Below are 114,834 nucleotides of genomic sequence, written 5' to 3' on the forward strand. Positions count from 1 at the left end.
TCAGACTCCCTAAAATGAGTTCTTCAGAAATGTTTGTGGCATTGTTTGATGTTTCTGCTTGTTCTTGCTTGTTTATTGAGTCAAACAGTACAGACTAAGTCAATGCTTGGCCCAAATGAATAGATTTGAATAGAACAGAAAGTTATTGTTCACTGGTTTGTCTTAAGATCACAAAGACATGATGACGACAAAATGTATAGCAGAATATATGATAAAACAGAACAACAAAAAAGTATATTACACTAAAAGCAACATTTAAAAAAGCATAAAATGAAACACATAATATAGAGGGGGTCAACCTTTTACAGTTTAAAATGTTGATTGCACTTGGAGAAAAATAGTTCTATATTGTCTGATTTCTTTAGAAGAAGCTCTTGGTTGCCCTTGCCAGTTTGTGTCTCCTGCATATAAATACCAGTCAGTGTGGGAGAATAAAAGTGGTTTTGCATTTTGAGGTGGTGCGGACAACCTTACAGCATTCAGAGTAGGATGAAAGGGAAAAGAAGACGAGAGGAAGGAACAGAGGCAACAATAAACAGATGTGTTCTTAGGGATCCAGATTTATGAGCATCCTCTATTTCCTTTTCAGCAATACACAGTGGCCACTCTGCCATCTGAGTCCAAAGTCTAGACAGAAATATGATCAAATGTTGTGGTCACGTGCTAGCTGTTGACTTTTTTTATAGGATAAAGATTAAAAATATATTTACCGTAAAACATAAAAGGGGAAACAGTTGTTTTTTACGGAAGAGTATTAGGGCCACTGAAAAAAAAAATAGAATTCTTAGAAAAAATTCAGAATTCTGACTTTTTCCAAAAACTAAAAAAAATTTTTTTTTAAGGTAGGATTTTTTTTTTTTCATTTCTCAGAATTCTGAATTTAATCTCAGAATTCTGACTTTTTTTTTTTCTTCCGTAGTTTTTCAATTGTGGATGTTATGATTTTTTTCCCCAAATGTGTGCAACCACTAACATTTGCAACATAAATACTAAAATACCTGTTAAAATGTTTTTGCTTGACATACATTTTTCATGCACTGCAAACTATGGTAACTTTTGTGTAGTCGTCAAGGCACACAATAACAATGAACATTCTCATGTTAGGAAAATGACACAAAACATACGCATACTCAAAACAGCAGCGAATTGGATCTAACTGATTTCTTTTTAAGTTTGGAGTGTAATGAATAAAATATTTGAGACCCAAATGCATGGGTTGAGTAATCAGGAGTAATGTACAAAATTGTTATGTGCTGTACCATGGTGGCGCTATCCCGACCCTACTTTCCACCAAATGTCATTACATTTCATATATCTCCTGTTAACAGACAAACACAACGAAAAACCTTATTGATGTTGCCAATAAAACAGCACTTTTTCGTACTTCTAATAGGTTCATGAACATGTGATGATTTGCAGCATCACTACTTTATAGCACTGAGATATTACATTTTTTGTGTGCTTTATTGACAAGAAATTTGAGATGCAGTGGAGGGATAGTAAATAGAACAGGACATTTTTAAGGCAAAAGGCTCTAACTTGGGAAGGTATTTTCTTGTTTTGACTAACTCTACTGCTGACTTCTCATACACGCTTTAGATAAACCTGGAATACATTTTTACAAAAAATGAGTGCTGTGGATTTTGCCTCCTATCAGTTATATTAAATGCACATTACAGTAGGGATCTTCAAATGGCTAGTCTGAACAAGAGAAATGATTATAGCATGAAAAACCTGTTTCAGTATTCACATTGCACCTGACATTGTTTTAAGAAAAAAATAATTGTGAACCTATCCTTTGTTTGACAACAGAACATTTCATAATGATGTGTGTAAAGTGTTATTGTTAGTGACGGTGTAGACGTTGTAGCTTTGGTTGTTTGTGTCGCTTTGTTGAATTTTCCAAGATTGATCATATAAAATCATCCAGTTCCTCAGCAGTGGTGTATTGAACTTGTTAATGTAGCTGTCTCCTATTTGGATTCACTGTGGGCTCAGATCCTTAAGGGAAATCCTGCTGTTATCACACATGGCATGCACATGGTACCAGCTCTTCCCTCAGGTGTTTCTTACTACAGTGTGTTTAACAAAACAGGCCATTAGTGCCGCAGTCTGACCAGACACTCCATATAAGTATGTGAGATACATTTTATTGTGCTGTAAAACATAGGGTAAAAGTTGTTTGAACTTGCCATTCACCACTCTTTCTTTCTTTCTTTCTTTCTTTCTTTCTTTCTTTCTTTCTTTCTTTCCTTCCTTCCATTCATTCGCATGTATCAGTCAGGACAGGCAATATTAGTTGGAAGAAGGCTGATTTTCCCCACCCACTCATCCATCTGTTTGTTTATTCCTGTGAAAGTGTGTTATACAATGTTGAAATATAGCCAGATGCAAAATACTTTGAAAAGACTCTGGCATGAGCTACCCTGCCTAGGGGATGTAATGGAGATTTTACAGATATACTCAGTACCAGGTCCTGTAAAAAGGAATCTGCTTGGTATGTGAGATGCTATATTGAGGGTATTACAGAGTTTTAACATGAAAGCATTCTGTTTTGAGAAGGAGGGTTCTTTTTTCTTTGGACCAAGCCTTCATGGGATCTAGGTTATGTCCTTTCTACAAGATGTAATGTTAGAGGATCATGTGCTTTGCCTTTGTGATTAATATAAACGTTCACATCTTTCACATCTTTTCACAGCTTGTCTTATAAAGCTGAGGACATGCTGAAACAAGCAGTGTTTTTGTGGGGTTTTCACCCACATGATTATAGGCATTTATCCACCAGTAAAGATTATACTGTAGAAATAATATGCATACATACCTCCCAGTCATCAATACCTTCCAAAATCTCAATTTATGCAGTTAAATAAGGATGTGTAAATGTGCCAAAGACTTGCTGCTACATTTAGAGCCAAGTCAATCCCACTCCAAACAACAATATAAAGGGTGAAAATGTGCTGAAACAATGGAGACATAATATATCAAATCTGATCTAATGGTAGAATTCCACTGAAGCCTGCGGCAGCATACTGTACCCAGCAGTGCTATTCATGATAGAGAACACATGTCTGCAAACATAGGGTTGCTGAGCGCTGCTTGAAATTCGCTCTTTAAAAGTCCATACTGGTGGTTTTGGATGTTTTACTCCATTAGCTGCACACTGTGTATAGGCCTAGTGCTAACAAGTTTCACTTTCACTGCAATAACCTTGCAGAAATCTGAAACTTTTGTTTAATTACCTGTTGTGAGGAGGTGTTTTTAATACTCTTTTTGTTGATGTGTTTAAGGATCCTCCAACATGTTCCAGTTAGATAACAAAAATCAGAGTTTGATTCTCTGAAACCTCACTCTATCTTCATGAACATCACCACTCTGTAATTAAGTTATTTGAGAAATTAATTTACAGTGGTGTACAAAGTCAAATATTTGTTGACAATAAGACATTAAAATAAAAGCCATATCCTTTTAGATGTAATGGCTGTGACTGCTCCCAGTAGCCTATAAGCATGGTGTAGTATGTATTAAACCTGATATAACAGATTTCTGGTTACTTTAGGGAAGTGTAAACAAGCCGTAAACACAATACTGAATCATTTCCCCTGGTTGATATGGCGAACTTTGTACACAACCAGTTGCCTATTTTCATTCAGCAGATTCAGGGAATCATTTGAAGTTGTGTTTCTGGCCACCTGGCGAATTTAGGTCCAGTATTCATCTCTCTCTTTTTACTGCTGTTTTTGGTCTAGCGCTTTCTGTTCTTTTTTGTGAAATGCTCCATTATGTTCAACAGCTAGTTGCTATCATTGGTCTATCATTTGATGCAGAAGTATAGAGTGGGATTTTAGAGCTTTTTTACAGAAAACAGCTGCCTGCTGTCAGTGGCTAAAAAACAACTGATTAGAGTGAATCAAAATAGCAAAGTTATGGGCTGAAAAATGAAACAAAGAGGTAAAAAACACCAAAACTCTGAAGGACTTCAGAGTTGGATGGTAATTCTCTATGGATTTGTCACCATGAGCAACGTTTTCACACACAAGTAGTCATCCATTGTTAACATAAAGATACTGATAATAGCTGATTCTAAACTTGTCTTTGTTCTCAATTTATTGAATATTGAATAGCAATTATCATGACAGGGAGCCTTTTAAAAAGTAAACAAACAGCATGAGAAAACCTGTTAATTTTTTGTCAGTATTTTGTTTTTAATACATTTTAATAAAATAACAGTAAAGTGGGTTTTGTCTTTTTTAATGACTGGTTATGAACTGTTAGGATGTGCCCTGGATTATTTACTTTCTAATAATTTCCATGAATACTTTATACAGGATCTGCACATTATACATTTACAGATGCTTTTTCGAAAAGGAAAAAACTCTTGACAGCATTTAGATTTGGTTTGACCTCAAAGTCTCTTTTTTGTTGAGAAAAAAAAAAGAAAAATAATTTTAACCTGTCTGTTTTGACAACAATTTCATGTGAGTGTTTTATGGCGACTCAAGCTTGGTTATCTTTTCCACATTGCATGGTGACCTGTTATAAGTAATTGTACGAGATAGCTTATTCATATAGGCTTGCCAAAACCCCAACTATGCAAGAACAGATTTGCCCATTGTGAGATTCTCCTGAAAATCTATGTTAAAAAAAAAAAAAAAAACATTGAATAGGCATATTAAGATGGGTCTAAATCAAGCATGTGTACTTATTTTTAGTCGATATTTTGTTTGTAAATGGCAAGTAGGCAAGAGTTTCTATCAAAATAAACCCTTGGCATGGAGGACCAAGGCTAATTTGATTTGATTTATGCGCTGAGGGACTGTGGCCCAGTCATTCTGGTCTGTGGATACTGAGATATGCTGGGAAATAAAGTGTAGCCTTGAAATAGCAATGTAAAATACTGCTGTGTACTGCATAATGATGGAGCAGGTTTCCTTTTGGGAACATAAAATCATTATTAAAGAGCACAGCTGAGTGAATGGAGGGATCGCTGTGTGTAACATTGTCTCTTTGGACTTTGAACCCTGCTCTTATACTGTTGTATGTCAAGATGCAACACAAATGCAACAGATTTTGATTTTTTCTTAAGCTGCTTTCTCAGAAACGTTAGCTTTTTCCTGACCTTGTTCTGAGATCTATTCACTTACATGCTATGTTACGTTGTGTATTGGAGGTCGGAGATGCAACTTCTTCAATTTTCATTAATTCTGAATTTTGGAGAACAGTGATTTAATTCGTGTTTCTTCAATTTAAATGACAGTTATGACTTTGAAGATTAAATTAAATTTGGCGAGTACAGAATAAACAGATATGCTGCCAACCCCACAGGCACCTCACCCGACGCTGTCGCACCATATCAAAAAACAGCAAACTGTTTTGAAAGAGAGGTGTAGCTCACTGGTGTCACTCGAGTTTTTCTCTGGTGTAATTTGATTTCAGTCACTCCCAGAAATGAGAAGCATTTAGGACAAATCAGAAAGATTTGCAATGAGAGAGCAACATGATCCACAATCAGAAATGATAAAAACAAAACTTTATTGTCTTAGTACAAAAGCTTTTCCCCTCAATCTTCATACAAAACACTGTCATACATCACACAGTCCTGTTAAGCACCCAACCATTGGGCCATACATAACATACAAACACATCAATAGGCATACATGAACATTAACATTTTAATTTTAGTTAACATTTAAAGACATAAATGGTGCTGTATATATGTAAATTATTTAAGCTGGATAATCGTCATTTGTTAATACATTTTTTATATTATCAAGGGTGATAACGTTCAGTTCATACAAAGTGAAAATGATGGTAGCTGATGACATATCACAATAATTGTCATTTTGTCTAGGAATTACTGGTTGGCCCTTTTAGAAGGCAAAAAGGGTCTGTATAAAAGACAGCAGCTATAATATAGCTGCCTTAAGATAGTGGTAAAGTGAAGAATGCTGTGGAAAAAACAGCTTCACCATCTGTTAGCTGTAAACAACAGAGTCGACGTTGACATAGTCTTCATAGATAGCCTTATTTCAATGACTCTGCTTGAAATGTACAACATTCTTCTCAAGCAGATATTCAGTGACAGGTAATTCAACATTTAGGTTAAAGTTTGAAATTGTAATTTCCAAATTTCCTGACAATATCCCTGAATTCAAATGTTAACACTGGAGGGTTCTGGACTCACAATTGATTGGAAAAGATCAGTTTAAATACATCTGTATGTAAGTATGTAGAACTATATAAAAAGCTATATAAAACATTAATATAAATCATACAATGAACTGTTCAAACTGGAGTGCTATAGACACTAAGATCCCAATTTTCATATCTTAAAAGAATTAATGTAATTCTGTGTTTCTGAAGTTGTGTTTCTCCCCTCTATACTCATACACAATCGCTCTTCTACAATATAATACAATCACATAATATAGAAAAGTTGCCTGATTTCGCAAACACACAAATATCTTGGGAGATATCCCAACAGCTGCAAGATGGTTTGAAAAAAACAGTTGTGGCTTGGAGGGAAAATGCTGGTTCGAGTCAGTATTATAAAATTGCATGTTTTAGAGTGTGTAGCCTCATATCATTAACACCCTTAGTGCATTTCTTTGGTAGCCTCTTTAGAGTGTTCGTTGGTGGCAACATTGGTGAGTCGGACATTCTCCTCCTCCCTCCTATTCCGGTCACGTATTTCTCCCTCTACATGGAAGCCAACCATCAGCTGGTAGATCATTACACCGATGATGGTGCCAAGGAATGGGGCAAAAATGGGCACCAAGAACCACCCATTTCTAGCACTGAGGAATGAGAAAAAAAAGTTTATTAGATATTTGTTTTTATTTTGTAGACAGTAAGTGTGAGAATGTTTTGAAGAAGTGTTCCCTAAAGATAAACCATTAATGGAGAAAATGCATAAAATCTGTGCACGTACGTGAAAACCCCAGTGCCCCATCCGGCCAAAGAAGTGAAAATACGTGGTCCGAGGTCTCTGGCAGGATTGACAGCATAGCCAGAGTTAAAACCCATAGACAATCCAATGACCAGAACCACAAATCCCACAGTGAAGGCCTCCAGCCCTTGGGGGATAGGATTGTTGTATGGATCAACAATAGCCAGGATACAAACGATCAGCGCTGCTGTGCCAATAATCTATGGCAGAGAGGGGTAGAGGAAACTGAGAATTAAATACCTGAATTGTATCATATATATTCTGAACATATTGTGTATGACAGCTAATTCCACATCTCAAAAGAGTACCTGATCAAAGAAGCCATTGACAATGGTGAGGTGTTTTCCAGGGTAGGTAGCAAAGATGCCAGCTGTGTTATTTGGCCCAGTCATATTGAAACTCCCAGGATGGTCCCACAGGGCATCTAAAGGGACACAAGCAATTAAATATGGCATATAATATTTTGTTTAGACTTGCTGTGTAATAAGCACTATGTGAAACCTAAAACATAAATCTAGCTGTAACAAGGTAATTTCTTTCAATTTGGCTCCACATCTGGACTCATCTCTTACCGTAGTACATGCCAAAAATGATGGCAGCACCAAAGAAAGCACCAATTGTCTGAAATAGAAAGTACATGGGGAACTTTCTCCAGCGCTCTCTCCCAAGCAGGCACAGGGCAAAGGTCACTGCAGGGTTCAGATGGCCACCTGCAAATGTATGGTGACAGTATTATAGACCATGGACATATAATATAACAGCATTACCTAATATAGACAAAATTCTTAGTCATTGAAACATCTGATTTAGATAAAAAATCAGCAACAAACTTTTTAAAATTCACATTTGTTACCTGATATCTGGCCACAGACCAGGATGCCCAAGGTGGCAGCGAAGCCGAAGGCGAAGTTGACGGTGAGAAACATCCCATGGGAACCACTGCTCAGCACCAGCTGGGCCACAGCACCACAGCCAAACATCTGGAGAGAGAGAGAGAGAGAGAGAGAGAGAGAGAGAGAGAATGTTGTAAAAATAACTTATAATTTGTTCCTGATGCAGTGATGACAAGTAATCGAATGTATGGTGATGTGTGTGATTTTAAAATGTTTTTAAATATTGTCTGGTATAAAGTAAAATTAAATGTAACCTGATGTATTGTATCAATTGCTTGTTTATTCAATGTTTTCTAAGAAAGTTATATCCTTCTAACATGAAGAGGCACATCAAAGTTTCAGCAAGTTCCAGTAAAAGGTTTTGCACACCACACACTAACTGCATTCAGTATTTCATTGTTGTACAAAAACCTCAGAATAAAAAAAAGAAAAATGTAGTGCTTTGTCAGCGAGTCAAGGTGAAGCCAAGGGTTGAAGTTAGGCAAAATGATCATTGTCAGTGAAACCAGTGAAACACAGACACATTAAATAAGCTCTACTCAGATTTAAAGGAGCTCTATTGTGTTCATAAAGGGACACAGGAGTACAGTATATGGTATGTACAGAAGTGTCACTGTAATCACCTTGATTTGAGGAGACTTATCAGTGTAAATGGAACAACAGTATGGCCAAGAACGTGCCATACTGTACATTTTGCATACATGTGTGTGTGTGTGTATCCCTTTGTTCTCTTAGTTAGATTGGCAGAGGAAGTGTGTCGTCCATGCTTGCTCTGCTGTTCTTTAAGCCCCCTGATGAGGAGGCATTTCAGTCAGACCGCAGGACTCAAATGCCGAGGTTAGCTTGAGGGAGCAATACTCAAGAGGGACTGGGACCTGAGGGGCTATCATCATCACTTGGCTCAGTCTAAACTGTTTTCCACCCCTGATGAGACCAGCCATTACTGCAAAAATACTACATAAATCATGCCCCATGTTAGAATTGTGCTTAGCTGTTTTGTTTGTGGAGTGTGAGAGAATGTCTTCCTGATGTTATGCCATGATAGGGTTGCAGGATGTGGAAATTAAAATCAAAAACTCCTTAGTTCACTGTGTTTTTGTCATGTCAGACGCATCAGATTGCAAATGTTGGGCCATTCAATTTGAAAGTGCCAGTGTACTTAAATAAATCAAATTCTGCCAGAAAGGTCTCATTTAAATCCAACACTGAATTAAGGACAAATTAGTATTATTCCTGACTGTCTTCACTCTGTTGAAGAATGATGTTGTTGTAGTAATGTATTTACTTAACTGCACCCCACTACTTCCACAATCAACATACACCTGGCTGATTCAGCTGGTTCATGCATCCATGTAGCTACTCCCAGCTTTTAGCACAGTTGGGAAGCTTATAAAAATCCCACAGCCTACTGAAAAACAGATTTGGCATATGTTTAAGAGCTAAAGGCAAAAAAGAAATTGCTGGGCAGGTTTCTGTGTTCAAATCACTAGCTTTGTGATATTTTCAAATTCAGGATGAAGAGCTTCAGAAACCCCCCTACAGCTATGATCCAAGTTAAAGCAGGGGAACAGTAGTTTGAAGTGGGATAGATATTTTGCGCAATGAGAGGTTAACTGCAAGTAACCTCTCACTTCTGACCTGACTCTTTTTGTCAGATCAGTCCTTACTTTATGAAAAACAGTTACGGCCCATTATCTGTCTGTGGGGAGCCTTCGAGGATATCTTTTCAAAGCTCCTTTAGATTACGCCACTGACCTGATACTACACATAACTTGAGTCTCAACTATCTGCTGAAACATCCAAATTCACTTTGTCAACATCAGCCAGTGGCAAAAAGTTAATTAATGCACCAAATTTTCAGAAATATCTGATTCAATGATCCTTACACGTTGCCAGGAGCTGTGACTTCACTGTGTTAAGAAAGCCAAACAATGTTCATAGTAAGAGATACACTCCTGCACATGCCCTCACATGTTACCTGCCTTTCTAAGTAATCCTTTACTAACTGCTGATTAATCATAAACGGCTTGCTTTGTTTTACTTGTCACAAGTGGAAAAATTTATTGACAGGGTTTTATATCTTGAGAGTTAAGTTAATGAGAAAGAGAGATACCTGTAATATCTGATTAGAGGAAGTAAAATTATGTCAGGTATGGTCATAATGTGTCACCTATTGTTCTGCCTATGACCATCCCAGTGCTGCCAGTGACATGTGTCACCCATCAAGTTACTGCACCACACCTTTGAGTCACATCAGTTGTCATACCACATGTTTGGAGTTAGATTATGTATTAAAAATACAATGTTCTCTTCAATTAAAGGATGCATACTTCTACGCCTTCACATGCTGCTTTCTTAGTCACAACTAAAAGAGTGAGTCACCCAACTTTGGACCACGTAACAAATGTTAAACCATTGCAGGAACATTTAGGTTACCTACTAAAGTGGTTATTGTATTAATATTTTAAGTGTCATTAAGTTGCTTTACCCTAAGTATCGACAGAGGCAGGAAAACACATGCACACACATACACAGACCTAGCTCCATGTGCCATGATAAAGGATGTCATGAGGATTTGGATCCTGGATCCCAGTCTGGAGCAAATATTATTGTGTATAACGCAAACATGGTATTGTCCACAGTGCATACAGTCCTGTCCTACAAACCTGTTACTTACCTGTTTGCAATGTACTCACTTTGCCAGTTAACCTACATTTACACACTTAAGAAACAATCACTGCCTTTCTAATACAAAGAGTGTCACTTTACTCCCTTTGAAGTCTTTGTGGGGTTTATTAAACATGCAGTTTCTTTTTAATCATAACTCTTCAAATGTGGCAAACAGAAAACATATAGAGAAAAGATGTCACACAATCATGATCAATCAATTATCACAAAGCAACTAATCATCATATTGCAACATCAATAAATACAAAAATTGAATAGTAAGGGCCCTTACTATTCAAAGGAGAACACTATTTGAGAGGGGACAGAGGTCAACTATTATTATCATAGTACATTACAATGTATGAACTTGGTAAACTTTTCACTCAATGCTGGACAGCCTTTTCCCCTTTTTCTATTTCTATTTCAGCATACAGTGATACAATATAAGATCCATGTATACACACACTTGAATACACACACTTACCACAAGGATGAGAGTGCCAAGACACTCTGCCAGGGCCTGACGAAGCAGCAGATTACGGATATGGAAGAACTCGGACAGTTTCTCCAAATACACCTTTTGTCTGCCCATGTTTTCTTGTTAGTGGCTGATGGGATTGTGAAGACACAGGCACAGTAGTTAGATGCTGAGTGGCTGTGAAGCTGGGAGAACTTGGCCTCTCTTATAGAGCCAAGATGGGCTGGTGCCAAGCCTGAGCTCAGCTCCACCCTCTGCACCACGCCTCCCCTATTGTCATGGTGTGATTCACACACCGCATGGTTTTCTCGACAGGCTCCTTTCACTGTCCTGCACACACACACACACACACACACACACACACACACACACACACACACACACACACACACACACACACACACACACACACACACACACACACACACACACACTTTTTACATTGCTATACCTGTGCACACCTTCATCGACCTCATTCATGCTGCAACCTCAAAACTTAACCTCCCTAATGCATGCCTATCCATAACCATATATACATGAGTATAATGCAGTTCTAACATTCATTTATATTACGTTAAGTTAAAAATAGGTTTAACTTAAACAGGCTTACAGCACTTCTAAACTTGTTAGAGTTGGGACAGAAACAGAAAAACAGTAAAGTGCCAGCTGATGATACTTCAGCTCTCTCCCTCAGAAATAGATCTAGAGAAGGCAATTTTATATCAGGTTTCATAACCACTTGATGGTCATCTCTGGTGACATGCATATATCTTGTCCTGTTTAGAAAAAAATACATTGTATATTCAATATATTTCACTTATGTCAACATACTTGCTTTATTATATTGTAGAGGTATTAATGTACAAAAGACATACACATACATCATCAATTTAAAACTTACATCAACTCAAACCAACTGAATCATATATTTCACCCTCATTTCATACATTTATGTTATTTGAGTTTAGAGTCCTCCTCTGAGAATTGTCATCTTATTGTAGTGGAGGGATTTGAGTGTCCCTGTACCCCTCAGAACTGTGTTGTCCGGGCCAAAGTCTTCCAAGGTAAATTGGTCCGTGGTGAGGGTCCAGACCAAGAATGATTCATAGACCTAGCATCAGGTGTGTGGGAACCTTGCCTGTAAGTGGGAGACGAGGGCACCCTCCTACTAAATCAGTAGTAAGGGGAAAACGTCTGGCAGAAGCCCCTGTCTGTGAGGGCGTCTGTCCTCAGACCATGGGACCCCTGTATGATTGTAGTTATAAGAACTCATCAGTATTCATAATGATTTATAACAATAATCTTTACACATGATAAAGAACTTTATAATGTCTTATAAGATCAAGTATCATAATACTTCATTATTGCTGGTCAACCGTTGACATTTCTTTGCAAGGATCATTGTGTTTTATAATTCTCATTTATGAGTGCTTTTAATTATAATTATACAGTGCTATAAGTAGATTATAACACATTATTGTTATGTTTATAATGCATTATAGACATGGGTGCATAGAAAGTGTGACCCAAATTTTTACTATAAACTAACTCCTAATCTTAAAACCAAAGTCCAAATCTTGAACTTCTTGCCCCTTCTAAAGGTGCCAAATGTCCTTAACTTGGATATTCCACTTTCTTATGAAGACATTTTAATACTCATAAAAGTAAAAGTAAAAGACACACATAACTGTAATGCAAACCTGTTTGCGGCCCATACTTGTTCATTCCCACCGGTAGACACACATCTTTCTCTTTCTCCCTTTCTGTTCCTCTCCTCGTTTTCTCTGACCTGTTCTTTTGTTCCTTGTCTGAAACTTCATCACCACATATTGTACCTTCTTTGTCTGATTTCAATAGTGGTGTGAGAACATTTACACCTTTAAAAGCCCACAGCCATGCCTCTATCAGTAGGAATCAGTGTACCATTTCTTTACTGTGTTTGGAGTTCTTTTGTTCTGTTTAGACCATGGCTGTTTTGTACAGTACATTATTACCTTAGCTCACCCGAATATTAAACTGCAAAACAACATTGTGCACACATCTGTAGTTGGGGTGGAGAATTCAGACTGGCTTTGCACATTTTAACATTTACATTTCAATGTATATCACTGGTACCAATAAAATAATTGCTTAGTCAGAAAAAAATTGTATCTTTTGTGAAAAATATTCCACTTCACTAGTAATGCAGACTGTATCTCAATAAAAAACAATGTCTTTGCAAATTATATGTACGGTAAGTGACATGTTTCATCATTGAAGGACCCTGAGGCAGTCTGAGTCATGTCAGTAACAGCTCCAGCATCAGCTACATCTGCGTCATGAATGTTGCCCAACTCTTCACATTGAACTGTTCCAGTGTAACCCCAATTTTCAAGGGAAATCTGATAAGGGAGATACAGAAGAAGATGGCAAGTTGATAGAAATACATCAGTATTGTCTTACAAGGGATGATTTTTTCGATTGCTAAGACACATTTCTTGGAATTATGCTCCAATTACCATGTAATCACAAATGCGTAACTGCACGCTCATCACAAATTACAAACTTCAGCGTCAAAAAACAAATCTCTCCACTCAAAATCATGTAATTTTCACATCTAAATAACTTTGCCTTCAGACATCACAAAAGCCATCAAATACACACAAACTACAAAATAACCTAATACACACTGATGAGAATCATTCAAAACACTACTATAAAAACCTGTTTCTGCAATGAATAAAGGCACTTATGGTTTTCCCCCAGAACAAACTCTTGACATGTTGAACACAATATAAAGATGCAACACATGTATACATTTTCATAAATTCTATGTCCTCAATGTACTTAAGTAATAAACCTAAACTGAGTGAAAAGGTAAATGTACTGTAAAAAAAAAAAAAATGCCATCCATAAAAACATAGAATATAATAAAATTATTTCCATTTATTTACCAATAATAATAACAAATATTATAATTATGTACATAAAGAAAGAAATCACAGCCCTGTTATTTATCTATCCTTAGGTTTTGATTGGTGTGTGAGCAATTTTGACTCTTAAGAGTTTCCACCTGTTGAATTGAGTTAATGCTATTGCATGCCAATGGTTTCTAAATGAGCATGAATGAAAACGGGAATAGACTTTATATACATGGAAATGGGTCTGTCTTTTGGTAGATGCTGTCATGGTTTGGGATATTTAGTTAATAGGCCCAGGTGTTGCTTGTAAGCAATCAAGAAAATCTGTAACTGGAATAGGGACTTTGGAGAAAGGTATGTATTCGATCTATGTTGATGCAAGTAAGGTGAACATGAAACATCTCAGAGGAATTGGGTGAGGCTATATGTCACTTACTTTCACACTCAGCATCCTAGGTTTCATCCTTGTTTAAGGTGTGCAAATCATTGTCTATTGGTGTTAGCCTTCTTTGACCCCCTTTCCAGATTGCATCTCTGCTTTATACCACGTGCATGCTGGGATAGGCCGAAAATAGCAGGTATGGAAAATGTGCTTTATGTGCTTATGGTGTTCTCTCACTTTGACTGTTTAATATATTTGGTTGAGAATGACACTGACATTTTTATTGTAAACATTTACACCTGACCTGATCATCCTCTACAAAGATAGATTTTAGTGTGTTTTTCCCCACATATTTTTTACTTTTTGTTTTTCTGCTCCAGTATACATCCACACACTATATCATCTAGAGGGCCAGAGAAGCTGCATTTTTTGGCCACGTGGTTTTATACAACTTTTCCTAGAATAGTTTGGCCCAGAAAGAGGACAGTAAATGGGAAAGCCAAAAGAATGGTGATACCCACAAACATTAGGGAAAGCTGTAAAACCAACAAGAATTTTTCTCAACCTCCTGCTGTAACAAGTCCTAACAATTTCCGTTTGATACATAGTGGGGGGTTTATTTTTCTTTTGTTTTTTGCTTCTTTTTTTTTCATAACCCAGAAGTTTGTAGGAAATGGCAGTGATCACTGTTCATGATTGATGGCCCTATGTATCATATGTCTACCAGATGTGTTTGCCTCCAGTAGGAGAGCCAGTGTGGCAGTAGTTTTCTATCAGGTGCTGGAAGATGTGACGAATGATTGATATCTCTCAGACAGACAGTGCAGGTTGGCACATGGCGTCAGTTCAGACATACATGATATCACTTATGACAAACACTTATGCCGAAGGATTAATACACATTTCATTGCAGGTAATTAGTCTGGAAAGTACAGCAGCAAATTCTCGGTCATTGTTTTAAATCTAATCTTTAGACAGCAGTTAGCAATAAGAGGAAGTTACTAGACAGTTGTATTGCTGTTTTTTCAACCACTTCCAGTCTTTTAAATGACACATCATTCTACTGTAAGACAGTTTTAGAGATTGCTTAATGCTTCAATGTGAGTAATGCCCAATAGAACAATAGGCCTCGTATAATAACTGCATGTTATTCAGTCCAAAATATGTGAATAAGAAATATGCACTCATGTCAGGTCATGATATCACTGACTAATGCACATGTTCATGCCACCAGGATTGCAGTGCAAACCATTTTGTGGTATTCAGTTATCTTCTTGACACAGGTTTCCTGTAAGACTTTTGTTATTTGTTCAGGTTTTCTTTGAGCTCTGTTTACTGTCTCAAATCTTTCCTTAGCTGCTCTGCCACTCTTTTTTTCTGACTGCTGAGCTCCTGCCAAACTCCCAAGAGTAGCTGCTGACAAAATGGTGGATACGGAAACATGATAACTGTGACTGTTGTGTCAAATTGTGACTACTTGGGGTTTTTAACACAGTGCTTATTTATTGCTTATTTTTTCTGTTTTGATATGTTTGAAAACACAACATTAAATGTACATAATGTAAATATCATATAATGTTTTAATGTGGTGTAACAGTAATTTGATCAAGTAAGCATGCTGATTATTGATCACCACTTGATTGTTAAGATTGAATAACATAATTCATAAAACTTTTTGTATGTTATACTCCTGTTTTTGGTGCACAAAGCATAAATACCCTCTCCCACTTTCTCTATAATTATGCTGGGTTGTAATCAAAAGAACATGTTTTCTCTGAAGCAGCTGCAGACACATAAACACATACAATGACAAAGATCAGTGACAGCTTGGTTATAAACAATTTAATGTGATGAATTATTGTGTGTGGAGCAATTCATTATCAACTTAGTCAAAAATTCTAACTATGTGTTTGTACCAGTGACGATGTGACATCTGTGTTGTAAACAAGGCCATATAATGCAGTGGTTCTCGAGGTAGGGTTTATTTTAATCAAACACTTTTTGTAAGAAAACATCTAAAAATAAGTCAGTTTAGGGCTCCTTGACATGAAGAAGCTTGAGAACCACTGATTTAATGGATCATCTAATTGGTAAACATGTAAAAAGAAAAAGAAAAAAAGATCACCTTTGTTTTACAGCAGTCAAACAATGACTCTAGTGCCTCAACCTTTAAAGCTGTGAATTTAGATATGAGGATTTACTTTTGCAATTTTAATCAGTAAAACCATTTGACATTTCTTTGAACAATTCTTAAAATCCAAAGGTAATTAAGAAATGAAAAAATATGTAAAAATATACAATAGACACTACATACTACATTCTACATTTTGTGCCTCGGCTAAACACAACCCTCAGCCTGCATCTCAGATTTTATTGCCCTCTCATTAACCTGTGGAAGCTGTTTAAGTGAAATCTTAGACAGAACTTACAGAGAGCTGAGGTTGTCACGTAATAAGCACTCTCAAATACTGTACACCTCCAATTACCAATTACATATAGTAACACACAGGTCATCTGTATTTCCACTTCCATTGCAACCATCAAAGACCCAATGACTAAAGGCAGTTTTATTTTATTTATTTTTTTACGAATGCATGTGTACAGTAGACTACTGTGGAAAAGTTTTAGGTACTTAAATATTTAGATTCTTCACCATGGTGCAATACGAACAGGGGGGTGTCTGATCTGATAAAGAACTATCTACGAGTCACATGAAGAACAATTAGATCTGCAACAGATGGTATGGCCCCCACATAGCCCTAATCTCAACATCATGGAGTCAGTCTGGGATTGCATAAAGAGACAGAAGCAGCTGAGACAGCAAAATCCCCAGAAGAACTGTGGAAAATCATCCAAGATGCTTGGAACAACCTACCTGCCAAGTACCTTGAAAACTGCGTGCAGGTGTGCTGGGGAAACCTGGTGCTGCTTTAAAGGAAAAATGTACTCACACCAAATACTGATTACATTTTTGTTTCTTCTATTTGGTGCCTCCTGTATTAAAAAAATTCATGGCATTATTTTTGAAAGCACACCCACTTTGCTTTTATTGCCTAAACCTTTGAACATGAGAAGAAAAAAAGCTTACTGTTACATCACCTATCACCCAATTGTCATAGAGGTTGTGAAAATTCACAGCCACTTGTTTTGTATGTTATCTTAAACAAAAACAAGTAGCCTACTAACTTAAGAAATGAACCAAATGAAATTATATATATATTCATTTTAGACAATGAGTCAAACTGTATCTGCATTTAATCTTTCCCTGTATCTCCTTGTTCTTTCTGCACTTATCATCCTTCTGAAATCTGCCTCAAGCTGAAAACAAATGAAAGGGAAACATTTGTATGACACAATGTTGTAGTTTAATATGTACTCAGTTTAAGAAATGGGGTAGTGGGGAAGTAGGGACTCATCTTAAGTAGTACATATTAAATAATACGTTATTTAAGTAAGTGTACATATTAAATAATACGTTTTAAAATGGCAAAATATTAATTAAACTTAACTATTGGTTATAAAATAAGTATGAAAAATCATTTTTAGTAAATGCAGTTCATATCATAAAGTGTAACATATCAATCATATGGTGTGACAATAAAAGCTTGTCACACTATATGATGTGGCGTCACACCATATGAGGTTTCGTGCACTTAGCACAATGAGCTTTGTGGTTATATGCTAACAACCTAATAACATCCTCACTGCAACATGGTAACATAAATTTAAAGGTAGTTTTGACAAAAAATGTATTTATTTTTAGCATTTTTATGTAAAAAGCGTCACACCAAAAGACATTGAAAAGGGGTACTGAAGTGGGAGTGCCAAAAATACTTGATTTATTGAAAAAATGAAGAGAGATAATTCACTTTTAACCTTTCAGTGTCCTTCTGAGATGTTTTCTTACTTCCTGAAAGAAGGAGGACTCCCCCTCCCCAAAAGTCTCCAAACAATTGTCCATTTAAAAAACATAACATGACGTCACATTATATGATGTCCAATTTTGGGACAAAATCTTTTTGTTTAGGGCTAATTCAAAATATTACACCTGGATTTTTGAAGAACAGACTCACAGGTAGACATATGGGTTATCAATATGTGCTTAAATAAAGAAAAATTGCATTAATTTTCTTGTTTTTATTCAAAATCAAACTTTGTGAAATATGCTTGGGAAGGTCACGCCATATGAACTTGTCTGGTTTGGTTGAAAATTGTGAAAACATGAAGATTAATTGCATAAATGATCTGTATTTTCACATAAAACAGTATTTTTCACATTACACAGTATGTAGATGTGTATACATCTCAAGTTCCACGGACAGTGTTGCTGGGGTTATAGTAGAGTCAAGAACTATTGTATTAGATGTCAATGTCAATGTCAACTTTATTTATATAGCACATTTAAAACAGCCAATGGCCTACCAAAGTGCTTTACAGTAAAATAAGCAGAAACAATAAAAACAAACAATAAAAGCAGTAAAAACAATAAAAAACTAAATAATATAGAGAAATAAAACAGATAAAAGACCCAATAAAAGCGGCTATACTCCGCCAAAGGACTGAGATGGACTTGTTTACAGCAGAGATGTCACATAATCACTGATGTCACATATTCTAACTACAGATAGTTGGAATATTTGACTAAGTTGTTCTACACCGTGAACAACTTATCATATGGTATTGTTTATAACCAAGCTGTCACTGATGACACATGAGATACCAATTAGGCTAGAATGTGAAACTAACCACTCATTAAAGCAGAAATGCAGCAACTGAAATGTTTTGAAGCTCAGTATACGTGATATAATACAAAAACTATTTATCTGGCCTATTTATCCTGTAAATCATTTCTAATTAAGTGATTCACATATTACTAAAATAAAAGTGGCTGCACCATGGAGATTAGTTACAAAATAACTCTAAATAAAAACTTGATAGTTTACAGCCATACCCCTTTATGATTTACTCATAGCCAGGGTATGTGCAAATCATAAAATGTCACTCACTCACTAATGGTACACAGCAGTTTTTCTGACATACTGCATCATTTTTCAATTATGTTGCAACACATTAATCCAGTAGAGACCTAATTAATTTATCTTAACGTCAGCTTAATACGATATGCTACGATGCCAAGTGGTGCTCATATAGCTAGTGCAACCAAGTGCAGACATGTATGTTTATTTTGATAAAGCACTAGCCATTATCACTGATATTGGTCACTGAAATTTCACCACAATGCCTTACATTCTTGGAAGGAGCAATTATCCAGATAGCTTGCCACCCAGATTCATATCCTACAGATCTGTAACGTTATCTGAGTCCAGGAGCTATCGTGGAATCACTATCAAGCATGTTTAATATTAACATAAGATGACATACTGCTATACTGGGCTCTTTTCCTCTAACTCTTTTCTTTCTTGTGCACCTGAAGGCTTTGACCTTATCATTATGAAAAAATGTGAATCTTGACATCCCGTCACAGACTTGGGTTGTCTGTGATGTGCATCATCGCTCACTTCTAAGGGGCACAGTACAGGTGCAGGGCAGATGCAAAGTTGTGAGAAACAAGGGCGCAAAGTGTATTTATTAGGGCCCGAGCACTGACCAGTCAGTGAGGGACCTATTGTTATTGCCAGGATTTTTCTCTTTTATTATTATTTTCGTTCTTCTTCTGCCAAAAGGATTGCATTTTTGGTGGCCTGAACATACATGAAAACTCATGAAATTCAGCATTCACATCTGGTGAAACATTTTATAATTCAACGTGATTGGACGCAAGTGTAGTAAGGCAAGGCAAGGCAAGGCAGTTTTATTTATATAGCGCATTTCATACACAGTGGCAACTCAATGTGCTTTACATAAAACAAACATTCAACAGAATTTTTAAAAAAAAAACATGGAATTTGAGAAATAAAAATACAACCCAATCATAGTACACACGTACATACCCCCCCCCCCCCCCCACACACACACACACACACTAATAATAAAAACAAAGTACAGAAACATAGAAAGAGAGAGAAATAAAATACTATAATAGAGCATTAAAAATAAGATTGCAGCATAAAATAATGATTTGCTTTAAAATCATTAAAAGGACATAGAGTGCAAATGAAAGATTACAATTTAAAGTGCTTTGAAAGAGCTCAATCATAAGCACAGGAGAAGAGAAGTGTTTTTAACCTGGATTTAAAAATATTCACAGTTGGGGCTGATTTCAGTTCTGCTGGTAGTTTGTTCCAGTTGTGTGCAGCATAACAGCTAAAAGCTGCTTCACCATGTTTAGTCTGAACTCTGGGCTCCACTATCTGACCTGAGTCAGTAGATCTCAGAGCTCTACTGGGTTTATATTGTACTAACATGTCATTCATGTATTCTGGACCTAAACCATTCAGTGATTTGTAGACCAGTAGCAGAACTTTAAAATCTATTCTATAGCTGACTGGGAGCCAGTGTAAAGACTTTAGAACTGGAGTAATGTGCTCTGATCTCTTTGTTCTGGTCAAAACTCGGGCTGCAGCGTTCTGAATGAGCTGCAGTTGTTTAATGCTTTTTTGTGGGAGTCCAGTCAGAAGACCGTTACAGTAGTCTAGTCTACTGGAGATGAAAGCATGAATCAACTTCTCCTGGTCTGTTTGGGACATAAAACCCTTCACTCTGGATATGTTCTTAAGCTGATAGAAGGCTGTTTTGGTGATTGATTTGATATGACTGCTGAAGGTCAGATCTGAGTCTATCAGCACGCCAAGGTTTCGGACTTGGTTGCTAGTTTTTAGAGAGAGTGACTCGAGATGTTTACTGACAGCAATCCTCTTCTCTTTATTGCCAAAAACAATTACCTCAGTTTTGTCCTGATTTAATTGAAGGAAATTTTGGTTCATCCAATTTGTTACTTGCTCTAAACAGTGACACAATGACTGTATTGGACTGTAGTCATCCGGGGACAGTGCTAGGTATATCTGCGTGTCATCTGCATAACTGTGATAGTCTACATTAGAGTTCTGCAGAATTTGACCCAAAGGCAGCATATATAGACTGAACAGAAGGGGTCCAAGAACCGACCCCTGAGGAACTCCACATGTCATAGCCACTCGATCGGATTCATAACTTCCAATGGTCACAAAATAACTCCGCTCCTCCAAGTAGGACCTGAACCATTCTAGGACTGTTCCGCTGAGTCCTGCCCAAGTTTCCAACCTGTTCAACAGTATACTGTGATCCACAGTGTCAAACGCAGCACTGAGATCCAACAGGACCAGAACTGACACCTTGCCTGAGTCAGTGTTTAACCTTATGTCATTTAACACTCTAATAAGAGCTGTTTCTGTACTGTGATGTGGTCGGAAGCCTGATTGAAAATTGTCAAAAAGACCACTGGAGTTCAAGAAATTGCTGAGTTGATTAAAAACCACTTTCTCAATGATCTTGGCTATAAAAGGAAGATTTGAGATAGGTCTGTAGTTGGTTAACATGGAAGCATCCAGCGTTCTCTTTTTTAAGAGTGGCTTAATGGCAGCTACTTTTAGGGGTTTAGGAAACGTGCCTGATTGAAGTGAGCTATTTATTATTTGTCGCAAATCTGTTTGGACAGAGTTCACAATAGTTTTAAAAAAGTCTGATGGCATTGTGTCAAGACAGCATGTTGATGGTTTTAGATGCTGAACTGTTTCCTCTATGGTTTTTTGGTCAACTGTTTTAAATTCTGACATCGCAGTTGAGTTATTCCTGGGAGGTCTTAGGGATTGCGTCTTTTTATTGTTTTGTTGATTTGTGTTGATATTTAACCTTATGGACTGGATTTTTTCACTGAAAAAGCAAGCAAATTCATTGCATTTATCTGTGGAAAGGAGTTCTGGAGCTATCTGTTTAGGGGGGTTTGTAAGCTTATCAACCATAGCAAACAGAGTGCGAGTGTTGTTGATGTTCTTATTAATAATTTCAGAAAAGTGTCGCTGTCTAGCTTTGAGTAACTCATAGTTAAAATGACAAAGACTTTGTTTGTAAAGGTCGATAGCGCCCCCAAACGTCGGGTCATGTGACCAAAAATCCTCTCGGATCTGCATGAAATTTCAATATGTCATAGCTCTCATTTTTTTACCAAACAGGAAGTCGACCACGCTGCGTGGCGTGCAACGATTTTCATTTTTTCTGATTTTTCATACTTTACGATGTTCACAGAATCATGAAACCTGCCACGTAGGTTTCAAATCATGAGTTCTTTCATTTGATACCACATTTGCCCCAAAGTTTGCCCCATCAGCTCAGTAGCGCCCCCTAATGCCTTTTCCCACTTATTATGTACTGACAAACTCTGACACATACCAAATTGGGCACATTCGTCAAGAGTCACGAATATTGTTTTTTGGTATAAGCGCAACCTTTTCAGTGCCAAGATGACTCTACAGCGCCCCCTATTACAATTAATCAGATTACTTTTGGGAAAGTAATCAGATTACAAGTAACCACATTACTTTTGTGAGAGTAATGAGATTACAAATTATCAGTTTACAAGTAATCATATTGCTATTTTAATCTTATTTGTGTTTCCTTTCCTTCTAAAAAACAAATATCATACAAATATATACACTTTAAAAAAAAAAAAAGTAGGCTAATTTCTATTTTATCAAATAGCTGAGCTTCTCCACAATCCTTCCATATACATAGGCTAATGGTAACTGCAGAGATACCCACTAGTGTATGACCACTCCTGGTTGGAAATCACTGAGCTAGGCTAGCTGTTGAAACCATTATTTGCCATGGCTAAATAAATCACATTAAGGTCCCTCTTAGCTAGACTGAAATGTTAAACCACTGGGGTTTAATTAATCCAATTAGATTATTTCTGATTGGCCAACTGTACATTCCTTGAACAAATCAGTGCTTTACTGCATGTCCCTACTTTAGGCTATGGGCCTATACTGTATGTGATAATGGTTGATAATGAAATATTATTAATGACAATCATCATGATTTGATAATAATTGTGCGAGATAAACATGTCTTCTGTTCAGCCTTTCCAATTTGAACCTAAGCACGATGTCAGTGAGGAGAACAACACAGCTCCAAACAGCCTCCAAAATGACCATACAGTTGATTTAATGCCTCTCTGTTTCAACAAAGACTGAACATTATAACCTTCATGAAGTGAAACTGCGAGACTGTTGTATTAGACTAAAATACTTTTAGCAAGGTGGACATGATGCACTGGCAACTACTGGCAACAACCAATTTGTGGCAGTTATTATTACGGCCCGAGCACTGACCAGTGCGAGCCCCTATTGTATCTGTCCTGATTATTATTATAGTTCCTATAAAACAAACGCCTTTTTGACAGCCTAAACGTGCCCCAAAACTCACCAAAAAGATCAATTGCGCCCCCTAGAAAAATTTTAAAAACGAGCCCCTCGACTCAGATTGACGTAGACAAACAAAATTCGGTAAACACATGTATCGTGTAAAGACGCACTAAAAGTCTCTTGGACCCATGACGTCACTCCAACAGGAAGTCGCCATTTTGAAAAATATGTGCGATTTTGGCGAACGAACATGTCCTAGGGATTTCATCCGACCGACTTCAAATTCACTCAGAATCATCTTGAGACATTGGAGATGAAAAGTTCAAAAAAACTTTCTGATTAGGGATTCGGTTTGGGCGTGGCGGTGCCGACAATTTCCTTCGCCATCCCATCCTTCGCCAAAAAGCAGGAAATCCTTATAACTCCTACAGACATCGTCCGATCTACACCAAATTGATCACGCATGTAGAGGGTCCCGCCCTGAACACGTCTATGCATTAATACTGTCATATACACAGCGCCAACTACTGGACACAGGAAGTCAGCCTCATATGACAAACATTATCCGATTTATATGAAATTTACAGGATGTCTTCTCCACATCATACACTACAACATGACATATAATTGGTGGGTGATCTCTAGCGCCACCTACTGGACACAGGAAATCAGCCTCATATGACAAACATTATCCGATTTATATGAAATTTACAGGATGTCTTCTCCACATCATACACTACAACATGACATAATTGGTGGGTGCTCTCTAGCGCCACATAGTGGACACAGGCAGTGATATTTCATCACACCATGCAACGCCAAATAAAAGCCTGAGAATGAAGACGTCTACCTGTGCGCCCTCCGACTGCACCACAGCCCAACATGCATGGGGGGGCGAGGGCCCGTTCATCGCTGCTTGCAGCTTTAATTTCTTCTTTTTTTCTTTTTTTTTTTTACCTCAAGGCAGAAAATGAGGAGGGGGAATTTTTATTTATACATCTTATCTTTTTCTTTGAGGGTGACCAGTGCCCACTAGACATTGTGGCACCTGAGGAGACTGCCCATATGGCCTATGCCTTTAGAAGGCTCTGCAGTTATGCACAGAATGCTATGCTGCATTAAATCTGAGCATCAAAATCAACAAACAACCATGGCAACTTCAGTGTCCAGCCCTGGTAGATTTTCCAGTATTCATCAACTATGCAAAACTAATCTAGAGCAGCAACTAAGTTAATTTTCCCATCAATTAATTTGCTGTTTATGGTCTTGATTGATCATTTGGTCTGTACAATTATTACTGTCACAAGCTGTGGTATGTTCAAATTGTTGTTTTATGTAACCCAACAGTTCAAATCTCCAAAATAATCATAGAAAAACAAAACGAAAAAAAATAAATAAAAAAGAAAAAAATCAGTAAATCTTCACATTTTAGGAGCAGGAACTAGTGAATGTTTGTCTTTATTATTCTTATCAAAAAAGTTATTGGTTTCATTTTCTGTGAATGGTTTCCTTTTGCACATCTACTGATGTGGTAGTTGAGCTGTAGATGAAATTGAAGGCACAGGGGTCAAATATAAATCCAAAGAGTAATGTCTTTATTAAGACCATACAGCATTACAAAACAAACACGATACATTGTTAACAAGATGTTCACAATTCATGTTTCCATTGCTCTGTGTTGATAAGTCAGACAGAAACAAAACAAAACGGTACACCTTTGTTTTGTTAACCCAAGTGGAAATGTCAAATACTAAAATACAATGTATATATTGAAAGAGGTAAGTGTGCACACATCTGTGTTGATTAAAACGACCATCTTTCAGTCCTGGCCTCCAAAGATTTTACCAAACCTTTTCCAATCACCTGGAAGTCCTCCAGTATTGCTTCAACATTGGGAACAGTTTTTGCTTCATCCCCAGTCACCTTGACATTTCGTGCAGACACTTGAGACGTCTGTGTGAGGAAGGAAACATGGCATAGTATGTCAGTCTGGTGGTTGTTAAAATGTGGGTGAAATGACAAAGAAGTTTAACACAACAGACCAAGTTGTTGCTTTCAAGGATGTGATTAAAGTAGGTCTTACCTTGAAGGGCACTGGGGAGAAGGCGTTTGGCTTCCACAAAACAGCAATCACTGTTCCACCATAAGGGTCACAGAAGAAGAGGGCCAGGTCTCCAAATGCATCCTGAAAATAAATGAAGTGGAACAGAAATTCATTATACAAGGTAACAGAAACTATTTTTGTTCAGGACTATAGAGCCAAATGTTAAAGCTGTTAAATTAGAAATGACTTCAATGGCAATCTATTCGAAGCAAAAAGGACTGCCTCAGAAAGCTGCATTAATTGGTTGTTTAAGTTAATTTACTCAGAAAGTTGTCACATTTCACAGGTTGTGAAATGAAGGACTTGGAAATGGGAAAGATGAGCCGTTATGGTTTGTTTTGAGTTTGGTCTGGAAAATACAGCGTTTTTCTTGCCCATTCAATACAGTTTTAGATATTTTAAAGGACAAAGATAATAGACTATAAGGTGAACAAAGCAAAATATGTCTAAATACTTAAAGACAGTGTACGTGCTTATTAGAAATGGTCTTACAAAAATCTTTAACAAAAATAAAAATAAAAAATTGCTCTTGATCAACCTTTTCAACACATAATAGCTAGGTGTGGGTTTTTGTTTATAAAGGGCATGGAACTAACATGTACCAGCAGCATGGCGTAGACCTCATTCTCTCACTGTATCAATGGGAGATACAAAGAGAGGGAGGAGACAGATAAAAGGGAGGTCCCATGACTACAAGTCAAGACACCGGCTGAGAAACATCCATAAATGGGTCATGAGGAGGGAGAGCAAAGAGCACGGACAGAATAAAGTTCACTGCTTAAGCAGAAAAGGACAAAGAAATGTCAACATTGTTTCTTCGAAGTCTGTAAAAATCAGACTGTCATTTTGGTGCTTTATCTGCTGTAGAACAATGTTAGTACAGCCAGTAGCGGTCCCTGATATGAGCTAATTGGGCAAGTGCCCAAGGCGGCATTTTGTCATGACTCATGGGGGGCAGCACAAGCTCTTCAAGAAAGAAAAAGAAATCCTTTACACCGCAAAGTGGTTTTCTTTCACTTGCACGTCAAGTCAATCTTGCACGCGCCCCTGCTTGCTGAGATGGTGCCACTGTGAGAGAAGGGAGGGGGGGGGGGGCAGTTCACCTCTCGGTCTCCCTACTGGAATGGGCAGGGGGGAACGGGGATCCACTTAATAGAGCAATACTCTAATCTGTGCATCTCCAAGGTGAATTGGTTTAGTCTTGTGCCAATTAAAGTGTGTTTCCTGTTCTAAGTGCAATAGTGTAATAACTGGATTCTCTTACATGTGTTTTTCCATTGTTCTGATGAAGGATTTGTGCAATTGAGAAATATTATTCTCTATTTCATTTCATTTCATTATATTGTTCTTTTTTTCCACAGATCTTGCTACATGTTTTATATTTAACATATATTTTTAGACGTCCTTGTGGACATATAATAAATAATATATAATAAATATATTAAATAATTATATATTACCCCCCTCGAGGGGGGTCTCGCCCAGGGCGTCATTCAAGCTAGAACCGCCACTACAGTACAGCTGAGTTTTTATAGGCATTTTCTCTTCTCTGTAGTTCATTTTATAGTCAGGAAGCTGGACATCATGTAGATACACTTCAGGTCTGAGCAGCCCTGCTGTGACTTGCATGCATAAATCCTGCTACACTACTTTTCCTGTGTCAACAAGGCATGGTATTAACACCACATCCATTTAAATTTCAACTTTGCTCCTGACAGAAAAGACTCACCCTGAGCTCCGCCAGGTAGAGGGAAACAGGATTGTAGTCGATGACGGGCAGTGCTCCTCCAGACTGCGCTACACTGCCAGTCATGACACCCCGGCTGAAGGTGACAGCAGGAGGGTCCACTGCCTGGCTTAGCAGGGGTACCTGTTTGGGGTTCAGGTGGATCAACACATCATAGGCATCCAGAGGAGGACGCATGACTACCTGTACAAACACATAATTAAACAACAAACATATCATATCATGTTTTATTCAGAATTATTCAATTAATGGGTGATCATGAAGGCAATGAAGCAGGGAATATATGAGAGCTTTTAAGTGCTTTTTACCAACCCTGACATCCTGTATCTGGCCACCATCCATCAGCTGATGTTCCAGCACTTTAAGACTCTCTGCAGCCACCATCACTGCACGTTGCAGCATCTTAAGAAACACAAAAAACATGAAACATTTGATGGTCAAACAAAGAAGCAAACAAAGTGCTATTTATTAGCACTGGAATATAATCCATTTCCAAGAATACATAAAATATGACCAAGTTTGGGTGTAACATGTTACAATGTAACGCATTACTGTAATCACGTTACATTTATCCCGTTACAGTGTCTACAGTCACGTATCACATTACAGTTACTTAAACAAATATGGCGTTACTTGTGGTACATTAGTTCCTCATATATTATGTATAAATTGGCCAGATAAAAAAATAATCAACGGTACCTTTGATGCACACTTGCGGTACAACTGCCTGACCTCTCATGCTGACACAAAGCTACAGCAATCTCCACAAATTGCTGAAAGAGCATTACAGCAGCTTCTTACTTACTGTATTTGTTTTAATTGCTTGCGGTAATGTGCTTACAATGTAAGTGAAGGGGGACTAAATCCTTGTTTTGAGTAAAACTGTATCTAAAGTTCATCTAAAGAAAATATGAGGCTTCAGCTGTTTGAATAAGTCAAATGAAGTAGATAATCTTTTTAGCAAAAAAAAAAATTCCCTCTGACTCAACGGACAGTATTTTCTGTAACAAAAAGAGGGAATTTGGTGTGAAAAAGATTAACTTTGAAAGACTCATTTTAATAATTTGGACGGCCTCATATGAGCTTCAAATAAACTTAAATACTTTTTTGTATGCAACATTTTGTACATTATGAAGGGATTTCTTGATGAACCGTAGGAAGTATGAACAGGAGGAATGATTACATCAAGAAAACCATGTGTTTGTGTTCATTTGGGCGCCAGACTTATTTTTGGAAAGACTTGAAAAACCCAGTGAACCTATCCTTTAAAAAGGTTAAAATAACTCTTTCTGATGGATACTTAATGGATACTTTCTTTCAAGTACAATAGCTGTCTTTGCTTTTTTGGCTACTACTAGACAGGTGGACCAGATTATAACCCACGTTCACTCATCTGGAAAATGTAACCAGTTATGATGTGCATGTTACTGAAATCATAGGAATGTAGGCATTTTAGTGATAGAAAGCATATAATGTATACTAAAAGAAACTCAAATCATTATTCATTTGTTAGTTTGTTCACCTCATCACAACCTGCTCCCTAGTGGTCATTCAGAGGCATTGAGACAACTACAAACACACTGGACCACACTGTCTGCGCCTACGATTTCTATTTACATTTTTCATTTTTTTGGCAAGTTGTGAGGGTGTCCATGTTAATTCGACAATAAGCTCTCCAAGTAACAAGATGAAGTAAAATTCAGTAAAAGTAAAATGAATTAAAATATTGTAGTTAGGCACGATGAATTAAGCCCATGATGACGTCTCTGCCAGGACGTTACACAGCACAGAGCTCCTGCCCTCTGCCACCATTATAAAAGGAGGATGCTGAGGGAGGCTCAGTGTTAATGTTGGGCTTCTAAGGGGAGTGAAGTAGAGCATAGGAAGCTTATCTAGGTCAGCTACGCACCATGGGGAACTGGTTTGTGTACCTTTTCTGTACACTACTGTGTGCCGCTGGGAACTTTAACAGCTATGGTCTCATCCAAACAGAGGAATACAAAGCTAAATATTTCACTTATTTCACTACGACAGAGGACAGCAATGAAAAACAGCTGGTGAGCATCACCCAATGATCTCCCAAAAACATAGCTAACACTTTTAGGTTAAGTTTAGAAGTTTGTTGTTATACGTATCCATGCAAACATTTTTGTCAGAATTGTGCAGAATATTCCATGCTATTGTTATGCTTGTTTAAGTAATAAAGACAATTTTATATTTCCAGATCAATGATTTACACCAGGTTTTGGAACGACTTCAGAACAATCAATTCTCAGCTCTCCGAAAAAAGCATGGCTATCTTCCTATGGTATGTAATGCCAGTCCATCTGGAAATATCTCTATTTTTGAAATCAGTCCAGTCAATGTGTTTCAAGCAATACATTTAATATCTTTTCAAAGACATTTACGGTTCACATATGAAAAGTAAATTATTAATCAATATCATACTTTAAAATGGTTCCATATTTTCTCAGTGTGATCCAGGAGACCCGTGTGCACTAAGGAAAGGCTCTAGGATCGGGAAACTGTGTGACTGCTCTCTACCAAGAACGTGCAACTCTTTTCTACATCGTTGTTTATGATTCTCTTGGTTTATTTATAACAAAAAAAAGAATTATGATATGAAAAAAACAACTTATAAGCTTGTGATCTAGTTTGATTATGAAGTTCTCATATTTTTCATTTTGTGTTTTTATCCTGCATATTGAAAAACTGTAATATTGAACAATTTTACAATTCAGTATTAAGCTCTAAACCATTAAATGTTTTGTTGTGTGCGTTGGGGGACTTGTTAATTTGTTTTTCTACTGACCTGTACACTAGGAGCTTGCTTGGTCCACATAGACAGTTTTTTGTCTTTGGGCGTAGCTATAAACATGACAGGCAGAGACTCCCTGGAGGCCATGAAGTCATTCTTGATCTCTGTGTAGTCCGGGGCTGCACGTGACAGAGGGGTGAATAACAATCAGGCTTGGCATAGAAAAGGGGGACGCATACGAGCAGGATGTTGAAGTATGTCAGGGGTGCAAACAGAAAGAGGTCAGGAGGGATTTGTTTGTGTGACACAGGGGGGGAAAGGAATGTGTGTCAGAGTGCTTGCCTGTGAGCTGGTTGTTGAGGTTGACTACCAGCGGGTTGTTCCTCCAGTCAAAGGAGGAGAGCAGATGAAGGAAACGAAGGAAGCCCACCTGAGGAGAACTGAGGAAGACAGAAGTAAATTCACATGACCTACTGAAGGAACAAAAAGGAGGGGAAAGAAATGTATATCTATAAATAAAACTAATGGGGTGGACGGATTATTAAAAAGTAGAAGCGGAAGTTACCCAGGAGGAGTAAATGGTGCAGGCTGCAGGAAGAGCGACGCCACCAGCAGGTCTGCTGTGTCTTCTGTGATGTCTTCGCTGAAGAGCTGAGCCCCCAGCCAGCGTTTAGCCAGGCGACACACTGCCCCGAAACATGGGTGCTGCTGCTGAAGCCTACCAACAATAAGATGAAGTGTATTAGAATGACGCAAGCCGTGACAAACAAAATAATTCGAAGTGAAAGAAAAGAAAGGACGAGAATCAAAGAAAAAAACCCAAAACAGAACAAACAAACAAAACAAAAAACGCCCTGCTTTCTCACACATACAAATACAAGTTTGTGTTGCGTTTTTAATTTTACCCATGCAACGTGCTGGTTAGTAGAGGCCTGTGTATGATGGCCATCTCCAGGGCCTGAGCCTCCTCATTGTCCCTTAGAACCAGCAGCCCCTCTGCAGTCACACTCTCCCTCAGTACCTGGGGCTCACGATGGTACGCCACTTGAATGCGGAACACCAAGCCATCCTGGATTCATAGACAAAGAGAAATAAACACAGCTCAAAATGATCAATACCAGCTTCAATGAAAAAAATAAACTGCACCAACAACTTGCCTGGACATGGTCTAAACATATAATTAAATAACAAAAACCTGTTTACGTAACCTTTATCACAGTACAGTTCGCGGGCATGTGGGAGACAAGTACATAGGCAAAAATATACCTTCCAGATGTCAAGGTGTGTGGGGCTGGCATTGTACGTATAATTATGGTGCTTCTTGAGTAACTCTCCCAGGCGGATGTGGAAGGCGGCTCGGATGTGGCGGATGGCGAGGCGGTCGTGAGGCCACTTTCCACTCCCCTCCATGTGACAGATCACTGCAAGAGTTGGTTGTCAATTAATCAGGATTAAACATGAGGGCTTGTACAGCTAAATGTCAGTGGTAATTATCCTGCTTTGAATTCAGTTACTTGAGTCATGCTATTTGGACAGTCATCCCAGATGGGCAGGTAAAAATTACAAGTAAAACAGGGAGCCCACATGTAGCCACACAAAGGACAGGAGCATCAAGTAAGGTTATCTTTCAGTGAGAGGTCAAATCTTTACATACACTCTGTAATAAAGCTGAGCAGTATGGCCTACAAATAATATTGCAATATTTTTTGGTTATATCGAGATACGCAATATGAACTTTGATATTTTGAAATCTTCTCTAAACTACTAAAATACTAATCTACTTCACCATAGTTATAATGGTTAAATAGAGTACTGTTATAATAAAGTTAAATAATGTGTTGTTATAATGAAAATGCATTAAAGTGGAACCACTGATGCTTTTATTCTGAAACACCTGGCTAATCATTGGCAGTCAGTGAATTTGCTGTGAACTTGAATCTTCCATTAGTTGTTAGCAGTTAACGGAAAGTTAAACATACTTCGCATGAATGGAGTGTGTGCGATGTACGTATGTACGTTTTTTGTGTGTGTGTGTCTGTGAGAGCTTAAAAAATGTGACAGTTTGTAATAGATGCTCATGGTGTAGCCATTTTTTTATTTCCCATGTAGAAGAAGCATCATTTATTAATAAACTTTACAGTAGTTTCACATCTGGGTGAAATGACAGCTTTCCTGGGAATCAATTCTTCTTCGCTCTTTCAAAACAGCAGCCTACACATCAAGATGCTCTGTGCAGCCACTGGCAACTGCTGTTTTAAAACAGCAAAGAAGAATTGATGTCTGGTAAATAGTGTAACATTAGCCGTTAAGACATGTAACTAGTAGTGTAATTACTTTACTTTGACAATATTTTACACTGGAAAGTCCGGCCAGTAAAAAGGCAACTTGTACAGTATGCAAGGCTTTAGTTTCAATGGGGTGGCACCTTTGTTGTCAATTTCAACTCAAGCAATGTTATAAAGCCTTTAAAGATGCATCATGCAACAGATAGAAAATATATCACATCCATACAGGGTTAGTAATATATATCATTTAAGGTTTTTACATTTAAGGGATTGGTCAGACTGGCCAATATGCAAATTCAGGTATTGGTATTGGGAATGGAAAAAAAAAGTTATCGGAGCATCTCTAGATGAAGCACTAACCTGTGATGGGGGTGATGTAAGCAGGGCAGGGTTTGCCTTCCTTTGGCACCAATGATCGGGAAAACTTTTCTTTGTCAAAGAAGGAATAGTCCATCTTCAGCGGCAGAGGGGGAAAAACCTGCAAAGCACAGTTTAGAAAAATATCACAACTGTTATATTTCATAAAGCTAAATTCATCATCCCATTATCTACAATAATCACAGCAATCCATAACTGAACAAATAATAACTGCTGTTTGATTGCTGTTATGTTTAAAATTATGACAATGTACTTCACAATATAAATAACAATTACTACCACTACTACTACATGATTTAGGGGGTTTACCTGTGTGTATCTGAGAGCAGGGTGGGCTCCTTGCACTGATGTGATGGAGAGAGGCAGACCTTCCAGCTGCCAAAGTTTCCTGCTCAGGTCATCATAGGACTGAATCACTAGTAAACTCTCCTCCTCTCCAGTACTAGGCACCTAGAGAGCAAAAAACATCAATTACATGCTGATTTTTTCTGGTGAAACAGCAACAGTGACACCCCCTTCTGGTGGTCAACATCCTTTTTTGACTGAGCAACAGGCAATAATATTTTTACATCAATCCAGGGTATACAGGAGCATAAAATAAAATGAATTATGCTACACATTAAATATCTATTACAACAGGAATAAAACATCCCACATAATAAATGGATTAAATAAAAATATGTTAAAATTGTACAAGGTTGAGCAAAAGAAATACAAGATACACATACAAAATACTTAACACAAATTATTTTTGTTTAGACTTTATTTTAAATTCATCATCTACTAAAAATAAATCAAATTGATTCTTCTGTACTCCAGCTCAAAAGACTAACTACACTAATATTTCTCTGATCAAACTGACTGATGGAGGTCCTGTGGAAGCACTGTGGCAAAACACTTCTACATTCTCTGGAATTGCCCCCGTGTTCATGGTGAGTGGGGGATGAAAATGTATTACAATTTTAGAATCATGCACCATGATGATCTAGACTAGATGACCTTAACTGAGCCGAGAGAGAAATACTTGTTGAGGGTATTTGGTAGTGGCTTTGACCAGAAAATGGCTCAAGACATACCAGCCACAAATGAGTGTATGGACTTAGTTTACAATATATACACTATGGAGAGACTTACATTTAAACTAAGAACTGAAACTGATGTTTAAAACTGATCAAAATGCCTTACTCATGTGTCAACTATAAGGTCTGGTTGTCTATAACAGTGATATACTTCTTTAATGGTTTATCTTCGAATTTTATTTTATTTTTTACCTCTGAGTGCATAATTATGAAGGTTTGAAATGAATGTATATACACTGATTAGACATGTGCATGTCTGTGTATATATATGTTGTTCATTTTACTTTATTTTTCTGTAAAGTGTGTGTTTTGAGTCTGCTTTACACATAAGTGCCACATGTGTTTTTATATACACCGTATATATATATATGTGTGTGTGTGTGTTCTTTGAAGGAAACATTTATAATAATATAAATCAAAAATTCAAAAGCACAGATTTGGCATTTACCTCACGTCCTACTTTGATGACGTCATCCATCTTCGCCCCCACATAGCGCACACAGGACTCGGGGATATCTGCATGCCTGGTGGAAAAATGATAAATATATTATAGCTTATGTAATATATATTATACTTTTTAAGAGGGGAGGCTTTGATAAACCAAACCAACATGTACGTCACTTTATGCTGGGGCATATGCTAGTCCCAGACCCTGAGAAACCTTTTTGTCATGACAATCGGCGCTAACGTTAGCTACCTTGCTAACTATAACAAGACTCGGCTCAGACGTCTGTCCAGCAGCAGAAAACATGAAACGTACGGGGAGGAGACGGAGCTCCGTGTGGGACTGCTTCGAACAAGTGGGCAACTTTGTCCGCTGCATGAAATGTGACGCCACGCTGAAGTACTGCGGCGGAGCCACCAGCTCCATGATGAACCACATGAGCAGGTACCACCCGTCCACTGCACCGCTGGAGGAAGACGAGAAACCGGTGATCTGTACCGTGCAGTGCGTCGACGAAGAGAGCCCCGTTAGCTCAGACACCATGCAGGCTGCTGTCATGCCAAATGTAAACATCAATCCCAACCCTCATGAGAGAGACTACGGGGAAAGGAAGCGCTTAAAGCGGAGCTCTGTTTGGGACATTTTCATCAAAGTGGACGACGAAGTACACTGCACGATGTGTGACACCAAGTTGAAATACAGGAGTAGCACCACCAGCATGATGTACCACATCAAAAACAAGCATCCGGACACCATGCCTCATGATGGTGTGTCACCGGCAACACACGCAGAGGTGACTGAACTCATCTCCAGGATGATAGAGAAGGACATGCTTCCCATCAGCCTGGTTGATGGGGAGGGTTTTCGTGAGCTGCTGGCATACACTGTGCATAATTATAAGATGCCATCTGCTGGCGATATTACACGCCTTATTGAGGGCCATTTTCATGAGAAGGTGGAGGAGCTTGTAGTACAGCTGGGTAAAGTGGAGAAAGTGGCTCTCATTGCTGACTTCTGGACAGCTTTGCCATTCCAGCGTTACATTACAGTTTCCTGTTCATTCATAACTGAGGACTGGCAGGGGAGGTCAGCTGTCCTGCAGACACACAAGCTATCATCAGACAGCCACACTACTGCAGCCAGCATCACAGAGAGGCTTCTCCACACTGTGGAGACCTGGGGTGTTGCTGGGAGAGTGACAGCCTGTGTTCATAACAACACACAGAACATCTTAGGAGCCCACTCTTGTGCCCGTGCTAACTGGGACTATGCCACTTGCTTTGCCACAACGTTGCAGCGGGCAGTCAATGACGGGCTGAGTGATGATCTAGTTCGCATTATTGTTGCTGCTGGGAAACTAGTCAAGCATTTCCACCACAGCTTGCTGGCAAATGAGGCCTTGGAGCTGAAGCAAGTTCAGATGTGCCTGCCACAGCACAAGCTTATCCAGTCGAGCAAAGCCAGATGGGACACTATCTGTGATATGTTTGAACGGCTCCTTGAGCAGCGGTGGGCGATTAAAGCTGTGCTTTCTGATCGCACAATCACCAACAGACAAGAAGCTCAGACCCTTGAGATTGAAGATGATTGCTGGCAAATTATTGAAAATTTCACACCTGTGCTTGCAACCCTGAAATGGGCAACAACAGTCATATCTGCTGAAACAGAGGTGTCCATTTCAAACATTTACCCAATCACATTCAGCCTCATTCAGACTCACCTTGTGCCAAAAGAGAGTGATGTGGAACAAGTCTCAGAGTTCAAGCTGAAAGTTCAGAAGTCACTTAGAAATAACATGGAGGTAGGCATAAACTAATGCGAAAATCACTTTGTGCTCTGAGTGAAATATATAAACAATCTGCATCCTATTAGCATGATTCTTAAATCAGTGTCATTTCATTTTACTGTTTGCAGGTTGACTCTAATGACCTCGCTTCCAAGCCAGCTCTGATTGCCTCTATGCTCGACCCTCGTCACAAACATCTCAGCTTCCTGACACCAACGGGGAGACTGGCTGCAAAGGTTAAATTGCATGAATTGGTTTCAAGATTAGATGTGATAACCACCACTGTGGGCACGAAAGACGAACAGCAGGAGACCCTGATCACACCTGATATTAGTCAGGTGGCTAGGCCCTCACAAATGAAAAGTGACACTAAAAACACCATGATGTTGCTCCTTGGAGACAATTACAGTTCCTCCTATGCCACAGACTCCGAGGCTCAAGTAGATTACTACTTGAGAGACATTGCTCCTTCATTGGATATTAACCCTCTTGACTGGTGGAGGGTAAATGGACCAAGATTTCCCAAACTGGCCACTTTGGCGCGACACTATTTATGTGTACCTGGGGTCTCGCTGCCGTCATTATTGTCAGAGGCAGGACAAACATTCGCAACGATGCGTACAAGATTGAGCCCAGAGCATGTTGACATGATGATCTTTGTAAACAGAAATCCATAACTTGCTTACTACTATACCAATAATAGACTAAGGTTACTGTAGAGCAGTGGAGGGAAAAAGGCAACAGGTGCAAGTTGAATAGATGCCTTGGTTAGATCAGATAATGAAAGAGTCAAGGAATATATAATGGGACACTGGCAGTGCTAGATCTACTATTACTGAAATACTTTTACTGCTGTTGCTAAAAATGCCAAAAACTGAACATGTCTCCCCTCAGCAGCTATCGTCAGCATCACCAGAATTGCAAATACTTCACTGAAACTAAACTTATTTCCCAACTTTGTATCTTGACCTCACCTGATTCAATGGCCGACACTCCTGGCTTGAAGCAGTGGGCAGTGAGCCTACTATGTCAGCAATATATCAACAAATCCTTGGCATTCAACATCAAACACCAGTCATACCCAAGCATCCTAGTGAAGGCTGCCAACAGTGTATCTAAGCTGCAGTCTTTCATATGGCCCATTCACATCATGACAGTTATGATTTTTGTATGGAGGTTTGGCACATACATTTAGAAAGATTTTAATTTCTTTAAAAATGTTCTAAAAACTTAATACAGTTAGAGTTAGAAACTCCGTTATCATTGCCAAACTAACCACTGTATAATAACCAGTATTGTATGCATGTTCTGTCTCTGTATGGTTTGCCCAGATAAAATACATACAGCTGCAGCAGGTGTGTGATGATCTGTCTGGGGACCAGTTGTTTCTGGTACGTGCTCTGTCCGTCCCACAGCACGGCCTCAGTGATGGCACCGTCCTGGAATCGACGCAGCTCAGAGCGAGAACCCCACAGCTGACGAAACTCAGCCGCCTAACAGAAGAGCACAGTGCACAAAGATGGTTAACACATAACTGATTGAGGAATAAGTCTAAACAGAAACTAGTTTAAAAACCAAGTACAAATTTGTCTCATGTGGAAGGTTTGTCTCTTCTGCATGCTATAAGAAACACTTGAACGAGTAAGAGTCTAGACGGGCTACATTGGGTTAGATTATTAACCTTTAAAAATAAAAGGTTTACACTCATTTTAGTAGCCAGAAATACAGTACTGTATATAGTACACAGAGCAATTCTATTGATATGAGAAAGGTATTCATATGTAAATGTTCATTAATAAAGTATACTGTTTAAGTATATTCTTGCATTGAGAAGACACCTGTATAAATGTTCCCTGCTTATCGCACTTAAATAGAGTACAGTAAAATGACCTTTACCTTTAACACCGTAAGAAAAACAGGCAATAAGCACTACACATGCACAGAGAAGAGACAGGATGTTACCTTGGGGCTGTCTGCAGGAGGCCCCCTTTCCAGGACAGAGGCTGCCAGCTCCGGCCTTAACAACAAACCAAAGGACAGAGGAGGTTGGGCTTTGTGCTTTGGGGCTTCACTCTCCACAGACCACTGTAATGAAACAAATAAGTTCACATTTTGTTAAGTGAAGAATTTGAAAATCGTTACGGTAGCAGTATTAGTGCTGTTTCAGTCAGACCATGGTTAATAATAGCTGGCACTAATAACACACTTTTCACTGCAGATGTTTTGACTTGTCAAAGCAGGAACAACAGAGGTGTAATTAAATACATAAACAATGGCTCCATGCCATTGACTGTCCCAGTAAGCCATGTCAGTGAGTGAGAAATAGAATGTAGTCATTACTAATAAAATTATTCCACAATTAATGTGATCCCATCTCACGCACCTTAGGCTCAGGAGAGAGAGAGTGGGTGAGGAGGTTGATTCTTTGGCCAAATCCTCGCTGAAGCAGAGACAGAATAAAAGGGAGCGCAGTGTGGACGTAGTTTCCACTGTGGTCCATCAGCTCACTGAGGAGATTCAGTTTCTTACAGCTGTACTGAAGCTTTGCTGGCTCACACAACCTGAGTAGGAGATGAAGAGGAAAAAGCTGAATAGATGGCAGCATGAAGAGGAGAAAATCAAACTGAATGTCAAACAGTAGTACTCTAAAAGGAGAAATAAGTACTGTGATATCAGGCAGCAGTAAGACGGATTTGCCGTTCCCTCTTTATTATCTGACACCAAAGGAGCCTGTCTATGTTTGTATGAGAAATCCTTGTTATGAAAATGATTTTTGTTGAAGTGGCGACGGAAGATCTCCAATTAAGCCGCCTATGTAGTTCACACGCTGGAGCGGATGCAATTAGATTTTAGCTGATTAATAAGGACATACTGAAAGACGTGGTCGCTGGTCCTTATCATGGGTTTGGGGATCATGAGGAGGCTGTGAAACCCGTCCACTGTAGGGTCGTCCCAGAATTGCATAGACACAGACGCCTCATGCTGCAGCTGAGAAAGAAATCATAAACTGTCAGAACCTGTTGCATAATCTCACTGTTGATCTAGTTTGAGCACTTTATTTACAGCATATACCTGTTTGTAGGTACAAGCAGTCATATCAGCACACATATTGAGATGTCCGGAGGGGTCGACGAACACGACTTGGAAGGCGTTGTGGAAGTCTGCCAGTGACGGCTGCAGGAAAGAAGGAAAAAAGAAGGACCAATAATGATTAATTTAGGATGTAAACCAAAGTGTGCATAAACTACATTTACAGGTTTTAACTTTAAGCTTGATCACTCACAGCTGTAGAGTCAGGATCTCGGGCTAGGCTAATTCCATTCTCCGTCAGGTCTGTAGATGCTGAGATTTTGAACAAGAGATGGATAAGTTGCAAGATATCCAAACAAATCACTTAAAGTACAACTGTAGTACATGTTAATTATGTATCCCTTTATATAATACTGTAGTCTAGTGGATTTCGTTTGCTTACCCAAGAAGTTCAAGCTGTTTCGAAGCAACTGATAGGCTGTCATGGTGTTACTGATTCTGTGTGTGGTCAGCAGATATGCCAAGAGCATCGAAGCCAGAAAGCCATTAAAACAACCTGTGCCCTGTAAGAAATTGAGAGCAATACAGAGATAGAAGTGAGACAACAGTGTCAGATGAGTGATGAATGAATATAACGTTTAAAGAAAAAACCAAGACCAATGGCGCTTTTCCACTACACCGTTCCAGCACGACTCGCCTCGACTCGCCTCGGTTCTTTTTGCGTTTCCACTAGGGAAAGTACCTGGTACCTGGTCCTTTTTTAGTACCTGCTCTGGTGAGGTTCCAAGCGAGCCAAGCCGGTACTAAAATGTGACGTCGACACACTGCTGGCCGCTGATTGGTAGTTGTCGCTGGAAGAGTCATGAGCCGTCCCACACAAGAATCAAACCCGGCATTTTTAAATACCGGCAGCAGCGTTACAACCATAGTTACAGCCATACGGCTCAATTTTCTTGCTTTGTGTGAGACAAAAAGCCACATACAGCAGCAAGTACACCACTGCCTCAATGTCCTCCATTGTTTATGTGTTTTGTGTCGCGTATAAAACGAAGTCACAGCAGTTTCGCGGAGCCGTGCTATGACGACCCCGCCCACGTTGAGTAGGTACTTTTTTGTAATGGAAAAGGAACCGTGCCGAGTCGAGGCGAGCCGAGGCGAGGCTAGTCGTGCTGAAACTGTGTAGTGGAAAAGCGCCACAAGTGAGTCATAACAAGCCTCCTACCTGGTCAAGCTCTCTTTGATGGAGCCAGACTTTGAGCAAAGCCACCCCATAAGGAAAAGCTGAGCACTGAGAGCTGACGGCAGAAAGGAACTGGAGGTGAGCCCTGGGCAGAAGATCCCCCAGAACAGAGCTATTGTAATGTGGAGTAGGAGGTTCATCGCTCCCTGTGACACACAAACAAGGCAAAAAAAAAAAAGAGACTTAATGAGAGTATTATTTGAAAACTGAAAAAAGTACACTCCTGCTTATGAAGATGACCACTGTGTGCAAAAATGTGAATGCAGATGATGGGGATGGATAATACTTGATGAGTAAACCTCATAAATTAAAAATCTTACCCGACTGTGAAGCCTGCAACCCAGTGTACCACTCTGTCCTGATGTTATTCCTCTGCGGGTGGAAACGACTGGGCTTGTAGAATCCAGGAGGTGGACAGGCATGAACACGTACAGTGAAGATGGAAGACTCTTTACCTGAAGGAATGAGACAGCACAACACATCCTGAATGTCACACGCAGAGCCCCAAAAATACAGTTTGACACATAATGTCAGCTAAAAGTTAAATACCTGGAGGGGTCAGCAGGAGAACGGGGCGAAGTCGATTCCCATGGAGACACGAATAGTGCATGGTTCCAATGTCAGAGGAGGACGTGAGATGCTGAGCCAGGCCTGCCAGGTAGAGAGCCCTTTTCCTGGGATACCTCTGGTTCAGGACGTCCTTCGGGTGGAGAATATCCTAGTAACAGAAACACAAGGAGACAGAAGTACTGTGAATGACTTCTTGTATTGTCATATTGCATTCAGTACATGACTAACACTTTGCTCTCAAGGCTTCAAGTGAGCTTAGTAAAATGAAAAAACGGGACAGATGACTCACAGCTGGGATTGTGACAGCCAGGTCCACCACGATGCGAGGTTTGGTGCATGTACCCAGGGGATAGCTGCCGATCAGGTCAACAGAAGCCGGAGGTGCCATGTGGAACTTACCCTTTGGTGTTTTGGGAACCAGGAGGAAAGGGACCTTAACTGCACCAGACAGCCATGACATGTCACTCACCTGAACACAAGGAGTGATGGAGCAGAAAAATGTGGTTAAAGGCTCCTGTGTGTAAAGTTGTGCAGAGCAGAATGGATGAAGCAGAGCTATAAAGTACCTCAACTTCTGGGGATTGTGGCACAGTCTGGAGCAGCTTGGTGAGTGTCTGAACGAAGGAATCGATTTGCTCTTTCCTGCGCTCGCTGAGGGCAACTTCTTTCAGCAGCTCTTCCATCTGTCATTGATGATACATTATGAACAATTTAGATAACCCCATTCATTTTCCTTGTCACTCTCCTCTCTTTTGTGTTCATGTCAAGTAAGTGAGAGAGTTTTACCTGCATTTTCAGCAGGCTGCAATGAAACAGGCTCTCAGCCTCTTTCAACTGGTTTAGCTCCTCTGCTGTCGGAGGTCTATACAGATCACTGCGGGACAGCTTCACTGGGTGATAGACCACCTCCTCCCCTTCATCCTCCTCAGGCTTGCTCCTTTTGGCTTTAGCAGGAGCTTTGTTTTCCTCCTCCTCATGAGAAGAGTCTGGCAGAATCATCTGTACAAAACACAACATGTCTTAGTTATCTTAAAGTACTTCTATAAAGCGTTATAACAAGAATGGACATTAGATCAGATATTTAATCTTCAGTTCTGATATTTGTTGATTGTTACTGCGTTCATGCTTGTAGCACAGTTCACATTTTTTCAGTCAATCTTAAAACAATGGTCACATGCCCAAATTAACATTGAAGATGTTTTTCTTGCCATAATATTCTTCCTGTTCATGCTGGCTAGTAGAAGATCACTACAAGGAGGTAATCCTGTTGCTAACGATAGATAGAGAAGTAAGTGATGGTGATGGTGCCCAAAATCCACAAAAACCTCCTTCATGTATCTAAAAATTGATCTTAACCTTTAGACGTCTAAATGAACCAAGTGGAAATCTTTAAACGTTGCGGCCTTTTTAGTGTCAAAGTCCCTCTTTTAGGTACTGTATTTCCACTGCAGCTCAACAGGAAAACAGTGAACAGAGTGAACAACAGGAAACAGAGTAAACTTGGTACTAAAAATACTGTAAATGTGGCAGATATCCACTTCATACGACTAACTCAGATGCTGAAGACGCTTCAGATAAACATTTAAATGGATTTTGTATGGACAGTGTGAATTTTGCCCCCCATCACTTACACTAGAAACACATTTTAAGGGAGTCTTAATAACCAGTGGGAACAGAAGGAATGATTACAGCGAGGGAAACCTCTTTCAGTGAAACATTGCGACCCTAGCTTTTATAGAAATGTGTTGGTAAAGCATGCAAGTAGCCCTGCATAAACCTGAGAGTAACGTTAACTTCTCCGCGTGTTAACCGGCAGTCAACGAGAGGGTGAAACCAAATTACATTTCCTCAGTCTTACCTCTGCAGCTGTCTGTGTGTTTTTCATGTCCGGTCTGCTCCCAATGTCGTATTCAAGCTGATATTGTGTTAGTAATCATCTTTGGTTGTAAATAAATCAACACTGCTTCCCCTTCACTGCGGTCTCACATGTGCATAAGGGTCAGTCTAGATTGCTACTAGGCAAACTATTTCTCTGATTGGTCTAACAGCTTCGGCGGTGAATGCTGATTGGGTTGCTGCTCGACGAGCGTCCAGTCGTCGACATCAAGATAGGTTGCATGAGCAGACTTGAGCGTGGTTCCCAACCTGGGGCTCAGGACCCCCACAAGGGGTCGCTGGTTTAATCAAAGGGGCCCTGAAACGATAAAAAAACAAACAACAAAACAAAAAAAACCCATTTTGGATACAGGGTGTGATTTTTTTCAAGGTTTCTTCTACTTTTTGATTTATTTCTTATGAATATTTGTATTTTGCCTCCTAATGCCTCTAAGAATGATTCAAATAAAACCAAATAAGTCCTCCTTCTAGAGCTGCAAGGTTAGTCTACTCATTGACACAATATTAATAAGCAACTTTATTGATAATTAAACAACCTTAACAATTGAATAATTTTTCATAAGCAAGAAATGAACAAAATAAGCTGGTTTCAGTTTCCTAGATGTGATCATTTATTGTTTTTCTTTGTCAAACATGATGATAAACTGAATATATTTGGCCTTTGGACTGTGAGGCACACACCAGGCATTTGAAGATGTCACAATTGTGGACTGTGGGGAACATTAATGGACATTTTTCACTACTTTCTGACATTTCATGGACAAAAAGCTTAACCAATGAATCAAGACAATAATTGGTAACTGATCTTAAATTTAAAGGAGGCACGGACCAAAACGTTTGTGAACCATGGCTCTTGAGCCACTGATGTGTCAGGATCTTCACATTTTAATGCGTTAAAATATAAAACAGACATGACCAATAAATCGTCTTCAAAATCAAGTGTATCAATGTTTTTTTTTTAATTAAAATGATCACAATTACGTTTTTAATTCCACTTTACAATCAAAATAACAGATCTTTGCAGCAGCTGCACATCAGTGGTGTGCATGCATATAAAAAATGACGTCACAGAAAATGAATATGACAGGCTATATACAAATGAATATGCATACTCAGTAAGACTAATTCATATTATTAATTGCTGATTTATGATTGAGTAGGCCTAATTGATTTGAACAGTGTCTGTTGAGATTGATAAAACCATGCTTAAACCATACAGTAAGGGTTGACGTCTATGACATGGATGGAAAAACCCTCATAAGAGTCCCTAGTCTTAAGATATATATCTAATTTCTCTGCTTCTAAGTGTTTATACCTATAAGAAACGCTTCTATCGCTACCTTTGTCATATTTTGCTTCTTTTATTTTGTATATATAGGCATGAAGACAGAACACCAGTGACAGTGTATTGTTCCACAGTTTATCAGCTTTTAAATGCATGAGTTGTAAAATGTCACAATCAAAGTCACAGTCCAAACATGTATCATCATTTTTTACAACATAGCCTTCAGCGAACACTATATATGTAGATGTGGCCTCACTGTGTACTTGAAGCATCTTTTTTCATCAACATTTTGCTCATTCTGCTCTGCTGATACAGCTACTATGAAATGTTTTATAACAATAGTTCTAGGACCGAAACAATGGCGTGACCTGCGGCGGTGGACCTGTGGTAAACTGATCCACAGAGAACAGCGGCAAAGAGCCATCACTCCGTATCGGCATCAGCTTGGTAGACGGGGCCTGAGGTTTAAATTTGAGTGGGTTAATTTCACCCCGAGGATCCAGGAGAGAGACACCCTTGGCCAAATCCATGGTGTCCAGCCTAAGAAGCCCAGAGGACATCATCACTTCTCTTCTATGACTAGAGGGAAATGACTTCCTCAGCAAGCCATCGGCCTCATTTCTGCTTTTTGCTGGCTGACCCTCATAGCCAGTTAATGGCTTTGATGAGGTTACTGTCCACTTAGTTTGCTGCTTGTCATATCTTGGTTCTAGTTTTGATAGTCCATGTGGCTTCTTGGAGTTGAGTTTTGTGTTGTTGTTATCTAAGATCTCATACTTAGGAATGATGCAGTGACGAGGCAGACAGGAATGATCAAGCTTTGGTATGGATTGACAGTCCTTATACCGATGTAATGATCCACTTGTTTGGTTATGAGCGGACTGTGATCTCCTTGCACCCTCTGCCTCCATGTCATTTTTTTCTGATGGACTGGACAGGGATGGCAGAAATTTTATTGCAACAAGCCTGGGAGGTAAATAATCTTGCTGTTTTTTCTTTTGATTTATTTGTGGTGGGGAGCGAGGGATAAGCACTCTGTATCTCCTGTCATTAACAGGCTTGCTGGGGATTATTTCTTTCTCAGATTGGTTTGGAGAGCTGTTTGTTTGGGCCATAGTATTACATTGTGGTTTGGTTGTTGGCTCTTTTTGTCCTGGGGCCTCGCCAATTTCAGTCTCCTGTTAAAAATTGATATAGAGATAAAGATATACTGTAGATATCAATAATTAAAATTTTTAGAAGACACTTGTAGCAGAGATATCAAAAATACCTGTTGTGGGGTGGGTTTAGATAAAGGGGTAGGATGTACAACAGGAAAACACCCTTGAGCCCAGACATCTGGAGTTGCTGGCATAGGCTCTGAGTCTTCTGTTTTAGATGCTTCCTGAGCTCCCTCTCCTTCATCTCGACACAGAAATTGCCGCTCCAGAATCTGTATGAGGAAACTTTTGGCCCAGGATGTGGAAAAAGGTGCTAGCTTGAAGGCACAGACAGGCAACATCATAAATATTGCACATTGTGTGGTAGAAATGAATGAAAATAGAGCATGATATTTATTTTGTTGTTCTCTCCACAAATGTAAATCAGTATGATGCTATCTACATTGAGGTGAAATAAAAATCTAAATAATATTTGCCAGCAGTTTTACCTGTCTTTTAATGTATGCATCGAAGCAGCCTTCCATGACCTGACTCAACAGTTCCTCCATGATCTCCCCCACTGCATCCTCTGTATCCTCCTGGATCAACATGTCCGTCCATTGGATCTGAGTCAAGCGACCAGGGATAATGTCTTCCACTTCCAGGTCCTGGGTTCGAGGTGTGATCACTTGGACAGACGACCTTCTACCTTTGTCAGCTTGGGACTTGGCTGCAGAGCGGGGCATCTTGGCAAATAGGCTAGGGTCAAATATGAAACACAAACAAAAGAAAAATGGAAGACAGACTTTTTAAAAAGATATTAATGGTGGTGTAGAGTTTCATGTATTTACTTGGAAAAAAATAAAGACTTTCAAAAGGACTTATATTAGTCCCTGGTGTTATATGTTGGTAAGAAAATGTCATCCATTAAATATTAGCACACTCTGGTGGCTGTGTTCAAACATGACAATGTTTTTAATCATGACAAGACTTTAGTTTGCGTATGGACACAACATTCTTTGTCTGATGGTAATTATTCACAGTATTTAAACACAAGATAAAGGTTTGGATCAACATAATGAGTAATCTCATCATGTAGTTATTGGGCAGCACGTAATGCAAGCGTAAACAAGGGACAATAGTTGGGACCAAAACTCAAAACGTCCTAACCAAATAATTAAGTCATAGCGTTTGCAAAACCAGGAAACATAACTTGTTAACTCTAATAGTAGTGATAGAAATAGTTTAGGAATAATCCCTGGTGTTAGTTAACGCTATAAACACAAGTCTAGCTATAGAAAAGATACATTACCTTACAATCGCTTCTTTGCATCCTCTGCTTCGTGTGGCCTACGGTTGCTCAGCAACCGAGCACGCAGGAACGACGTAGTACGTAACGGCGGCGTTGTCTCTATGGCTGCGGAGGACGCGGAGGTAATCCTGTTGCTAACGATAGATAGAGAAGTGCTTTGTTAATGTGAAGTGTATATGTAGTGACCGATCACGACAGCGCCAATGGAGGCAGAACCAACTGCTATGTAATCTGAAGCACATATATGTGCCCTTTGTCACAGACAGTAACTTTGTCCTCTCTTTATTTAGCTACGTAGTCGCAGTTTGCTTCTTGCTAACTAGCTTGCAGCTAGCATTAAGTACTGTCATTTCATACAGCAGAGCAGTGTGTGTTTGAATGACATTGCTAATTTAACTTAACCAGACTCTCTTACGTGACATCAGATCGCACATTGCCATTCTAACAAAGTGCACTGTTCAGAGAAGGCTGCTCCATGTATCACAAAGAAAAGAGCATCCAGCTCAAAAATAGCGCTTCTGCGCTCTACAACAACCTCGGCGTGTTGCGCATTGCCCCGCGACGCCTCACTTACTTCACGGTGGTCCATGCTAATGTGGTCAACATGGTCAGCGCGTCTTGGGACGGCCTCAACTACTCCCACCGTCAGCTGCAGTCAAAGGAGCCAAATGTCGCTACGAGCACATCGCTCATCATGCAGGTTAGGCCACAGTCTTGCATTGTGTTTTAATGTCCAGAGTGATGGTTTAGGATATAATTGTGGTCCTTTAGGAACTACCAAGGGGTCTCAATCAAGACCAAAAACAAACTTATGTCATACACTTAAACTTTTCCTCTGCTGACTCTGAATTCCAACGAAATGTATTAGAAATAAAACAACTCACCTATGTGATTAAAGTGTGTTTATATTAGATAACAATTGTAACTCTGTTTATAGTCTCCCAGTTTTAGGGGAGAGAAGGTAATTTAACAAGTTAAAGATCCCCTTCCCCTTAAAAATGTATATAAAGTACTAGTATTTTATCTCTGATATGTTTTTTCAACAAAAAGTTCAATGGTCTAGTTAAAATCCATAAAATAACACCTTCTCCTTCTCCCTCATTAAACATTCCTAGAAGCTATACATGTGCAAATATTCTTCAATTCAAAAGTTTAACTGTTGGCCACAATTTCCACATAAATCATTCTTCACAGTGAAGCGCAAACATTCAACTGAAGGAACAAGAAAAAACATATATTTCAGTGGTGGGCGACTGTAAAGTGAACCTAAACTCACCACAATACTTACTATGTGTTTGCAGATGTCTGTGATCCATAGATGTGCCCACAGACAAACACTCTTGAAATACATAGTCATAATTTTTTTTTCTTCCATTTTCCATATGCTGGGGTACACAGCTAAAACATTTTTTTTTAAATCCATAACCGCCTCAGATACAGATAAGAAAGTTTATTAGAAAATGTGTGAACTACATTTTTCACTTGGTTTTGTACTCTGACATACTGTATATGCATTGGGTTGCATCATAGGAATAAAGTAATTGTGTATTTTCTTGTAATAGGCTGCGTTTTGTGGTCTGCCCTCTCGTGATCTGCTGGTGGTGACGTCTCAGAAAGGCATCCAGGTGAGTTGTCTCTGCTGTCTAAGGCACAGCTAATTGTGCTACTTGTATCCACGACTGTGGTTATGTATTAAAGTGGCGCAAAGGTCTAGTGGAAGTGTGTTGTTGAGTAATTTATTTTGAATGTTAACATAAAAAGCTTAACATGTGTTTGCGCAGCCTCTAACTTGAATCTATTTTTTCAAGATGTATGAATCTGATGGCTCCATCATGGTGTACTGGCATGCACTGGATACTCCGGAAACACCTACAGGTAAGATTCATCTATGAACTATAGATTTGTGACATAAGTTTCAAATGAAATGATTAGATGAATTGTTCCTTGATGCAATACATCAAGATATTAGTCTGTGTGATACAATACAATACATTTTGTATTTGTATTTATTTCCCCCTCTTTTTATTCACAATATAGTCACATTGTTAAATTTATACATTAACAAACTTGCAATGAAGAAATGACTTTGCCCAGTCCTCTCATAGATATTGCTTGCTTTTTATTTGTGTGTGTGTGAGTATTCATCCAGACTTTTATACCAAAAGTAGTGCACTCACTGAACTTACTTATATTGCAGCTCAAGCCGTTTTTGCTCGAGGGATATCATCAGTGTGGGAGAATTATATATGTGTGGGTAAGTACTGAGTGAAATACAGTCTTCTTTGGTTAGGTGATCAGAGTATATAGAAATTCGTAGCAAAATTCTACTTGTCTCTTTCCCTCACTCTAGGTGTGTCATCTGGTGCAATTCTAGTGTTTGATGTCCCCAGTAAAGGCAGTAATATCACCCTGTCTGAGGTCCTGGAGGAGCACAAAGACTCTATCAGTGACATGGCCTCAGAATGTTCTGGCAGCCAGGTATGGTGTGTGTGTGTGTGTGTGTGTGTGTGTGTGTGTGTGTGTGTGTGTGTGTGTGTGTGTGTGTGTGTGTGTGTGTGTGTGTGTGTGTGTGTGTGTGTGTGTGTGTAATTTGTGCATTGTTTGTCTATTGACTGTCTGAATCTTTGTTGATATTGGATAACCTTAACCTTTTCTATAATTTACTTTTTTCTTAATTATTACTTTCTATAACTTACTTAAATAAATGACTACTTTTTAAAGCACTTCAAGGAATTACAATTGTTCTCTGAATGACATAATTGTTTCCACTCTGTTGCTGTCTCCCTCCCTTCAGGAGTGCATAGCTGATCTGGTCAGTGCAGATGATAGTGGCAGCCTGTGTGTGTGGAAGTCAGGGGAAGAATTTCAGCTGCTTAACAAGATCCCTGGCTTTGAGTAAGATGTTAATACCTATTAATTTTATAATAGTTTAGTCTTTTTTTTGTTCTAGATTGTATAACGCTGATATGAAAACGCAGTACAATGAATATAAATTCCTTTCCTACTCTTATTTTCCTCTGTATTTCTCTCCTTTTTCATACATCTTTGTACTTTTCTTCTCTTAATTTATGTTCTTTGTATGTTTTTTGTTTCCTCTTCATTTCCCCTCCTCGCTCTAATTTAATGTCCATTTTACTCTCTCACCATTTCTTTATTTCCTTATTGCAATAATCCTCCATCTTCTTTACTCCTCTCAGTATGAGCTGCTCATCTGTCAAGCTGTGGAAAGGTACGGTGGTGGCAGGTTACGGAACAGGCCAGATTCGTCTTTATGAGGCAGTGACGGGAATTCTGCATGCTGAGGTTAATGCCCACGCTCGCTGGATCTACTCACTGGACATTGCTCCTTTCTCTGGACTGGTGAGTTACATAAACCATATAGCAGTTTATATTGTTGGAGCTTATATTGCTGTTGTCGGTGATCTTGTAGCATGTCCAAGTAGCTCTCAATGATAATTAATCATTACTGATTGTTTAAGGCATTTCTCATATCAGTGTGTACATTTTTTGTGACCCTCTGCTTGTATCTTTTAGCTACTGTCGGCTGCTGAGGACTCTATAGTCAGGGTGTGGCACCTGACTGTAACCCCAGAGACCAACAATGTGGAGGTAACTGGTCCTACTTAAGTCCAAAATCAAGACACATTTTTTGTTGGTATCCCCCAGGTTCAACATAATGTACTGTATGTCACATAATTCTTCTCTTTCTCTCAGTGAGGCTTTGACTGAGTTTTGTTTTTCTCACTTTCTCACAGGTTGCCCATTTGCACAATGAGTGTGTGACAGACACACAAATCTGTGGCGCCAAGTTCTGTGACGGTGATGGTTATGCCTTTGCAGTGACAGGCTATGACCTGAGTGAGATTATCCGCTACACCCAGTCGTAGGGCATTACTTTCATTAAGGCTGAGTGTCTGAATATAAAGTTGATATTATTGGGGTGTTTCTGAAAAGATCATGTGATGCAGTGAGTCAAGAGTGGTCAGTTTAGGTTCAGGCTGAGATTATTTAAAGACAAAACATATTTTACATCATCCCTTTTGGGAAGAGCATTTGCTTCCACAGCATTTCTGTCTCTATACAGGGTTAGAGGCAGGACACAACAGCATAAAACACAACAATGTGAAAGTAATGTGTTAAATTGTTTTATAAATATTTAAGTACAAATGTTTATATGTATGTGAATGTAGCTTTAAAAAGTAATAAAATATTCTATTATTCTTTCTGGCATGGATTTTGTTTGAAACAATAGTACCAGTTAACCTTTTTGCACTTCATAGATGCACCAATAGATGGAGCCATGAGTTATTTATTTTTGAGTGGGGAAATAACAATGTAGTACAAAGACAATTCACTAGAGGGTAGAGTGGAGTTACCTAAAAGGTTATGGATTGCAGATGAACTATTCAGAAGGTCCACATTGTGATTGAATAATGTGTCCAGGCCACTGCACACAGGCCAGCTAGTAAACACGGGCATATTGCAGACGGAGGTGGTAGACATTTTCCTTTTATAGTATTCACTAGTTTCTTAGATGACCTCCTATGCCTTATCTCTTTCTCCTCCTTATTGTACTGTCACATGTGACAGGCTTGAATCTATACTTAGATATTTACATTTACATATTGATTTCTTAACCGTAATTTTCTTTTACAGTCCAAGGCATCTATATTTTAGGCAAGTTTGCTTTTATCCCAAGTGTGTCTGATGTCTATCGTATTGATTACCCTTGCTTTCTGGTTACACTTCATTTTGATAGTTAACAGGCATTTCCACTTGGTTAATAGAGTATTTCAGGCTAGTAATAAAACAACAAGGTCGTTCTGTTTCTTACAAACATGAAGAACTAAAGAGGGCTTTATTTAAAACAAGTGGAACCTACTCACTACTGTTAATCAGTTTTTTTCAGAATTACTTTGCAAAGTCAGCACAAGATTAAACATTGCAAAGTACAGCAGAGATGTTGTGTTCTAGGATCTGTTGAGACAAGCTGTTAATGCATTTACTGAAATCAAATCTTGCCAATGCAACACTAAATATAGAAAATGTGGTCTTGTTTATCACAGGTCACATGAGTTTTTCTTAGTTTACATTAGGCAACCAGGTGTCATGTAATCCCACCACCTTATCTTGACAAGATAAGAAGAATCAGGTCAGTGAGGGACTGTGTGCTGTTTGTCAGTCTAGGGCTAAGCAGTTCTTGTCTTCTCTCGTTTGCAGTCAACACTGGTCACATAACATCACCTGACAAGACTGTTTTGAACGCACACACGGCATATTATGTAACTTAAATTTGCTAGGTACCAAATGGCTGGGTCAAATGTACATAAACATGCACTACATTGGCACAACTAAACACATACACACACACACACACACACACACACACACACACACACACACACACACACACACACACACACACACACTGCCTTTATGAAATCAATAATTTTCAGTATGTCATGTTGTGTCATGCTTCCCAACTCTGGGGTGGGGTAGGTAACGACACTGGCTTGGACTAAGCTGTCAATATCAGGTCCCCAATGACACGGACACTGAGATTACATAACTAACTGGAACAGTACAGAGGGAGGGAAAGGTTGGTCAAAAGTGATACATGAAATAAGCAAAGTGTTGAAAGGACAGAAAATGTTTGAAGCTGAGTCAAAGAGCTTCTTAAATGGAGGGTTGAGAGTAGAAAATGGGAATAGAACTTAACTTTTCTAAGAAAGACATGTGGAGACAAACAACAGCAGTCATTTAGTCCTTGTTAACCCAGTCAATAGTATTGTGTGATGCTCGAGTCCCATACACAGCCCCGGGGCCACTCATGCTGTGTAAAGCTGCAATACTTGTCAATAGTCAGCTCTTAGGTGTTACACAGCTGAGCACACAATGTAGGGAAATCAGAACCCAACATGAACTGCTTTCATATATGGATATTACTCTATGTGTACTGTGTGTATGCATTTGTCTTAAGAAACAATGGTATCCTACTTATATTCCCACTTACAAATCTTTTATTAAGATTACTGAGTCTTCAAGACCTTGAATAAAAGTCCCTTAACACTCTGACGTGTCACTTTTCTCAAATTTCAGAGAACAAAACTGACTTGAATAATTCCCTCATGATGGCAGCACTGTCATTTCATTCCACTGTTCAACCATTAAGGCTTTTGTCAAAGTTTTCTGTATGTGGATGAGTATCAAAGAGTGAAAATCTTTTAGGCTGTATGTTTGTGTGTTTTCTTCATTATTTCTGGTGGAGAAAGAGCAATTTATATCATGCCCATTCAACCTTGTGGCAGCTGCCTGGGCCTGTGTCGCTAAGCCTGCTGGGATAGAGCTTCACCAGGGGGGATGAAAAGCCTAAAGCCCCTCCAGCCTGCTGCCACAGACAGGCCAGCTCTGTGACGAAACAAGCAGGAAACCAGCTCCCGCAGACATGCTGTATAAATAGATATTCCATTTTAAACACACTGAAGTGGGAAAGAGGGGGGTGGGTGGGTGGGGGGGCAACAAACTGACAAACCTGAAAAACTGCCACTGCTGACTGACAGATGTGCAGATAGGCAAATAAGACAGACAAACAGAGGTGGAAGCTAGAACTAGGTCAAATAACATTTGCAGATAGCATTTATTATGCAATCATATATTAGTTTTGGATGGTGAGCAGGGTAGTGTGCTGACCTGCTAAATAGCATAATGGGAGCTAAGCTTGCATGTAAATGTTGCTGCTCATAAGACAGAGACATGCAATACTAATAACCACACTTTATTTGTTAAATGCATAAATAAGGTGGAATATTAAATTCCACTACTTTTTGTACACTAACTGAAATCTTTCTGTAGTACTGAAAAGCTTACACTCTGTTGTAAGAGTACTGACTGCTGGTACTGAATCACACTATTGAACACTAGTTTATTTTGGAAATTTGGTTTATTTTGGTACTGTAAAAGAAACCAGGTTTTTATGAACACATGTTTCTATTCTTCAAATGATGAAAGTATTGTTTGGTATTGGTAATGAAACTTGCTTGTTGCAGTGGTATTGGTATCGAACATTTTCAAATGATACATCGGCTGATGAATGTATCAGTCCTCATCTGCTGGAATGATCATTACTCTCGCACCTCGTATTGTTGACAAATTCAAAAGTTTTAAGGTTTTGTCATGAACTACTGCAACTGAAACAAGACTTGTTGCAGCCATTTTGTAATATTTGGGGTAGTTACGGATGATACCATGAGTGCCAGAAAGGTACCTTTCAAAGTGACTTCAGTTATTTAACGTGGCTGACATTGTGTTACATAGTATGCAACACAATTCTCAGAAATATTATATCACCCAGGCATGACAGCTGGTAGAACAGGTTTAGCAGAGGGCACAAAGGGTGTGTAAATATCTGTGATTCCATCATAGTGATTATGATATTTGGAACGTGGAGTAGCTGATGTGGCCTGACAACATGGACAGCTTATTCAGGTAGAGCAAGGTAGTGGGGTTTTACTGCTATCAAGTAGTTAATAATAATACCCTTTATTTATAGAGCACTTTTCAAAAGCAAGTTTATAGTGCTTCACAGACATAAAAATAGAAAGTGCACAGTGTAATTACAAGTTAGTATAAATTCTATGCAAACAAGAAATAGAAAACAATGAAAACAATGAACAAAAACCAAACCTACAAGCCAAACCAACTCACCCACCTCTGCAGCTAGAGCCTCTGTGCATCATGGAAAGCCACTCCCACATGAGTCTTGCCAGGACAGTACACCCTTCCTGCCTATGTGGGCCTCTTTCTCTGATTTTGAGGACATTTCTCAACTTACAGTACTAACTGACTCACTGTATCCCAAAGCTGTTCTCTGGAAACCACATGAAAACCACTCATGAAAAGGCAAGTTGAAGAAAGGGCTTTATCTTTTACGTTGTCAGACGTTGATTGATTTGACATACTACCATATTCAGGGCCCTTTCTGCACCCGTGTCAACCGATGCAAAAACCTGGCTGATAGCAGAGGTTGAGGGTGACCACTTACTGATCAAATGCTCACCAGTTAGATTGTACATTCATCTCAACCCCTGCAGGACCACAGGCCACCACCCTTTGTACCTTTGTGTAGGCTAGAGTTGTTTGAAGGAGCTCCTGGACCCACACCTCGGATAATGATTTTAGCCATGTACCTGGCATGTGGTGGGTCACAATACAACGAGGTGGTCAGGAGCAGAAGAATGGGAGAATGCTGTACTTACACTGTGCAGCTGCAAACCATGGAAAAAGCAGCACAGGCAGATGCAGTAGCATGGTATTGTTGTCCTGAATGCTAGCTGTGGCATGCTTTAGGGCTGCATTGCATCAAAGAGGGGGGAACGACCCCATCCTTAAAATATAAAGTATGTTACAATTTAATATGTTGAAAAAAAGGAAAGTAAATGCAACAATCATTTATAGTTTATAGAAAATGTTTTATCCATTACACAACAGCGCTTAGTGGGTCTGCACTGACCTCTGCACCTGCACGTGCACACACACACACACACACACACACACACACACACACACACACACACACACACACACACACACACACACACACACACACACACACACACACTTGTATATTCCCAGTAAAGTCATTTAGAAGGCATGGGTAGGCAATGAGACTTAAGTGCATTAGATTAGAGTAAAATAAACATGATCAGACCCTGCCATCTGCACTGGGATGGCATTGTTGCCTAGCATTAGGCACTGTTTGGATTGTCTGACGTTGATGTGCTGACGTTGGAGTGTGTGTTAGTGTGTGTGTGTGTTTTCATGCCTACTTGTGTACGTGGCCATATGTGCAGATGGCACCATTCAAATGAAGATGGATTTATTTTCCAGACAATGTTCCAAATAAAGGCAGTCTTTTAATTGTCAGATTTGAATCAGTGTGTGTGTGTGTGTGTGTGTGTGTGTGTGTGTGTGTGTGTGTGTGTGTGTGTGTGTGTGTGTGTGTGTGTGTGTGTGAGTGCTTGTGCATACCTTTCATGTGTTTATATGGTTTGTGTTTAGTTCAAGCTTAGTTCTGATTGAATCTGAATAATTATAACACCATGATCAGGAATCTTTAAATGACTAGGGGTATCTTGTTTCAGCATGTCACACCCTTTTCCAGTAAAGGATATTTTATCTTTAAAAATTGAAATATTTAATTATCAAATCTAAAATGGCATTCTTTGAATGATATTATTTACTGTGCTCAGGAGAATAGAGCTGAATATAATAAATGCCTCCTAAAGATGGTTAAGCTCAAATGCTGGCTTCATAAAATGGTACAACATTCTCTTTTTTCTCACAAATAAGTACCCCTCTCATTAGTGTGTGGGTGACTGAGTTATTGAGTCTCTGAATGGAGTCATGGCAATAATAACAGCAATATCCTGGCAACCCTTATCGTTGTGCTGTATCAGTGAGGCTGCTAATAGTGTTAACATGAAAGAGATCAATGGGTAACCTCAGGATATAACCTGAAATCAAAAAAAAACCATCTCCATAAAAAATGGTTTTATGTGTGTCCTTTGTATGTGCAGAGGAGAGAGAGAGAGAGAGAGAGAGAGAGAGAGAGAGAGAGAGAGAGAGAGAGAGAGAGAGAGAGAGAGAGAGAGAGAGAGAGAGAGAGAGAGAGAGAGAGAGAGAGAGAGAGACAGAGAAAGAGAGTCTGAGTGGACCAACTTGGCATTCACCTTCGCACACACACCATTCCTAATTGGCAGCTATGGAGAAAGCCCAGGCAAACTAACACTGCAGGGACGTCACACAGAGGATATCTGGTGCACCAGTGGATGAACAAAATAGTCATTTAAATCACTATTAGTGCAGCAAGGGAGAAACCAAGTGTGTGCATTTAACATTTTTAAAAATGTCTGCTATGAAAAGTTTGGGTAAGATAATTTAGTCTACTGTTATTTTTATTGTAGTGTGTGCCAGTGGTGGTGGGTGGTAGTTAGGTCAGGGGTTCATTAATCAAGGCAGGGTTTGTTTCGGCATATTCTGCAAAGCTCTGTGAATGTACAAGGACATTGATGAAAGAAAGTTTATCTTCTTAAAAAATCCCTACAGAGACAGTGTAACTTTTTTTTCATCATGGTTAGGGAAGCCATAGCTCAAGTCCATACTTTTACTCTGTCATTGTTTGTGTAACCTTTTATTGCCATGGGTATGGTAACTCAGCATGCTTACTCAAGCAGTGACACATTCACATGGTGTGGTCTTTTACACTGGACTAGTAGGCATTAAAATAACAATCAGTGGAATTTCTACAGGATTTGGACCTATTAACTTTTGTTCTGTTGTACATTTTTATTGTTATCAATAATTTTTACCCTATCGAATCCAAAAATAAATAAACATGTAATACAGATACTGTACATTTAGTAGTCAATAGGTGAAACACAAAGATTTCACCTCAAAAAGTTGAGCTGGAGTGGTACCCGACTGACCCACATTACCTAACACATTCCCCAGCTGTTCTATCACTCACTATTAATGCTTGTGAACCACAAATACACACATGTTAAAATCGTGTCCAGTGTACGCACCCACGTACTCATGACCATGCATGGACGATGACCAATAAAAGTGGTGTCATGGTGGTTTAAACTGATCTGTTTTTTTTGTCTCTGTGAAATCTCTGGACATGAACTCAGTCCTTCTATAACTGAGACATAAAGGACTCCTTTGAAAAGTGTGAGTCATAGTATCACATATCAGTAGTCACACATGGTGTATGAGAGAGCGAGGCTAAAAAAGAGTGAGTCCCATCTCTAGACTGTTGTATTAAACTTGTGTACTTTGCTTCATCTGTCTATTACAGCAAATAATCCAAGTTTTATTAGATTAACTAATGTCAGATCACTCAGAGAGGAAAAGATGAACATGTTACCAGATATTTACTCCAACCATGAAATAGATTTTTATCATGATGGCAATTCTTGGGAGGAACAGGAGAAAGACTGAGGAAGAGGAAGAAGAATATTACGGTTTTGATATTAACCAGCCAAATATTACCCCATAAACTCTGGGAGCAGGGACCCTCTCAGGTGAAGAAACGCCAGGCAAAGGATGTATCTGCAGAGTAACTCCTGCCTTTTTAATTTAGTTTTGTTAACTTAGTACCTGTCCCCCCCACCCATCTGGCTTCCTGCCTGCCCACCAGGACACAGTAAATGATATGTGATTAAACACAAAGTGGTAAATGGAGCAGAAGTACAAACATTGCAATCTGCTCATTTGTCCTGAGAAAGCTGTCGGACTTCCGTGAAAAATGCAGTGACCCACACACCCCTCCATTAAGGCCAGTCACTCCCATACCGCATGCCTGTGTGGACAGAGGGAGTGGGAAAAAAAGAGAGAAGTCTGGCCATGAGAGAAAATCGGAGGTGGAGAGAGACGTGACAGTTGCCATGTACTTGGAAGACTTTAAGGAGCTCCTGCTTTGGCTACTGACTCACCAGTGAGGAAAACAGACAGACACACATGTAAACATGTGCATAGTATTCAAAGGGAACTTGTAGACACAGACCCTGTATAAATACACACATGATCAGTTCATGGGTATATTCCTGTATGTTTCATTAGACTGATGAAAATGACAATGGCACAGACTTTAACAGCTCATGAATATAATCTCCCCTGAATAAAATTTCCAACCTCCAGTTCCCTATACTGAGCATCACAAGTCATGTAAACAAGAGGCAGAGAAACACACACACACAAAAAAAAAAGAAAAACACAACCCAAGGATGTCAGGGCAGAGGTAGCTGTGCTCATTCCTGTTTCCATGGCAACCCAAATGTGCTGTTGGTGCAATGACGCCAGTCCGGAGCATTGCGCTGCAGCCGCACTGACATGAGCCACACGTGTCAATGCCCAGCTGACAGCACTGATCATACGCCAGTGTCTATTCCAAGCATCTCAGTAACACCCGACAGGGACACAGGCAGTCCGGTGTGTGGGCCAAGGAGTCCAGGCGCCCAAAACCGGGTGGGTCCAGGAGTGGATGGCACTACTTGATGAAGGAGGGTGGATGCATGGAGAGAAAGAGGCATGAACTCATGGTACGGGTTATGTCATCCTGTCTCTGATGTCTGTCCAGACTGACAAAGTGACACCTGGTCCCACAGTCATCACAAAGATTTATACAAATCCCTGCGTGTTTTAGACCCAAACAGGAAGCAAATAGGAAAGTTAACCAATGGAATAGTGATGGAGTCTTCAAGGTTTAAGCTCAGCTTTACCTGCCTGCAGCTTCTGTTCTTCTGACCCACCACCTCCTGGTTCAGCATGATCCTGAGGTGTCAAATTGTTGCACTGTCTTTGTCTCTGACTCACAGCCATCACTACTTAATGTAATTTTGGTGATAATTCCTGTTTTGATCTGAGATGTTTTATTGAAGGACATTAAAAGATGGTGTATTCTGTCTTGTACATTGTTTCTTATGTAATCAAAATCTGATTTTAATTAAATTAAATTAAGAAGTAAATAAACTTTTCTTACATAATGACTACATTAAATACATATATATTTATTGCAATTATTTTTCGACAAAAGAAATATATGTCCAAAAACAAACTAAACCTGAAACTTACACTGTGGCTCATTTCAATTTGAAAATTCACTACATAATCATTTTAGTAACCATTATCTTACTGAGAATGGCTGCACATGATGCCAATTCAACTACCCGCGACACTGGCCAGAGAGTGGTACAGTTGGCAAGAGGGATGGAAACACCAAGTCAGTGCCTCCTTTGTGAGCGATTGTTCAAGCTCAATTGGTACTTCTGTAACACTGCTTTGTCTGAGAGATCAGTGGGAAGAATAGCAGAGGCTCTGAGGCGAAGAGAGGCCCATTGTGGTCAGTCTGCAGCCAAAGTTAAATGTTATTGTGGTCATTCGATGGCTGGTGTCAAAGGCCATTGTGCCTCCTGACTTGCCATCGTTGAAGTACAGACTTGCTGAGTGAAATCGATCTAAACAGGGCAAAGGTCACCTTTTTGTGAGTGTGTGTATGTGTGTGTGCGTGAGTGCGTGCGTGTGTGCATGCGTACGTGTGTGTGTTGAGGGTGCAGTGTACATGCAGACTGTGTTTGTTTGTAGAAATTCAGCCAACGCAGGCCTTTTACACCCATGGGATCAGCAGTTTGCCCTCTCAGGAGAGAGCCTGACAGAGAGAGGGGTGAACCATGTGGACACCCCCATTATGCCCCTATTGTGCCCATGTGGCTGCATCAATAGTGCTATAACAGAGGCCACTGGCAATGGAAAAGTGCTGTACAAGACACTTTGAGATAAAGGTTTGGTACACCTGTGTGCACCATGAAGTAGAGAGGGAGCAAAGAGCTGACTACACACACATACACATATGACCTGCAGTGTATCACATGTCAGCAGAACTTAGGAAACATTGTATGCCCAACAGAAATGAGGCATATTTTTTTAGCATTCATAGTTCATCCCAATGGTATACATGCCATGACTACAACATGATGTGCGACCACCCGTCTACCTGGTGTGTGTGTATCTGTGTGTATGTGAGATGAGTCCCAGGCCTGCTAGCTATGGCCTGAGGATGGTTACCTAGGACTTGCATGCACACTGAGATAGGAGCAAGCCTAGGCAGGTCGCTCTGTTCCCTTCACAGGACAATAGCTGTTCCAGGTGCTTGGCTGAGCAGGAGTCTTAGAGAACCTTTAAGAGACAGGGGGCCTCTTTATGCCCCTCAGTTGCCTGACATTTATGCTCTTGCCAAGTTCAAAATGCCTTCACAGAGTTTTTTTTCTTAAGAAATGCTATTGGAGGCTAGTTCTGAAGTACTTGCATGACAGTGCAAACAAGCTACAATCAAGGCTAAAGTAGCGAGTGCTGGGCGTTTGTGGAACTGTATCATTTTGCCATTCTGTCCCATGTCTTATGATCTTATGATGTCTTATGATTCATGATACAGTGTTAGGTCCAAGCCACTTAAGATGTAGTAAAGATTAATGTGGAATAGGGCAGCTTCACGTCAGCACAATAGTTGCTTAAGTTATAGAGAACCTGGATTATGAGAGGAAGGTTGGATTTGCTGGAGACGAGAAGTAATAGTACAGTAATGGTACAGCTCTGTATGCTCTGGTCACTGTTGTCATGATGGTAGTGAGTAATTTGTTCCAGTGGAGATGCTATAGTTTTACTGGGAATCTACTCAATGCCAAGAGTTGATGAAGAATGTAGTTTGAATGTAGTTGTAGCTTGAATCTATGGGACTTAGCACAAGAGGCTAGGCAACTAAACTGTCTGAATAACACAGAAAGTATGCACCAGGCATGTGATGTTGATAGTAATTAACAGTCTCGACTTAGACCTACACTGTATGATCAGTATTAAACAATGGCTGTGGCAGCATCCTCCCCAAGGGTGGCAACTCACTGTGTACACAACAGAGTATTGCTAGACTTGCATATCCACCCAAGTTTAAAAATGAGCTGGGTGTGTAGTTGTAAAGATACAAACAAAGGTGAATTGTGTAATGTCATGCAACCCTGCTCAGGCAGGCAGGTCCAGCAGGTGGACAGTCAGCAGTGTTGGAAGGACTTACATTCATGTGGCAACCACGTGCCTTGCTGATGTGCTCTCAAGCAATTCAAGCGAATTACTGTCATTGCGATTAATTTGAGACTTGGTTTTTGATTAATCATTTGGTCCACAGAATATCAGAAAAGTTAAAAATGGCTAAAACAGACTTCAAGGAGACGTCTAAAAATGTCTTGTTTGTCTGAACAGTCCCAACCCCAAAAGTCTAGTTTACTATCATAGAAGGTTTAGAAAATTAGCAAATATTGACATTTGAGGAAGTGGAGGCAATACATTTTGGGCGTTCTTGTCTAAAAATTAAGGATTAATCAGTTATCAAAATTGTTGCAAATTTATTTCCTGGGGCAATTCATCATTTTGTCTGCCTGGTTTTTTTGTTGCATGTAGCTGAATTTATATGATACACTGTACATCTACATATTCTGTAGTCTACAGAATATGTAGATGTACAGTGTATCATATACATTATTATACCCTACAGTATATCTACAGTCTGTAGATATACTGTAGGGTAGCTACTGCTGCTACGGTATCTGGAAAACAATCTAATACATTGACTACTGAATTTCTCTAGAATCTAAAATGATCATACAGAACCTATTATATATTCCCTATTTACCTTATGAGAAAGCCGTTTTTATCAGTCCCTGTAGGAATAATATGATACCTCATGCGGCACACTGTCCGGCCTGGAGGCTGGCACACTCGCTACTTTATGAATGGATGGGTGTGGCACTGGTGACTAGCAATGAGGTTGTCGTCACTCCGCTCGTTGATGTGCGCTGGCGTGCTGTTGCTGAAGGCTGGCCTGGAGTGAAACATAACTGGGCTCTGTCACCGCTTGGGAGTGACAACGGGAAAGGGAAAAGGGAAGAGAGTAGTGTGTGTGTGTTTAAGAGAGAGAGGGAGAGAGAGGGAGAGAGAGAGACATCACCGTCAGCCCACTCCCCAGCGAAGACTAAACTTCTGGCGAGAAATTTGGTGAGAAAAAGGACTGTGGGATAAAAAAAACAAGGGTGCGGTGAAACAAAACGCAAACGGACTTGCAGTTTATTTTGTTATTTGTAATATGCTAGGTAGCTGAACAAATCAAATAAATGGAAATCCGTACAGATGAGATTAGGTAAGGTCAGACAAATTCGATGAAGATGAAATGAATGCGAGCTGATAACATTTCGTTGAAAAATCCCTCGTGCATCTGTGATGCAAAAGTCTGTATTGACTGAGAAAGACTCATCCGGACATCACGAGCAGCACCGCTGTGTAAAAAGAAAGACAAAAGAAAGTCGAGGCAAGGGTCCCCTCCTCCGCGTGCTCCCTTCTTGTAGGTGTGACATAAACAACAAAGGGACGTGGAAAAACTCGCATCAGGACCACAGGCGGACAACAGCCCAGACAGATCCCAAGCACAATAGCGGGGCCTGCAAACAAGAGCATGTCTGCAGGTTTTGCAATATGCAGCAGTCTTCATGTAATTACATTCCTCCTGGCGTCTCTCGGCTACAGTCGGGAGTATTTTTCTTCTGTCACTTCTGGCAGATCTTCACCAAACACGCGCATTTAGAAGCGAAGCCGATAATTTGAGGACGCTCAAGTCCTGGCTGAGACGGTGCAAGTGTTAAAACATGTGAGTTATGATTAGATGTTGTCATCCAGCGGAATGCTCTGGAGTGAACGCGTGTGTTTTGTGCCTTGCAGTTTAATGGGCAGAAGGGATAGACGAGCGCAGCCCGGGAGAAACTGAAGGCAAAAGAGCAGCGCAGAGGTGTGAACTGAAAGTGGACGTCAAAGGGAAAGACACCTGAACCGATTCCAGTGGCGAATGTCTATAAAAGGTAGGAGGCACTGGAGATAATCACACATTGCTACTCTTTGTTTGAACTTGTTATTTAGACACACAAAAGATTGCAGACCACATGTGGACAGATAGAGGTTGCATAACGGTTCAGTGAGTTTGGGTTGCTCTTAATTTTGCTGTTATCGGCAAACCTAAGGCTGCACGGTTTCAAACTTCTGTTGTGTTTTGGGTTATTTTTGTGTGTGTGTGTGTGTGTGTGTGTGTGTGTGTGTGTGTGTGTGTGGGGGGGGGGGGGGGGTAATCAAACTTAGACGCCTAGACGTCTTTAGAGGGGGTGCTGCGTTGGACTGTCATCATCTCTGTAGTCATCTTGTTTATTTTTAATGCATAGACCAGGGTAAAAAACGGAACTTCATAAAAACTAGGTGGGTGTGTCTCTTCAAAGATCACCCCCCCCCCCCCCAAGCCTGCTTAGAATAATAATTTGTGTCTAATATGTTTTTTCTACAAAAAAGGTTAAATTATCTGGTTAAAATTCTTAAAATTACATCTAGGCTACTCATTCTCCCTCATTAAACATATCAAGAATCTATGAATATTCAAATATATTTAATTACAGAAGTTTAACTACTGGACATAACTTACTCCTATTTCACTGTGAAGTCTATTCTCAGTGTGTGTGCTCTGGAAGCTTTATTTTTCCACATCACACTTGTGTAAGTTGAATATTGGACCAGGATTGGCTTTCAAACTATTTGTGATATCACAAATCATGTTCCTATAACAACCTTTAAAATCAGATTGTCGATGAACACAGAGAAACAGCCTTCTAGTACCAAACTCACATATCTCAATCTGCTCAGCGAAACATAAACATTCTGTAAGAACAAAAAGAAAAACATAGCTATTTGAATGGAGGGGGGAATTAAGGCAACCCAAGAGAAAGTCTGCATATTGATCAAAGTCAAGTGTTTTCTACCCTGAAGGGACACTTGTTTTTGTCAGCTTTTACTGTTATTATGTTTGAAAGTATTGAAAGCTGAGTTCAAACTGGTATACTCAACAAACGATATTCAAGAGATAGCATACAATTCAGAAAAATGCAATATTCATCACTCTATGGTTTAAAGTCTCAGTATTACTATGCAGTAAATATTATAGTGGTAGTGGTTCCTTTAAAACAATGATGCTTATGGGGAGAAAAATCTTGAATTGCAGAAATTTCAATATCAGCTCACCATTAAGTATGTCACACTAATATAAAGGATGCATTATAAAAATGTATTTATATTTTATACTTAGAGGCCTGCTTCAGACTACTTGAATTGGCTTCTTTTTGGTAATAAAGCAACGAGTCAGTAAGTCAGTGTTTGTTTTGCAAAAGTCTAGTTTACTTGGCTGGGTTAAAATACAAAATCTGATATCTCCACCACCTGCAGCCTGGATAAGTGAGTACAGCTTGAAGGCATAGCTTAGGGATGGGGTCATTCAGTGTCTACAGACCCAAGCAGTGGTCACTGTCGTATCTGTATGTCTAAAGCACACAAAGGCCAAAGCGTAGAAAAAAGCTTGGTATTTCTGACGTCATTCAAGACTAAATACTCTAAATAATTTTTCCTACACTGTGAGCACAGAACAGATGGTGTGTGTGTGTGTGTGTGTGTGTGTGTGTGTGTGTGTGTGTGTGTGGTGAAGGTGGTGGTGGGGGGGGCTGAAAGAGTTGACATCAGTTCCTCCACTCTGTCCCACTCCTCTATGTTTTTCTATCAGCTGTGGAATTTGAACCATTCTTCCTTTGGGGTGAGGCCCGTCCCTCTGTCTGCCCCTGCTCAGAGGAATAGGTTGTCTCCAGAGGAGGCTAGGAGTGTGTGTGTGTGTGTCTGTGTGTGTGTGTGTAACTGGGGCTTTCCAGTAGGGTTGCACACCAAACATTCCTGGCTGCTGGATGGCTGACTAGTGGGCCAAGTCCGCACAGCTGGGAAATATATAAGACCCTGTGTCTTTGTGTGAGTTGAGCACACGCATTTGGTCACATGCACACACATGGCTACACACAAAAACACACACTCTTAGAGGCCGATTGTTATGCCTGCTGAGAGAACACCCCCCTAGGAGATAAATGTCTACAATGTAAGGTTAGAGCCAGCAAAACTTTGTTGCCCAGTTTAAATGACTTGGAGAAAAAAAAAAATCAGTTCTTAGTGCTACACTTAAGTGGTCTTTGAATAAAGACACACACACACACACACACGCAGTTAGATGCCAACACAGGCGTGTACACATAAAAATGTAGGAAAAAACAAACAAAACAAAAACTAACAGACTCACAGTCACTGCACAACAGTGTCTTCTTCTCTTACCAACACCACATGATGCCTGTCCTCTTAAGTAAGTTTTGGAAAGAAAGAGAGAGAAAATGTGGTGGTGGTGGGGGGGGGGGGGGCAGTGAAAGTGAGAGAGAGAAGCGAGTGATTGTGCTGGTGATGGCAACTGTACAGTTTGTCTCTTTCTTACTGGCTGCCTGTTTGGTTGTTTTTTAAACAGGGTGTCTGTGAGCAAAGAATGTGTATGCAAGAGCAGAAAGCAGAGTGAGATAGCTAGGGGGGAAATTAAGGAACAGAAAAGAGAAGAGAAGAGAAGAAGGTTGTTTGTAAATGAATTGGGGGAAATGGAGCTGCGGAGGGTAGAAAGGACAGAGGAAAAAGGAGTACAGATCCTGAGGAAGAGGGACACGAAGGGGTTTTGGCTGACGGGAAATTAGAGCAGCACAGACTGAAGGAGTGAGAGAGAGAAAGTGAGACAGAGTGTGTCAGGCGCTAGTTTGCATACGACTGTAAACATACTAAATCAGCGGGCAAAATATACCCTCCTCAACTACAGATCTTTTCCTACTCCTCTTCTAAGTTGAAAAGAAAAGAAAGCTTTAAGAAATTCAAATGAAAATCCTTCTCTGTCGTCCACTCAGCAGAGCTGTTTAGGGGTGAAGAAAAAGATTTCTCCAACCAGAAAACCCCCCCAAATTTTTCAGAAGTGATTTCACATGTTAGAATCCTTTGAACATCTATATTTACATCCTCTAATGTGGTAATCTGCTCCACTCTACTCCTACTCCCTCTGTTTCTGTGTGTGTGTGTGTGTGTGCAAGTGAGTGTGATTAGCTGTTTAGGTCACTGCAGCTGGTCTACATTACAGTGAGCAAACAAATGGCATTATTGTTTTGGTCCACTTAACAATAATTACAATATTAATGTAAAATCAAACACATTTGCCTGCAACTCTTTTTTAACATACTCCCAATGCCCTACGTGTCCATATCACTTTATTCCACGAAAGCAGGAAAAACACACCTTTAAAAGGACAGTTCGTGTGTGAAGCAATGACCTCTTTGTGTGTGTGCGCGCGTGTGAAACTGTGTGTGGTGAGAGACTTGGATAAGAAGGTGTTGTGTCGCCAGTGCGGACAGGACAGGACAGGACAGGACAGGACAGGACAGGGTAGGGCAGATCAGGACCAAGAGGGCGAGAGCAGATAAGACAGCCAGTTCATTTCTGTGAGGGTGTCCTGATCCTGCTGTGGTCAGAGAGCCCCAGGCTGGGCCAAGGCCAATGCCCCCCTGACAGGGGTGTGTGACCAGAGATCCAGAATGGCTGCACTGATAAGGAGACTTATTACACAACTTCACTGTTGACAGAGTATGGCGAAAGTGCAGAGTTTTGGGCCAAAGGTTCTTAGCAGCTACAATTGTTTCATTTTTGGTAAGGTCTTCGCTTTTTTATATCCTCACTGGATTGTAATTGAAAAAAGTTACAGAATTAATTTTATTTATTTCAAAATGTCAGTTTATGTTCCTCTTGTTCCATACTGTTTTTTAGTGCACCATCACCTGTATTGAAACCTGCTTTGACACATATTCTACATTGCGCAGCCTCAAATGTCAGATTACCATAGGCCTGCGGTAGATTAGTATCAGGGTCAGCTAGAATTCCAGCAGAAGAGGAACATGGGTGTTCTCTCAAAAAAAACAGCTGGTGGGTCGATATTTTTAAAAAGCTGACTGACAGGGTGTCTAACGTTTTAGGCTACAAGCTCACACTCGCCAGTTCTTCTCTTGTGCACTCACACACACCCTTAATCATGTGTAGTGTATCAAGATTGACACAGCCTTTTCACTTCTTTTTTTGTGCCTTAGACTAATAGATGCCTACATTTTAATAGCTCTGTCTTCAGCCCTGACATTGTTTTAATTTCACCAGATCTTTGTCACTTAATGAGTTCATGTATTTGGGTACTTTTCATGTGTTTAGAGAGAGGCAGCATATTACGCCACAGACACCAAGAGTCACAGCTTGGTTGCTTGGCTGTAGCTCCTCTCTATTTATGTTCATGTTTGTGTGTGTGCTTCTGTGTATCACGGTGGTGTGGATGTATCACTTGAGTAAATATATCTTCCTGTGCATCTGTGTGTTATTATGCATGCTAATTTTTCTATGTACGCAACACGGTATGCAATTTGATCCCTGGGTGTCTCTTTCTTTAGCATCTGCTCCTCTCATTTGCAGCGGAAAGCTGATCCCCTTGGGTGAATTGGCTCCAAAGTCATATGACTGAATATGCCAACTAGGTATTCAAATGTTTGTGCCGCAATCACAGATTGCATTTCACACCATAGGAGGTTGTCTGAGTATTTTGTATTCATAATTATTTATGTGTTGTGGGGCAAGTGCGTGGTTGGATGGGTGTGGTTGTCTGCTTCTATCCCCTACAGGACTACTGAGGCTAACCACTTCCGTTGTCTGTATGGGTACAAACAGACTCATATGTCTGGCTTCTGTGTTGTACACATGTAGTGGTAATCTCATCTTCAACACCTGCAAGCTTTGGCTGTCTGTTTCTTTATTCTTCCTGTTTGTTTCCACATCTTGTCTGGCTGACTATCCACCTGCCTTCCTGCAATAACAACAGCTCACATCCAATCACACATATCATCCTGCAGCTGTGGCTTTCATTAATTGAGAATTAAGAAACCCCAATTAGCACCTTCAGCACCATCAGTGATGGGCTGTGTTTGAGTGAGAGGGAATGAGGCAGAGAGAGAGAGGGAGTTTGTTCTCAGTAACATTTTCTTGTTTGTCCATGAAAAAGCGAGTAGAAGTGGGGAGGCGGAGGGACTTTTGGTAGGTGCCATTGCATACTTCATGTCACAGACATTTGCCCTCTTTTCTCATTTTAGCACTTCCTAAAACTCATCACTAGTGTTAGTAACATACTTGCAAATGTGATGGGGAACAATAATTTGGTGATTTCTTCAAGTCAAACTATTTTCTATGACTTGAAAAGCTATTGTTCTGGAAGTTAGTTGCTTGTGTTGCACCCTGAAAGCATCTCATATCTCAGAATGCTCCTGGGATGCATGCAAAAATCTTTCAACATACCCAAACTCATTAGCAGACATACACAGAGAAACATATGAACTCCCGAACCCATATTTGCAAGCGCCTTTCTATAGACATAAACACATTGACACATGCATATGCTCTCTGCCTCTCCGCCTGTCTATGTGTCTCTCTTCCTTCTGGTAAGAGTTTGAGGCTTTAAACTAATCTGTAGTGAGAGAAACGCCCAAGGGTGCCATTCCTGCTAATCAGGGTCAGACAAGTTTCAATGTTGGCCAAGTCATTCATGAAACCACAGGATTTTAATCTGTAATTGTATTTGGGTATGTGGTTGTGCAGGTCAAGGTGTTTCCCTTCACATCTATTTTTACACAAACACAGTGCAGTCACCCACACATTATTTGATTGAAAGCTACCTGATTTTTGCAGTTCCAGGAGGCTGATGCAACCTGACAGACACTTTCTCTCTCATGTCTCAGTCTCAGTCTCAGTCTCAGTCTCTCTCTCTCTCTCTCTCTCTCTCTCTCTCTCTCTCTCTCTCTCTCTCTCTCTCTCTCTCTCTCTCTCTCTCTCTCTCTCTCTCACACACACACACACACACGCAAGCACACACACCAGAATGGATGAATCAGATACGATAACTAAGGATAGCAAGTTGCAGATCAGAGCTCTTTCATCAACCCATTCAGTGTTGCAGTGTCTGTCTCTGTGGTTTGCTTCCAAATGGAAAACTGAAATTGACTCACCACGTATTATGTGGTTTGGTTAGCCAGTTTCAGCAAGGATTTATTTTTAGACATTGCATACTTCAGGGACATGTCCCTTGATTTTAACAAATTTAAGGAAAAACTTTATTTGAACTGTGTATAATCACATTACTTCACTGCTTTCACTGCAAAATACAATTAAAGGGTAAAACACTGAGACCTGGGAAACAATGTGAGTCACGGTTTTATCTGAGTGTAAATATTACATTTCTTTGTAAATCAGCCACAATTGTTAAACTGTCATAGAGTCTGCCAGTGAAACAATCTTTGAAAGCTCTTTTTTTCTCTCTTTCTGTCTCTCACTAGATTACATCAGTCTCATTTCAACATAAATATTTAATCAGTATCATCAATATCATTCCTATTTATGTACTTGGGGCTACTTAATACCAGTGCATTTTTCATCAGAGGTAATTTTATGCAGAAATATTGACTTCCTGTGTGTTGTTATGCTGTTGTGGTTATTTTGTTTAATTGCCTTTTACTTCTACCTTGACGCAGTGATCAGTAATACAGTAGGGACAAATTGTATATCTACACTAAATCTTTCAAAGGCATATAGAATTGTAAAGGGCATTTTGACCTAACTATATCATATATTTTGAGCACAAAATTACATTGTCTCACCATGTTTCATCTGAGCATTTTGCTGGTCTGAATGACCTCTGCTCACAAGTGGTTAGGATTAGCTGGGATCAACAGTAATGCAACATCCAAAAGACCTTCTACCCCCTTGCCCCTTGCCCTTATTGAAATGATTAATGCCTGTGTGGCTTGTGCTGCAGCTTGGCAAGTAAATGACATGTGGTCACAGTGTGCGATGGCTATTGTATGCCAGTTTTATCACCAGGCCACGGCGCAGCAGTGCGGAAATAACCAGACACCAGTATAGATTTTTCCATCACACTATTTTTGGATGCGTACTGTGCATAGTCTATCAAATGTGTGTGTGTATGTGCGTGTACATGAATGGTGCAGTCTTGTTTATTGATATTCCCACAATTAGAGTTACATATTGACCTCCATTTTGACAGCAGTATGTAGGAGTATTGTATTTCACTGCTATCATGTGGAAACTGTATCCCTGAATTTGGTGATCTTGTAGGCCAGCTGAAGGATTACATGTTTCCTGTACTGCCTGTGAAAATGCTATTACCTCTCATGCTTACGAAACCCACTCAAAACTGTATTCGATAAAATTAAAATTGGATCGCCATTGAGATAAATGCATTGCTGTTTCCGAGAGATACAAGCTTTTCACTTCACAACAGGTATGTTTTTGTTTGCGCAAGTGCAATACAATGTGAGGAACTCTAAGTAACAGAACAACACAAATGGATAAACAACATGCATTCTATTTGAAGTAAACCTATCAAAGGACCTTCCTGTTATGCCTCAGCTCTCTGTAACGTGGTTTATTTGTCTGTCTGTGTCTCAGTCGGTCTGTGATTTTTCGGTTACACTCCTGTTCTTTCCGTCCACATCATTTGCTTGTCTCTATTTCTGTATCTGTGAGTAACAGCATGTTTGAAATAGAAGCAGACAGATCCTGAATTCCTTAGCCTGATCCAAATATATAGATCTTTAGGATGAAAAAAGAAGGAAGCTAAGTTGAAAAAAACCCAATGTTGTACTTGATATTCGGTTTTTCATTAACAGACAAGATACACAGATCTGTATAGCTGTGGCTCCCGACCACAAGGAGTTGCAGAATAAATCTGATGGGTCACAAGATGATAAGGGAAACAGATACAAACTTTTTTATTTTATTTTTTTCGCCTTCTCTACAATTTTTGTTTTATTTTTTCTTTGTGTTCTTATACTGGATAATTGTTTTTCCTGAAGACTTTAAAAGTTATGAACCCCCCACCCACCCCAACAAAAACAGCAACAACAACAAAAACAATCACTCTTTTATAAGTATGGCATATGCTACCTGTGACCAGTGTCCTAGTGCTATGTAGTTTGTGCTGGGTCAATGTACTGACTGTGTGCAGTGCGTGATCTCGGCAGGACTGCAGCCCTACTTCTCTGTGCCAGACTGAAGTCCAGAGGTGTTTTGCTTGGCTTCACTCTCTGTTTGATCAGGATGTTTCTGCAATACTGAGTGACCTGTACTGAGGCCAAATGCACCCCTCTCTTCACAACTTTACCATTTTAACACCGCTCCTGACACTTTTTCTAGCAGTTTAGTATTTTCTTGTTTATGCAAATACACAATGAACAATATAGCAACTAACACAAACATGCAACATCCAAGATCTCCATTTTCCCTCTCTCACCTTGACCTCATTGTCTGTTCTCAACCACAATCCAAAGTTTACTCTGATCCATCATCAGCAGAGTGTGAAAGTGGCTGTGGACCTGTCTGAGGTTCAGAGAAGTTACCAAGATTCCCAGTATCACCACAGGTAGCAGTGAGGCGTCAATGTCCAGTAATAGATTTTTGGAAAGACCCTTTGGCAGGTTACAAATTACAGTACTTTGTTGTTGACCACCCAATTGATCTGCCATTAATGGGCTTGTCAATAATGGTCCTAAGATGTACAGTGTAGCATGCAGTGCTATGAGGCATTTTGCCAACTATAATGGTAATCGATCTGAAACAGCTTTTTGCAATGTATCTTGGGCCAATTTTGTGGGCATAGCCTCTTATTCCTGTAAATACTGTATATGACCACATTAACAGTGCAGCTACAGTGAAGTTAAACAGCAAATTATTATTCAGATGCTTGCTTGACCGGTCATCAATAAACACGAGGCTTCAGTCTCTTGAATGAAAGAGCATGGGCTTTTATTTATTGTCATTTTTCTACTGGCATTTGACATGAGAGAGAAAAAATAAAATCCATTTTAGGATAGGAACGATCTATTTTGGCAAATGCCATGATAGCCTTTAATAGAATCATGTAATGTTGCCACAAGACATGCAGGGATATGAGAATGAGGCAAGATACTTTATAATTTAACAGAGAATTGACTCTCCCACTTAAGTATTAAAATGTTAAAATAATATGAAATGTAGAGGTAGGATGAAGATAAAGATGAGATTGGCTAAAAAGGTGCAATTGTAATATCCCATTAATTCACCCTTTCCTTAATTTCCTCAGAAAGTACATTAGGGAGTTCCAGGAGCAAAAGCTCTCATTTAAGACATATTAAGGACATATTAAGAACTTGCAAGCAGATATATCTGCTGTATTAAGTCAATTTTAAGCTGGCACTGAATCCACAGTATATCTGGGGAATGAACGAATGAATCTATTCAGAGGTGGTGTACAGAACATGCTTAGTGGGTTACACTTGTTAAATTTGCACAAGGCAGAGACATTTGCCCTTGTTATGATCTCTATGAGTCAGATTTCCACTATCATGCACCAATCCCTGTTTCTATAATTTCAGTGCCCTGTTATAACTATATTAATCTGAAATGTGATTCAGACTTCAGAGTTGTAGTTTTTTTTAAAGAAAATGTGACGACAATGTGCTGAATTGAGTAAGAAACTTCTCTGCCGTATGAATCACCTGGTTGTCACATCTTTTCACCACCTCACGGATGAAAAGAAAATTAAAATCTGAATTTAAACAGTTGCGTTAGGCAGGGAAATATGGGTTTGGGTTTGCTGCAGTTGTAGTCTTGAGTTTGTAAGCACATTTTCCTTCTTTTTCATTTACAGTCCAACATCTCTATGGAGAGTTTAGAGTAGTCTGAATGGAAGTGTATTAGTTTAAAGGTGCACCACATCTGCAACTATATATTTTTTTCATAAAGATTTGGTATTAAAATGTTCATCATGAAAAACACTGGACTATCAGAATATGGGTGCATTGATTGATCCAGAGGTCATGACGGAGTGTCATCTATATATGTGTTGTCAGACCCAGATCGCACTCATATTTTCCATAGAGATTTTGGATCTGCTGCCAAACTAAATGACAGACCTTTAAAGTCCACAAGATCACAGCAGACTTTATTTAATTCCTATGGTTCTAGTCTTAAACTTTCTTTGTAGCGCTAGCCCATATATAGGCTTAGATCTGCAGATGTTGGTCCGTTTGCTAGCATAAAGTCTATCCTCAGATTCCTAGCTTTACCATTGCCCTGGTCCTATATTTGCTTCCTTCATGATCTCCATCCCCTTTTCCATATCGGTGTCTTTCAATCCTCATTTCCTAAACAGTTTTCACTGGGATCTCACATCCCGGATTGATGTCATTTCCAGCCAGGCCCTTGGAGTAAGCACCTAGCTCATCTACATTGCTATAATGCCCTCAGATTTGCATAGCCAATGAATCTACCAAGCCCCTAACTGGCTCAGTACTCGTTTCGTAAGGTAATTAAAGTGATCTTTCACTTTGCTGGAGCATAAGCTGCACTGTCTTGTACATATGCCTCCTTTATGAGTCCAACAGCCAGTTGTGATTTATCTCAAAAGATCAATGCATGGATTTTTTCATGCAAAGGTTAATTTTATTCTTTACTTTCTATTTGCTTCTAATGTTGGAGAGCATTCTACCTCCCTCATCAAAAAGTAATCACTTCCTCTGAGGACACACTTAGGTTCAAATAGTTCTAATTTTCCAGCAAAGTGAACTATCACTTTAAGAATTTGGAGCAGCAGCTGAAGAGAGCCTTAATAAGATTAGCCCAGCCACTTGACAGCCACGGCTTTAGAGTCACCTCCACTGACCTGTGTGTCTACGTCAAGCAGCGTGTGTGTGTGTGTGTGTGCATGTGTGTTTGTATGTGCGTGTGTGTGATTGTCAGAGAGTTAGTGTGTGTTTTTTTGTGCATGCATAATTCCATGTTTGATTTGATGAAAAAACGTAAGTATATATGTCTTTATGTGTCTATGCATGAAATGTGGTTTCTTTGAAAGATGCATGCCTGGGCAATATAAGTCCCCACGAGTCATGTAGACACTATATTATAACTCTCAAACAGGCTACCTCAGCTAAGCACAGCTTGTCTTTATCACCAATGATTTGTGCCACTCAAGAATTTAGAGCATCCACTCAACCCTTCAACCTCTCAGAAATCACTGACCATGATGTCTATCCCCAGGCACTCTCCTGTCTTAAGCTGTTATTTGGACGACACAGGCGCAAAATTACAGGCAAGGGCATTAAACTAACAACAAAACAATTCACCAAACACAAAGCCCATAGAATCACTGGAATTTCTCACCCAAGTGTTTCCACTTAGCACTCAGATATGTTTTAACTGGGCATTTACCAAGGCCGTGCCAAGGACACCATAGCCACAGGAGTGTAAGGTAACATGACATGGGTATTGCGTGTGTGTGGCAGATTTGTTGTTGTTGGTAGTTAGGTGTGCCAGATGCCACATGACTCTAAGCAGCTTCAGCAGTCCATCGGCAGGAAATGAAGGACAGTGAGGAATAAACAGTGATCCAAGGCACCACTTTGCAAAAGCCAGGCACCTCACTGAGAAACATTTAGGTTGGCATTAATATCATAATCAGAGGCCTGTTTATTTTCAGGCAGACAGCAGGCAGTTAAACATAGAGGACACACCCCGCCTAACCCCTCATGCACCCTGAAAAGTTCCATCTTTCTCTCTTCAATCTTGTGCTGTAAACATCCCAGCCTCCATTCTTCACTCCCATTCAAGGCTGGATTCCCACCTTTATCCAGCCTTTGGACCAGGACCTTGAGCTACTTTACATTCCTGACATATTCTACCATCATTGCCCATCATGGCCACGACTGACTTGATCATTCATCAGTGTTATAGTCACTGAACACAGCCTACTGTGGTAATGGGGGAAAATAACTAATCACAACCATGTCAACAGAAGGTGTTCTAGTTTGTATCTTCTGTTTGGGAAGTTTGAGACCTTTAATATTAATGATTAATAGCTCATAAATGAAATTCAATACCAAATTCTTTTTTATGACTTTTCCTAATTTTATGGCAGTTGCTTATGAGTATGATCTGTATTGGATTATTTATGTTTTTAAATTATTTAATGCATTACACATAAACTCTTAACCATGATGAGATGTACACCTTTAGGTCAAATCCATGTCCTGTCTTTTATTTCTTTCAAAGGATGCTCTCTCTTGACTGCTAGACTTAATACAGTAATTTGAAAACATGAAGTTAAATTCTGGCCTGAACATTTTGAGGGTCTAAAACAATGCAGGAATGAAGGCAATACCAATAAAACACGAGGGTTGGTGACTGTTCTCATTGGAAATGGTCTTCAACAGATTTTTAGCATGCAAGACATAAGGCCTGCAGAAAGGTTTTAAAAATAGATCTGTTTTTACAAGGCGTAAAATATACAGATACCTGTCTCCCCTAGCACAAACCAGCACAAAACCTCAATAAATAGTGCATTCAGTGTCTTCTGATTAAAACGCTGTATCGTTGACACCAAGGTAGTGTCTTCATTAGGATATAATGAGGCAACAACAGCTGGTCACACACATGGAGCTTTCCAACTAACTGTAGATAAGACAATCTACTGATAACCTGGCAAGTAAATAACATCCTTGGCCTCTGTCTCTCTTTCAGTCTGTCTGTCTTTCTGTACTTTCTATCAGGCCTTATCTAGCCTTGAAGGTTCTTCACTTACACTCACACTCTACTTACATCCCCATTACCAATCACCAAATAGGCTGGCTGTTACAAAACACACTCTGTTTCATGCCAGGGTGTCGGCTCTGGCAACACATCTCAACCACCTATCTGTGTCAAAGTGTGTGTGTGTTTGTGTGTGTGTGTGTGTGTGTGTGTGTGTGTGTGTGTGTGTGTGTGTGTGTGTGTGTTAGAGAGAGAGACAGAGATTAACAGAAAATGAAAAAGATACTTAGAGACAGGCATTACCATAGATGTGTCTTTCTGTGAATTTGTCAGTTTTCCAGTGTTTTTCTTGTTCTCATTTAGGAATGCCAGTATCAGTGTTTCCCACAAGCTCACTTCACTTTGCCCTCCGGCCAGTCCATTCTCACCCTTGACCTTTGACTTATGAGTTTTCTTCTCAGAGGAACAAATTGAAATTCCTGTGTTGTCTGAAAAACAAAATGTGAGCCAAAAATAATCCTGCCAAAGCATCAAGCTAATGACCTCATACTACATGTCTATGTACATGTAATATGTAATGTTGTGTGTGTGTGTTTGTGTGTATTTGTGTGTGTCAGGGCTGAAGGTAGAATTTAATCTTTGATACTGTTATCAGTTCCATGGTGGTGGAGGACTGTTTGGAAGACCCACTGCAGCTCTGACCTACTTGTATCAGGGGCTGCATGTGGACTGTTTTTCATTGAGTGTGTGTTGCGCGCATGCATGTGTGTTTGTTAGTGCTTGGGACGGTGTGTGTTTGAGGCAAACTCTCTGTGGACGCGGGGAGTGTGAGAAGCTGGGTGTTTTGACAGCTTTAAAGCAGTTCCAGTACAGTGCGGGGGCAGGGGGTGCTTGGGCCTGTTGAATGTTCTGGTGAACTATAGGGGTGAGAATAGGGTCAGTGAAGCGCTGGACAGGCAGGAGGTAATGAGATGAACTGATGTGTTTTATTGCAAAATGTTCTACAGATCTGATATCCAGTGCATTTAAATAAACTCATGATGTCATCTAAAATAAATCCATTTGAGCCAAAAGGTATTTACTTGCATCATAATGTAAGCAAGAAGGGAATTCTACTGCAACACCAGCAAATTGCTTTGTTAGGGCAGGTGTCACAATTTTAAAATAGTAGGTCACTGATTGCAAAATGAATCCCTTTCTGAACGTGTGATGTAAGCAGAGACAAAGGCAAATTCAGAGGTATGATGAAAGTGCTGCGAGAGGGAGCAAACAAGGCATACTGGAAATAATTAGAAAATATAAAATAAAAATATTATTGATATATGCATTGATTTCACAAAGGAAAAATATGTAATTTGGTATCATTCGTAATTGGATAAAGTCCAATGACATGGTTTTGTCTCAATCTTTATCGGATGTTACTGACAGCCTTGTTCAGGATGCTGGACTGTTCCTTCCAGATTATCTGATTAACCAGTGACTGATAACCACAACTTTAGTCAAATTAATCAAAAATCTGATTTCTCTAAAAATATTCTTTTGAAACAGCCTGCAAATACTTTGAATGATTAATTATTTAAATAAATACCTACTCAAAATGTCAGGAACACTGCATTGACTATGTTGCACACAATACTTAGTGTTTGCCCAAGCTGGAGGACACTCTTTGTTAAAGCAGTCTTGCCAAAGACTGATCTCAGCTCATTCTTCCAACTTTAATCTCACCAAAGTGTAAAAGCTATGGGAGTAGGCTTCCCACACAGTTAATAAAAGAGCGATAAAGCTTGTGAACAAAGATGCACAGTCCCTTTCGTACTACTGTAGCTGAAAAGGCCAGACATCACCTCAAACTGTGCTGCTTGAAAGTTCTCTCACAAGTACACCTCTCCAACAAAAGGGCTGCCTCTCCACATTTCTAAGCCCTCTCAGTGCCAGTGCTGTTGAACCCCTGCTTTCTCCAGCAGCATTCCAGCCCATCTTTCATGCTGTTTAATTTTGGCCATGCCAGCCAGGTCAGGGGCCACTGTTTTCTCAGGGCTTCAAGACCACACTGGTCAAATATAAAACAGACATCTCTGCTAGTTCCACATTCAACTATTTAATGTTTACTGTGTAAATGTGGTGTTTCTGTGTCATTGCATGTGTTACTCTGCCTGTTTTGAGCAGAAATGTACATGGAACTAGATGTCTTTATGAGACTGTAGGGAGAGACTGAGCATCACCTTTCACTCTTGGCATATAGTCTATGCTATTGCTGATACAGCAGAATTTGTCACAGACATGTAAGCTCTTGGTGTGGTGGCCTTGAGCAACAGCACTGACATAACACGGGTTAGGGGGTTTATTACTTGCTTTGTGTCGGACTGATCAGTACCAAACTCCACCAGTAGATGTCTGTCTTCAGTCTTCCACAGCCATAAAACAAAGTTGTTGGAGCAGATTGTCCAGGGTCCCCACATAGCCAAAGACTGCAGAATGCCTCAGTTGAATGTTTAGATGAAGTGTAATGTAATACAAATTCCACATCGACATCTTAACTCAGATTTCTTCTCTTGCTATAAAACAAGGCAAATTGACTCAAATGAGTGTCCCTGTCTTAAAAAAAACATGCTTAAGCAAACATGCCACTGCATCTACAAAGGAATTTTATTTTAAAATAAAATAGTTTTGCTGGCAGAATAGCATACCTCACTATACTTTTGCCTCTTGGAGACATGGCAGCATTTTTCTTCTCTGGTAGAGCTTAACATTCCAGAAATGAATCCCCAGACATTGAGGTCTTGGAGAAATATGACGGCAAAAGGCTGGGTATTTTCCACAGAAATCTAATGTTTTTTCTTGGCTCCTGTATTGGCTATGCATGAACAACCTGAACAACCATAGAGTAAAAAAATCCTTTCCACTACCCATGAGAACCTTTATTGCATACTTTATCTGGATGTGATAAGGGTTGACTCGTATTAGCAAGAATGTAAGGAATGCCTAAAATCAGATATATATTCATAATTTTATACATTTAGTAATTGATGTGACCAAGCATTTAAAAATGTTTTTTAAACATGCCTTTTCACTTGTCTCTGAGTAATAATGACAACCGATGCAGCATCGTGTACTACCAAGATATTTATGCATGAATCCCCACCAACAAAAGGCAGCATGCTTTGCCGTATGTTTTGAGTTAACAGGATGGAGAAAGTACCGTTTTAGGGCGGGGATGCTATTAACTCTGCTCAATATGATTGGCTAATTTGCTGCAATTGCTGATGAGAATTTTAGGTAGGCTACTTCTCTTTTCTACGCCCCTCACTGAAAGTAGCAAACGCAGTTTGGAGTGTTAAGACACTTTTGTGGGGTAACATTTTTCTTGCATAAAAGATACAACTAGTGAGCACTGTGGAAACTGCTTCTCATTGGACCACAAAATATGTCATGGCAGTTCATCTAGGGTATTGATTATAGTTGAGATGGTTTATGTCAATGGTTCTCAAAATGGGGTCGAGGGACCCCCAGGAGTCCTTGCAAGGAGTTTCCATCAAAAATTAGAGTAAGTATTCATAAGTAACACAATGACATAATGTATAACTATTTTGGTCATGGGTTTGATACACTTTCTTTAGAACATTTAAAAGCAAAAATCTTATCAAATGGGGGACCTTGGGTCAAAATCTTATCAAATAGGGGTCCGTGGTCTAATTTGTTTTTTTGACAGTTTGGGGTCCTTGCTGTGAACAAATTTGAGAACCACAGGCTTGGAGGATGCCGCTCTGCTCCAAATACCCCTTTTTCTGACAGCACCTAAACGCAGCACAATAGGAGTTGGGCTGTTTGTGTCGTGACGCGGCGTGGAGGCGTGCCTCTGGTGAAATCAGCTGGGGAAACAAAAACAGAAAAGGGGGTGGCTCAGACTAGATCTCCAGGCCAGTTATGTATAGATTTCACTCTAAAACGGCAGTATTTCAGGTCTTCCGCATGAGAGTTGATACTTGTTGAGGGGAGTGAGACGTTGGATCAAGGAGGCAGCTAGAGGAAGTAAGAGGAGGATGTGACAGGGCAGAGGTCCTGTGCGACGCCCGCAGTTGTATGTGCTCTTTGTCAAACAGTTGGACCATCGCGACCAGTTCTTCATTCTCCACGCGTCTTTGTCCGGTTTGAGTCACCGGCTGAACCACCAACAGAGTGGCATGTGGGTCAATTCCGGAACCGTCGGAAGGTAGGGACCCCTCCTGCAGCAATTCTGGGTCACATGCTCCCAGTGAAACATTGTGCACAAAGCAATCAATACATTGCTTATAATTTAATTTACTCCAAAGGTTCACTGACTGAAAACATCACCAGCTGTATTCGCTTCCTATCACGATGACCTTATTGCACTTAATGGTTTTTTGTAATCTCCTCTTATATCACTAGTCCTAGATGCATGCTCTTATACGGCACATGTATTAAATGATTATTGTAGAGAGATATGTTTACAGTGGTGGATTATTGTTGCAGAGCCTGGTGTTGTTGAAGCATTTCGATTCAGTGGTGTAGTGCAGCGGATGGGTTTGGCGTGTTACGCAAGAATTATCAGTGCATCAATTCGGATGTAGGCTGATATCCACCTGCCTTTATACAACATACGTGAAAGATATCTCACCACCGCAAGGAATGCGGTGTGTACCCAGCTTTATATCATCAGACATAGATGGCAATGCGAGTGTCTGGTCCTGTGTTGAATCGGTTTTCCAAAAAAAATATGAATGAATCAGGTGGTTATGAATGGGAGGGAGCGCACGAGGTGCTTTTCATTGATGAGTGTGATCCTACACCACCGTATTTACAGGAACAGCATACCGATCAAATCTGTGACAATAGACAACATGAATCTCAGTTTGTATGACCACACACACACACACACACACACACACACACACACACACACACACACACACACACACACACACACACACACACACACGCACGCACTGTAATGCTGATCCTGTGGCTATGACGTCATCAGAGGGATTGTGTTACGCAGGTACCTGTGTAGCTGGTGAAGTAGCATCCATGCTCAGTCAGTAATAGAAAGATAGATATTCTACATTCGATTTTTTTCTGACCACAAGCATTTCCAGTTGTGAGAAAATGAATCATAAACACAGGCTAGTTGCATAAATAGTTTGGCACACTTCTCTTCCATATTGCGCAATATTTGTCTTTTGGCCAATTTTTTCTTTTTTCCGGAAACACTAACTGTTCAAAATTTCCATTGTATTTTAACATTATTAAATAGTTTGTTCTATGCAGTTCTTTGTCCAAATCTTTGGCAAAACAGCAAAAGATTATGAGAGTGTTGAGACATCACTAAAAGCCTGAATTACAGTTTATTTTAGACAGAACTTGGTTTGACCAGTAAGACAGATGGCTCTGGAACAAGGCTACTTATTGTCCTGGTTAGGCTCTATGCCCAATTCTTTTACTGTGTCAACAGCTTTGAGATAACATAGTGCAGCATTGGCAGACCCACATGCAAGAGTCAGCCAGCATTATGGCTGGCTTCAATGTTCTGAACTCTGTAACAGGCTCTAGTGGAAGGTACACAGAGGTAATAGTGGTTGTAATTGTATAGGTTTTATTGTTTATGTGTATGCCCGACTCAGGCTGAACACATTATGATATAACACGGACAGTAGTTGTTTGATGAGAAGAAGTATGTTAAAAAGGAGATGTGTGGTCAATGTAAAGGGGCTGGAAAATAAACTGGACATTCTCCATGCCTGCATCAGTTTCCAATGGGATATCAGGAACTGCAATGTTTGCGAAACAACAGAAGCAAATATACCCAAAACTAGTTAAATCATTCCACAGCCAGAAACCATGGATTACCAGAACCATCCCCGATGCTATAAACACACACACATTGCAGCCTACAATTTAGAGCAGTAAACATGGACAATTATAAAGCAGGAGCTTACAAAATAGGAGGTGCAATCGAAGGAGGCAAAAAGGGACAACGGGAATAAAGTGGAACTACAATTCCAAGTGGCATTCTCAACAATGACAGACTACAAGGCCTTCCCTGCCCCTTTGTTAAGTGCTGATGCATCTCTAGCTGGTGAGCTAAACTCGCTCACTTTGAGGCCATCAGCAGCAAGCAAGCAAAAACATCTGATGCAGAGGCTAATGGATGGGTGGGTACACCTTCACATTACCCTTTGTGAGCATGAAGTCAGAAGTGCTTTCAAGTGTGTGAGCACCAAGAGTGGCAGTGGGGGTCCTCAAACTATGTCCTTATCAACTAGTGCTGGTGTTTACAATGATATTCAACCTGTCCCTATTTCAATATGTCATATACACATGCTTCAAGAAGTCCATCATCATTTCTGTGCACAAGAAAACAATACCAGCCTGCCTGAATGAATGACTACTACCTACTCACCTCTGTAGAGATGAAGTGCTTTGAATGGCTAGTCAAGGATTACATCTGTTTCTCACTACCCTGCACATTGGACCCACTACTGTTTGCCTACCATCACAACTCACAGATGGAAAACACCATAGCACACATCCTCCACACCACTGAACAGGAAAGGGAGCAATGTGAGGTTACTGTTCATTGACTACAGTTCAGCGTTTAAAACCATTTTTTCCTCCAGGCTTGTCACAAAGCTCCGCCACAGTTTTGGAGGGTAGGTGGACACCTCTTCTACTCTCATCCTCAACACCAGAGGAAACCAGGGCTTCTTTTTGACCCCCTACTGGTCTCCCTGTACATACACAACTGTGTGGCCACCTTTGACTCTCAACACCATCATCAAGTTTGCTGATGACACAGTTGTGGTGGGCCTGATCACAGACACAATGAAAAGGCCTACCTGAAGGAAGTAGAGTGCCTGATTGTTTTAATTTAGGTCAGAATTCTTATATAACATGCAAAATGAAAATATCTATCAAATTAGATAATGCATCATAGATCAAGTTTATCCTAATAAGTATCATAAAGCTGTATGTATCTTAAAACCAAAATGATTGTTTCATTTTGAAAGATTATAGTAAAGCATTTTCACAAGGTTGTATTAGAAAAAATAAGACCTTTGCACTTTGTTTTTATGTACAACGGTAAAAGATTGGAAGGAATGCGTGGCTGAATAAAATAAATCAGATACTATTGTAATGGCCAATGGCATTGGAATTGGAAAAGGATTGACAACTCGTGTTTATTTAATCTGACAAGTCTTGAAAATAAAATAGTAAGAATGGAGGAGAAAGCAGGAAAGAGGATAGAAGAAAATGAATGACAAATGAAATGCTGTATTTAGATAGATAACCATTCTGTATTGGAGAGAAAGCTAGAGAGAGAGAGAGGAACAAGCTAAGATGGCAAGAGAGATGGAGAGAAAGATGGATAGAGAATATGGACAGGGGAGGAGGAGGAAGATGGGAAGGGATAAAGGAAATGAGGGCAAGAGGAGCCTGTATGTTTACAAAGCATTAGTGCAGCAGAGAGAAGAGAGGAGGAAGGCTCTCTTGAGCAGGATGATACATTGCCACCAAAGACCCTTTCATTCATTAGGATAGATGCATACATATCACCGTCTGCCACAGTCTGAGCATTAGCACCCATACCATCTGCAGTGGGTGACGCAATACTGCTGACATGCATGTGTGTATGCTTGTCTGTGCTAGTGTGTTTGACTTTGAGGTTTACTGTCAGTCATTCAGGGAGCCAAGCGATCCTGACCAGGTTATGTAACCAGTCTGTGCCAGCTGTGCCTGTGGCAGTCACTGTCTCAAACACCCTCATGACACACACACACGCACACACACACACACTTTTGAAATGTAATAGGTTAAAGATTACTAGGTACCCTAATTAAAAATTTAATAAGTAATGTAACTATTTTAATGACTTCATTAAAGGAATGTAACTTATTACATTTATTTACTTTTTAATTCCGTATCTAACAAATATTTTAAACTGAAAAGTCCTGTTAACCTCACTGTTAACCTCATTTCCCCGGATGACATGGCAACCCGCCTTGATGTGGTCAGCTGTTGCAGACATGGCAGACTCAGGTTGCTTAGAGCAATGCACATTGATTGGACTGACAGACAAGAGATGGTGCAAATTCAAACGAGAATACATCTAAAACAACACTCAAACAAAAAAGAATACTTTTTTTTTTTCTGAGCAGACTTTTGACAAACACTTTAAAGGTAGGTTGCATACATGATTGCACATTGACCCATTGGGTTCTTCCAGCAATTACACATGGACACTTTGACTATGCAGTCAAGCCTATGATAGTGGACATCCCTTGGCTCTGGTTGGCCTATGTATAAAGTGGATGGTTATTGGGGTCTTTTTTGCAAGCCAGGGAGGGTAGAGGGAGGAGGCATCTCTTGGTGTTGGCGTGAACTGTAGCTCCAAGAAAAAGACTAAAAAAGGGGGCTGGAGGGCTATGGCGAATTTTAGGATGAGTAGTTGCTGCCTGTGGTTTGCTAAAGGTATTACATAACAGGGAGAGGGAGACGGAGGGGAAGCAAACTGGGTGTGGGAGGGCTATCTGCTTAATGCTGGTACACGCGTGCCATCTATAAAAGCATGACTTCATTGAAAGATAGATGACTGCTAATAAATGGGGTGGAGGAGGCATGATATTGATTGTGTTCGGGTGAAACTAACCAACAAGACAACAAGGAAAAGGGGTGGTGAAGTGAGGTTACTGAAGGACATGAAGGATAGTGTGCTGGAGCATTACAATCAGAGAATAAATATAGAAAGTGAAAGGGAAATAGAAGGGGGGTGTGTCAATGGGTCAGACTTGTGGCAGAGTGGGCACAGCTGGGAACAAACCAGACAAACAATCATAGGGATGATTGAAAGGATTTAGGAAGGAGGCTGCAGGTGTTTATAAAAAAAAAAAAAGAGTCAAAGATGACAAGAACTGAGACCTGAAAGCCATCTCCTTATGAACACCTCCCCCCAGCCTTAACGCAAAGCCATACTGAGACACATACTGTCCAAATTATGTATGAGTTTCTTTGTCTGCCTGGTTCCCTAACCCTAACACCACTCCTCTCTACCCACCCACACACATACATATTCTCATGCACAAATACAGACTCAAATTGTGAAATTCCAGAGTAAATCAAAAGGTTGGTGTTTGTGGGTCGAGTGGGTGTTTAAGTTCCTGTCACAGTGTTCATGTCACTCTTGTCTTGCCAATATGCCATTATAAGAGTCAGAAAAACGAGCACTTGCACAAAAACTGGGACAGAATCTCTTGCTCTTATTCACACACAGTTTATTGTCACATTCAAGCACTTCTTTGTCCTTGCAGCTTCCTTTGCTGCCTTTCTGGGAAGATGACACTGGCCAGTAGATTAAGTCTAGACGTCTGTGTGCAGTTCACTATAGGTCGTTGGCTAAAATTGAAACCTGAGTTTTACAGCTTCTATTTCTGCCCCTCTGAGCCGCACTGCTCTGTTCTCACAGTCTCTGGCTTCTGCCCATCTTTCTGTCAAGCAAATTAGGAATAACTGTGTAAGTTTGTGAAAGCTCATAAAGTTTAAATTTAAACCTGAGAGCAGGTGCATTATGTATCAAGTGCAGTGATGTGTGAGTAGACAATTGTGTTATGTCTGTTGAATGACGTGTGACCAGACTCTTGCTTGGAGCCCAATGCAGAGCCACAGATGGAGCATGATATATGGGTACTCTTGAGCCCCCTGAGAAAGTGTCCACACCACCACCAACGCCTCCTCCTGATTATGTCACTGCTCGCATCATTCCTTGTCTCACAGACGGGCCCTAAGCTCATTATCATGCGTACACGCATGCATGCATGCTTTCATGCACATACTTACTTACAGACTCCCAGGGGTCAGAGGTAGAGGATCTTAAAGTGTTCCCTCTTAAACTCTTCTCCTCTTGCTTTTTCTCTATCTGTCTGCCTCTCTTACAGAACAACACTTAAATGAGTAAAGCATCAGCAGGGAACACAGTGATTTGTTACCCAGAGCAGCCTAGGTTATTGATGGTCTTGCCCTTGTGATCCCTGCAGCATGAGTGACTGATTCTAATGCTGGGCTCTTTTCTGTAAGACTCTAATAATCCTCTCCCTGCCTTGTCTCTCTTGAAATCCCTTTTTGCTTATCTGCTGTTGCGTTTCAAATGCTGGGAATTAACAATACTATACATCCTCCCTTCCTGTCTGTCATTTTTGCTCTTGCTCGGATCATATGATCACTGTTGCCACATATTGTAGATGTTACAGAACCACTTGTATAGTGGGCTTTCATCCCTCTTTTCCTAATACAGCCCTAAGAGGACTGCTGCTTTGGCATGACCATTTTGTGGTAGCTGTTAGATAAGTGAACTTTTTATTTCCTCATTTATCTTTCTCTCCTTTACCTGGAGTACGTGCCTCTAAAGGTGCCGCTTCCAGACAGGTGGCAAGGGAGAGGTTATTTATAACTCTGAAAGGCACAGTTCTATCTTTTCCATATAGCTCATTCACAAAACAGACTGTTTGACAGACACTCTTCTTCAGCTCATAGGTAAGCTCTCTCTGCTGTACTGTACCTCCTGGCTCATGTAACTGGGTCTCTTTTTTCACCTCCAGCCTCCAGGAAATCTGGAAACATGAAGATGTTTTTGTTGTTGATGACTGTGGAAATCAATGGCTTTAGGTCTCTGGGGAAGGTTTCTGGGAAGTTCTATACAGGAGCAGTGGTATTATGAACAGGTCTAAGGTGACCTGTTCATAAGGCCATGGAGAGCAGGTCATAGCTGAATAGCAGGGTGCACACATGGCTCATGTGTCCGATGAATAGATGCCATTTTTAGCTGATTGTGTCTGTCAGTGTTGGACTTAAGTGTTGCACTGGCAACCACGTCAATGGAATAACAAGTGAAGGCCTTTATGAATGTTTCAAACGCTCTATATATGGGGCCTTGAGGTGGGTCTTTGAAAAAGTTAGAGAGAAATGGACTGAATGGCTGGCTTACTGCAGGTTTCTCTCTCTCTCTCTCTCTCTTTCTCTCTCTCTCTCTCTCTGTGTGTGTGTGTGGGGGGGGGGCTTCTAGGAATGTATTTAAAAAATGGGCTTAAACATGTGTTTTGATGTCAGAAATGTTTGTAAGCAGTTTATTGAGAGGAGATTTTCATAAGCTTTTTCGTGTGGTTTTGAGAGGAAGTCGATAGGCTTCTTGGTTAAGGCGGAAGTTGACATGATGGAACATGATGCAACCACACACGTTTCTTTGACCTCCAAAATATGAGGTAAAGCTACCCCTGCTTCACTGAATGACTTAAACAATTCCTTCTAAATTGCTTCATGATTTCATTGTGCTGCTTAGGTAGATGCTTCTTCACTCTGCATTATGTTTTCTCTGAAGCAAATATGCTATCATGGTAACATGGGGACAGAGGGAGAAAAGGACAGTGAGCTCAGGGGATGTCTCTCTCTTTTTGTTTCTCTGTCTCTCTCTCTCTCTCTGTGCTGTTACAGAAATAGCTCTGCAGTGCCTCTATTCCTCAGCCTGCAGACCATGTGTTCTGTTGCAGAGTTTGGCAGAAGCCTCTGAACACTGGTCACTACAGCTACAGGGACTTGACAAAGCCTCCCTAGCCTGTACTGGGAGAGAGTTAGAAGCTAACTCAAAATGCAGTGTCATTCCTGCTGGGATATCTTATCAATATGATTTTAATTACCATGAATATTGAATGAACCTCTTTTAATTCTCTTTCTCCCTCTTTTTTCTCTTCTATTCTCCAGGGCCCTCTCCATGGATATAGACACAGACTATGAGCGGCCCAATGTGGAAACCATTAAATGTGTGGTGGTAGGGGATAATGCCGTGGGTAAGACCAGGCTAATCTGTGCCCGGGCCTGCAATGCCACCCTCACACAGTATCAGCTGCTTGCCACCCACGTGCCAACCGTTTGGGCCATCGACCAGTACCGTGTATGCCAGGAGGTAGGCACACACATACACATATACACTCCCGCAAAGTGTGGAAAGAGCCCCATATAGACTTATACCATTGGGCATGAGGCTAAATCTGTTTACTGTGCATTTGTTAGATAGATAAAACATCTCTTTTCAACAATCCTGATTCTAAAAATGTTCACATTTAGACTTTTTCTTCTTTAGTGTACTGATTGTGTAATCCTTTAGTTCCACTAAAAACACAAACATCACAAACACTTGTTGGCCTGAATACTGGATGTGGCTGTTGCAGGTGTTAGAGAGATCACGTGATGTAGTGGACGAGGTCAGTGTGTCCCTGAGGCTGTGGGACACATTTGGTGATCATCACAAAGACAGACGATTTGCCTATGGCAGGTGAGCTGAAGCATACATAGAAACAGAGGCACACACACACACACACACACACACACACACACACACACACACACACACACACACACACACACACACACACACACACACACACACACACACACACACAACCACACTATTCAGACTGCCTGTCAGCCAGAACCTGGTTATTGACCTAAAAACTCAATTGCTGGCTGCCCACAAGGTTAACTACCTTGCAAAGCATTTCATTTTCACAACTGGTTCAGTCAAGAGATTGCATTGTCTGGCTGCAGAATTGGTAAGGCAGTCTGGTCTGGTTGAGGAGAATGCATCTGAAAGTGAGAATGTAACTTATCTGTCACACACACATAACATTTACTTAACCAAAAGTTTTTTGTGTAATCCAGCTGACACGCTATTAAGTTGAACTCTGCCCTCCAGCTGTTACATCCTTCCTCCACCAGACATGATTGGATCATCGCTCTATCCTCTTACCCTCTTTCCTTCCGTCTATCAAAGCTGCTTTATTGGCATGACATGGAAGAGTACTTATTGCTGAAGCAAAATCAGCAAAAACAAATTCAAATATCAGTGACCAAACTTGACCACATTCATTAAATTAATATAGAGTATAATTAATTATAATATTTCTCAGGATATTTTCGTTTGCTGTTCTCAAACATTTTTTCTCTTATATGACACAATTACATGGTGAGACATAAAATAGCAACACTCATTCTTAAAATGTACATTTTCTTCCATAATTTAATGAATCTTTAGCCATAACCAGGCAGTAGGATGTCACACACATCCACACACACCTGCACCCATCACACTGTGTAATCTGATTTGTCTCAAGGGTGGGTAGATGTGTAAATGTCACCCTGTCATCATTTTGCCAGTGTATCTGCATGACAGACAGTGTGTTTGTGCATTTGTATAATTGCACAGTGATCTGCTTCTGTTTGTGTGTGTTTGTGTGCGCGTGTCCGTGTCTGTCCGCATGTCCTGTATGCTTTGTCAGCCTACAGTCAGCTGATAAAGACACAGTGCCAGCTCAGCTGTTTTCTGCCTGCCTGCCTCTCTGGTGTCTGCAGCTCCAGGCGTCAACCTCCCCTCCTCCTCCTCTTCCAGCTCTGTTCATTCACTCATTTATGCCCTCTCCTCTAACCTGCTCTCAGTCTCCCTTCCTCATCTCCTCTACCTCATCTCACCTCTCCCATTGTTAGCCTTCTCTGTGCATGTGACACTGTGCTGCTCCCTCATACTCTTGACACCTTCCTTCACTCTGTAGCCTTTTGTTGATGTGAAAAACTCAAAACATCACAGACAATACCCAGATTGTCATGCCTTTCTGGTTGGGAAAACAATTTAAGCCTGAAAATAGCCTAAGCCAAACTTAACCTGAGCCAACCCCATCTTAATTTTGTTTAGTCGGCAGAAGAAAAAAAAGCGTTTTTTTGGCAAAATAAGTAATACAAGGTCATATTTGCACTTGTAAGCATTGTTCTGGTAAACAGTTAGCTAGCATGTTTTTTCTGTTGTGAAAGACTTAGTTGAGTGTTATATAAGGCAGTGTGATTGCAGAGTAATATATGTATAATATATGCCTGTGTGAGACCTATCAATTTTCTTACAAGGAAAAATCTGATTATTTGGAACATCTCTGCTTCGTTTGTGTGTGTGTATGAGTGCCTGTGTGCATGTTGTGAGTCTGTTCTTATATAATCCGGCAACCGATGACCTTTGTAGTCTGGATCCACCCCATACACACGCATACAAAACACTGAAACACAGTTACTGGCAGGTTAGTGTGGAGGTAAATTACTAGCGATAACACTTGTTTGCCTTATCATATAATTACATAAACACGTACGCTCTGTATGCTCTTACAGAAGTAATTTTTTTTTTCAATTTTAAGAAATATAGTTGCATTTTTAGATTAATGTGCAGCGGACACTGAGAACAAGTAGCCATAACCAATGCAAGTACTTGCGAGGTTTAGCACCTTGCTGTTTCACCTCCATCACAGCTGTCTACGTCTTTTCTTACAATCACAATCACAATAACTCTGCCATTGCTGTAGAGTTTGTCGACACCACTCCTCTCTTAGAAGCAACTTTACAACAGAATCAAATGCAGCCAGAAAGCACAAGCCTTTAAACACCTTCCCAGGCTTAGAGTGTCTACATGATTTCTAATTCTGTACGACTATTGGCACTGCCGTAAGCAAAGCAATGGCACATGAATACAGTATGTAGGTCATCTGGGTTGACCAGCAGGTTTAGCCTGGAAGAAACTCTCACTCAGACTTTTAAATAGCTTATTTTTGAAAGCTAAATGAAGATTGGACTGGTTTAAAAGCTGCCTGGGACTCTTATTTCCTTGGACTGGTTTGATGCCTTTGTACTGTAAAGCTGTTTCCAGAAAAGAGGTCCTCTCAGTCTCTACAATGAAAATATTACAGTATGCCAAAATTTAAGTATACTGGTCCAAACTATGGCAAACAAGGCCTACGTTATAAAGAATGTTCAACCACGAGAGCGAAGGCACGTATACATAACATGACCTCAAACATGACCTCAAACGGACTAAGCCATGCTAATGATCCTTTGAGAAAGTGCTAATGGGAATTCCTGTGTATGTGTGAGATCTGTGATGTAATAGTTTGGTGTTGTATACCAAGCACCCGAGAGTAGGAGATTAGGTGAGATCGCATCAGAGAAAGTAAAGATGGACTATGGAACCTGTGTTTACACTGCATCAAATGGTTCTTTGTTGCAAGTCAATTGATTTTGTGCCGTGTGACTTCATTATTAATTCAGCTTGTCACTCAGGTGAATTTTCCTCAACGAGGCAAGGACATCCCACTAAATAGCCCATGTTAGCTGGAGTACAGGTATTATGCGTTGTGTTTAAGTGGTGTGTTATGTTGATTTCAAGTTCAGGATTTGATTTGGCAACTCACATCTCCTGATGAATAATGCCACAATTGTACATCTAATCATCTGCAGACTATCAATGATGGCTAATGTAGCATTTAAGTTACATAACGTCACTGTCAGGTGCAAAACTTATATGTCCAAAAGTGTCACTTTTGAGGAAATGAAAAAATCAGATGGAGTAACAACATTTAGCCACAAGTGCTTTTAAATACTTTTCATTTGCTAAATAATTGTAAAACCCACAGACAGACGTGAAGGGTGAGCAATAGCTTTGATTTATGAAAAAAAGAAGACTAAATATGGATATACAAGGTTTCCGTGTGACAGCAAAGATTAGTGATGCATGTTTTTTGTGTTGTTTTAAGAACTAGATCACACTGTCAGCATTGTACTGGTGTACTAAATGATTAGTTTCACAGTCTATCAAACATTACCTAGAAACCGACCAATATAAACAAACATACCGCAGAAATTTCAGCACCAGAGATCAGCTATAAGTGCTGACTGCTTGCTCAAACACATCGGTTGAGGAAATGAATTTGTGTGTGTATCCTGATCTATTCTTAGCCTTCTCTTTGTGGTCAATGTAGCCTTGGAGGGCTTAGGGAGATTTATGTAAGAGAGAGAGATAAAGAGAGAGATAGAGAGAAATAGAGAGAGATAAAATATATATAGAGAGAGATAGAGAGAGAGATAGAGATTGGCCACACACATCACCAGCCTGGAGGCCCAGACTTACACACACAGACACACATATGCAAAGACCCACCCGTGCACACATGCATCTTCTGACCCCTCCTCATAGTTCGCTTGATGGCACTGTCCATGCTCCCACAATGCCTTGCAGCAGCTGAACAGTCTTCTTTCATAAGCATCACACATGTTTTAACATATACTGACACTATGTTCAGTGACTCAGCACTAACCTGTGTTTTTCCTTCTCTCTTCTTTGTCCCCTTCACTTCATCAAATCCTGCATGTTTTCTCTCTGCTGACATCTCTTGCTCATGACAGAACATATCAGCTCTCCTCTGACATCTTTTTCCTTTCTTATCTGTGTTCTCCGTTTAGTTGTAAGTACATGAAATTACATGAAAAGAAAAATGTTCTTCCTGTTTTCCGTCTAGGTCTGACGTAGTGGTGCTTTGCTTCTCTCTGGCTAACCCCAATTCCCTGCGCCATGTCCGCACCATGTGGTTTCCGGAGATCAAGCACTTCTGTCCCCGGACACCAATCATCCTGGTTGGCTGCCAGCTGGATCTGCGCTATGCCGACCTGGATGCAGTCAATCGTGCACGACGACCCTTAGCCAAGTGAGACACTTTCAACATCTGGTATTAATAGACAAATTCAGAGATAACCTGTGCCATGGTCACTATCTGTGAGGTTTCACATGTGGGGCAGTGCCAGTTTATCAGCAAAAATAGGACAAAAATATTGACATTAAGACATCATTGCCTTAATTTGTTATTTGTTATTAAGATACTTCACTGTCATTTAGAGTAACCCAAACTTCCTACTTCCTCCTTACTTGTATTCACTTCTGCCTTTACTAAAGCACTCTCATTGTTTGAACTCATGAATGTCAACATCTCTTTCTAACCCACAGACCCATCAAACCAACAGATATCCTTCCCCCAGAGAGAGGTCATGAGGTGGCAAAGGAACTTGGGATTCCCTACTATGAGACCAGCATTGTGGCCCAGTTTGGAGTTAAAGATGTTTTTGATAATGCCATCCGAGCTGCCCTTATCTCTCGTCGTCACCTGCAGTTCTGGAAATCTCACCTGAAAAAGGTCCAGAGGCCCTTTCTTCAGGCTCCCTTCCTGCCTCCTCGCCCACCACGCCCCATAGTGGGTATCCCAGACCCCCCTCCCACAGATGGCGAGGGCCCTGATTCCCTTTTCTGTCAGCCACTGTGTGCAGATGTTCTTTTCCTCCTGCAGGGTGGTGGTACTCGTGTCTTTGCACACAAGGTCTATCTGGCAACTTCCTGCTCCAAGTTCTATGACCTCTTCACCCTTGATCTAGGTGGATCATGTATGGGGCAGTGGGGGGAGGAACAGGAGAGGAAAGAAAACTTGGACAGTGGGGAGGAAGACGAGCAGAGCAGGAGAGGAGCCAAGGAGCAAGCTGGACGCACTAAGAGTCTGGACATTGACAAAGATGGAGTTGATATAAGTGTGCGGGGCCTGAATCGACCCAAGATGCTCCAGCAGGGCTCTTTGAGGACTTCCCAGAGTGATAATGCACTCCCCTTTCGGGCTCAGTACTGTCTGCGAGCACAAGGGACTGGTCGTGCACTTTCAGGATGGGGAAGAGGTTTCCTCAGTGTTTGCCTGGAGCATGTCGATGATCCAATGACTGGACGGCCACGATTAATGACTGTGGTAGCCATGGATGCACTCATACAGGAAGAACCATTCAAGGTAATTGAATTAAAAGCAACAATATTATTAAACCATATATTCAACAGCGTACAATCTTAGCCTTATTTGAAACAAGCTTTTGGAAGTTGTGTTTATAGTTGATAGGAAACAGTTAATTTGACCTCCTGATTTGCTCTTGTACTAGGCAGTGCTTCAGTACCTGTATACGGGCAGTCTGGATGAGGGCCGAGGGGATCTGATGCAGGTGGCCACCATTGCAGAGCTACTTGAGGTGTTTGACCTGCGGATGATGGTGGCCAATGTTCTTAACAGAGAGAGCTTCATGAACCAGGAGATAACCAAGGCTTTTCACGTCCGCAGAGCCAACCGTATCAAGGAGTGTCTCAATAAAGGGACCTTTGCTGGTAAACCCCTGTGTGTGAGGCAGTGCCTCAGTATTTTCAGTAGTATTGATGACATTGTAGACGTTTTCACAGTATGCATCAGTAGGTGTGTGTGTGTGTGTGTGTGTGTGTGTGTGTGTGTGTGTGTGTGTGTGTGTGTGTGTGTGTGTGTGTGTGTGTGTGTGTGTGTGTGTGTGTGTGTGTGTGTGTGTGTGTGTGTGTGTGTGTGTGTGTGTGTGTGTGTGTGTGAGAAAGACAGAGAAGACTTTGATAATTCCCAGCATTCTCTTTCAGTCTTAGGAAATGTACTGTGTGTACATTTGGTTATACTATATATTTGTCATTGTGTATATATAGTAGAATATGTGCATTTTGGATGTTGTGGTTTATCTGTATTCTGAAGTCTTTTTAAAGTCATCAAGTGACTTGATGACTGTCAGTCGCTTCAGTCTGCTTGCTTGTCTTGTCTTCATTCTTGTGTGCTTCCTGTATCTTGTTTGTGTGGTATTGTCTGTCCCCCTATGCTGTTGTGTTTGCATGTTACCACAGCATTCACAGCCAATGCCAGATATTTGCAGTCTGTAGCCAAAGCCTGTCTCACATTTACTTCTTTCTATACATTCTCTGTTGTCTTCATGATGATAGTGATGGAAATCTTTCTCTATAATGCTTACAAGAGAGATTGATGAATGAAACTATGGAACAATTGTATGAGCAGATCTGCTTTATATCATTATCAAGGATGTAATTAAAGACAAGCAAAATCCTTTGCTTTGAGATATACATACCTTGGTACAAAATTATCATTGCTGTGTTCCCTAATACTTTATCTAGCAAAGCACTAGTCCAGAGTCCAACAAAGGATTTACCCCATGACCTACTACCTTGCTTCTGCTCTCCTTCCCTTACTCTGTTCAAAAGCTGTTCTGTCCTTCTGTCAATTTATCTCTCTGTCTGTCTACCTGTGTCTATGTCTCTGTGTGTGTCTGTTCTTCTATCTTTCTGTGCGTGTGTCTGGACGTGTGCCTTGTCTGTCTTTCCCCCTCTGTAGCTTGGGCTTCTGTGGCACTCCAAGAGATGAATGCTCTTTTCCCACCCCGGTTTTAGATGTGGTGTTCCGACTGGACGATGGCTGCCTCCCGGCCCACAAGCCCCTGCTAATTTCCAGCTGTGACTGGATGGCCGCCATGTTCCGTGGCTCTTTCTTGGAAAGCTACATTGAGGAAGTGAGTTCAAACATAATGGGAAAAGCTTGAGGATGGTCTTAACTTTAAGTTTTGAGGCTGGATTTATTTTTTTGTACTGCAGTTTGTTGGATTCTGTGTCATCTAGCGGTAAGGTTGCAGATTGCAACACTCTCCTCCTAGCTGTGCAGGAGGACCTATGGTGGGTGCGATAATCCTATAAAACAAGAAAGAACCATCTCTAGAGCCAGTGTTTGGTTTGTCAGTTCTGGGCTACCGTAAAAACATGGTGGGTGCAATATGGCAGGCTCCCTAAGAGAGGACCTGCTCCCTTTGTAGATATAAACAGCTTATTTTAAGGTAAGGAAAACAAAATGATATTTTTAGGTGATTATACGCTAATTAAAACATACATATAAATTCAATATATTATTTCTTCTAAACCTGTTCTACTAGATGGCACTAAATTATACACAGTGCACCTTTAATCAGCTTGGCAAATTTACAACAATAAACTCAGGCAACCTAATCATACATCTGTCCTCAGCAAGTGACAACAACATCTGATAAAATAATCAATAAATTAAAGGTAAAGGTAAATAGTTTACTTAAATTTACCTTACCTTAGTTCCATCCATCCATCCATCCATCTTCTTTCCGCTTATCCGGGGTCGGGTCGCGGGGGCAGCAGCCTAAGCAGGGAAACCCAGACTTCACCACGACGGATCTGTGCAGAGCCCGCATTACTGCAGACGCCGCACCGATCAGCCTGTCGATCTCCCTATCCATCCTTCCCTCACTCGTGAACAAGATCCCGAGGTACTTGAACTCCTCCACTTGGGGCAGGATCTCATCCCCGACCCGAAGGGTGCACTCCACCCTTTTCCGGCTGAGGACCATGGACTCGGATTTGGAGGTGCTGATTCTCATCCCGGCCGCTTCACACTCGGCGGCGAACCGATCCAGTGAGAGTTGGAGGTCACGGTCTGATGAAGCCAACAGGACCACATCATCTGCAAAAAGCAGTGACCCAATCCTGAGGTCACCAAACCGGAACCCCTCAACGCCCTGGCTGCGCCTAGAAATCCTGTCCGCGCCTAGAAATCCTGTCCATAAAAATTATGAACAGGATCGGTGACAAAGGGCAGCCCTGGCGGAGTCCAACCCCCACCGGAAACGAGTCCGACTTACTACCAGCTATGCGGACCAAGCTCTGACACCGGTTGTACAGGGAACGGACGGCCTGTATCAGGGGGTCCGATACCCCGTACTCCCGGAGAACCCCCCACAGGACCCCCCGAGGGACACGGTCGAATGCCTTTTCCAAGTCCACAAAGCACATGTGGACTGGTTGGGCAAACTCCCATGCACCCTCAAGGATCCTGCAGAGGGTGTAGAGCTGATCCACAGTTCCACGACCCGGACGAAAACCACATTGCTCCTCCTGAATCCGAGGTTCAACTATCCGACGGACCCTCCTCTCCAGTACCCCCGAATAGACCTTACCAGGGAGGCTGAGGAGTGTGATCCCCCTATAGTTGGAACACACCCTCCGGTCCCCCTTCTTAAAAAGAGGGACCACCACCCCACTTTTCCAATCCAGAGGCACTGCCCCCGATGTCCACGCGATGTTGCAGAGTCGTGTCAACCATGACAGCCCCACAACATCCAGGGCCTTGAGGAACTCAAGTGGTGGTCCAGAACCTCTTCGAAGCCGTCCGGAAGTCGTTCTCCATGGCCTCACCGAACTCCTCCCATGTCCGGGTTTTTGCCTCAGCGACCGCCGCAGCCGCCCCCCGCTTGGCCTGCCGGTACCTGCCTGCTGCCTCCGGAGTCCCACAGGCCAAAAAGGCCCTATAGGACTCCTTCTTCAGCGTGACGGCATCCCTCACCGCCGGTGTCCACCAGCGGGTTCGGGTATTGCCGCCACGACAGGCACCGACCACCTTGCGGCCACAGGACCGGTCGGCCGCCTTGACAATGGAGGCGCGGAACATGGCCCACTCGGACTCAATGTCCCTCGCCTCCCCCGGTACATAGTCAAAGTTCTCCCGGAGGTGGGAATTGAAGCTCTCTCTGACAGGAGACTCTGCCAGACGTTCCCAGCAGACCCTCACAATGCGTTTAGGTCTGCCAGGTCTGACCGGCATCCTCCCCCACCATCGGAGCCAACTCACCACCAGGTGGTGATCAGTTGACAGCTCCGCCCCTCTCTTTGCCCGAGTGTCCAAGACATGCGGCCGCAAGTCCGACGACACGACTACAAAGTCAATCATCGAACTGCGGCCTAGGGTGTCCTGGTGCCAAGTGCACATATGGACACCCTTATGCTTGAACATGGTGTTTGTTATGGACAATCTGTGACGAGCACAAAAGGTCCAATAACAGAACAGCGCTTGGGTTCAGATTGGGGGGGCCGTTCCTCCCAATCACACCCTTCCAGGTCTCACTGTCGCTGCCAACGTGAGCGTTGAAGTCCCCCAGCAGAATGATGGAATCCCCAGAGGGAGCACTTTCCAGCACCCCCTCCAAGGAGTCCAGAAAGGGTGGATACTCTGAACTGCTGTTTGGGCCATAGGCACAAACAACAGTCAGGATCCGTCCCCCCAACCGTAGGCGGAGGGAGGCTACCCTTTCATCCACTGGGGTAAACTCCAACATACAGGCGCCAAGCCGAGGGGCAATAAGTATTGCCACCCCTGCCCGGCGCCTTTCACCAATGGCAACTCCAGAGTGGACGAGAGTCCAACCCCTCTCGAGAAGACTGGTTCCAGAGCCCTTGCTATGCGTCGAGGTGAGGCCGACTATGTCTAGTCGGAACTTCTCAACCTCGCGCACCAGCTCAGGCTCCTTCCCCGCCAGAGAGGTGACATTCCACGTCCCTAGAGCTAGCTTCTGCAGCCGAGGATCGGACCGCCAAGGTCCCCGCCTTCGGCTGCTGCCCAGCTCACACTGCACCTGACCCCTTTGGCCCCTCCTACGGGTGGTGAGCCCACGGGAAGGGGGTCCCACGTTGCCTCTTCGGGCTGTGCCCGGCCGGGCCCCATGGGTGCAGGCCCGGCCACCAGGCACTCGCCATCGAGCCCCCTCCCCAGGCCTGGCTCCAGGGGGGGGGCCCCGGTGACCCGCGTCCGGGCAGGGGAAACGAGGTTCCATTTAAATTAGTCATCATAAGGGTTTTTTGTGAGCTACGCTTTGTCTGGTCCCTCCCCCCGGACCTGTTTGCCTTGGGTGACCCTACCAGGGGCATAAAGCCCCCGACAACGGAGCTCCTGGGGTCATTGGGACACTCAAACCCCTCCACCACGATAAGGTAGTAGCTCAGGGAGGGGCCTTACCTTAGTTTACCAATGTAAACTAAGTTACCTTAGTTTACCAATGTTTATTACAATGGAGATGAGTGTTTTGCTTGATAACTTGATAACCCACATGTGTTCGTGCTTTCTCACTGTTTGCTTCTAGTAGATTAAGGTTTACAGCTGAAGGTGCTTGATTGTTATCAGATTGACCTACAAACTGTTGTTTGACCAACAAATGTGCTGAAAGCTCTGCAACTACCCCTGTGGTGGTACATACTTAAGAGCACATATAGAACAGACATATTTTCTTCTGACATGGTTAAGAGAGCTAAAAACATTACCTTTGACTTCATGTTGGTTGTGGCCATGTGGTTTCCTGTGTCAAGTGGTTTTGCCAACCACACTGCTTTTAGTTTTATGTCAAAACAATGAGACATGACAACATTTGTGTAACAGCGCTAGACTATGGTAGCTGATTGAAGATATTGCATGAACTCCTCTCAATACCCAGCAGAATCTCCCTATTTAAGGTCAGCATTCCCCAAGTGCCGGGTCTGGTTACTGAGCAGTTGCTTAGCTTTGGGTTGCCTGGTGCTTCTCCGAGGACAGGGCCTGCGCACCAGACCTGATCCAACCAGAGAGGAAGTTCATGTCTCTGGCTGTTTTAAAGTTGACACTCCACAGACACTGTTGCAGAACCAGATCCCCTGGGGTATGGTTACTTTTAAGGTCAGCAGGGTTAGGTTATGTAGATTCCGGTCTTCAGAGGAACTGGATGGAATCCTTAGAAATGAACAGAGAGAGACAGAGAGGAAATAAAAATGTTGTGTATTCAGTTTCAGTGTAAGGCAAAGTTAGACAGAAATCAATTTCACTCTTTTGTATTCCCATTTTGTTAGCTTGGATTTTATTCCAGAAAACACTATGGGAGTGGATATGAAAACAAAGCCATTGCAGCTACTGGGGATGGTGGTGAAAACCGGGTATCAGCATCACTGAGGTGACACTGTGTTTGCTGCTGGTGGGCTGCCGGTGTCTATGGTTACTCTAAATAGTGCATGTCTGTTACTGTCATGGCATTGTTTATGGCACGAAGCTGGCACAGCACAGAAAGCAGGTGCCCTGGAGACAAAGCCTCAAAGACTGACTGCACAATGTGGCTGTTAGCATTTATGTTTACGAGAAGAGTCTGTTTGTGTTTGTATTTGCATTTTACTGTGTTAAGAAGCTTTGCAGTGCTAATCAGCTAATTTAATTTCATATGTTAAGCTGGAGTTAGTTGATTTTCTGCTGGCTTTGGAAGTTCCTGAGGTAGAAATGTGACTCGTAGTGTCACTAATGTTCACATTGTATTTTCAGAATTGCCATGACATTGGATGGCTATATCTGTCTGTGATGGATCAATCCTCTTGGAAAAATAAGAGAAACACTTTCAGTAGTCTTTCAATAGAAGCAGCACTTTTGGAGCAAGGCACAATAACAACATTTTATAGCCTTGACACAACGAATGGTGTAGTTCATTTACTTATTTTATTATGAAGAGTGTTGATGGTGGAGATTTAAAACAAAGGAGTGACAATCTGAATGTGACACGATAGGATGTAGTAAGGCAGGGGGATAATTCAATATTTTATTTATCAACTTTAAGTAGAATTGTACTGCAATAATAGAGTATTTTAGGTTTAAGTGGAGCTTCATTCTATAAATGCATTGTATGGAAATTCAAAGATCCTGTAACTCTAAGCATGTGATTAGCCAGCACTTTTCTATTTTCTTGCTCATGTCACACTACCTTCTCAGTATTTTTAGTCTCACATTTCAATGTTCATGCTATTTGAGCTCTGCACAGAATAGTATTGAGACAGATATGTGTTTCAAACTGATTTATCATCAGTGCCATTATTATTTGCAGTACTATTATTGTGTGAGCATCATTAGCACTGTTTGTGTTATTTTAAAGCAATCAATCAAAAGACAATAATCATTTCATACTACACGCTTGCTTGGGGAAAGCTCCAAGGACTTTTATCTTTTGAATAGTAATAAAAATGCATGCAAGGACATATTTTAAGGTTTGACATCTGTCCAGGCAGTTACACAAACTGAAACTGACCGCTGTCAGCAACAGTGTGTGTCATGGTACACCCTTGGATTATGTTCTAGGTGTGTGTCTGTGGTTTTGTGTTCACCGTAAGAGTGTTGAGACACCTTGCTTATCTAATGTAATGGCCTCTGAAAGTCGGCACTCACTCACGAAAAAAAGAGCAATGTCAACAGGATATTTTTATTTTTTGCAGTAGACTAACTTATTTGCTGCTGCAGAGGAAGAATCACATATTCTCTTTAACTTCATGCCTTCTCTTTGGTGTGATTCACTGCTTTTTCCTCACAACCATTTATTTTGAGTTTTGGCTATTTTTTGTTTTACAGTCATTACATCATTAAATTCCCTTGAGGTGAGGTTCTTTAAGCCCTTCAGAGACTTATATCTAATTTACACCTTTTAGTCATTGTAGCTCTTCTTCCTGTGCTTTCCGTTTAAAAAAAATCATAAATCTTCACTTTTAGTCTTTGATTTATGGTTATGTAATTTAACTCAATTTAACTTACTTAAATAAGTCACTGGCCTCTATCCGTCCAGACTGAGGGAGCAAAAGAACATCTGTCAATACAGCTGATGGGCCTTTGCCATAAATGTCCTGTTGCTGTGGATGTGTCCACTCGTTAATGTTTCCTGGCCTCAGCTGGGGCTTTAAGCTCCAGAGACCACCCTTGTCTCAGTGTTGTGACTTTTAGTCTTAACGAGAGGTCGTGCCAAGCTGACATTCTCCTAATTGCTTATGGGTGTGGAGGTTGAAGAGCGCCTCTGTGGGTATACTCAGAGTGCTCCTGGAGGGGTCAGGTCATCAGTTTCATCATTATTTACTTTCTTTCTATGCTTCCTGGGCTTACACTGCATAGCCTGGCTTGGAAATACTGATGTTCTGACTTACAGTAATTAGACCCTTAAAAAGGTCTTGCTCATTTGTATGCATTTATTTATCCTATCCAAAGTGAAATGTTGAGTTTCACAGGAAAGCGGTGTGGCCAGTTCCTCTGGTTTAGCTAAGGTCTGACTGAGTCTGTGTCTGTGTAGTGACATCTAGAGGTCACTGCAGGTGATTCTTTTTATAGTGAACATTGCATTGAAATAAAATGTACCTTTTGTCTAATGTTTCATATGATAGTTTTCTTTAATGTTAAACATTCCTTATTTAGTACACCTGTAGGCCTGTTATATTTTAACACATTTTATTTTATAATTAAAGCATAAGGTGCATAATGTGATTAATTGTCTGTATGTCTGTCTCGTTTTTAAAACTGGGTCAAATTTAGCTGGGATGCACATTATGACTGGGCTTGCCTCTCACTGTGCTCAGCATAGCAGGGCTGCCTGTGTGTGCTTTTTGATTTTTAGCGTTACCTACAATATCAGCCAAAAGTTTGGACCCACTTCCTCATTCAAGTGAATGGAGAGATGTGTCCAGACTTTTGACTGGTACTGTATATTGCACGAATCACTAACCCTCAGACTGTGCTTTCCTTTCATCTGAGCCTAGATGAAAGTGTTCATATGACCGGAACAGGATGTCCTCTGCCTTTTGCCTCCAAATACCAACAGCATTGCTTCTATTGATATCCGTGTATTTATGAGACACTTCCTATTCTGGCCTTTACACTTAATATAGCATAAACATTTGTTAACATATTATTTTAGAATGCACACATGCAGGAAAAGATATTCACATGGAGTTAAATTACTTAGTATGATTTTATCTAGAATTTAGGTCTGTATTTAATTACCATCATTGACTTTTAGCTCTGCATTTGTCATATTTTTTGTTCCTTGTTGATCTGATCATTTTCCAGGTTTCCATTCCTAACACCAGTACAGCCTGTATGCACGGGGTGCTGGAGTTCCTGTACTGCGGTCTGCTGACGCCCTGTCCTGGTCTGGAGCCCATAGAACTAATTGTTCTGGCCAACCGGCTCTGTTTGCCACGCCTTGTTGGCCTCACAGGTAACAACTCTCTGCAGTATCAGAAATATTATTCACTTTGATATTTTTATTTGAGTATGTGTGACTAAATGGAGTTTTACTAATATTATAACATTACATACATTTAACAGTGTCTAAATAAAAAACTTTATATGCAGTGAAATGTGTTAAATGCAGACTGGCAGACAGACTATGTATATATGAGAGATAAAGATGTGGTCCTCTGTCAGTGGTGCATGTTAAAAAATAAATATTGACATGATTATGTTTGTGTATGTCTTCAGAACAGCACGCTGTGGACGAACTTCTGCAGTTAGCAGTGAAAGGAGTTGACGTTGACGGACAGGTGTTGGCATACCTGGAACTGGCACAGGTCTGTCACCAATAAGATATCTCCTTAAAATAATCAGTCCTTAAAATATCAATAATTCAATTTACATAGGAATTCATATTCATTTACACTGACGTATAGTAATTTACCATATGTGTACTTGATAACAGCTTATATCTGGGTTCTTCTTTCACAGCTGTTTTAAAATCTCATGTCCCCTCTTTTTTCCTTTTGCAGTTTCACAATGCCAAGCAGCTATCAGCTTGGTGTCTCCATCACATCTGCACTAATTATAATAGCATCTGCCGCAAGTTTCCCAAAGACATGAAGGCCATGTCTCCAGGTACTGACACATTGCCAGCACAAGACCCAGTATAAACAAGAATCTTGCTTTGCAATGCGGGTCTGAACAACAACTTTAATTTTACAAGTACACTAAATAGGAACTTAGTGTGACTATTTGTACGGGAGGGCTGAATTTTATTTTTTTTCTTTGTAAAAACACTTCTGGAAAATAGCTAAAAATAAAAATAATAGTAGAAGAGACACATGAACCCCATATGGGGTGTTTTTGTAAAAAGATTGGAAAAATATGTCTAGGATCAAGTAAATGTAACATCCATTCTCCCCTTTCAGTAAGGTGTGAATACATTTCACACAGGACATTTTTAAATAGTATGTGCTAATGTGTAGTAATACAACACTGCTAGAAAGGTTAAGAGTGATCTTGTGGGTTTTATGGGTAAAATAATCTTTAGTGACCTCTCTTGCTTCATTTCCTTACTCACTTACTTACTCACAAATTATTTTTTGTTTGCAATGTTTGTTGTGTTCTGTTTTTTCAATTATCTTGTCTCTTTATCTTTGTGTTTCTCTGCAGAAAACCAGAGGCACTTTGAGAAGCAGCGTTGGCCTCCTGTGTGGTTCCTGAAGGAGGAAGACCGCTACCTGCGCTCTCAGAAGGAGCGTGAGCGTGAGGAGGAGATCCTGCGCAAGCAACACACCAAACGGGGCTGGTGTTTCTGGAGACACCCATCCTCCTCTCCACATGTCTCTTAAGTGTTTCTCCACTTTCTCTACACTTCATCTTGACCTGGGTCATCCCATCAAGGATAACTAACACCCCTGTTAGTTATCTGCATATAGAGGAGGCTGGCTTTATACCCTCTATCAGTGCTGCTATGCCTGAATGTCAGCTTGTTTAGGGGGAATATATGTGCCTCTTTTTAATTGTGGGTGACTTTATGAGTGCATTTTGGTATGCCTGTGTGACAAGTATGGGCTTGTGGATGTGTGAGTGTATGTATATGGTTATTATGATTGAAGCTTCCAAGTTGAGTGCTTCCTAGACGCCCTGATCGATAAAGGCCTGTGGCATTGCAGTGCAGCCTCCCGTCCCCTCCACAAGAGCTCTGTCCCTCAGCCAGCACTCTGTGTCCTAGCCTTTGGACTGGGTGCAAGAGCTCTCTATCTCTCTCAGTCTCCATCTTTCACATTGACCTTAATGACTATTCCACATTGTCCACTGCAGTTCCCCTTGGGGAGATTGCCTATGCCTTCACTTCTACACAGACTGTGCTTACACACACAGTCCAATTCCCCAAGATCTACCCCTCTAAAACCAGCACTGGATTCCCAGGAACTGACACTGACAATGGACACTCTTATCAGGGGAAATGGCGCACACTACTCCCAGGAAGTATTGGGGACCTTGATGTTTTGCCATTGCAACCACAACAATGGGACTGTTAAACTTTATTTTGGGTGTAAGGACAACCTTAAAGCTATTAGTGAGTTAGGATGCTCCAGTTAGGAGTCTCAATCATAGATATTAACCTCCAGTCTGTGTTGATGTGGTCCTCAATGTCCATTATCCACCCCTGCACCTGCCATTCCTTCCTCCTGAACACCACACACACAAAAAAGCAAAACACAAGCTCTCCTTGATGAGTTGGAATCACCAAACTGCACATTCAAAGTGACCACTCTATAGCAATGGTGGGGTTAGAGAGGGCTAGCTTTACTTTATACCTCTTCCATGGAAGAAAGACGGATACAGTATTAAACATAAAAAGCTTGCGACGTCCATGACCACTAGGTTGCATTGAAGCGCCTCTGCCAGCCTGCCTTTACACCCCTACACCACTAGGGGCAGCACTGCTCAGGGCCCCGTCACTAACCTCCACACTAACAGGAGTGTTTTTTTAATGCGTGATTTCTTCTCTCTAGTTTGAATTATTAATATTATCAGTAAATCCTTGCAGAGTGTTAAATGAAAGTATAAGCACATGCACAGCATTATTATGTGCAGTTACTGACTATTGATATTCACCTGACTTTGAATACCAAAGCTGTGATTCTTTTTGATCTCTTTCTTCCTCACTTTCTTGAGTTCTGCTTCCCTGCTTCCTTATTTGGAAAGAGGGGATGGAGCAGAGAAGAGAAAGTGGCTTGTAGGGAAAGAATGCAGGACAAGATGATGTTTGAATCCCTCCTCGAGTTGGCATTTCAGTCTGTGGTGTCAGGAGAAAAGTGTCACTGCTGGACATTGCCTTCCATTCCTCTTGCTGGAATTGAAAATGGTGCTTAAGACACAATAAGACAGTGTCCACATGAACACACAGACACGCACGCAATTCTCTGTTCACAGTATAAGTGTCTGTCAAGTTGTTAAGTGTTTACCTGTAATGAAAGTGTGGAAAGTTTCAAAGAAAGTATTTTAATTTGATGCAGTTTTAATCCTTAATTTTTCTGCTCCATATGCTAACAGTCTAGGAGGTCATAATAGGTCAGTGATTTTAGAATTTGTAGATTTCTGATTTTACATACAGTGGTTACAACTTTTTTATGTTTTTTGCTGCTTTTGTGTTCAAACAGTATGATCTGTTTAGCTTCCTTGATAACTAGGAAAATAATATTACTTTAGATTGAATTTGCAATCATGAGTGTTGCCTCAAACTATGAATGGTTTGATATATAACCACATTTAAGAGCAAATTGGATTTCCTCGTTAAGGGTGCTAATTTCTTTGGGCTTTAGGACTGAATGTGAAAACGAGACTTTGTGGTGATGAGGTTCTATTAGCACATCGTTCTATTTGTGGGTCTATGCCCCTCAGCTTTATCCAGGCAACTGTAGGAGATAGATAGATTGTGTGAGACATGTGGTGCATTCTGCCGTTCTCCATGGGAGGCGTGTTAAAGTAATTTTCAGCTACCGAAATAGAAGTCAGATAGGATCTCACGAGACCCAAGTGAGAATTGAGCTGATTCCACTCTGATACAAGTTGACAAGTCTCATTCCATATTGCATGCAACCTACATATTTTGGAATTACTCTGTGGGTATTTAAACTCTTCCCAATGCAGGGCTTTGGGAATTTGAATATAAGACCTGAAGAGGAGAAAGATGGACTTCCATGATCTCTTTCACCATTGAAGGGATTTGTCTTATTAATGGTTGGTATGACCCATTAAGCCTCTTCTTTTGGTCCGTGTGCCTTATAGTTGGACAAACTTTGTCAAAACAGAAATTTTGTTAGGGATTTTCACAACAGCTTAGTTCAAACCTGCAGACAGGTTCCGCAGTGGTTGACATGATGGATACAGTAGATCATGTAAAATAGATTATGGTTTTGCTTTATGCTCTGTTAGCTATTATACTTCTTGAGGGGACTATTGAGTCAACCTGGGTCATCCTCGTGGAGAATCTTTTGGCCTAATACTTGTTTTTATGCAGAGAAAATGGCCTTGAATTAAATTATAGAGTGTAGTACAGTGGGTTGGTATAATTATATGGCCTTAGATTTCCGTTTTTTCTAGATAATTTGGATGTAGGATCATGGTTGGAATTCTCCACTGACCTGGTGATTGAGAGGTAGCGATAAAAAAATAACTGACAGATTGATTCCTCTAGTGTAACTTTAAAACCACTGACTTTGAGAAAGCAAAGCTTTTTAATGAACACTGGCTGGCCTGTGTGCAGGATAAGTGTGACCACTTTTGTAATGTGGTTAATTTGCATGGTGGCTTTGTCACTCTAATGACACTTTGTGTAGGAATGCACTTTCTTCTTTTTTTCTATGACTATACTTTTCTGTGCTTAGTGTGAATTGTTCCTCTTGTAAAATTGTTTATAAAACTGATGATTGTAGCACGATATTTTCACTTCTTTCAAATTTTCCCACAACCTGCTCAGTGCAGAGGTCAATAACATGACTTGTCCAGCTTCATATTTAAGGTCTAGTTGGAACTGATCACGACAGTAGCTCTCTCTTTTTTACAATGAGGCGTTTTATATAGATCAGCTTAACTAAATTAGCTCAACACAGCATAAGGTAGCATCACTAAATATACAACTCTGAATAGTATGCTGGGAAATCTACAGACATGCTTGAAAAACACATTCTGTTGCTGCTGTACAGTGTAATAGCATTCGTCACATTAAGCTGTCACTGTACAATCAATCAAGCTTAATTTTAAGATACAGGGTATAAAACTGAAAAGCATTAAAAGAAGGTATTTAACTGAATTTGAGTATTATAATGCATTTGAAGAATGTCCTAAGTGGCTGAAAGTCAAATGTAACAATTTGATTTTGCCTGCATGCAATGACATAGGAAATGAAAAAAGCATGATGCATGTTTCTGGGATTAGACATAGAGTTTCTTAACTTTGGGGTCGGGTCTCTATCTGGAGTCACTTGATATGAAACTTCTAAAACTGAAATAATAATACAAATCTGTTACTGTTCGCTTGAACTGTCATCATCATTTTGGATATCTGCATACCCCCATGCTACTGAGAATATAGTACAAATTGTCTACTCAGATAATTCACATGACAGTTGTGTACTCTTTTATTGTTGGGGTGAGAAATGTGGTAACCTTATAAGAATAAGGTCATGGGCCACAAACGGTTTAGAAATGCTGCTTTACAGAAAAGAGAAGATGCAAAATTAAAAACTTCGTAAGCTGTTGTCAGCCCTTATTTTTTGCCCCATACTGACCCCTACAGGCCAAAATTATGCCCAGTCACACTCCAATGGAGAGTTGTGGTATTCAGGTTAGTCTTGTTATATCTTATCACATCCTTGTCAATGTCAAATCCTCCCTACTCATTTTAGGTGGAGTTTCCGCCTTTTTAGCATGCCTGACCTTCCCTTTTTTTAATGTGGGGCCTAGTGACTGAGAGAACAGCTTGTTGTTTGTTGTTGGTGTCTCCTCTCCTGTGCCTTCAGTGAAACTCACTCTTTTAGATCTGCACAGGCTGACGGTTCGTAGTTGCAGCCTTCTGAGCTCAAATTTGAGTTGATTAAGCCAAGAAATACACATGTGAGCACAGAAATAACAGTAGGCAGCTTTCTTTAATGTACAGTATCTTAGTGCTTGTGTGGATTGGCTCATGTTTCTTAAACATGTTTGAGGTGTAAAGCAGTGACCGGTTAATGGGTGCATAGTGATAACTTGTAGTAATGACATAAGATACAGAGCTTTACACACTCATTAGCTAAAGCTACGCAACAGATTACTTATGAAATGACCAAGACACCCAGCATACCAGCAGTTTTAAACTAATGTTTTCGCACTCTTTCAGGTGCCTGCACTTTCTATTATGTAGCCTAACACAACTTTTGTGATGTTAAGTCTTTATATTTACTCATTTCCTCATCAAAATGAAAATACCTTCCTTATTCTCAACTTTGTTGTAATTATTTTCTCTCTAAGCCAAATTTGTTATTGCTTCCACTTTCTAGCTGTTGCAATCATGCATAAAGTCAGCGTATTTTAAGTTGGGGAACAGCATCTGTGAGCTACAATTTGGATTAAAGGCATATATTAGCTGTGAAAACAATATATAATGCTTTAATTAAGATAGTTGTTATCCAAAGTAAAGTACAATGTTGTAAATCTAAAATTAGTAGTCCCAGCTGGAATGAACCCCTCACCTTATAACTGCTCACCACACAGTATGTATTTACTAAGCTGTTGTATACATATGATTGTATGCACAGAGATGCCCAGGACAGGGAGAGTGTTAGATATGACAGACATGGTATTATTAACCTCTGGTCTATACTGTCATTTTTAAGTGGATCGTATATTCTGTATAGTATTGTTAAGCACTTTTGTTTCCATTGACTCATATGAGTTTTATTAACATTTAATGCTCATGTTATTGTGTTTTATTATGATAAAAGGCAAAAGAGAGCACACCACACTTACAAACTATTAAGGGCTTTTAAAAATAACAACAATCAGAATGTTTTGCTGCTGTTGCAAAAATGTTTTGAAACAAACAAATTGTAATATTTTTGAACCACTGTGATTTGTACAAAACCTCGAAAAGAAAAGTAGAAAAAAGTTGTTTTTGCCATTTCAGTATTTTGATGTTTGACATGGATTTTATTAAAATTGTTAATCTTTTGAACTTGATGTCTTCCATGTTACATTATTGTGTCTTTTTCCTGCGCGAATGTGCAACACAAAACAATGTGCAAACCATGTTTGTTCAAGACAACTAGTATCAAGATTCTACTATTGATTCTACTCTTTTCAAAATAGGAATAAGTATGCCACTGTTTTTGTGTTCTGAAAACAAAATAACCATAATTGCCACTGGAAAGTTATTGCAAATGTGGTCAAGTATAACTTAAACTGCCAGCGATGTGGAAATGCGAAGAAAAGTTATTCTGGGTTTCAGCAGTTGAATCAAATTTGTGAAATATACTATATACAGTACAATGAACAATAAATCCACAACAAAAATATTCCTTTGAGAGAAACTGAAACCTGTTTGAAAACACTTCATTGGGAAAAAAAAACATGGCATATTAGGAGTCAGTAAGTTCTCAACAAATAAAATGGTACAAAAATACAAAAATTCTCACACAGTGTGTGTATGTAATGCAGCTGTGCCACCTGGTGGACAAAATCAGCTGTCCAGCATCACTGTAAAATGTAGATAAAATCAATCTCTTAATAGGATAGGTTATGGACCTTTTATCATTTTTATTTGAAATTAAAGCTTCATGCTTCAGATATGCCATGCTAGCTTTTCAGTTTGAATTAAAGTCTTTGAAAGACATGCTTGCAATGTTTTAAGTACACAAAAAGAGACAATTTCTTCATTTCTTTTTGATTAAAAGAAAAAAAACAAAAAATGTATCATATAAACTTGAAGACACAAATTGCATTCCTTATCTATGAGCACAGGTAGTCTGACGGACTCTATATGGTCAGTAAAGAATCACTCTGGAGGCCCAGATTGATAGATAGATAGACAGTCTCTCAGATTGTTGTTGCTTCAGATAATTTATCCAGAGAACTGCAGCAGTGTATACAACTGTTTATTTGTCTGCAGAACTCTTGAATCTGAAAGGAATGATGTTAAACTTTTGTTGCATAGTTATGATCATCTCTGATGACACTAAAGTAATTAGTTAGGTAACTGGGAGCTGTATTCTTTAGTATTTTGTAAGTGAGACCTAACTAAGTTTGCATTATTCTTCTTGCCACGCTGAGATAATTAAAGGTCTGGAAGTGAGTTAGTTCTAAGTGTGTTTGGGTTTGAATGTAACTCATGTATGAATGTAACATAATAAGATGTTTTAAACAGTCTGCAGCTGTACTGGTTCAACTAACCAGGAAAAAAACAGAAAACTAGAACCCAAAAAAACAGGAATGTAGAGTTGACTGGAGCAGAAACAATGCCTCTGCCGGTGTCATGTATTGGATTAAATGGGATGTATTACTGTTGTCATTATGTTAACAATTGAACCAATAACAGACATAAGTTCACCCTAAACTTTCATATTAATTTCTCATGATCTTTTATTGGTTTTGATTGGAATCACAATGAAAATTACATGAAAGAAACACCCTTAGAACTTTGACTTCATCTCTATCTCTAGTTTTAAGATTAAAAACGGTCACAAAGTATTTGCATTCGTATATATTATATTTCTTTTTACATTTCTCTTGGATGAGAGGCTGAGTCAGCAACTCTCAAGTGGCTCATTGAACACGTCATCAAGCTCAACACACTGCAAACTGAGACTTCTAATCAAGCAAGTCTGGTAAGGGATCACAGAGAGCCACAGAAACATGGGGGACAGGACCGAGTGTTACCATGGTGATATTTAGTGATGTGGCTGATGATGCATAACTTAGGAAGGGTGACGAAGGAAGGTGGCGGTTGTGGGTAGTGGAATATTCGTGTCCATATGCCATCTTGACGTCTACGTGCACATGTGCGTGTTTCGCAAAGCTACCATCAGTTCAGGCTTTTCCAGGAAAACACAAGCTGCCAACCAACAAACTCTTAACAACCAATGACGTACATCAGTTTTCCTTTCATTCTCTAGTAAATTTAGGAATTTACTAGTGTGTGTTTGTGGCAGTGACCTCAGCATCGTCCATGGTCCTGAGCATTGGTTTGAACATTGATTACAGTCACAGAACTTTATGAAGCATCAGCTGTTTTATCAATGACCTGTGTTCAAATATCCCACTGACCTTGCCCCTGATCTCACACCACAGTTTCAAAGAACACAGTTTAAGAGTCACAGACACGCATGACATCACCACATCTGGCTCTCATTTCCCAAGGTTCCCTTGGGAGGAGATGAGAAGATCTGGGTTTGAGGGCAAAGGACAAAATGCTGCCTTAGATTCGAAAATAACAGGGTTTACATGAGTTTATATGAACCGTGTTACATTCAGGTATGACTGACACTGAAATAATGTAATTAATCTGGCTGAGGTTTGAAACCTTCAAGAAGCTTTACATTTTAGAGAAATGGGTGTGACTGCATCAAAACTGGGACAGCCCTTTTTTCACAGTCAAAGCTTAATGTATTTTCAGAGTTTTTAAGCTTTCAAGGATACAATAACACACTGACACACACAAACATGTGCATGCCTTGAACATTTTGTGAAAAGCTTGACCGGCAAGTAATCCCAAAAATACAAACAATGTCCATTGGTTAAGAATCGAAAGCACATTCCTCTGTGTATTTCACCCTCCTCCAAAGTGCTACTCATCTACATGCTGTTGGTCCAGACCTCCCCAAGGACTCCATAAACAAATCTGTCTGCCCCCTCCACACACGCACACATTCGTACACCTCTAAATCATCAAAGTGTATGAATGTTACAATGCTGACACTATGGTCTAATTTATGGGATATTTTGTATGAAAGAGCAGACACGGAGCTCCTTTCTCTTACAGAGATATGTGCTCTCTTTTTATTTCCACCTAACATTTGTTTATGCTTATCATATTTCACTTAAGCAGGGCAACCTCGAAATGATGAGGAAGTCAAAAGCTTATTCAGTCTGAATGAGAAAAGGGGAAACAAAGTGAACACAGAAAGGAGTTTGGAAAATCCTTTTTTTCATTCCTCGTGTTTGTGTTTACCAAGGTGAGAATGTGATTTGAAACTGCACACAACACACGCATTCACACAGATACACCCTTGCACACACTCAAATACGCACTGAGGCTCAAGGGGAAGATATGTCAGGGTTGTTGTGAAGGCGCATAGCTGAGCAGTGACCTCACCTGGAGGCCGGATGAGAAGACACCCAGATTCACAGAGAATATGTAGACCTCTCTAACACTCACTCACTACATGCACAAGGTATGTGTGACCTTGATGCACATGTCTGTTCTCTTTTTCTTTTATTTCGCTTTTTGTTTCCAACATATCTGTGATGTTTCCTTTTCTTATCATGCCTGTCTGGCACCTCAATTGACCGCAATTGTCTTTCAAGGCAGTGAGTCTAGTGAGCCTCTCCCACATCGACCTCATTATCTAGCTCTATGAAAGCAATAACACGACTCCTCAACTGCAGGAGGTGAGACAGTATCTTCGGTCTACTATTATAGTAAAAAAAAGAAAACAAACAAGAACAAAAAAAACTAAAAAACAAAACTGCTGAATCCTTACAGTTGTCAATGGAAACAAGCATTATGCACATTATCTTTCATGACTTAATGACTTAAAGCCTGTTGATCTGTATAACCACTGTGTTTGATGATTTCAAAGGGTTGAGAAAATACCACCGTGCACAGCAAGGTTTGACATGTTTGATATACTGTAAAGCTGGCACGAAAGGCCCCTAAAAGGTTAGGCACATTCCAGCAGCTCATACTGTAAAATTGTAAATTCAAAATACAACGTGATACTCTCATAGGACAGGCTGTATTTATGACAACATGAACAGAAGATTACAACCATTGCAACTGTCCATACACACGCAAATATGATAGCGCATGCCCCTTCTGGGTGGATCCTGGCCTTTAGAGGAGTGATGGAAAACATATTATTAGTGAGGAATAATAACAACTGGAGGACGAAGATGAGACTGTGACCCTTGAACCCACACAACACCACCCCTCAGGTCTAAGTACAAGTAAACCTGCCAGGCAAGCCTCAATACGCCGGATTTGGACTAGTCCATGCCTACAATGAAGCAGTTGGTCTAGTGGCAGAACTATATTTTGTAAATTCAAAGGGACATTATGCCATGTTTGTTATCCAATGTCATATGTCATTAGATGGTAGAACGGCCACATGTGCAAGGACTTGATAAAAATCACTGAAGGATCTATGAATGATGAGGCTTGTTTGAATTTAAGAGTGTTCTGAGAGGCTATGGGAGGATGTTGCGTGTGACTGGACCTCTCAGCACTCTGTCACCCACTCTCTGTTAGTTTAGGCGATATCAGAAAAGCAGGATGTTGAACAAAAAAAGTCTGTGACAATTAGAGGAGTTTCAGTAAACGAGGAGAAAATCCCCACTAGTACACGCACACACACACATGTCCAAATCCCCACTGGACATACAATCATTCCCACATTTAGACCCCATCTCCAACAACAGCTGCTACCGCACCCCTGTAGAGGAAATGCCAAAGTCCTCTGAAGTGGAGCATAACAGCACTGCAGTCACATCCACAGTGAAGGGCTAAGAGGCTGGAAGGGCAGGAGAGCCTCTAATAGCAGGAAGTTGTAAGAATAATAGCGGCATGGGGATGTCATGCCTCCTGTCCTTCTGGCATGCAAGCTTGGGCCAAAACAGCAGAGTCTATATGTGCTGCATACTTTCTCACACAGCTAATGCTAATTTTTCACACAACTTTCAGTGGGTAGTCGTAGACCTATCAAATATTTCTGTGACACTGCCATCACCTAAAACTAGTTGCAACCCTGTGTAAAAAATATCCAAAGAGTCTGAAGAAAAAGAGGAATACAAAGACATTGACAACCTCTTTCCCTTTAAAGGAAGTGGGTATTGTCATGAGTGATCGCAACTGGTGAGTGTGTCAATCCAATATTCACCAGAGGATTACTTAGTCACTGTGAACTATTTTCAGATCAAGGCTTAGGGGTGAAAAGCATGGCACAGAGTATTAACTGTTGACGAATAGTGATCAGAATTGAAATTTCATGAGGTGAAACCCAGCCCTAACCTGAAACATCAGAAAATAAAAACCTGTGACTTTTATCCTCTACATCTGTCTTGGATTATCTAAGAATGGCTGTTAAGTAAATTACAGAGCTCAGGAACGGTCTCATAATCCAAGATCTTAAACCGCCATGTTGACCTACAGCCTGATACCAGTGTATGTGTGTGTTTGTGAATTTGTCTCCAGTATATGTGCCAGTGGGTGCATGAGTGCACCTGTGAGCGTGTGCATCAATGCATGCTGTGTTTGTGTGTGTGTGCAGCAATTGAACAGACCCCCAGCAGTCCTTAAACCCCGAAACAGCCTCCCCTGCTCTTTTTTTTAATGTGCAGCCTGCTTCAGACTCAGTTCCCATGAAATTGGTCCTTCTTTGGCTCCTTGAGAGTTTGCCTGCACTGTAAATGGCTTCTCCGGAGTCTGCCAAGGGCCAGTGGGGCTGATTCAAAGACAAAAAGAGACAAAGAGAGACTGACAAATCCAAAGCCGCCACACTGCCCCTGTAACCACTCTAAAGCACATAAACAATGCTTATTCTGGATTTCTTTCCACCTGGAGCTAACCCACCAAAAAAAGGTGCTGATTTGAATTATTGAAACATAATAACTTATAACTTAATTTTGCAAGTTATTGGAAAATAAACAATTTCATTGGATTGGTCCATTTGCTGTGTTTGTGTTATCTAAATATTCGTGATGCGGTGCATTGCCACCACTACTCTGCTTTGCTTT

The 114,834-nt window shown here is 40.4% G+C and overlaps 6 protein-coding genes across 12 annotated transcripts; 3 read left to right on the plus strand and 3 right to left on the minus strand.

Moving 5' to 3' along the window:
- Window positions 1-6,592: 6,592 nt before the first annotated feature.
- On the minus strand, window positions 6,593-11,098 carry aqp3a (aquaporin 3a). Its single transcript, XM_062417163.1, has 6 exons — window positions 10,991-11,098; window positions 7,800-7,926; window positions 7,519-7,656; window positions 7,255-7,370; window positions 6,929-7,146; window positions 6,593-6,794 (listed from the first exon to the last, which is right to left on the minus strand). The coding sequence occupies exons 1-6, from the start codon at window positions 11,096-11,098 to the stop codon at window positions 6,593-6,595; spliced, it is 909 nt and encodes a 302-aa protein (XP_062273147.1).
- A 14,041-nt stretch (window positions 11,099-25,139) lies between these two features.
- nol6 (nucleolar protein 6 (RNA-associated)) lies at window positions 25,140-42,967 on the minus strand. The gene is made up of 26 exons (XM_062418125.1): window positions 42,846-42,967; window positions 41,774-41,986; window positions 41,554-41,670; window positions 41,277-41,456; window positions 40,967-41,135; window positions 40,738-40,872; window positions 40,400-40,563; window positions 39,620-39,740; window positions 39,431-39,489; window positions 39,220-39,321; window positions 39,020-39,135; window positions 38,531-38,708; window positions 38,110-38,232; window positions 37,492-37,640; window positions 34,365-34,440; window positions 33,147-33,287; window positions 32,820-32,937; window positions 31,441-31,595; window positions 31,080-31,243; window positions 30,740-30,892; window positions 30,517-30,614; window positions 30,229-30,353; window positions 27,729-27,818; window positions 27,399-27,599; window positions 25,649-25,750; window positions 25,140-25,518 (listed from the first exon to the last, which is right to left on the minus strand). The coding sequence occupies exons 1-26, from the start codon at window positions 42,870-42,872 to the stop codon at window positions 25,369-25,371; spliced, it is 3,426 nt and encodes a 1,141-aa protein (XP_062274109.1). The 5' UTR covers window positions 42,873-42,967; the 3' UTR covers window positions 25,140-25,368.
- On the plus strand, window positions 29,312-29,998 carry LOC133979580 (cocaine- and amphetamine-regulated transcript protein-like). The gene is made up of 3 exons (XM_062418126.1): window positions 29,312-29,473; window positions 29,641-29,724; window positions 29,891-29,998. The coding sequence occupies exons 1-3, from the start codon at window positions 29,327-29,329 to the stop codon at window positions 29,996-29,998; spliced, it is 339 nt and encodes a 112-aa protein (XP_062274110.1). The 5' UTR covers window positions 29,312-29,326.
- A 1,545-nt stretch (window positions 42,968-44,512) lies between the features above and the next one.
- LOC133978860 (uncharacterized protein C2orf81 homolog) lies at window positions 44,513-46,746 on the minus strand. The gene is made up of 4 exons (XM_062417200.1): window positions 46,620-46,746; window positions 45,817-46,066; window positions 45,439-45,645; window positions 44,513-45,346 (listed from the first exon to the last, which is right to left on the minus strand). Exons 2-4 carry the CDS (start codon window positions 46,051-46,053, stop codon window positions 44,513-44,515), a joined length of 1,278 nt encoding a protein of 425 aa, XP_062273184.1. The 5' UTR covers window positions 46,054-46,066; window positions 46,620-46,746.
- A 348-nt stretch (window positions 46,747-47,094) lies between these two features.
- Window positions 47,095-50,837, plus strand: wdr54 (WD repeat domain 54). Of its 2 annotated transcripts, none has more exons than XM_062418004.1 (9): window positions 47,095-47,319; window positions 48,182-48,244; window positions 48,428-48,494; window positions 48,817-48,873; window positions 48,970-49,097; window positions 49,414-49,514; window positions 49,817-49,979; window positions 50,154-50,228; window positions 50,375-50,837. In XM_062418004.1, the coding sequence occupies exons 1-9, from the start codon at window positions 47,095-47,097 to the stop codon at window positions 50,504-50,506; spliced, it is 1,011 nt and encodes a 336-aa protein (XP_062273988.1). In that variant the 3' UTR covers window positions 50,507-50,837. The 2 variants fall into 2 exon arrangements, with proteins under 2 accessions (XP_062273988.1, XP_062273989.1); XM_062418005.1 differs by having other exon boundaries at window positions 48,428-48,489; window positions 48,794-48,873.
- Window positions 50,838-61,977: 11,140 nt separating this feature from the next.
- On the plus strand, window positions 61,978-109,060 carry rhobtb4 (Rho related BTB domain containing 4). 6 transcript variants are annotated; one of them, XM_062418177.1, is made up of 12 exons: window positions 61,978-62,219; window positions 62,937-63,073; window positions 87,513-87,714; window positions 87,980-88,083; window positions 92,135-92,320; window positions 92,617-93,436; window positions 93,582-93,801; window positions 94,888-95,006; window positions 102,173-102,323; window positions 102,587-102,675; window positions 102,871-102,976; window positions 103,514-109,060. In XM_062418177.1, exons 3-12 carry the CDS (start codon window positions 87,523-87,525, stop codon window positions 103,690-103,692), a joined length of 2,166 nt encoding a protein of 721 aa, XP_062274161.1. In that variant the 5' UTR covers window positions 61,978-62,219; window positions 62,937-63,073; window positions 87,513-87,522; the 3' UTR covers window positions 103,693-109,060. The 6 variants fall into 6 exon arrangements, with proteins under 6 accessions (XP_062274161.1, XP_062274160.1, XP_062274162.1 ...); XM_062418176.1 differs by lacking the exon at window positions 61,978-62,219 and adding an exon at window positions 62,229-62,865; XM_062418178.1 differs by lacking the exon at window positions 61,978-62,219 and adding an exon at window positions 62,229-62,709.
- The last annotated feature ends 5,774 nt before the right edge of the window (window positions 109,061-114,834 follow it).

Source organism: Scomber scombrus, chromosome 4, assembly GCF_963691925.1.
Source record: "Scomber scombrus chromosome 4, fScoSco1.1, whole genome shotgun sequence".
Taxonomy (NCBI): Eukaryota; Metazoa; Chordata; class Actinopteri; order Scombriformes; family Scombridae; genus Scomber; species Scomber scombrus.

Excerpts from the sequence above, each read along its gene's own strand:
- wdr54 (XM_062418005.1), top strand. The coding sequence starts at position 47,095 with ATGTATCACAAAGAAAAGAGCATCCAGCTCAAAAATAGCGCTTCTGCG. Across the intron at positions 47,320-48,181 it reads GCACATCGCTCATCATGCAG|GCTGCGTTTTGTGGTCTGCC; the intron begins GTTAGGCCACAG and ends TTCTTGTAATAG. Across the intron at positions 48,245-48,427 it reads CGTCTCAGAAAGGCATCCAG|ATGTATGAATCTGATGGCTC; the intron begins GTGAGTTGTCTC and ends TATTTTTTCAAG.
- LOC133978860 (XM_062417200.1), bottom strand. The coding sequence starts at position 46,053 with ATGCCCCGCTCTGCAGCCAAGTCCCAAGCTGACAAAGGTAGAAGGTCG. Across the intron at positions 45,646-45,816 it reads ATGCATACATTAAAAGACAG|CTAGCACCTTTTTCCACATC; the intron begins GTAAAACTGCTG and ends TGTGCCTTCAAG. Across the intron at positions 45,347-45,438 it reads CTAAACCCACCCCACAACAG|GAGACTGAAATTGGCGAGGC; the intron begins GTATTTTTGATA and ends AATTTTTAACAG.
- aqp3a (XM_062417163.1), bottom strand. The coding sequence starts at position 11,098 with ATGGGCAGACAAAAGGTGTATTTGGAGAAACTGTCCGAGTTCTTCCAT. Across the intron at positions 7,657-7,799 it reads GGTCTGTGGCCAGATATCAG|GTGGCCATCTGAACCCTGCA; the intron begins GTAACAAATGTG and ends ATACATTTGCAG. Across the intron at positions 6,795-6,928 it reads TGGGGCACTGGGGTTTTCAC|TGCTAGAAATGGGTGGTTCT; the intron begins GTACGTGCACAG and ends CTCATTCCTCAG.
- nol6 (XM_062418125.1), bottom strand. The coding sequence starts at position 42,872 with ATGAAAAACACACAGACAGCTGCAGAG. Across the intron at positions 33,288-34,364 it reads TCATCAAAGTAGGACGTGAG|GTGCCTAGTACTGGAGAGGA; the intron begins GTAAATGCCAAA and ends TTTGCTCTCTAG. Across the intron at positions 32,938-33,146 it reads CTGCTCTCAGATACACACAG|GTTTTTCCCCCTCTGCCGCT; the intron begins GTAAACCCCCTA and ends TGTGCTTTGCAG.
- rhobtb4 (XM_062418174.1), top strand. The coding sequence starts at position 79,931 with ATGTGGGTCAATTCCGGAACCGTCGGAAG. Across the intron at positions 95,007-102,172 it reads TGGAAAGCTACATTGAGGAA|GTTTCCATTCCTAACACCAG; the intron begins GTGAGTTCAAAC and ends ATCATTTTCCAG. Across the intron at positions 102,324-102,586 it reads ACGCCTTGTTGGCCTCACAG|AACAGCACGCTGTGGACGAA; the intron begins GTAACAACTCTC and ends GTATGTCTTCAG.
- LOC133979580 (XM_062418126.1), top strand. The coding sequence starts at position 29,327 with ATGGGGAACTGGTTTGTGTACCTTTTCTGTACACTACTGTGTGCCGCT. Across the intron at positions 29,474-29,640 it reads ACAGCAATGAAAAACAGCTG|ATCAATGATTTACACCAGGT; the intron begins GTGAGCATCACC and ends TTATATTTCCAG. Across the intron at positions 29,725-29,890 it reads AGCATGGCTATCTTCCTATG|TGTGATCCAGGAGACCCGTG; the intron begins GTATGTAATGCC and ends ATATTTTCTCAG.